Genomic DNA, 144,179 nt, shown 5'->3' with positions numbered 1-144,179 from the left:
CCGTGTGGGACCACCTGATCCCCTTGGATCCCCCCAACAGCGCTTAGAACAGTGCTTGGCACATAGTAAGCACTTAATAAATGCCATTATCATTATTATGATTACTTTCTGTGTCTCAGTTCCCTCAGCTGTCAAATGGGGATGAAGACTGTGGGCCCCGCGTGGGCCCACCTGATCCCCTTGGATCCCCCCAACAGCACCTAGAACAGTGCTTGGCATATAGTAAGCGCTTAATAAATGCCATTATCATTATTATGATTATTTTCTGTGCCTCAGTTCCCTCAGCCGTCAAATGGGGATGAAGACTGTGGGCCCCGCGTGGGACCACCTGATCCCCTTGGATCCCCCCCTAGGGCTTAGAACAGTGCTTGGCACATAGTAATTACTTAATAAATGCCATTATTATTATTGTTATTATTAACAAATACCATCATTATTATGATTATTTTCTGTGCCTCAGTTCCCTTAGCTGTCGAATGGGGATGAAGACTGTGGGCCCCGCGTGGGACCACCTGATCACCTTGTATCCCCCCACCAGCGCTTAGAACAGTGCCTGGCACATAGTAAGTGCTTAATAAATGCCATTATCATTATTGTTATTATTATCAAATGCCATCATTACTATGATTATTTTCTGGCCCTCAGTTCCCTCAGCTGTCAAATGGGGATGAAGACTGGGAGCCCTGTGTGGGACAACCTGATCCCCTTGGATTCCCCCCAACAGCGCTTAGAACAGTGCTTGGCACATAGTAAGCGCTTAATAAATGCCATTATCATTATTATGATTACTTTCTGTGTCTCAGTTCCCTCAGCTGTCAAATGGGGATGAAGACTGTGGGCCCCGCGTGGGCCCACCTGATCCCCTTGGATCCCCCCAACAGCACCTAGAACAGTGCTTGGCATATAGTAAGCGCTTAATAAATGCCATTATCATTATTATGATTATTTTCTGTGCCTCAGTTCCCTCAGCCGTCAAATGGGGATGAAGACTGTGGGCCCCGCGTGGGACCACCTGATCCCCTTGGATCCCCCCAACAGCGCTTCGAACAGTGCTTGGCACATAGTAATTGCTTAATAAATACCATTATCATTATTGTTATTATTAACAAATACCATCATTATCATGATTATTTTCTGGCCCCCAGTTCCCTCAGCCGTCGAATGGGGATGAAGACTGTGGGCCCCGCGTGGGCCCACCTGATCCCCTTGGATCCCCCCAACAGCGCTTAGAACAGTGCTTGGCACATAGTAAGCGCTTAATAAATGCCATTATCATTATTATTATTATTTTCTGTGCCTCAGTTCCCTCAGCTGTCAAATGGGGATGAAGACTGTGAGCCCTGCGTGGGCCCACCTGATCCCCTTGGATTCCCCCCAACAGTGCTTGGAACAGTGCTTGGCACATAGTAATCACTTAATAAATGCCATTATCATTATTATGATTATTTTCTGTGCCTCAGTTCCCTCAGCTGTCAAATGGGGATGAAGACTGTGGGCTCTGCGTGGGACCACCCTGATCCCCTTGGGTCCCCCCAACAGCGCTTAGACCAGTGCTTGGCACATAGTAAGCGCTAAATAAATGCCATTATCATTATTATGATTATTTTCTGCCCCTCAGTTCCCTCAGCCGTCGAATGGGGATGAAGACTGTGGGCCCACCTGATCTCCTTGGATCCCCCCAACAGCGCTTAGAACAGTGCTTGGCACATAGTAAGCGCTTAATAAATGCCATTATCATTATTATGATTATGTTCTGGCCCTCAGTTCCCTCAGCTGTCAAATGGGGATGAAGACTGTGGGCCCCGTGTGGGCCCACCTGATCCCCTTGGATCCCCCCAACAGCGCTTAGAACAGTGCTTGGCACATAGTAAGCGCTTAATAAATGCCATTATCATTATTATGATTATTTTCTGCGCCTCAGTTCCCTCAGCCGTCGAATGGGGATGAAGACTGTGGGCCCACCTGATCTCCTTGGATCCCCCCAACAGCGCTTAGAACAGTGCTTGGCACATAGTAAGCGCTTAATAAATGCCATTATCATTATTATGATTATGTTCTGGCCCTCAGTTCCCTCAGCTGTCAAATGGGGATGAAGACTGTGGGCCCCGTGTGGGCCCACCTGATCCCCTTGGATCCCCCCAACAGCGCTTAGAACAGTGCTTGGCACATAGTAAGCGCTTAATAAATGCCATTATCATTATTATGATTATTTTCTGCCCCTCAGTTCCCTCAGCTGTCAAATGGGGATGAAGACTGTGAGCCCCATGTGGGACCACCTGATCCCCTTGTATCCCCCCCAAGCGCTTAGAACAGTGCTTGGCACATAGTAAGTGCTTAATAAATGCCATTATCATTATTATGATTATGTTCTGGCCCTCAGTTCCCTCAGCTGTCAAATGGGGATGAAGACTGTGGGCCCCGTGTGGGCCCACCTGATCCCCTTGGATCCCCCCAACAGCGCTTCGAACAGTGCTTGGCACATAGTAATTGCTTAATAAATACCATTATCATTATTGTTATTATTAACAAATACCATCATTATCATGATTATTTTCTGGCCCTCAGTTCCCTCAGCCGTCGAATGGGGATGAAGACTGTGGGCCCCGCGTGGGCCCACCTGATCCCCTTGGATCCCCCCAACAGCGCTTAGAACAGTGCTTGGCACATAGTAAGCGCTTAATAAATTCCATTATCATTATTATTATTATTTTCTGGGCCTCAGTTCCCTCAGCTGTCAAATGGGGATGAAGACTGTGGGCCCCGCGTGGGCCCACCTGATCCCCTTGGATCCCCCCAACAGCACCTAGAACAGTGCTTGGCATATAGTAAGCGCTTAATAAATGCCATTATCATTATTATGATTATTTTCTGTGCCTCAGTTCCCTCAGCCGTCAAATGGGGATGAAGACTGTGGGCCCCGCGTGGGACCACCTGATCCCCTTGGATCCCCCCCTAGGGCTTAGAACAGTGCTTGGCACATAGTAATTACTTAATAAATGCCATTATTATTATTGTTATTATTAACAAATACCATCATTATTATGATTATTTTCTGTGCCTCAGTTCCCTCAGCTGTCGAATGGGGATGAAGACTGTGGGCCCCGCGTGGGACCACCTGATCACCTTGTATCCCCCCACCAGCGCTTAGAACAGTGCCTGGCACATAGTAAGTGCTTAATAAATACCATTATCATTATTGTTATTATTAGCAAATGCCATCATCATTACTACTATTATTTTCTGGCCCTCAGTTCCCTCAGCTGTCAAATGGGGATGAAGACCGTGAGCCCCGCGTGGGCCCACCCGATCCCCTTGTATCCCCCCCAGTGCTTAGAACAGTGCTTGGCACATAGTAAGCGCTTAATAAATGCCATCATCATTACTATTATTATTTTCTGGCCCTCAGTTCCCTCAGCTGTCAAATGGGGATGAAGACTGTGAGCCCCATGTGGGACCACCTGATCCCCTTGGATCCCCCCAACAGCGCTTAGAACAGTGCTTGGCACATAGTAAGCGCTTAATAAATGCCATTATCATTATTATGATTATTTTCTGCCCCTCAGTTCCCTCAGCTGTCAAATGGGGATGAAGACTGTGGGCCCCGTGTGGGCCCACCTGATCCCCTTGGATCCCCCCAACAGCGCTTAGAACAGTGCTTGGCACATAGTAAGCGCTTAATAAATGCCATTATCATTATTATGATTATTTTCTGTGCCTCAGTTCCCTCAGCCGTCAAATGGGGATGAAGACTGTGGGCCCCGCGTGGGACCACCTGATCCCCTTGGATCCCCCCAACAGCGCTTAGAACAGTGTTTGGCACATAGTAAGCACTTAATAAATGCCATTATCATTTATTGTTATTATTAGCAAATACCATTATTACTATTATTATTATTATTGTTATTTCCCGGGCTTCAGTTCCCTCAGCTGTCAAATGGGGATGAAGACTGTGGGCCCCGCGTGGGACCACCTGATCACCTTGTACCCCCCCCCTAGAGCTTAAAACAGTGCTTGGCGCATAGTAAGCGCTTAATAAATGCCATTATCATTATTGTTATTATAAGCAAATGCCATCACTATTATTATTATTATTTTCTGGCCCTCAGTTCCCTCAGCTATCGATTGGGGATGAAGACTGTGGGCCCCGCGTGGGACCACCTGATCACCTTGTATCCCCCCTAGAGCTTAAAACAGTGCTTGGCGCATAGTAAGCGCTTAATAAATGCCATTATCATTATTGTTATTATAAGCAAATGCCATCACTATTATTATTATTATTATTTTCTGGCCCTCAGTTCCCTCAGCTGTCGAATGGGGATGAAGGCTGTGGGCCCCGCGTGGGACCACCTGATCCCCTTGGATCCCCCCCCACCCCACCCCCAGCGCTTAGAACAGTGCTTGGCACATAGTAAGCGCTTAATAAATGCCATTATCATTATTATTATTATTTTCTGTGCCTCAGTTCCCTCAGCTGTCGAATGGGGATGAAGACTGTGGGCCCTGCGTGGGACCACCCTGATCCCCTTGGATCCCCCCAACAGCGCTTAGAACAGTGCTTGGCACATAGTAAGCGCTTAATAAATGGCATTATCATTATTATGATTATTTTCTGGGCCTCAGTTCCCTCATCTGTCGAATGGGGATGAAGACTGTGGGCCCACCTGATCCCCTTGGATTCCCCCCCCCCCCCCCAGCGCTTCGAACAGTGCTTGGCACATAGTAAGCGTTTCGCAGGGAGGGCCAAGACGGTGCGGATGCGGGTGAGGGTCGGGGGCGTCCCTTACTGGTAGGCGGTCCCGGGGCCCTGTCCCGGCGGCGGGGCCCCCGGGCTCCTCCGGTTCTCCCAGGGCTTCGGGGGCGGCGGCTGCGGGGCCGCCATGGCTCCTCCCTCAGCCGCCCGCCGGAAACGGACCGCCGCGGCGCGCGCCCACCCGCCGGAAACGGACCCCCGTCGCGCGCCGCCCTCCGCGGCTCCTTCCGGTCCGAGCCTTCCCGAACCTCCCCGAGCCGCTTCGGGCCGCTCCGAGCCTTCCCGAACCTCTCCGAGCCTCCCCGATCCGCTTCGGGCCGCTCCGACCGCCGCGCCTCCTTCCGGTCCGAACCTCCCCGATCCGCTTCGGGCCGCTCCGAGTCTTCCCGAACCTCTTCGGGCCTCTCCGAACCTCTGCGAGCCGTTCCGAACCTCCCCGATCCGCTTCGGGCCGCTCCGACCGCCGCGCACCGCCCTCCGCCGATCCTTCATTCATTCATTCATTCAATCGTATTTATTGAGCGCTTACTGTGTGCGGAGCACTGTACTAAGCGCTTGGGAAGTCCAAGTTGGCAACATCTAGAGACGGTCCCTACCCAACAGCGGGCCCACAGTCTAGAAGGGGGAGACAGAGAACAAAACATATTAACAAAATGAAATAAATAGAATAAATATACCGCCCCGAGCCTCCCCGAGTCATTCATTCATTCATTCAATCAATCGTATTTATTGAGCGCTTACTGTGTGCGGAGCAATCAGTCAATCAAGCGATCGTGTTTATTGAGCGCTTACTGTGTGCAGAGCACTGGACGAAGCGTTTGGGAAGTACAAGTTGGCAATATATAGAGACAGTCCCTACCCACAGTGGGCTCACAGTCTAGAAGGGGGAGACAGAGAACAAAACATATTAACAAAATGAAATGAATAGAATAAATATACCGCCCCGAGCCTCCCCGATTCATTCATTCAGTCGTGTTTATTGAGCGCTTACAGTGTGCAGAGCACTGGACTAAGCGCTTGGGAAGTCCAAGTTGGCAACATATAGAGACAGTCCCTACCCAACAGCAGGCTCACAGTCTAGAAGGGGGAGACAGAGAAGAAAACATATTAACAAAATAAAATAAATAGAATAAATATACTGCCCCGAGCCTCCCCGATTCATTCATGCAATCGTACTTATTGAGCGCTTACTGTGTGCAGAGCACTGTACTAAGCGCTTGGGAAGTACAAGTTGGCAACATATAGAGACGGTCCCTAAACAACATTGGGCTCATCATCATCAATCATCAATCGTATTTATTGAGCGCTTACTGTGTGCGGAGCACTGGACTAAGCGCTTGGGAAGTACAAGTTGGCAACATATAGAGACGGTCCCTACCCAACAGCGGGCTCACAGTCTAGAAGGGGAAGACAGAGAACAAAACCAAACATACTAACAAAATAAAATAAATAGAATAAATATAGCGCCCCGACCCTCCCCGATTCTTTCATTCAATCGTATTTATTGAGCGCTTACTGTGTGCAGAGCACTGTACTAAGCGCTTGGGAAGTACCAGTTGGCAACATCTAGATATGGTCCCTACCCAACAGTGGGCTCACAGTCTAGAAGTGGGAGACAGACAACAAAACATAGTAACAAAATAAAATAAATATACCGCCCCGAGCCTCCCCAACTCATTCATTCAATCGTATTTATTGAGCGCTTACTGTGTGCGGAGCAATCAGTCAATCAACCAATCGTATTTATTGAGCGCTTACTATGTGCGGAGCACTGTACTAAGCGCTTGGGAAGTCCAAGTTGGCAACATCTAGAGACGGTCCCTACCCAACAGCGGGCTCACAGTCTAGAAGGGGAAGACAGGGAAGAAAACATATTAACAAAATAAAATAAATAGAATAAATATACTGTCCCGAGCCTCCCCGATTCATTCATTCAATCGTATTTATTGAGCGCTTACTATGTGCAGAGCACCGTACTAATCGCTTGGGAAGTCCAAGTTGGCAACATATAGAGACGGTCCCTAACCAACGGCGGGCTCACAGTCTAGAATGGGGAGACAAACAACAAAACATATTAACAAAATAAAATAAATATGTACAAGTAAAATAAATAGAGCAATATTTATTACTCCGCCAGACCCGACAGGCAGACCGCCGAGCCCTCCCGCCGCCCGGCGGCTGTCCTCCCTAATAATAATAATAATAGTAATTTAGAGAAGCAGTGTGGCTCATTGGAAAGAGCCCGGGCTTTGGAGTCAGAGGTCATGGGTTCAAATCCCTCTCCGCCAAGTGTCAGCTGTGTGACTTTGGGCAAGTCACTTCACTTCTCTGGGCCTCAGTTACCTCATCCGTAAAATGGGGATTAAGACTGTGAGCCCCAAGTGGGACAACTTGATCAACTTGTATCCTCCCCAGTGCTTAGAACAGTGCTTTGCACATAGTAAGCGCTTAACAAATGCCATTATTATTATTATTATAAAGCTCCCTTCAAAGCCCTACTGAGAGCTCACCTCCTCCAGGAGGCCTTCCCAGACTGAGCCCCCGCCTCCCCATCCCCATCCCCCCACCTTACCTCCTTCCCCTCCCCACAGCACCTGTATATACGTATATATTCATTCGTTCAATCATATTTATTGAGCGCTGACTGTGTGCAGAGCACTGTACTAAGCACTTGGGAAGAACAAGTTGGCAACATCTAGAGATGGTCATTCATTCATTCATTCAATCGTATTTATTGAGCGCTGACTGTGCAGAGCACTGGACTAAGCGCTTGGGAAGAACAAGTTGGCAACATGTAGAGACGGTCATTCATTCATTCATTCAATCGTATTTATTGAGCGCTTACTGTGTGCGGAGCACTGGACTAAGCGCTTAGGAAGAACAAGTTGGCAACATCTAGAGACGGTCATTCATTCATTCAATCGTATTTATTGAGCGCTGACTGCAGAACACTGTACTAAGCGCTTGGGAAGAACAAGTTGGCAACACCTAGAGACTGTCACTCATTCATTCATTCAATCATATTTATTGAGCACTTACTGTGTGCAGAGCACTGTACTAGGCGCTTGGGAAGAACAAGTTGGCAACATCTATTGACGGTCATTCATTCATTCATTCAATCATATTTATTGAGCGCTGACTGTGTGCGGAGCACTGGACTAAGCGCTTGGGAAGAACAAGTTGGCAACATGTAGAGACGGTCCCTACCCAACAGTGGGCTCGCAGTCTAGAAGGGGCTCACAGAGAAGCAGAGTGGCTCAATGGAAAGGGCACGGGCTTTGGAGTCAGAGGTCGTGGGTTCAAACCCCAGCTCTGCCAATTGTCAGCTGTGTGACTTTGGGCAAGTCACTTAACTTCTCTGTGCCTCAGTTACCTCATCTGTAAAATGGGGATTAAGATTGTGAGCCCCCCGTGGGACAACCTGATCACCTTGAGAAGCAGCGTGCCTCAGTGAAAAGAGTACGGGCTTTGGAGTCAGAGGTCATAGGTTCAAATCCCGACTCCACCACATGCCTGCTGTGTGATCTTGGGCAAGTCACTTAACTTCTCTGGGCCTCAGTTACCTCATCTGTAAAATGGGGATTAAGACTGTGAGCCCCACGTGGGACAATCTGATCACCTTGGATCCCCCCAGCGCTTAGAACAGTGCTTTGTACATAGTAAGCGCTTAACAAATGCCAATTATTATTATTATTATTATTGCAACCTCCCCAGCGCTTAGAACAGTGCTTTGCACATAGTAAGTGCTTAATCAATCAATCAATCAATCAATCGTATTTATTGAGCGCTTACTGTGTGCAGAGCACTGGACTAAGCATTTGGGAAGTACAATTTGGCAACACATAGAGACGGTCCCTACCCAACAGTGGGCTCACAGTCTAGTAGAGGGTGACAGAGAACAAAACAAAACATATTAACAAAATAAAATAAATAGAATAGATATGTACACGTAAAATAAATAGAGTAATAAATACGTACAAACATATATACATGTATACAGGTGCTGTGGGGAAGGGAAGGAGGTAAGGCGGGAGGGATGGAGGGGGGAGGAGGGGGAGAGGAAGGAGGAGGTGAGCTCTCAGTAGGACCTTGAAGGGAGGAAGAGAGCAAGCTCGGCAGATGTGGGGAGGGGGGACAAACCAGGCCAGGGGGTGTATGGCGGATGTGTAGCGGGCCAAAAGCGAGTAACATTGAGGAGCTGGATGTTGCCCAATACTGCAAGGGCGAGATCCAATTTTTCTTCATAAGACCGAATGACTAAGCAGAAGCCATCATGAGGCAAAAATTAAACGGTTCTGTTGAAGCGGTAGCAAGCCGAGACTAGATGGCTCCATCTTCACACCTCCTAAAGATGATTTCTTACTTTGTCATTGGCAGGCATTAACTTCAAACGTTTGCCTGTGGGGTGTGATGAAACCAATCCAATAATCTGTTTTTAACGCCCAACTCCTCCTCTAAACTCCTTGTGGGCAGGGGTCATATCTACCAACTCTGTTGGAGTGTACCTTCCAGAGTGTTTTGTACGGGGCTCTCCAAAAAGCAAGCGAGTGCTCAGTACATACCAGACATCAATCGATAACCATCGATAGAAAAGCAGTATGGTATGGGGATAGGGCATGGGCCTGGGAGTCACAGGTTTGCTGCCATTTGTCTGCTGCATAGGGATAGAGCATGGTCCTGGGAGTCACAAGGTTTGCTGCCATTTGTCTGCCACATAGGGATAGAGCACGGGCCTGGGAGTCAGAAGGTTTGCTGCCATTTGTCTGCTGCATAGGGACAGTAGACCCCACCCCGTAGGCCCTACTGAGAGCTCACCTCCTCCAGGAGGCCTTCCCAGACTGAGCCCCTTCCTTCCTCTCCCCCTCGTCCCCCTCTCCATCTCCCCCATCTTACCTCCTTCCCTTCCCCACAGCACCTGTATATATGTCTTTATGTTTGTTCATATTTATTACTCCATTTATTTATTTTACTTGTACATATCTATTCTATTTATTTTATTTTGTTAGTAGGTTTTGGTTTTGTTCTCTGTCTCCCCCTTTTTAGACTGTGAGCCCACTGTTGGGTAGGGACTGTCTCTATATTTTGCCAACATGTACTTCCCAAGCACTTAGTACAGTACTCTGCACAGAGTAAGCGTTCAATAAATACGATTGATTGATTGATTCATTGATTGACAGAGCACGGGCCTGGGAGTCACAAGGTTTACTGCCATTTGTCTGCCGCATAGGGTTAGGGCACGGGCCTGGGAGTCACAAGGTTTGCTGCCATTTGTCTGCTGCATAGGGATAGAGCACGGGCCTGGGAGTCAGAAGGTTTGCTGCCATTTATCTGCTGCATAGAGACAGTAGACCCCACCCGTAGGACCTACTGAGAGCTCACCTCCTCCAGGAGGCCTTCCCAGACTAAGCCCCTTCCTTCCTCTCCCCCTCGTCCCCCTCTTCATCCCCCCATCTTACCTCCTTCCCTTCCCCACAGCACCTGTATATATGTCTATTTGTTTGTACATATTTATTACTCTATTTATTTTGCTTGTACATATCTATTCTATTTATTATATTTTGTTAGTACGTTTTGGTTTTGTTCTCTGTCTCCCCATTTTTAGACTGTGAGCCCACTGTTGGGTACGGACTGTCTCTATATGTTGCCAACTTGTACTTCCCAAGTGCTTAGTACAGTGCTCTGCACACAGGAAGCGCTCAATGAATATGATTGATTGATTGATTGATAGAGCACGGGCCTGGGAGTCACAAGGTTTGCTGCCATTTGTCTGCTGCATAGGGATAGAGCACGAGCCTAGGAGTCACAAGGTTTGCTGCCATTTGTCTGCTGCATGGGGATAGGGCACGGGCCTGGGAGTCACAGGGTTTGCTTCCATTTGTCTGCTGCATGGGGACAGCAGACCCCACCCCGTAGGCCCTACTGAGAGCTCACCTCCTCCAGGAGGCCTTCCCAGACTGAGCCCCTTCCTTCCTCTCCCCTTCGTCCCCCTTTCCATCCCCTCCATCTTACCTCCTTCCCTTCCCCACAGCACCTGTATATATGTCTTTATGTTTGTACACATTTATCACTCTATTTATTTATTTTACTTGTACATATCTATTCTATTTATTTTATTTTGTTAGTATGTTTTGGTTTTGTTCTGTCTCCCCCTTTTTAGACTGTGAGCCCGCTGTTGGGTAGGGACTGTCTCCATATGTTGCCAGCTTGTACTTCCCAAGCGCTTAGTACAGTGCTCTGCACACAGTAAGCGCTCAATAAATATGATTGATTGATTGATTGACAGAGCACGGGTCTGGGAGTCACAAGGTTTGCTGCCATTTGTCTGCTGCATAGGGATAGAGCACGGGCCTGGGAGTCACAAGGTTTGCTGCCATTTGTCTGCTGCATAGGGACAGCAGACCCCACCCCTTATGCCCTACTGAGAGCTCGCCTCCTCCAGGAGGCCTTCCCAGACTGAGCCCCTTCCTTCCTCTCCCCTTCGTCCCCCTTTCCATCCCCTCCATCTTACCTCCTTCCCTTCCCCACAGCACCTGTATATATGTCTGTACGTTTGTACATATTTATTACTCTATTTATTTATTTATTTTACTTGTACATATCTATTCTATTTATTTTATTTTGTTAGTATGTTTTGGTTTTGTTCTCTGTCTCCCCCTTTTTAGACTGTGAGCCCACTGTTGGGTAGGGACTGTCTCTATATGTTGCCAGCTTGTACTTCCCAAGCACTTAGTACAGTGCTCTGCACACAGGAAGCACTCAATAAATATGATTGATTGATTGATTGATAGGGCACGGGCCTGGGAGTCACAAGGTTTGCTGCCATTTGTCTGCTGCATAGGGATAGAGCACGAGCCTGGGAGTCACAATGTTTGCTGACATTTGTCTGCTGCATGGGGACAGGGCACAGGCCTGGAGTCACAAGGTTTGCTGCCATTTGTCTGCTGCATGGGGACAGCAGACCCCACCCCGTAGGCCCTACTGAGAGCTCACCTCCTCCAGGAGGCCTTCCCGGACTGAGCCCCTTCCTTCCTCTCCCCTTCATCCCCCTTTCCATCCCCTCCATCTTACCTCCTTCCCTTCCCCACAGCACCTGTATATATGTCTTTATGTTTGTACATATTTATCACTCTATTTATTTTACTTGTACATATCTATTCCATTTATTTTATTTTGTTAGTATGTTTTGGTTTTGTTCTCTGTCTCCCCCTTTTTAGACTGTGAGCCCGCTGTTGGGTAGGGACTGTCTTTATATGTTGCCAGCTTGTACTTCCCAAGCGCTTAGTACAGTGCTCTGCACACAGTAAGCGCTCAATAAATATGATTGATTGATTGATTGACAGAGCACGGGTCTGGGAGTCACAAGGTTTGCTGCCATTTGTCTGCTGCATAGGGATAGAGCATGGGCCTGGGAGTCAGAAGGTTTGCTGCCATTTATCTGCTGCATAGAGATAGTAGACCCCACCCGTAGGACCTACTGAGAGCTCACCTCCTCCAGGAGGCCTTCCCAGACTGAGCCCCTTCCTTCCTCTCCCCCTCGTCGCCCTCTCCATCCCCCAATCTTACCTCCTTCCCTTCCCCACAGAACCTGTATATATGTATATATGTTTGTACATATTTATTACTCTATTTATTTATTTTACTTGTACATATCCATTCTATTTATTTTATTTTGTTAGTATGTTTGGTTTTATTCTCTGTCTCCCCCTTTTAGACTGTGAGCCCACTGTTGGGTAGGGACTGTCTCTATATGTTGCCATCTTGTACTTCCCAAGCACTTAGTACAGTGCCCTGCACACAGTAAGCGCTCAATAAATATGACTGATTGATTGATTGCCATTTGTCTGTTGCATGGGGATAGGGCACGGGCCTGGGAGTCAGAAGGTTTGCTGCCATTTGTCTGCTGCATAGGGTTAGGGCATGGGCCTGGGAGTTACAAGGTTTGCTGCCATTTGTCCGCTACATAGGGATAGAACACGGGCCTGGGAGTCACAAGGTTTGCTGCCATTTGTCTGCTGCATAGGGACAGCAGACCCCACCCCGTAGGCCCTACTGAGAGCTCGCCTCCTCCAGGAGGCCTTCTCAGACTGAGTCCCTTCCTTCCTCTCCCCCTCGTCCCCCACTCCTTCCCCCCATCTTACCTCCTTCCCTTTCCCGCAGCACCTGTACATATGTCTATATGTTTGTACATATTTATTACTCTATTTATTTATTTATTTTACTTTTAGATATCTATTCTATTTATTTTATTTTGTTAGTATGTTTGGTTTTGTTCTGTGCCTCCCGCTTTTTAGACTGTGAGCCCACTGTTGGGTAGGGACTGTCTCTATATGTTGCCAACTTGTACTTCTCACGCGCTTCGTACAGTGCTCTGCACACACTAAGTGCTCAATAAATACGATTGATTGATTGATATTGCCATTTGTCTGCTGCATGGAGATAGGGCACGGGCCTGGGAGTCAGAAGGTTTGCTGCCATTTGTCTGCTGCATAGGGATAGAGCACGGGCCTGGGAGTCACAAGGTCTGCTGCCATTTGTCTGCTGCATAGGGACAGCAGACCCCACCCCGTAGGCCCTACTGAGAGCTCACCTCCTCCAGGAGGCCTTCCCAGACTGAGCCCGTTCCTTCCTCTGCCCCTCGTCGCCCTCTCCATCCCCCCATCTTACCTCCTTCCCTTCCCCACATCACCTGTACATATGTCTATATGTTTGTACATATTTATTACTCTATTTATTTATTTTACTTGTACATATCTATTCTATTTTATTTTGTTAGTATGTTTTGGTTTTGTTCTCTGTCTCCCCCTTTTTAGACTGTGAGCCCACTTTTGGATAGGGACTGTTTCTATATGTTGCCAACTTGTACTTCCCAATTGCTTAGTACAGTGCGCTGCACACAGTAAGCCCTCAATAAATACGATTGATTGACTGATTGACAGAGCACGGGCCTGGGAGTCACAAGGTTTGCTGCCATTTGTCTGCTGCACAGGGTTAGGGCATGGGCCTGGGAGTCAGAAGGTTTGCTGCCATTTGTCTGCTGCATAGAAACAGCAGACCCCACCCCGTAAGCCCTACTGAGAGCTCACCTCCTCTAGGAGGCCTTCCCAGACTGAGCCCCTTCCTTCCTCTCCCCCTCATACCCCTCTCCATTCCCTCCATCTTACCTCCTTCCCTTCCCCACAGCACCTGTATATATGTCTATATGCTTGTACATATTTATTACTCTATTTATTTTACTTGTACATATCTATTCTATTTATTTTATTTTGTTAGTATGTTTTGGTTTTGTTCTCTGTCTCCCCCTTTTTAGACTGTGAGCCCACTGTTGGGTAGGGACTGTCTCTATATGTTGCCAACTTGTACTTCCCAAGCGCTTAGTACTGTGCTCTGCACACAGTAAGCGCTCAATAAATACGATTGATTGATTCATTGCCATTTGTCTGCTGCATGGGGATAGGGCACGGGCCTGGGAGTCAGAAGGTTTGTTGCCATTTGTCTGCTGCATAGGGATAGGGCACGGGCCTGGGAGTCACAGGTTTGCTGCCATTTGTCTGCTGCATAGGGATAAGGCATGGGCCTGGGAGTCACAAGGTTTGCTGCCATTTGTCTGCTGCATAGGGACAGGGCACGGGCCTGGGAGTCACAAGGTTTGCTGCCATTTGTCTGCTGCATGGGGATAGGGCACAGGATGGGAGTCACAAGGTTTGCTGCCACTTGTCTGCTGCATGGGGACAGCAGACCTCACCCCATAGGCCCTACTGAGAGCCCACCTCCTCCAGGAGGCCTTCCCAGACTGAGCCCCTTCATTCCTCTCCCCTTCGTCCCCCTTTCCATCCCCTCCATCTTACCTCCTTCCCTTCCCCATAGCACCTGTATATATGTCTATATGTTTGTACATATTTATTACTCTATTCATTTATTTATTTATTTTACTTGTACATATCTATTCTATTTATTTTATTTTGTCAGTATGTTTTGGTTTTGTTCTCTGTCTCCCCCATTTCAGACTGTGAGCCCACTGTTGGGTAGGGACTGTCTCTATATGTTGCCAACTTGTACTTCCCAAGCGCTTAGTACAGTGCTCTGCACACAGTAAGTGCTCAATAAATACGATTGATTGATTGATTGATTGATTGACAAAGCACGGGCCTGGGAGTCACAAGGTTTGCTGCCATTTGTCTGCTGCACAGGGATAGGGCACGGGCCTGGGAGTCAGAAGGTTTGCTGCCATTTGTCTGCTGCATAGGGATAGAGCGCGAGCCTGGGAGTCACAAGGTTTGCTGCCATTTGTCTGCTGCATAGAAATAGCGGACCCCACCCCGTAGGCCCTACTGAGAGCTCACCTCCTCCAGGAGGCCTTCCCAGACTGAGCCCCTTCCTTCCTCTCCCCCTTGTCCCCCTCTCCATCCCCCCGTTTTACCTCCTTCCCTTCCCCACAGCACCTGTATATATGTATATATGTTTGTACATATTTATTACTCTATTTATTTATTTATTTATTTAACTTGTACATATCTATTCTATTTATTTTATTTTGTTAGTATGTTTGGTTTTGTTCTCTGTCTCCCCCTTTTAGACTGTGAGCCCACTGCTGGGTAGGGACTGTCTCTATATGTTGCCAACTTGTACTTCCCAAGCGCTTAGTACAGGGCTCTGCACACACTAAGCGCTCAATAAATACGATTGATTGAATAATTGCCATTTGTCTGTTGCACGGGCATAGGGCACGGGCTTGGGAGTCACAAGGTTTGCTGCCATTTGTCTGCTGCATAGGTATAGGGCACGGGCCTGGGAGTCACAAGGTTTGCTGCCATTTGTCCACTGCATAGGGATAGAGCACGGGCCTGGGAGTGAGAAGGTTTGCTACCATTTGTCTGCTGCATAGGGACTGCAGAACAACACCCCGTAGGCCCTACTGAAAGCTCACCTCCTCCAGGAGGCCTTCCCAGACTGAGCCCCTTCCTTCCTCTCCCCCTCGTCCCCCTCTCCATCTCCCCGTCTTACCTCCTTTCCTTCCCCACAGCACCTGTATATATGTCTATATGTTTGTACATATTTATTACTTTATTTATTTTGCTTGTACATATCTATTCTATTTATTTTATTTTGTAAGTATGTTTTGGTTTTGTTCTCTGTCTCCCCCTTTTTAGACTGTGAGCCCCCTGTTGGGTAGGGACTGTCTCTATATGTTGCCAGTGTGTACTTCCCAAGCACTCAGTACAGTGCTCTGCACACAGTAAGTGCTCAATAAATACGATTGATGATGATGATTGATTGATTGATTGATTGATTTACAGAGCACGGGCCTGGGAGTCACAAGGTTTGCTGCCATTTGGCTGCTGCATAGGGATAGGGCACGAGCCTGGGAGTCACAAGGTTTGCTGCCATTTGTCTGCTGCATAGAAACAGCAGACCCCACCCCCTAGGCCCTACTGAGAGCTCACCTCCTCTAGGAGGCCTTCCCAGACTGAGCCCCTTCCTTCCTCTCCCCCTCATACCCCTCTCCATTCCCTCCATCTTACCTCCTTCCCTTCCCCACAGCACCTGTATATATGTCTATATGTTTGTACATATTTATTACTTTATTTATTTATTTTACTTGTACATATCTATTCTATTTATTTTATTTTGTTAGTATGTTTTGGTTTTGTTCTCTGTCTCCCCCTTTTTAGACTGTGAGCCCACTGTTGGGTAGGGACTGTCTCTATATGTTGCCAACTTGTACTTCCCAAGCGCTTAGTACTGTGCTCTGCACACAGTAAGCGCTCAATAAATACGATTGATTGATTCATTGCCATTTGTCTGCTGCATGGGGATAGGGCACGGGCCTGGGAGTCAGAAGGTTTGTTGCCATTTGTCTGCTGCATAGGGATAGGGCACGGGCCTGGGAGTCACAGGTTTGCTGCCATTTGTCTGCTGCATAGGGATAAGGCACGGGCCTGGGAGTCACAAGGTTTGCTGCCATTTGTCTGCTGCATAGGGACAGGGCACGGGCCTGGGAGTCACAAGGTTTGCTGCCATTTATCTGCTGCATAGAGACAGTAGACCCCACCAGTAGGACCTACTGGGAGCTCACCTCCTCCATGAGGCTTTCCCAGACTGAGCCCCTTCCTTCCTCTCCCCCTCGTCGCCCTCTCCATCCCACCATCTTACCTCCTTCCCTTCCCCACAGCACCTGAATATATGTATATACGTTTGTACATATTTATTACTCTATTTATTTATTTATTTTACTTGTACATACCTATTCTATTTATTTTATTTTGTTAGTATGTTTTGGTTTTGTTCTCTGTCTCCCCCTTTTTAGACTGTGAGCCCACTGTTGGGTAGGGACTGTCTCTATATGTTGCCAACTTGTACTTCCCAAGCGCTTAGTATGGGTGCTCTGCACACAGTAAGCGCTCAATAAATACGATTGATTGATTGATTGATTGATTGATTGCCATTTGTCTGCTGCATGGGGATAGGGCACGGGCCTGGGAATCAGCAGGTTTGCTGCCATTTGTCTGCTGCATAGGGATAAGGCACGGGCCTGGGAGTCAGAAGGTTTGCTGCCATTTGTCTGCTGCATAGGGATAGAGCACGGGCCTGGGAGTCAGAAGGTTTGCTGCCATTTGTCTGCTGCATAGGGACAGTGGACCCCATCCCATAGGCCCTACTAAGAGCTCACCTCCTCCAGGAGGCCTTCCCAGACTGAGCCCCTTCCTTTCTCTCCCCCTCGTCCCCCTCTCCATCCCCCCATCTTACCTCCTTCCCTTCCCCACAGCACCTGTATAGATATATATATGTTTGTACATATTTATTACTCTATTTATTTATCTATTTATTTTACTTCTACATATCTATTCTATTTATTTTATTTTTGTTAGTATGTTTTGGTTTTGTTCTCTGTCTCCCCCTTTTTAGACTGTGAGCCCACTGTTGGATAGGGACTGTTTCTACATGTTGCCAACTTGTACTTCCCAAGCGCTTAGTACAGTGCTCTGCACACAGTAAGCGCTCAATAAATACAATTGATTGATTGATTGACAGAGCACGGGCCTGGGAGTCACAATGTTTGCTACCATTTGTCTGCTGCATGGGGATAGGGCATAGGCCTGGGCGTCACAAGGTTTGCTGCCATTTGTCTGCTGCATAGTGTTAGGCACGGGCCTGGGAGTCAGAAGGTTTGCTGCCATTTGTCTGCTGCATAGGGATAGTCCATGGGCCTGGGAGTCAAAAGGTTTGCTGCCATTTGTCTGCTGCATAGGGAAAGAGCACGGGCCTGGGAGTCAGAAGGTTTGCTGCCATTTGTCTGCTGCATGGGGACAGGGCACGGGCCTGGGAGTCAGAAGGTTTGCTGCCATTTGTCTGCTGCATGGGGATAGGGCACGGGCCTGGGAGTCACAAGATTTGCTGCCATTTGTCTGCTGCATAGGGACAGCAGACCCCACCCCGTGGGCCCAAGTGAGAGCTCACCTCCTCCAGGAGGCCTTCCCAGACTGAGCCCCTTCCTTCCTCTCCCCCTCTTCCCCTTTTCCTTCCCCCATCCTACCTCCTTCCCTTCCCCACAGCACCTGTATATATGTCTATACATTTGTACATATTTATTACTCTATTTATTTATTTATTTTACTTGTACATATCTATTCTATTTTATTTTGTTAGTATGTTTTGGTTTTGTTCTCTGTCTCCCCCTTGTTTGACTGTGAGCCCACTGTTGGGTACGGACTGTCTCTATATGTTGCCAACCTGGACTTCCCACGCGCTTAGTACAGTGCTCTGCACACAGTAAGCGCTCAATAAAAACGATTGATTGACAGAGAACGGGCCTGGGATACACAAGGTTTGCTGTCATTTGTCTGCTGCATAGGGTTAGGGCACGGGCCTGGGAGTCAGAAGGTTTGCTGCCATTTGTCTGCTGCATAGAGCCACCCCGTAGGCCCTACTGAGAGCTCACCTCCTCCAGGAGGTCTTCCCAGACTGAGCCCCTTCCTTCCTCTCCCCCTCGTCCCCCTCTCCATCCCCCCATCTTACCTCCTTCCCTTCCCCACAGCACCTGTATATATGTCTATATGTTTGTACATATTTATTACTCTATTTATTTTACTTGTACATATCTATTCTATTTATATTATTTTGTTAGTATGTTTTGGTTTTGTTCTCTGTTTCCCCCTTTTTAGGCTGTGAGCCCACTGTTGGGGAGGGACTGTCTCTATATGTTGCCAACTTGTACTTCCCAAGCGCTTAGTACAGTGCTCTGCACACAGTAAGTGCTCAATAATTAATACGATTGATTGATTGATTGATTGACAGAGCACGGGTCTGGGAGTCACAAGGTTTGCTGTCATTTGTCTGCTGCATAGGGATAGAGCATGGGCCTGGGAGTCAGAAGGTTTGCTGCCATTTATCTGCTGCATAGAGATAGTAGACCCCACCCGTAGGACCTACTGAGAGCTCACCTCCTCCAGGAGGCCTTCCCAGGCTGAGCCCCTTCCTTCCTCTCCCCCTCGTCGCCGTCTCCATCCCCCCGTCTTACCTCCTTCCCTTCCCCACAGCACCTGTAGATATGTATATATGTTTGTACATATTTATTACTCTATTTATTTATTTTACTTGTACATATCCATTCTATTTATTTTATTTTGTTAGTATGTTTGGTTTCATTCTCTGTCTCCCCCTTTTAGACTGTGAGCCCACTGTTGGGTAGGGACTGTCTCTATATGTTGCCATCTTGTACTTCCCAAGCGCTTAGTACAGTGCTCTGCACACAGTAAGCGTTCAATAAATACGATTGATTGATTGATTGATTGACAGAGCACGGGCCTTGAAGTCACAAGGTTTACTGCCATTTGTCTGCTGCATGGGGATAGGGCATGGGCCTGGGAGTCAGACGGTTTGCTGCCATTTGTCTGCTGCATAGGGATAGGGCACGGGCCTGGGAGTTACAAGGTTCGCTGCCATTTGTTTGCTGCATAGGGACAGCAGACCCCACCCCTTAGGCCCTACTGAGAGCTCACCTCCTCCAGGAGGCCTTCCCGGACTGAGCCCCTTCCTCCCTCTCCCCGTCATCCCCCCTCTCCATCCCCCCCATCTTACCTCCTTCCCTTCCCCACAGCATCTGTATATATGTCTATACGTTTGTACATACTTATTACTCTATTTATTCATTTATTTTACTTGTACATATCTATTCTATTTATTTTATTTTGTTAGTATGTTTCGGTTTTGTTCTCCGTATCCCCCATTTTAGACTGTGAGCCCACTGTTGGGTAGGGACTGTCTCTATGTGTTGCCAACTTGTACTTCCCAAGCGCTTAGTACAGTGCTCTGCACACAGTAAGCACTCAATAATTAATACGATTGATTGATTGATTGACTGACAGAGCACGGGCCTGGGAGTCAGAAGGTTTGCTGCCATTTGTCTGCTGCATAGCGTTAGGTCATGGGCCTGGGAGTCACAAGGTTTGCTACCATTTGTCTGCTGCATAGGGATAGAGCATGGCCTGGGAGTCAGAAGGTTTGCTGCCATTTATCTGCTGCATAGAGACAGTAGATCACACCCGTAGGACCTACTGAGAGCTCACCTCCTCCAGGAGGCCTTCCCAGACTGAGCCCCTTCCTTCCTCTCCCCCTCGTCACCCTCTCCATCCCCCCATCTTACCTCCTTCCCTTCCCCACAGCACCTGTATATATGTCTATATGTTTGTACATATTTATTACTCTATTTATTTTACTTGTACATATCTATTCTATTTATTTTATTTTGTTAGTATGTTTGGTTTTGTTTTCTGTCTCCCCCGTTTAGACTGTGAGCCCACTATTGGGTAGGGAGTGTCTCTATATGTTGCCAACTTGTACTTCCCAAGCGCTTAGTACGGGTGCTCTGCACACAGTAAGCGCTCAATAAATACAATTGATTGATTGATTGATTGATTGCCATTTGTCTGCTGCATAGGGATAAGGCATGGGCCTGGGAGTCACAAGGTTTGCAGCCATTTGTCTGCTGCAAAGGGATAGAGCACGGGCCTCGGAGTCAGAAGGTTTACTGCCATTTGTCTGCTGCATAGGGACAGCAGACCCCACCCCATAGGCCCTACTGAGAGCTCACCTCCTCCAGGAGGCCTTCCCATACTGGGCCCCTTCCTTCTTCTCCCCTTCTTACCCCTCTCCTTCCCCCCATCTTACCTCCTTCCCTTCCCCACAGCACCTGTATATATGTCTATACGTTTGTACATATTTATTACTCTATTTATTTATTTTACTTGTACGTATCTATTCTATTTATTTTATTTTGTTAGTATGTTTTGGTTTTGTTCTCTGTCTTCCCCTTTTTAGACTGTGAGCCCACTGTTGGGTAGGGACTGTCTCTATATGTTGCCAACTTGTACTTTCCAAGCGCTTAGTACAGTGCTCTGCACACAGGAAGCGCTCAATAAATATGATTGATTGATTGATTGATAGGGCACGGGCCTGGGAGTCACAAGGTTTGCTGCCATTTGTCTGCTGCATAGGGATAGAGCACGAGCCTGGGAGTCACAAGGTTTGCTGCCATTTGTCTGCTGCATGGGGACAGCAGACCCCACCCCGTAGGCCCTACTGAGAACTCACCTCCTCCAGGAAGCCTTCCCAGACTGAGCCCCTTCCTTCCTCTCCCCTTCGTCCCCCTTTCCATCCCCTCCATCTTACCTCCTTCCCTTCCCCACAACACCTGTATATATGTCTTTATGTTTGTACATATTTATCACTCTATTTATTTTACTTGTACATATCTATTCTATTTATTTTATTTTGTTAGTATGTTTTGGTTTTGTTCTCTGTCTCCCCCTTTTTAGACTGTGAGCCGACTGTTGGGTAGGGACTGTCTCTATATGTTGCCAACTTGTACTTCCCAAGCTCTTTATACACTGCTCTGCACACAGTAAGCACTCAATAAATACGATTGATTGATTGATTGACAGAGCATGGGTCTGGGAGTCACAAAGTTTGCTGCCATTTGTCTGCTGCATAGGGATAGGGCACGGGCCTGGGAGTCACAAGGTTTGCTGCCATTTGTCTGCTGCATAGAGACTGCAGACCCCACCCCGTAGGCCCTGCTGAGAGCTCACCTCCTCCAGGAGGCCTTCCCAGACTGAGCCCCTACCTTCCTCTCCACTTCGTCCCCCTTTCCATCCCCTCCATCTTACCTCCTTCCCTTCCCCACAGCACCTGTATATATGTCTATATATTTGTACATATTTATTACTCTATTTATTTATTTTTTTTACTTGTACATATCTATTCTATTTATTTTATTTTGTTAGTATGTTTTGGTTTTGTTCCCTGTCTCCCCCTTTTTAGACTGTGAGCCCACTGTTGGGTAGGGACTGTCTCTATATGTTGCCAACTTGTACTTCCCAAGCGGTTAGTACAGTGCACTGCCCACAGTAAGCGCTCAATAAATACGATTGATTGACAGAGAATGGGCCTGGGATACACAAGGTTTGCTGCCATTTGTCTGCTGCATAGGGTTAGGGTACGGGCCTGGGAGTCACAAGGTTTGCTGCCATTTGTCTGCTGCATAGGGATAGAGCACGGGCCTGGGAGTCACAAGGTTTGCTGCCATTTGTCTGCTGCATAGAGACAGCAGACCCCACCCCATAGGCCCTACTGAGAGCTCACCTCCTCCAGGAGGCCGTCCCAGACTGAGCCCCTTCCTTCCTCTCCCCCTCGTCCCCCTCTCCGTCCCCCCCATCTTACCTCCTTCCCTTCCCCACAGCACCTGTATATATGTCTATACGTTTGTAGATATTTATTACTCTATTTATTTTACTTGTACATATCTATTCTATTTATTTTATTTTGTTAGTATGCTTTGGTTTTGTTCTCTGTCTCCCCCTTTTTAGACTGTGAGCTCACTGTTGGGTAGGGACTGTCTCTATATGTTGCCAACTTGTACTTCCCAAGCTCTTAGTACAGTGCTCTGCCCACAGTAAGCGCTCAATAAATACGATTGATTGACGGAGAACGGGCCTGGGATACCCAAGGTTTGCTGCCATTTGTCTGCTGCATAGGGTTAGGGCACGGGCCTGGGAGTCAGAAGGTTTGCTGCCATTTGTCTGCTGCATAGGGATAGGGCACGGGCCTGGGAGTCAGAAGGTTTGCTGCCATTTGTCTGCTGCATAGAAACAGCAGACCCCACCCCTTAGGCCCTACTGAGAGCTCACCTCCTCCAGGAGGCCTTCCCAGACTGAGCCCCTTCCTTCCTCTCCCCCTCGTTCTCCTCTCCATCCCCTCCATCTTACCTCCTTCCCTTCCCCACAGCACCTGTATATATGTCTATACGTTTGTACATATTTATTACTCTATTTATTTATTTATTTTACTTGTACATATCTATTCTATTTATTTTATTTTGTTAGTATGTTTTGGTTTTGTCTCTGTCTCCCCCTTTTTAGACTGTGAGCCCACTGTTGGGTAGGGACTGTCTTTATATGTTGCCAACTTGTACTTCCCAAGCGCTTAGTACAGTGCTCTGCACACAGTAGGCGCTCAATAAATACTATTGATTGATTGATTGATTGATTGCCATTTGTCTGCTGCATGGGTATAGGGCACGGGCCTGGGAGTCAGAAGGTTTGCTGCCATTTGTCTGCTGCATAGGGATAGGGCACGGGCCTGGGAGTCAGAAGGTTTGCTGCCATTTGTCTGCTGCATAGGGACAGCAGACGCCATCCCGTAGGCCCTACTGAGAGCTCACCTCCTCCAGGACGCCTTCCCAGACTGAGCCCCTTCCTTTCTCTCCCCCTCGTCCCCCTCTCCATCCCCCCATCTTACCTCCTTCCCTTCCCCACAGCACCTGTATATATGTATATATGTTTGTACATATTTATTACTCTATTTATTTATCTATTTATTTTACTTGTACATATCTATTCTATGTATTTTATTTTTGTTAGTATGTTTTGGTTTTGTTCTCTGTCTCCCCCTTTTTAGACTGTGAGCCCACTGTTGGATAGGGACTGTTTCTATATGTTGCCAACTTGTACTTCCCAAGCGCTTAGTACAGTGCTCTGCACACAGTAAGCGCTCAATAAATATGATTGATTGATTGATTGACAGAGCACGGGCCTGGGAGTCACAAGGTTTGCTACTATTTGTCTGCTGCATGGGCATAGGGCACAGGCCTGGGAGTCACAAGGTTTGCTGCCATTTGTCTGCTGCATAGGGATAACGCATGGGCCTGGGAGTCACAAGCTTTTCTGCCATTTGTCTGCTGCATAGTGTTAGGGCACGGGCCTGGGAGTCAAAAGGTTTGCTGCCATTTGTCTGCTGCATAGGGATAGTCCATGAGCCTGGGAGTCAAAAGGTTTGCCGCCATTTGTCTGCTGCATAGGGAAAGAGCACGGGCTGGGGAGTCAGAAGGTTTGCTGCCATTTGTCTGCTGCATGGGGATAGGGCACGGGCCTGGGAGTCACAGGTTTGCTGCCAGTTGTGTGCTGCATAGGGACAGCAGACCCCACCCCGTAGGCCCTACTGAGAGCTCACCTCCTCCAGGAGGCCTTCCCAGACTGAGCCTCTTCCTTCCTCTCCCCCTCGTCCCCCTCTCCATCCCCCCCATCTTACCTCCTTCCCTTCCCCACAGCACCTGTATATATGTCTATACGTTTGTACGTATTTATTACTCTATTCATTTATTTATTTTACTTGTACATATCTATTCTATTTATTTTATTTTGTTAGTATGTTTTGGTTTTGTTCTCTGTCTCCCCCTTTTCAGACTGTGAGCCCACTGTTGGGTAGGGACTGTCTCTATATGTTGCCAACTTGTACTTCCCAAGCGCTTAGGACAGTACTCTGCACACAGGAAGCGCTCAATAAATGTTTGATTGATTGATTGTTAGGGCATGGGCCTGGGAGTCACAAGGTTTGCTGCCATTTGTCTGCTGCATAGGGATAGGGCACGAGCCTGGGAGTCACAAGGTTTGCTGCCATTTGTCTGCTGCATAGGGATAGGGCACGGGCCTGGGAGTCACAAGGTTTGCTTCCATTTGTCTGCTGCATGGGGACAGCAGACCCCACCCCGTAGACCCTACTGAGAGCTCACCTCCTCCAGGAGGCCTTCCCAGACTGAGCCCCCTCCTTCCTCTCCCCTTCTTCCCCTTTCCATCCCCTCCATCTTACCTCCTTCCCTTCCCCACAGCACCTGTATATATGTCTTTATGTTTGTACATATTTAGCACTCTATTTATTTATTTTACTTGTACATATCTATTCTATTTATTTTATTTTGTTAGTATGTTTTTGTTTTGTTCTCTGTCTCCCCCTTTTTAGACTGTGAGTCCGCTGTTGGGTAGGGACTGTCTTTATATGTTGCCAGCTTGTACTTCCCAAGTGCTTAGTACAGTGCTCTGCACACAGTAAGCGCTCAATAAATACTATTGATTGATTGATTGATTGACAGAGCACGGGTCTGGGAGTCACAAGGTTTGCTGCCATTTGTCTGCTGCATGGGGATAGGGCACGGGCCTGGGAGTCACAAGGTTTGCTGCCATTTGTCTGCTGCATAGGGTTAGGGCACAGGCCTGGGAGTCACAAGGTTTGCTGCCATTTGTCTGCTGCATAGGGACAGCAGACTCCAACCCGTAGGCCCTACTGAGAGCTCGCCTCCTCCAGGAGGCCTTCCCAGACTGAGCCCCTTCCTTCCTTTCCCCGTCGTCCCCCTCTCTATCCCCCCATCTTACCTCCTTCCCTTCCCCACAGCACCTGTATATATGTCTATACGTTTGTACATACTTATTACTCTATTTATTTATTTTACTTGTACATATCTATTCTATTTATTTTATTTTGTTAGTATGTTTTGGTTTTGTTCTCCGTCTCCCCCTTTTTAGACTGTGAGCCCACGGTTGGGTAGGGACTGTCTCTATATGTTGCCAGCTTGTACTTCCCAAGCGCTTAGTACAGTGCTCTGCACACAGTAAGCGCTCAATAAATACGATTGATTGATTGATTGATTGACAGAGCACGGGTCTGGGAGTCACTAGGTCTGCTGCCATTTGTCTGCTGCATAGGGTCAGGGCACGGGCCTGGGAGTCAGAAGGTTTGCTGCCATTTGTCTGCTGCATGGGGACAGGGCACGGGCCTGGGAGTCAGAAGGTTTATCTCACCCTCACTCCTCACCCTGGGCTTCAAGGCTGTCCATGACCTCGCCCCCTCCTATCTCACCTCCCTTCTCTCCTTCTCCAGCCCAGCCCGCACCCTCCACTCCTCTGCCGCTAATCTCCTCACCGTACCTCGTTCTCGCCTATCCCGCCATCAACCCCCGGCCCACGTCATCCCCCGGGCCTGGAATGCCCTCCCTCTGCCCATCCGCCAAGCTAGCTCTCTTCCTCCCTTCAAGGCCCTACTGAGAGCTCACCTCCTCCAGGAGGCCTTCCCAGACTGAGCCCCTTCCTTCCTCTCCCCCTAGTCCCCTTCTCCATCCCCTCCATCTTACCTCCTTCCCTTCCCCACAGCACCTGTATATATGTCTATATGTTTGTACATATTTATTACTCTATTTATTTATTTTACTTGTCTATACTTGTCTATATCTATTCTATTTATTTTATTTTGTTAGTACGTTTGGTTTTGTTCTTTGTCTCCCCCTTTTTAGACTGTGAGCCCACTGTTGGGTAGGGACTGTCTCTATATGTTGCCAACTTGTACTTCCCAAGCGCTTAGTACAGTGCTCTGCACACAGTAAGCGCTCAATAAATACGATTGATTGATTGATTGATTGCCATTTGTCTGCTGCATGGGGATAGGGCACGGGCCTGGGAGTCAGAAGGTTTGCTGCCATTTGTCTGCTGCATAGGGATAGGGCACGGGCCTGGGAGTCACAAGGTTTGCTGCTGTTTGTCTGCTGCATGACCTTGGGGGAGCCACTCAACTCCTCTGTGCCTCAGTTCCCTCATCTGCAAAATGGGGATGGCGACTGTGAGCCCCACGTGGGAGAGGGTCCAACCCAATTTGCTGGTTTCCACCCCAGCTCTTAGAATGGTGCCTGGCACGTGGAAGTGCCTAGCAAACAAATAATAATAAAAAGAATGATAGCATTTATTAAGCGCTTACTATGTGCAAAGCACTGTTCTAAGTGCTTAACAAATATTATAAAAAAGGAGACAGATGACAAAACAAAACATAACAAAATAAAATAAATAGAATCAATATGTACAAGTAAAATAAATAGAGTAATAAGTACAAACATATATACATATATACAGGTGCTGTGGGGAGGGGAAGGAGGTAAGGCGGGGGTGATGGGGAGGGGGAGAGGGATCATCAGTCAATTGTATTTATTGAGCGCTTACTGTGTGCAGAGCACTGTACTAAGAGCTTGGGAAGAACAATTTGGCAATATCTAGAGATGGTCCCTATGCAACAGTGGGCTCACAGGCTAGAAGGGGGAGACAGACGACAAAACAAAACATATTAACAAAATAAAATAAATAGAATCAATATGTACAAGTAAATTAATAGAGTAATAAGTACAGACATATATACATATATACGGGTGCTGTGGGGAGAGGAAGGAGGTAAGGTGGGGGGGATGGGGGGGAGAGGAATCATCAATCAATCGTATTTATTGAGCACTTACTGTGTGCAGAGCACTGTACTAAGCGCTTGGGAAGAACAAGTTGGCAACATCTAGAGACGGTCACTACGCAACAGTGGGCTCACAGGCTAGAAGGGGGAGACAGATGACAAAACAAAACATATTAACAAAATAAAATAAATAGAATCAATATGTACAAGTAAAATAAATAGAGTAATAAGTACAAACATATATACATATATACAGGTGCTGTGGGGAGGGGAAGAGGAATCAATCGTATTTATTAGCCCACTGTTGGGTAGGGACTGTCTCCATATGTTGCCAACTTGTACTTCCGAAGCGCTTAGTACAGTGCTCTGCACACAGTAAGCGCTCCATAAATACAATTGATTGATTGATTGATTGATTGAGCGCTTACTGTGTGCAGAGCACTGTACTAAGTGCTTGGGAAGTACAAGTTGGCAACGGTCCCTACCCAACAGTGGGCTCACAGTCTAGAAGAAGAGTCTAGAGGAAGGAGGGGGCTCAGCCTGGGAAGGCCTCCTGGAGGCGGTGAGTATATATGTTTGCACGTTTTTATTACTCTATTTATTTTACTTGTACATATTTATTCTATTTATTTTATTTTGTTGATTTTGTTTGGTTTTGTTCTCTGTCTCCCCCTTTTAGACTGTGAGCCCACCGTTGGGTAGGGACTGTCTATATATGTTGCCAACTTGTACTTCCCAAGCGCTTAGTACAGTGCTCTGCACACAGTAAGCGCTCAATAAATACGATTGATTGATTGTTGATATGTTCCCTAGACTGTGAGCCCACTGTTGGGTAGGGACCGTCTCTAAATGTTGCCAACTTGTACTTCCCAAGCGCTTAGTACAGTGCTCTGCACACAGTAAGCGCTCAATAAATACGATTGATTGATTGATTGATTGTTGATATGTTCCCCCTTCTAGACTGTGAGCCCACTGTTAGGTAGGGACTGTCTCTATATGTTGCCGACTTGTACTTCCCAAGCGCTTAGTCCAGTGCTCTGCACACAGTAAGCGCTCAATAAATACGATTGATTGATCGTTGATATGTTCCCCCTTCTAGACTGTGAGCCCACTGTTGGGTAGGGACTGTCTCTATATGTTGCCGACTTGGACTTCCCAAGCGCTTCGTCCAGTGCTCTGCACACAGTAAGCGCTCAATAAATACGATTGATTGATTGTTGATATGTTCCCCCTTCTAGACTGTGAGCCCACTGTTGGGTAGGGACTGTCTCTATATGTTGCCGACTTGTACTTCCCAAGAGCTTAGTACAGTGCTCTGCACACAGTAAGCGCTCAATAAATACGATTGATTGATTGATATGTTTTGTTGCGGCCCTGTGCCGCCACGGCGTTGAGTGGGCGGCGGCGGAACCTTTCCGCCGCGGTTCCTGTTCCCCCCGGGGACGCGGATTGGGACGGACCGCGGGTGCGCTCGCTTTTTCCTTCCCCGGCTCCGGGCGCGGTTGCCGGGGCCTGCGCCGCCGAGCCCGACCAGGTGAGCCTGGACACCCAAGTCCCCCTCTCCATCCCCTCCCCACAGCACCTGTATATATGTTTGTACAGATTTATTACTCTATTTATTTTACTTGTACATATTCTATTCATATTACTTTGTTAATATGTTTTGTTTTGTCGTCTGCCTTCCCCTTCTAGACTGTGAGCCCACTGTTAGGTAGGGACCGCCCTTATATGTTGCCAACTTGCCCTTCCCAAGCGCTTAGTACAGTGCTCCACACACAGTAAGCGCTCAATAAAGACGATTGAATGAATGAATCCTCCCTCTTCCCCTCCCCACAGCACCTGTATATATGTTTGCACAGATTTATTACTCTATTTATTTTACTTGTACATATTCTATTCATATTACTTTGTTAATATGTTTTGTTTTGTCGTCTGCCTCCCCCTTCTAGCCTGTGAGCCCACTGTTGGGCAGGGACCACCCCTATATGTTGCCAACTTGTCCTTCCCAAGCGCTTAGTACAGTGCTCCGCACACAGTAAGCGCTCAATAAAGACGATTGAATGAATGAATCCTCCCTCTTCCCCTCCCCACAGCACCTGTATATATGTTTGCACAGATTTATTACTCCATTTATTTTACTTGTACATATTCTATTCATATTACTTTGTTAATATGTTTTGTTTTGTCGTCTGCCTCCCCCTTCTAGCCTGTGAGCCCACTGTTGGGCAGGGACCACCCCTATATGTTGCCAACTTGTCCTTCCCAAGCGCTTAGTACAGTGCTCTGCACACAGTAAGCGCTCAATAAAGACGATTGAATGAATGAATCCTCCCTCTTCCCCTCCCCACAGCACCTGTATATATGTTTGCACAGATTTATTACTCCATTTATTTTACTTGTACATATTCTATTCATTTTATTTTGTTAACATGTTTTGTTTTGTCGTCTGCCTCCCCCTTCTAGCCTGTGAGCCCACTGTTGGGCAGGGACCACCCCTATATGTTGCCAACTTGTCCTTCCCAAGCGCTTAGTACAGTGCTCTGCACACAGTAAGCGCTCAATAAAGACGATTGAATGAATGAATCCTCCCTCTTCCCCTCCCCACAGCACCTGTATATATATTTGCACAGACTTATTACTCCATTTATTTTACTTGTACATATTCTATTCATTTTATTTTGTTAACATGTTTTGTTTTGTCGTCTGTCTCCCCCTTCTAGCCTGTGAGCCCGCTATTGGGTAGGGACCCTCTCCATATGTTGCCAACTTGTCCTTCCCAAGTGCTTAGTACAGTGCTCTGCACACAGTAAGCGCTCAATAAAGACGATTGAATGAATGAATCCTCCCTTTTTCCCTCCCCACAGCACCTGTATATATGTTTGCACAGATTTATTACTCATTTATTTTACTTGTACATATCTATTCTATTTATTTTATTTTGTTAGTATTTTTGGTTTTGTTCTCTGTCTCCCCCTTCTAGCCTGTGAGCCCGCTGTTGGGTAGGAACCGTCTCTATATGTTGCCGATTTTACTTGTACATATTTATTCTAATTATTTTATTTTGTTAATATGTTTTGTTTTGTCGTCTGCCTCCCCCTTCTAGCCTGTGAGCCCCCTGTTGGGTAGGGACCGCCCCTATATGTTGCCAACTTGTCCTTCCCAAGCGCTTAGTACAGTGCTCCACACACAGTAAGCGCTCAATAAATACTTATGAATGAATGACTTGTCCTTCCCAAGCACTCAGTCCAATGCTCCGCACACAGCGCTCAATAAATACAATTGAATGAATGAATGACCTGTCCTTCCCAAGCGCTCAGTCCAGTGCTCCGCACACAGTCAGCGCTCAATAAAGACACTTGAATGAATGAATCCCCTGTATATGTTTGTACAGATTTATTACTCTATTTATTTTACTTGAACGTACCTATTCTATTCATTTTATTTTGTAAACATGTTTTGTTTTGTCGTCTGTCCTCCCCCTTCTAGACTGTGAGCCCGTTGTTGGGTAGGGACCGTCTCTAGATGTTGCCAACTTGTCAATCAATCAATCAATCCGTATTTATTGAGCGCTTACTGTGTGCAGAGCACTGTACTAAGCGCTTGGGAAGTACAAGTTGGCAACATATAGAGACAGTCCCTACCCAACTGTGGGCTTGTCCTTCCCAAGCGCTTAGTACAGTGCTCCACACACAGTAAGCGCTCAATAAAGACGATTGAATGAATGAATCCTCCCTCTTCCCCTCCCCACAGCACCTGTATAAATGTTTGCACAGATTTATTACTCTATTTATTTTACTTGTACATATTCTATTTATTTTATTTTGTTAACATGTTTTGTTTTGTCGTCTGTCTCCCTCTTCTAGACTGTGAGCCCGCTGTTGGGTTGGGACCGTCTCTAGATGTTGCCGATTTTACTTGTACATATTTATTCTATTTATTTGATTTTGTTAATATGTTTTGTTTTGTCATCTGTCTCCCCCTTCTAGCCTGTGAGCCCCCTGTTGGGTAGGGACCGCCCCTATATGTTGCCAACTTGTCCTTCCCAAGCGCTTAGTACAGTGCTCTGCACACAGTCAGCGCTCAATAAAGACGATTGAATGAATGACATGTCCTTCCCAAGCGCTCAGTCCAGTGCTCCGCACAGAGCGCTCAATAAATACAATTGAATGGATGAATGACCTGTGAATGAATGATCTGTCCTTCCCAAGCGCTCAGTCCAGTGCTCCGCACACAGTCAGCGCTCAATAAAGACGATTGAATGAATCCTCCCTCTCCCCCTCCCCCATCCCTCCGCCTTACCTCCTTCCCCTCCCCACAGCACTTGTATATATGTATATATGTTTGTACAGATTTATTACTCTATTTATTTTACTTGTACATATTCATTCTGTTTCTTTTGTTAATATGCTTTGTTTTGTCGTCTGTCTCCCGCTTCTAGACTGTGAACCCGCTGTCGGGTAGGGACTGTCTCTATATGTTGCTAACTTGTACTTCCCAAGCGCTTAGTATAGTGCTCTGCACACAGTTAGCGCTCAATAAATGCGATTGAATTTATGAATGACTTGTCCTTCCCAAGGGCTCAGTCCAGTGCTCCGCACACAGTCAGCACTCAATAAATATGATTGAATGAATGAATCCTCCCTCTCCCCCTCTCCCCCCCACCTTACCTCCTTCCCCTCCCCACAGCACCTGTATATATGTATATATATATGTTGGGTAGGGACCGTCTCCATACGGACAGTGGATTTTCAGTCAGCTAAATTGGGTGTCCACTAGAGAAACCTGCGGGAGGGAGTATTTGGGAAGTGAGTTTCAACCCGTCAATGGTGACTTTCCTGGCTTCCCATTCCTGGACATTTCCTTTTCCCTGTGTCCTTTTTTTTTTTTTATAATAGCATTTATTAAGCGCTTACTATGTGCAAAGCACTGTTCTAAGCACTGGAGAGGTAACAAGATGATCAGGTTGTCCCACGGGGGGCTCACAGTCTTCATCCCCATTTTACAGATGAGGTAACTGTGGCACAGAGAAGTTAAGTGACTTGCCCAAAGTCACACAGCTAATTGGCGGAGCCAGGATTTGAACCCATGACCTCTGACTCCAAAGCCCGGGCTCTTTCCCACTGAGCCACGCTGCTTCTCTAGAAGCAGCGTTGGTCCTGGATAATGGTCCTTCCCAACCATTAACCAGTTATGGCATTTATCGAGCTCCTACTGAATATAATAATTGCACTTATGTACATATCCGTAATTTTGCTTACCCCTTTGCTCTCCCCCCCAACCCTCCGAACCCCAAAGCACTTAGGGACATATCTGTAATATTATTTATTTGTTTTGACATCTGTCTCCCCCACTGTAGACTGTGAGCTTGTCATGGCAGGGAATGTCACTGTTTATTGTTGTATTGTGCTTTCCCAAATGCTTAGTTCAGTGCTCTGCACACAGTAAGCTCTCATTCAGTACGATTGAATGAATATGTTTCAACCTGTTGGTGTGACTTTTCTGGCTTTCCATTCCTGCACATTTCCTTTCCCGCTCTTCTTTTACCCAAGGTCACACAGGCAAGTGGCAGAGCTGGATTAGAACCCAGCATCCTCTGACTTCCAAGCTTTGGTCTTTCTCCGTAGGGTACTTGTTAAGTGCTTACTATGTGCCAAACACTATACTAAGTACTGGGGATACAAGGTAATAACTAAGCGATAGAAGATAATCAGGTTGGACACAGTCTCTGTGTCTCCTGGGGCTCACAGTCTAAATTGGAGGGAGGAGGATTTAAGGACTTCTGAAATGATCCATCTGTCAGGCATTTCAACCTGTTATTTGTTTATTAATGTGCTTGCAGTAACTGAAAAATGACAAAAAAAGGATTCGCACAGTAAAGCTGCGTTTTGTAAAGGGTATTTTGGTGTTTGAACTGAAACCTGCAAGTTACTCATGATTTTTATGTTTTATTTTGAAAGTTAGGTTGTTCACCATGTTCCCCTTGGCAGAAAAGGACAAGCCTGTTGCCCGGATGCTGCTCAGGACTGGCACTTGTCCCCGATGTATCTTCAGATTCTGTTGTGTGGACTATCAGGCTCCTTACAGGCTGCCATATAAGGTCTTTTTTGATATTTTTTAACTAAAAGCAAATGACTGCATTTCTTTAGTTATCAAGCAGCATGAACTAGGGGAAAGAGCAAGAGCCTGGGAGTCAGAGGATCTGGGTTCTAATCCTACTCTGTGTGATCTTGGGCAAGTCACCTAACTTCTCCGTGCCTCAGTGGCCCCACTTGTAAAATTGGGATTAAATACCAGTTCTCTCCCCTGCTTAGGCTCTCCCATGGGGGACAGGGACTATGTCTGACCTGATTATCTTCAGCCCACCCCAGTACTTAGTACAGTACTTGGCATACAGTAAGTGCTTAATAAATACAACTCTTATTATTTTAATTCTAGAGGTGGGCATATTTTCAAAAAATAATAATAATGATGGCATTTTTTAAGCGCTTACTATGTGCAAAACACTGTTCTAAGCGCTGGGGGAGATATAAGGTGATCAGGTTGTCCCACGTGGGGCTCACAGTCTTAATCCCCATTTTACAGATGAGGTCACTGAGGCCCAGGGAAGTTAAGTGACTTGCCCAAGGTCACACAGCAGACATGTGGCGGAGCTGGGATTCGAACCCATGACCTCTGACTCCAAAGCCCGTGCTCTTTCCACTGAGCCATGCTGCTTCTCAGTACTGTATTAGTAAAATTTCAAATTTAAAAGTCCAGAGGATCCAGTTATACTAAAGTCTAATTATTCACCTTAAAGTAACATTATCTTGGCCACACCGTACGTATTTTATTTAAAACTATACCTTTAGGGGACAGTAAGTAAGATTTACTCCAGAACCCCCCTCTCTCCCACTTCCTTCCCCTCCCCACAGCATTTGTATATATGTGTACATATTTACTACTCTATTTTATTAGTTTCATTCAATCATATTTATTGAGCACTTACTGTGTGCAGAGCACTGTACTAAGCGCTTGGGAAGTACCAGTTGGCAACATATAGAGACGGTCCCTACCCAGCAGCGGGCTCACAGTCTAGAAGGGGGAACCAGACAACAAAACAAAACATGTAGACAGGTGATATTAATGATGTGCATATAGCTATAATTCTATTTATTCTGACAGTTTTGATGCCTGTCTACATGTTTTGTTTTATTATCTGTCTCCCCCTTCTAGACTGTGAGCCCGTTGTTGGGTAGGGACCGTCTCTATATGTTGCCGACCTGTACTTCCCAAGTGCTTAGTACAGTGCTCTGCACACAGTGAGCGCTCAATGAGTGTGATTGAATGAATGAGTGAACATGATATATCTAGGGAAATATTCTCATTTTGGAGTGTTTTATATTTAGTGCTAATGTATTTTAGAAATCAGTAATCAGTTGAGATAGTCATGTAATTTATCTCTGCGACCTAAAATAAAGAAACCTCAAAATGCAGATATTTGATTATATTCTTTTTCATCTGGGTATTAGTAGAAAACTTTCCAATCTACTTTTCATAATGAACATCATTAGTAGTACTAGTGATAAAAAAATGTCATGTTAGAAGGTGTTACAGTCCTGTGGGTGGTGTATTAAGAAGGCAGATTAATAAACCAGTAGTCAATCAATCATATTTATTGAGGTCTTACTATATATTGGGCACTATACTGAGTGCTTGGGAGAGTTCAGTACAATAGAATTAGCTCATGCTCCCTGCCCATAACAAGCTTACAGTCTAGAGGACTGTGTTTGTTAGTATTTCTTAAGCACCCGTTTGTGTGCAGCGTACTTTGCTACGTGTTTGAGAATGTTCTAAAGGAGTTTAAAATCTAGTAGATATTTGGCCACTTGTCCTTACTACAAATATACTATAGAAATTATGTAGTAGGTGCAGAGCCAGGTGTTTATTTCTGGCCTATTACTGTTTTTCTCCGACCTGTTCCCGAGTAGCCAGCTTGATTCTTTTCTATAAAATAAACTCTCTGTTTCTGTAACAGCTTGATACCTCTTGTGGTTGTTGCTCAGCATGCGCCACATTACAGAGATACATTCATTCAATCGTACTGAGCGCTCACCGTGTGCAGAACACTGTACTAAGTGCTTGGGAAGTACAGGTCGGCAGCATATAGAGACGGTCCCTACCCAACAACAGGCTCACAGTCTAGAAGGGGGAGACAAACAACAGAACAAAACATGTACACAGAGACTCGAACAAAGATTTGGGAAAGTAAAAGGAAAGTATGCTGAAATATTTCATTTACAGCGCTAAGCTCTGGGAACAAGATGGTTAATTTCCTATAAGTAGAACCTACTAAAGTTGGAGAATGATTGCTTCCAAAGTGATACTGGTAAAAATAATGCCACTGAAATATTGATCTTGTCCTCATTATTTTGCAGGAATTACTCACTGAACTACAGAACTTCTTAGAAACGGAAAAAGATGATGAATTCATTTTGGAAGATACCAACCCACCACTTAAAAAAATCCGACTGCAAGACCCTAAGGAAGAGACCGATGATCTCGGTCAAAATGGGGTGGAGGTGACTTCTGTCTTAAGAGACGGCCTGGCAGTGGAGACTGCAAATTCTCAAGCTTGCAATGTGTGCTTGGGAGTTCTTCAAGAATTCTGTGAGAAGGATTTCATTAAAAAGGTAAATGATTTATTTTTATTGTACGTCTCTGAAAATTGGCGAGGGTTTTTGGTGGATTGGTAGAAGCCTAACTTAATGCCCTTCCTCCTGCCTTTCGCCTTCAAAACCTCTTTCCAACTTCAGAAATATAACTTGCTATTCACCGCACCCTCAGTCCCAAACTACTTCTATACATCTATCCTTAATTTAGTTTACTGTCTGTCTCCCCCAGTAGAATGCAAGCTCTCTGTGGGCAGGGAACGTGTCTATTAACTCTGTTGATTTGTACTGTCCCAAGCACTTAGTACAGTCCTTTGTATAGAGGAAGGCCTCAGTAAATACCAGTGCTATAGCGGAGCTTTCCTCATGTAACTTTCCTTCAGTCCTGTGTATTGAGTGCTTACCATGTGCAGAGCACTGTACTAAGTGCTTAGGAGAGTACACTATAACACTAAACAACACATTCCCTGCCCACAAAGAGCTTAAAGTCTAGAGGTTGTCTCCGAAGGTTATGTGCCCCAACTACTACTTCAGCACTTTTGTCCCTCCTGATTTACAGAGTCTACTATTTAAGCATTTCTTCCTTCTGTCTGTAAATATTTATGTTTGCCTCCCCTGTTCGTTCATTCAGTTGTATTTATTGAGCGCTTACCGTGTGCAGAGCACTGTACTAAGCACTTGGGAAGCAGAAGCCTAACTAGAGAAGCAGCGTGGCTCAGTGCAAAGAGCACGGGCTTTGGAGTCAGAGGTCATGGGTTCAAATCCTGGCTCTGCCAATTGTTGGCTGTGTGACTTTGGGCGAGTCACTTCACTTCTCTGTTCCTCAGTTACCTCATCTGGAAAATGGGGATTAAGACTGTGAGCCTCCCGTGGGACAACCTGATCCCCTTGTAACCTCCCCAGTGCTTAGAACAGAGCTTTGCACATAGTAAGCGCTTAATAAATTCCATCATCATTATTATTATTATTATTATTATTATTAAGTACAAGTCGGCAGCTTGTAAGGTGGTGGGTAGAGATCATGTCTCCTACATCTGTTGTCCGCTCCCAAGTGCTTAGTATAGTGCTGTGCAGACAGTAAATATTATTGATTGCTTGGTGGTGCTCGGGGGCACTATGATTCTTCCTTTCCAAACAAATTGCAAAGAAATGCCTATACCACCCCACCAGCCCTTTAAAGCCACTTTGAAATAGCACCCATCCCAGATTCATTCATTCATTGTCATAATTATTGAGCGCTTTCTGTGTGCAGAGCACTGTACTAGGTGCTTAGCACTGTACTAAGCGCTTGATACTAAGAGTTCCTCCCCAACTCTTAAAACAGCACTTTTCTCCAACTTGCACCTCTGCAGGGATTTGGATGGAACTGTATTCAGTGTGTTCCCTATATTTTCCCAGTCATCACAACAACAAACTGGGTGGATGCCTGCTTTTCCATTACTGGTTTCCCTTTTATTTCTATCATTTTTTTTTGTTCTGAGCACTGAGATGGGCTTTTCTGTAAGTAACTGGCAGCTTCAAGTTTTCGTCAGCAAAAAGGATCCTAGTTAAACAGATAAACCCAGAAACCAAATGCAATCAATCAATGGTATTTATTGAGCACGTAGATATTTATTGAATACTTACCTTGTGCAGAGCACTACACTAAGCATTTGGGCACTAACCTTTACCTTCAAGGAGAAAAAGCAACTTATAACATTTTCACCTGGAATGTGGAAATTTTATGTGTTTCTGTAACAATTCTATATGGAAAAAAGTGTTGCTTAAAGTAGGCAAGGGTGATTTTTTTTTTCTTTCAACAATTCCTGAGGATTTATTTCATTGTCATTATTTTGCAGGTTTGCCAAAAGGTTGATTCTGCAGGTTACCAGTTTGCCAACCTGGTATTTTCCGTCTCCTTCCCACCGCAGCTGTCTGTAAGAGAGGTAAAATTTGACAAGCTATTCAAATCCCTTACTAAAAAACAATGTTAGTGAAGTTCTTTCTTATGTGCGTACTGCGAAGGAAAGTCAGAAGAAATAAATTGCTATTGAATGTTACATGGCAAATATACTCAGTCCTTCCAGAACATGTGTTTTGACTATCTGTTTTAGATTGAACACTCTTAGGGAATTAGGGAATGTTCCTCGGAAAATGTAGCTTTATTTATCTTGATAGAATGTGATGCGATGTAGGAAGAAATTATTGTGGGCGGTTGTGTGGCATTGGACAATCAGTTCATTCATTCATTGAATCGTATTGAGTGCTTACTGTGTGCAGAGCATTGTACTAAGCACTTGGAAAGTACAATTCAGCAACAAAGAGAGACAGTCCCTGCCCACAATGGGCTCACAGTCTAGAAGGGGGGAAACAGACATCAAAACAAGTAAACAGGCATCAGTAGCATCAGTAAAAATAAATCGAATTAGAGCTATATAAATATACACACACATTAGTAAAGTAAAACAGGCATCAATGTAAATAAATGGAATTATAGATATGTACATATATACACAAGTGCTGTGGGGTGAGTTTGGTTCTGTGGTATTTATTGAGTGCTTCTGTATGCTGAGCCCCATATTATGTGCTTGGGAGAGGAAGATACAACAGAGTTCGTGGACACGTTCTGTGAGTCGAACCTACTGTGACAGATCCCTTAAATTGGGATCTGTCAGAAATGGAAACTTAGTGGACCGTAAGACAATTCAATGATTTGGATACCCTCGGACTTCTGCAATAGTAGTTCTCTTCAATTCCCACCGCAACGAGAAATTAGAGCGTTCTTTTGTCATTTTGTGTTTATTGGTCTCTGAAGCCGTCTTTAGAAATTGTGAGACAGGGAAAGTGTCTGACCTAATTAACTTGCCCCTACCCCAGCACTTAGAACAGTGCTTGATTCATAGTAAGCGTTTAACAAATGCCATAGTAATAATTTAAAAATTACTCTATCATCCTCCTTGCTGATCTCCCTGCCTCCTTTCTCTGCCCCACTCCAGTCCATGTCTGATCTGACATACTTCTCTACGTACTCCACATACTTCTGTACATACTTCTCTACATTCTCTGCTGCCCAGAGTGGTTGTCCATCCACCTCCGCATCAAACAGAAACTCCTTACCGTCGGCTTTGAGCACTCAGTTACCTTGCTCCCTCCTAACTTACTTCACTGCTCTCTCACTATAACCCAGCCCACATACTTCGGTCCTCTAATGCCAAGTTATTCACCTCGGTCTCATCTGTCTCGCTGCCAACCTCTCGCCCACATCCTGCCTATGGTCTGGAACCCCCTCCCTCTTCATATCTGACTGCCAATTACTCCCCCCACCCTCAAAACCTTATTGAAGGCACATCTTCTCGAGGCCTTCCCTGACTAAGCCTTGATTTCCTCTTCCCCCGCTCCCTTCTGCGTCACTCTTGCACTTGGATTTACTCCCCTTTTTCACCCCTCCCTCAGCCCCACAGTACATATCCATAAATGATTTATATTAAGGGCTCTCTACCCCTCTAAACTAAGTCCATTGTGGGCAGGGAACGTGTCTGCCAACTCTGTTGTGTTGTACTCTCCCTAACACTTAGTACAGTGCTCTGCACACTGTGAGTGCTCAAAAAAATTGATTGATTGCCTGGGACAATGAACAGAGTTTATTTAAAACAACCCAAGCTGATTTAGGGGCTGTTGTGAAAGCTATAAAGCAGCTCTCTGTGGGTTTGGCAGAGATCCTCTTCTCCCAAGCTAGGAAGCATCAGTGGCAGATATACAAATCCTGGCAATTGATTGATTGATTGATTTAAGGAATGAATCTCAGTTCTGCATCATTTGAGGGAGAGGTGGATGACAAGTGACAGTGGAACAGAAGCCACTTGCTCCCAGAAATTCTGTTTTTTTTTAAATTCTTGTGCCCTGAAGTAATTATATGTGGGGTGAATGATAGAAAAGTTGAAAGGAAAGAAGGAAGGAATGAATAAGCAAACTTAATTTCCCTCTTGCTGAGCCCCTGAGCATAGGGGCTCTGGTGCTTCAACTTTTCATGAGAGAATAATAATAGACCAGTTAATTTCTACTTCCTCTTGGGGCATAGGCAAATTTAATAAGTTAATGTTTGTCAAGAGGCTTCACTGTAGAAAGCCTTTTATTGGTATTGCTAAGTACTATTAAAATAGAAGTAATGGAAAAGAGCAATGAAATCATTTCAAATGATAGCAACAATATTCATTTATACTTACGAAGTCTTTTTGACTCCCCCCCGCACACACGTTGAGCACTATATAAATATCATATCCTGAACCTTTCCTATTCAGATCTCATGCTTGTGAGATTTTATTATCCTATATTTATAGAACATTTTCCCGGGGAAGTCAAGTTCAATATTCCTAACAGGTTAGATTTTAGGAAATGAGCAGTTCTGATTGAACTCCAGCTTTAGGCGTTAGAAGGACATTTAAGGACAGAAGGAGGTTTAATACTTGATTGCTTCCTTACCCTCTGGGAAAGATATAGTCATTACCCTGGAGAAATAACCTCGATCAAGAAGAAGTGGGATTAAAGGAACTGTTCTTCATCATGAGGAGTAGAGCAATTTCATCCAGTCTCTGTGATGTTAACCAGGTAACTGACCAGTGGGAACAAAGAAAGATGATAATACAACATTTAGAGCTATTTATTAGTCAGTTATTGCAATACCCTACTGATATGTCATCTCCTTCAGGAGGCCTTCCATGATTAATTTCTAATCTCCTCACTTTATGCCCTCCTGCTTTCAACAGCCATTTCAGTACTTTTGCACCACCATAACACTCCCCACCCTGCAGGGCACTTACATACAGCTTATATACTCTGCTACTTCTTTCAGTCTCTACTTTACTGTCTGGCTCCCTCATTAGATTGTAAGCTTCTTGAGGGCATTCTGTTGTTTTCTCCAAAGTGCTTAATACTGTGTTGTGCTCCCAGCAGGTGCTCACTAACCACTACTGATTGATAACCTCAGTGCTTCCATAATGAGTTTTTTCGCTTCATGGTTTTGCGAGAACACTGTTAGAGAATTAGGAAAGTTTCACCCGGCAGCACAAACCAGCCTGGTTATAACGCAATGTGGTATTGGAAGAATTGGATATGAGCATGCTCACGGCGCAAGATTTTCTTACATGGAGTTTTGCAGAAATGCAGAGAGAACTTGGTGTATCACAGAAAGCACTTTATAACTATTATTGCTAATGCCTCTACGCTCAACTGTATGGCAGGTTGGCATTATAGACCCCCCAAAAAGTCTCAGTGGTTCACCCCAAATCACTCCATTGATAATTGGCAAACCCAGAATAAGAACCTTCGGGTTATCAACTGCTTATTTAAACCCAGGGTTTTAGTGTAATAGATTTTTCCATCTGACGGTTTCTCCTCCTGTTATCGTCATCAATACGACATTAATAAACATGCTATTAGTTCGTATTTATTGGATCTACTTGCTGGGTGTACAATTCTGTATTGGAATTTAGAGATGTAAAAGGGGATTTGGAATCTCCCAAGCGCTTAACACAGTGCTCTGCTCGTAGCAGTCAATAAATGTTGTGGATTGATTTGAAGGGCAAAATCATACTGAGCGGTTACTGTGTGCAAAGCACTATACTAAGCCCTTGGAAGTGTACAACAAGGCAATATAACAGGCACGTTCCCTGGCCACAACGAACTTACAGTCTAGGCAGGGAGACAGATATTAATATAAATAAATTATGACTAGTACATAAGTGCCGGGAGGCTTTGTGGGGTGGTTGGTGAATAAAGGGAGCAAGTCAGGGTGACGCAGAAGGGAGTGGGAAAAGAGGAAATGAGGGCTTAGGGAAGGCCTCTTGGAGGACATGTGTCTTCAGTAATACTTTGAAGCGGGGGGGAGAGTAGTTGTCTTTCAGATATGAAGTGGAAGGGCCTTCCAGGCCAGAGGCAGGATGTGAGCGAGAGGTCAGTGGCGAGATAGAAGAGATAGAGGTACGGTGAGTAGGTTAGCTAGCATTAGAGGAGCCAAGTGTTTGAGTTGGTTTGCAGTAGGAGAGTAGTGAGGTGAGATAGGAGGGGACAAGGTGATTTAAAGCCGATGGTAAGGAATTTCTGTGTGATGTGGACGTGGATGGGCAGCCAGTGGAGTTTCTTGAGGAATGGGGAAACATGTCGTGAATTTTTTTTTAGAAAAATGATCTGGGCAAACAGAGTGAAGTATGGACTAGGGTCTGGAGAGACAGGAGGTGGGGAGGTCAACGAAGCTGCTACAGTAATCAAGGCGGGATAGGATAAGTGCTTGGATTAATGTGGTAGGTTAGGATGGATTTTAGTGATGTTGGGAAGGTTGAACCAAAAGAATTTAGTGATTGAATGTGTGAGTTGAATGAGGGAGGAGGCAAGTGTAACGCCAAGGTAACGGGCTCCTTAGGAAGGATGGTGGTGCTGTTTTCAGTGATGGGAAAGTCAGGGAGGACAGGGTTTGGGTAGGAAGATAAAGAGTTCTGTTTTGGACATGTTAAGTTTGAAGTGATGACAGGACATCTTAGTAGAGATGTCTTGAAGGCGGAAGGAAATGCAGCCTGCAGAGACGGAGAGAGATTTGGGAATCATCTGCATAAAAGTGGTAGTTGGAGCCATTGGTCCTTCTAAAGCTCTATTCCCTTGATATAAAATATGCACCCTAAGTTGCTCACCCTGCCATGGGATGTTGCTCTGACTACTCAGTAACTCTGAACATTTCTGCAACTTAGTGAGCTGACCGCATCCTTTATTCTTTGACTCATTTTTTTGTTCACTCGTTTTAAAATGGGTTTCCATAAGGTTTGCAAGTGTATTGTAATAAGGGACAACTAAGAGTTCTGCCGGAAATAGTGTAGGTGATCCATTAGATAACTTTTTCTTTTGAATCACCAATAAATTAGTGTACATCCTAGAGGTGGAGCTCTGTAACGATGTAGAAATCACTAGGCACTTTGCTTTACATAGTCCATTTTCTGTGGCTCTGACCCAACGAACTCCAGGTACTCCTAGAATACCATTCTAATGACTATCTTTATTATAGATAGTAATATACTATGACTTGTGCCAGAACCTGGCGTTGTGAAAGGGTCATGGTATTGACTTCCACTACCTTGTAGTCTTGATTTGCCTGAGTAATTTTTGTACGTAAAATATTTCAGACTTAATAGATTGGTCAATAATCTATGTTCTTTGAGTGGTATGTACAGTTAAGTGAAATTGTGATTTTTTTTAACTTGTTAAAGTTATAATTTGAAAGGGAATTCAGTGATTGAAAAATTGCTTTCCTGAGGCGTTGAAAGTACAGTGTGGTTGTACTGTATTTTTTTTTAATGGTATTTGTTTCACACTTAATGCGTGTCAAGCACTGTACGAAGCGCTGAGGTAGATATAAGATAATCAGCTCCCACATGCGGCTCACAGTCTCCATAGGAGGGAGAGCAGGTATTGAATCCCCATTTTGCAAAATGAGGAAACTGAGGCACAGAGAAGTTAAGCGACTTGTCCAAGTTCTCCCAGGAGACTAGTTGGCGGAGCTAGGATTAGAACCCAGGTCCTTCCGACTCCCAGGCCTAGGCTGTTACACGCATGGTCAGGACTCGAAATCTGCAGTGGCCTTTTCAGTTACACACAAACCCCTAGGTGAACTTCACCATCAACGGTATCTTTGAGCAGGACGAACAAATACATGTACAGTACACAGATGGAGTCCAGTTTTTTGGTAATTCCTTTCCTTGAGGAAGCAGCCTCGGTAGTGCCGGTCGTAGTGGTCTTTTCCCCTCCTGGTGATGTCCTTTAAGGGTCAAAGCTAAGAAGACAGACATCTCCTAGGCAAAGGACACCTAACTCTTTGCCTCTCAAAATGGGCTTCCTTGCTTCACCCATGTGGAGATTGGATGGAGCCCTCTTTTTATGAAGATTCCATTCATTTGGATTGGGTTTAGTTCTGACCCTTTCTAGGTTAATAGAATTTCCCTGCCTTCAATTTAGATGACATTTGAGTCTTGCAGATCAGCTGGAAAAAATTGAGGGATTTGCAAAAACATTCACCAGCCTGCAGTGTCCACATTGGCCTCCTGAAATTCTTAGAGGCCCTCCCTTTCTGGCCAGAGCTACCCCTTCCATTTGATCAGTGGTGATTCATGCAACTTGTTAGAAAGCAAGCGGCTGCTAGAGAAAGTATTGAATGCAAACACATATTGAGACCAGTTCTTTCATTGTCGTATTTATTGAGCACTTACTGTGTGCAGAGCACTGTACTAAGCGCTTGGGAGAGTACAATACAACAAGAAACAGACACATTCCTTGGCCACAAAGATCTCACAATCTAGAGGGGCCAATCCAGAAGGTCAGGCAGAGAATTTCTTTTAGGGCTTCTGTCTATATTTTCTTTAGGTTTAGCTTGATTCCTTTCAGGCTCCAGGCACATCCAAAGTTGCGCAGTCAGTTTGAGGGGTTTTTTTTTTTTTTTCATTTTTTTCTTAAGCCCTGTCTCGTGTATATTCCTGCCGCCTATTGTGTGTCACACATCCAGACCTCTCCCGCACTCTATTACGCTGACATCAATTAAGCTGTGGTATATATTGAGTGCCTGCTGTGTGCTGAGGACCATACTAAGCACTTGGGAAAGTACACTAGAAATAGAGGACCTGGGTTCTAATCCCGGCTCCACTGTGTACCTATTGTGTGAGCTTGGGCAAGTCACTTAAGGTCTCTGGGCCTCAGTTCCCTCATCAGCAAAATGGGAATTTAATACCTGTTTTCCCTCCTGCTTAGGCTGTGAGGTTATTGTGGGAACTGATTGTCTTGTGTCTGCTCCAGGCATAGTACAGCGTATGGCACTTAGTAAGTGCTTTTTTTTTTTTTGATGGCATTTGTTAAGCACTTATTATGTGCAAAGCACTGTTCTGAGCGCCGGGGAGGATACAACATGATCAGGTTGTCCCACGGGGGACTCACAGTCTTAATCCCCATTTTACAGATGAGGTAACTGAGCCACAGAGAAGTTAAGTGACTTGCCCGAAGTCACACAGCTGACAAGCAACAGAGCCGGGATTTGAACCCCTCACCTCTGACTCCCAAGCCCGTGCTCTTTCCACTGAGCCACGCTGCTTCTCCAAGCACTTAACAAATACCACAACTATTATTATTGTTATCACAGCACTGTTTTTTGATGGCGACCCTCCACTGAGTATATTTTTAATGGTATTTGTTTGGTGCTTACTATGTGCCAGGCACTGTACTACCTTCTGAGGTAAATACAGGCTTATCAGGTTGGATACAGTCCCTGTCCCACATGGGGCTTATGGTCTTAATCCCCATTTGCAGATGAGATAACTGATTCCCAGAGAAGTGAAATGACTTATTGCCCAAGGTCACACAGCAGACGAGCGGCGGAGCCAGAATCAGATCCCAGGACTTTCTGACTCCCAGCCCATGCTCTACCCACTAATAATAATAATAATAATAATGATAGCATTTGTTATGTGCTTACTATGTGCCAAGCACTGTTCTAAGTGCTGGGGGGATACAAGGTAATCAGATTGTCCCACATGGGGCTCACAGTCTTAATCCCCATTTGACAGATGAGGTAACTGAGGCCCAGAGAAGTGAAGTGACTTGCCCAAAGTCACCCAGCTGACAAGTGGCAGAGCCGGAATTAGAACCCATGACTTCTGACTCCCAAGCCTGGGCTCTTTCCACTGAGCTTCGGCAGGCTGTGGCTACAAACTCCATGAAGGCAGGGAGGATGCCTACTAGCTTTGCTGTACTCTCCCAGGCATTTGTACAGGAATTCTGTATCCTGTAATTCCTCAATAAATCCCCTTGATGAACGGAGGGCTTGATTCATTGGGATGCACTGAGCGATAAGGCCCTCTGTAAATTTCCTTTCCAACAGCAGTTTTTAGCATGTTAAATCAGTAGAGGGCATGGTTGTACCGCTGGCTTGGATTATTAGACTTTCCTAATCGCTGCTAAAGCAAACCCGAAAAACAGATGAAAACAACCTTGGCCAAAAAACAGAAAGCAGTTTGCTTTCATCTAGGCTCCCTCTGTTGACTTAAAATTATGATATTGTCTAATTCACATTGCGCTGAAGCAATGAAAACCCGTTGTAACAATATGAGAATTGATGAGGTTGAGTTTTTAGTTGTCAAATCTGAACTCCATTTTTTTTCCCTTTTATGTTAGCCAGTCGGGTAACTTTGTCAGGCTTTGCATTAAGCCCAGAAGATTATTAACGCACATTCTTTCTAGAGAAAAGTAGATAAAATAGCAAACTGCCCATTCTATTATCATATTTTATGCCATTTGTTATCATCTTTTGTTATTCTCCCCTTTGTACCATGTGACATCAGAACGAGAGCAGTTTTTGGAAAGGCCCCCCCAGAAGACCATCTGGCTTTCATTTAACCGTTTGAATGCTGTAGGGGGTTTTCTTCTTTTGTAAATGGAGGTGTGTCAATTCCTTCAAAATTCCAAGTTAGCCGCATGTCATTCCAGATAATCCACTTGGACTTGTCTTGACTAAGATCATAAGAACTGCTGTTCTTTCATTCATTCATTCATTCATTCATTCATTCATTCATTCTTTCACTGGTCCATCCAACCCAGGAGCCCAGGATTCTTTCCCAGACGGGGGCTTGAAAGAACCTCATTCATTTATTCATTCAATCGTATTTACTGAGTGCTTACTGTGAGCAGAGCATTGTACTAAGTGCTTGGAAAGTACAATTCGGCAACAGAGACAATCCGTACCCAACAATGGACTCACAGCCTAGAATAACGATGGTATTTGTTAAGCACTTACTATGTGCCAAACAATGTTCTAAGCGCTGAGGTAGATACAAGGAAACCAGGTTGTCCCATGAGGGGCTCACAGTCTTAATCCCCATTTGACAGATGAGGGAACTGAGGCACTGAGAATTGAAGTGGCTTGCCCAAGGGCACATAGCAGACAAATGACAGAGCCGGGATTAGATTGCCCGTGAATTTAGCCAGACCCCACTTAACCCTGCTGCTACTTTGGACCCACCCAAACTCCTGTGGTAACAAATTGAATGTGGTTACCACCAGCCAGTTTTTGTTTGCTTTGGACTTTTCACTTTCACGGAAGGCACTACCACCTGTTTTGGTGGAATTTGGAGAGCAGTTCTGTGTTCAGTCCATCCACAGCCTTTATCTCTCCAGACTAATCATTTCTTAGTCCGATTTATTTCGTTTCCTCCTCCTACTAGAGATTCTCCATTACCCTGATCATCTTGGCCACGCTATATTGTGCCCTCTGTAGCTCGTCTATCTCCTGTCTAATATGCGATGGTCAGAACTGCAAGAAGTTCTGAGAGTGTGTTTAGTGATTTCATAAGGTGGCAAAAAATAGATATATTTTGCTTTATGTACTATCTTCTGAGCTCCCAACATTCAGTTGGCCCTTTTGGCTGCTGCCATGCTATTCATTCAGTCGTTCATTCAGTCGTATTAAGCGCTTACTGTGTGCAGAGCACTATACTAAGTGCTTGGGAAAGTACAGTAAAACAATGAAGAGTGACAGTTCCTGCCCGCAACACACTCTAGGCTGATGATTTCAAAGAAAGATCTCTTTCACGAGTCATGATTGATAGTGTGGTTTGCATATGATGGAACTTTAGCTTGGACTCTATTTTTCTAGACATATTACCTTGCAGATGTGCACACTGAAGGTCATCTGCCACTTTTTTTGACCAAGAGCATCAGCTTTATAAGATCTTCCAGTAGTTTATCCTCATGGCAGCTCACCACCTATGGAAGAGCTTAGTGTTATCTGAAAACATGGAGGTTTCACCACAGTAATATTGATTGTGGCATTTGTTAAATGCTCACTATGTGCCAAGCATTGTTCTATGTGTGGGGCAGATCAGACTCATTTCCTCTTCTCCCACTCCCTTCTGTTTCACCCTTGAACTTGGATTTGCACCCTTTATTCACCCCTCCCTCAGCCCCACTGCACCTATGTAAGTGTCCATAATTTATTTTTATTAATGTTTGTCTCCCCCTCAAGACTGTAAGCTCGTTGTGGGCAGGAAGTGTCTCTACCCACTCTGTTATATTGTACTCTCCCAATCACTGAGTACAGTGCTCTCCACACAGTATGTGCTCAGTAAATATGATTGATTGATTGTTCAGATGCAGTCCCTGCTCCCCCATCTTCCGGGTCATTTACAAAGGTAATAAATAAATCTGGTTTATGTTGGGTTCCAGCTCCCTCTAAGCAGAGAGCACTGTTGGCCTTAGGGAATCACCCCGGAGGAGTGAAGCCATCAGATTTGACCCCACAGCTTTATTGACAGGACGTTGGTCTGCCATGGTCAGCCCACGCTGAGTCTTGGAGCTGCAAGTGGAGACAAGATGGGGTCTCTGCTTTGTGCCCACTTCTAGCAGAAGCCAGATTGCAGGGGATTGAGGAGAGAATTGGAGGAAAGGAAGTGGAGGCAGTGGATGTAGACATCTCGCTCAAGGAGCTTGGCGAGGAATGGTAGAAGAGAGATGGGGCGATAACTGGAGGGAGCCATGGGGCCAAGAGAGGGTTTTTTTTAGGCTGGGGGGACATGAGCATGTTCAAAGTACTGGAGAAAAAGTCATTGGAAAGCAAACGATTTTAGGATGGAAGGCAGGAAGGGACAAGAAAGGGGAAAGTATTTAGATAAGGTGGGGAGGATGAGGTCAGTGGCACTGGTGGAGGAGAGGTGGAAGAGCTTCTCTTGAGATACTCTTGGGAAAGATGGAAGAGTCAAAGGGGGCAAGGAGAGGGAGGCACTGGAGAAATCCTCTGAAATCCTTCTTTATTGATGGGAGTTTTAATGGCAATCTGCCAGTCAGGACTTTTCTTCTCTTGTAGTGCAGGTGTACTTAGTCCCTATCTGAAAATCTCAGTATTCTCTCAACTGGTCTAGGCTTGAGTAGGCTGTAAACGCCTTGAGGGCAGGGCTCATATCGTCAACAACTGAATAGATTAGTAGCTCAAATTGGACTTGAAAAATTTGAGGTTTGCAGTTCTTTAACATTATTTTTATGTTAAATAATGTGTTTGATGAATCAGTATACTGCACAGCTAGGTGATGTTGAGGGCAGGGCTCATCGTCAACAACAGAATAGATAAGTAGCTCAAATTGGACTTGAAAAATTTGAGGTTTGCAGTTCTTCAACATTATTTTTATGTTGAATAATGTGTTTGATGAGTCAGTAGACTGCACAGCTAGGTGATGTTTGCTGCATCCTTCCCCACACCCAAGTTTCAGTGATGCTGCAGAGTGTCATGACTCCCCCAGGTGCTCTGAAATGTGTGTGTGTTTGTGTGTGTGTGTGTGCGCGTGCAATGTGTGTGTGTGGGGGGGAACTGAGGCTGAAGGTGCAGTGCTCTCACAAATAGCAAAACATTCTCTGGACTTTGCAACCTTCAGTGGACTTCCTAGTAAAAAGTTACTACCATGGACTAATTCCTCACATTCTGTGTCACACAGCCACCTCATCCTCTGTGATATTCCGGCACTGGGCTGTGTATTTGTTGTCAGCTACCCATCCGGTGCACAGAGCCCCGACTCAGTGAATCAGGAGACCAAGTTTCCAGGCTGTGCAAATAAGGGTATGCCTGCTGGGGCATTGTCACTAGTGGTGAAGAATTCTGGCCAAAGAACCCCCTAGGACATTCCATGAGGAAGATAGGTTCAGCAGGAATCCGGAAAAATAGCTGGCTACTGATGGCAGTGAAGACTATTGAGAGATCTTTGCCCCCGGGTTATGGCCCCATGTCATTGGCTCAGCATTAACAAATACCATAAAAAAGTCACCTTTTCTTTAGCAGAACATGCAGATCTTTGCATACGAAGCCCTTCGTTAATCATCTTTGGTGACCTGACTGTAAATTCAAGGTGAAGTACTAATGAAAGCCATCATTATTTCAAAGTAAAATTCATTAGAATGTAAGGTGCAGCTGAAGTACCCCATGACAGTCCCCTCTGTTACAGACTGAAAAAGGCTCACCTGCTGCCCTATCCTGTTCTGCCTCGAATTGATGAGGCATCTTCCACCAAAGTTCATCAGTGCATCAAAAAGGTCATATTAAACTCACCCCTGTGGGTAGATCACTGAAAATTACTAATACATTCCTTGGAAAATAATAACCTAGTAAGTTATTATTAAATAGTCCAAAGGGAATTGAAATTCATAAAGTTAGTTCTGCTTACCTGTTTCTTTCAAGTGCTCTGTTAATGGATTTGGCTTCGGCAGGGGCAGGACGTGTGCCTCCTGATCCTGCAGAAAAGCAGTATGGCTTAACAGATAGAGCACAGTTCTGGGAGCTGTAATGCCGGCTCTACCACTTGTCTGCTGTTTGACTTTGGGCAAGTCACGTAACTTCTCTGGGCCTGTTCCCTCGTCTGTAAAATGGGGATTGAGACTGTGAGCCCTGCATGGGACAGGAGCTGTGTCCAACCCGATTTGCTTGAATCCAACCCAGTGCTTAGCACATAGTACGCGCTTAACCACAGTATGTAGGAGGTTGGGGGTGGCGGGGAGGTGCGGGGGCGGGTGGGGAGAGAGAGAAAGAAATGCAGATGCAGAGAGGTATTCAGAGAGAGGCACTCACATGCTCAGTCCCTCCCTATATGATGGTCTCCTTGGACAACCTGTTGCTTACAGCAACAGGAGGCAGAGCAGCCATTACCCTTCCTCACTCCAGCCTGCATTTAGATTTCTTGAGTGCAGAGCCTTGTACTAAGCGCTTGGGCAAGTAGAATACAACAGAGTTGGTAGATATGTTCCCTTCCCACAGCGAGCTGCAGTTTCTGCAAATACCAGGCCCAGAACCTATGTGGAAAGTGGTCCCGTGCAGTGGTACTCCGAAACCAGAGGGCCAGCATTCCTCTGGGATCTGTCAGTGGGTTCAGAGGTGCGGGTGCATAGAGATCAGAGTCGCCTGGCCAGGTTAGTCAGATGCATTTATTGAGCGCTTACTGTGTGCAGAGCTCTGTACTAAGTGCTTGGGAGAGTACAATACAGCAAGAGTCAGACACATTCCCTGCCCACATCAAGCTTACAATCTAGAGGGGGGAGACCGACATTAATATAAGTAAAAGCCGCTGCCCTCCAACAGCCGTCTGCAGCAGAGGCGGAGAAAGGACTGTGCCACTCTCAGCTGTGTGATGTTGTGTAACTGCCTGCCAATGGACCCAACTAATAATTATTTCTGCATTTAGAAGATTGAACTATTACCACATTTACATGGTGGAGGCCGAGCTGAAATTTAATCCAACTGGGGCTCCTTTTACCAGGTTTTTTTTTTTTTTGTAAGGATATTTGTTAAGCGCTTACTATGTGTCTGGGACTGTACTAAACACTGGGGTAGATACAAGGTGGTCAGGTTGGACACAGTCCCTATCCTGCTTGGGGCTCATATTACAGATGAGGGAACTGAAGTGGCAGAGCCAGAATTAGAATTCAGGTGTTTACTCTATCCACTAGGCCATGCTGCTTCTTGGTATTGTTATTGTTATTGATTATAATAATTGTGGCATTTGCTAAGCATGTACTATGTCCCAGGCACTCTACTAAGCACTGGGTTGGACACAAGCAAATCGGGTCCCTGTTCCAAATGGGGCTCACAGTCTTAACCCCCATTTTACAGATGAGGTAAATGAGGCATAGAGACGTTAAGTGACTTGCCCAAGGTCACACAACAGACAAGTGGTGGAGCCGGAATTTGAGCCCAGATCCTTCTGGCTCCCAGGGCCGTGCTCTCTCCACTAGACCACGCTGCTTCTCTGTTTATGATCAATTACTGTTATTCTTTAAATAGTCAAGGGAATTAAAGGACCCACCTACCCATCTCCCTGTTCAGGACAGCTCATTAACCACGCTAAGTCCTTGCACATCTGTCGGTTTATTTATTCTGCTGTCTCAATTTTGCATACTTTTGTTTGTAGTTGTGTGTATATTTATCATTCCCATTTATCAGCCTGTCTCTCCTATTAGATGGTAGGATCCTCAAGGACAGAGACCAAAATACAATTGAATGAATGAATGAATGAATGAATGTCTTTTACTTTAATTATATATTCCCAAGCTCTAAGAACAGTGCTCTGCTTTCCGTACAAGCATTGCTCACTAATTACTGGTAATGATGAAAAAGAGGAAGAATGCAGAGTTCTGGGTCAGAAAGTGGTAGTTTGTGGTGCATGTGGTGTGGTGAAAATTCATGATTTTGCAGGGGCTGGTTTACGGAGGCTGGAGATGTCAAATTGGATAAAAAGGAGAGCCTTTGGGAATGCCACTGCTGCTTTATCAGAGCTATCAAAAAAAAAAAAAGAACAAAGGATGGCTGACTTCCTTCCCTGTGCCTTACAAAGAATTTTAAAAATTCCCCATGTTTGTTTTGCTGGTTAGTTGCAGAATTTTCAAGGTTTTACAGACTTGTTGGTATGATTGAACAAGATCTATTTTTCAAATTTCAATAAAGACAGCATTTGGAAGCAGCATGGCCGAGAACACGGGCCTAGGAGTCAGAAGTACTTGAGTTTTAATCCTGACTCTGCCACTTTGCTGTGTGACCTTGGACAAGTCACTTAACTTCTCTATGCTTCAGTTACCTCATCTGTAAAATGGGGATTAAAACTGTATGTCTCACTTGGGAGAGAGACTGCGTCCAGCCCGATTCATTTATATGTACCCCAGTGCTTAGTACAGTGCCTGGCACATAGTAAGTGGTCTTTTCAGGCAGGAATTCCTCTTCTAGTCCTCGAGCCAAAAGCAAAGCAGTTTATCCTAGGAGTTATTACTAAGAGAAACTCAAGACCTCATTTGATACCATGATTTTTGTGACTGAAAATTAGTGAAATATAATGAAAGAAAACATTTTAAAGCTTACTCTTAATTTGGAAGTGTCAGTCAGATTACAGATGGTGTACTGGACACGATCAGAGAGCCTATTGAGCTGTCCCTTCCTTCTCTGGATTTCAGCTGGTGGTTAAAACGCATGGTCCAAAGACTGTATGTTTGTGTGTTAACATGGTTCTGTTATTGCATCAGAGAAAGTTTCAGCCAGGTAATAGTAGGGGACAGAGGACCAGGCTTCTGGGGGGTTTTGTTGGTGTTTAAAAATAGAGTAAAACTCTGTTTTGTAAGTTTTTGGGCAGGGGGACCGGAAATTGAGGCAAGTCTATGAATTTCCTAAGGTTTGGTTATGTTGTGCTTTAATTCCAATCAGTTTGAAACTTCAGATCATATCCCGCTCAATCCATTTTTAAAAGATACGTTTTATAATATATTTATGGTACTTATTAAGCGCTTAACCTGTTATGTGCCAAGCACTGTTTAAGTGCTGGAGTAGATATAAGATATTGAATACAGTCCCTAACCAACAGTCTAAGTAGGAGGGAATAGAATTTAATACCCATTTTACAGATGAGGAGACTGAGGTACAGAAAAGTTAAGTGATTTGCCCAGTATCACACAGCAGGTGAGTGGCAGAGTGGAGATTAGATTCCAGGTTATCTGGCTCCTTGGCCGATGCTCTTTCCACTAGGCCATGCTGCTTCCCAGATCTTTCTGATTTTAGGGCCTGGCATTCAGTAGCCATAATGGAGCTAGGTAGAAGCCAGAAGTTTTCGAGCATGGGATGGGAAGTCGTACCACTAGTAGTTTAATGGTTTTTACAGATACAGTATCGTATTGTATATTCTAATATTACATACTAATAATAATGGTATTTATTAAGCAGTTACTCTGTGCGAAGCACTGTTCTGTCATACATTATACATTACATGTCAAATGTATATTTCCAGTGTACTATGTAACAATCTATAGAGTAACATACACACACATCATTATTCCTTAGATACAACTTCTGGCTTTGTTCCATGCTTGTCCTTAGAGTATTTGGTGGGATTTTTTTTTTTTGAGCTGTCATCCCCCGATTAGCAGCATCTAAAACCTCCAAGCAGAGTGCGTTGGGGTCAGCTCTGGGGACACAGCTAATTGCCAGCTCTTCCCAAGATAGGCCCGAGGTTACAAGAAAGATCACAAAATGTGGGCAATACTTTGGTTTAATATTATTTTGTGTTGGTATTTTGTGTTGGGCTTCAGCGAATCGGAAATTCCCACAGTGGAAATAGCACAGGATCTGAAAATATAGGTGTAAATTGTGGGAAAATGTAATTTTTGTTTCAAGACAATTTTCTTAAATTAACCCTGACTACAAAAAATGGGCTTGGTTCAGTGTCACAACGAAATCTTTATTTTGTTTAAATGGAATTCATTTAAAAATTCCAGGAGGTCATTTCTTACAATATGTTGTTTGGTTTTAAATTATGGATCTGATCCCTATGGTTTCAGTACAGCTCTCTTGCAGTAGAAAAGGAGTTAAAATGGGTAATTGGCGTAAGCCAGGTAAGGGGAACTTAGGCGGATAAAGATAAAATTCTATTTTTGTTATCTAAATGTCATAATAAGGCAAAAGAAGGAAATGACTGGTGGAGACAATGAAGTTGTCGACTTAAAGAAGTTCTCTTATTCTGGTAATGAGCCACCTATGACTGGTTTAGCCTTTTTTCTTCTATGCCGTTGCTGCAAATGTGTAGATAGCATCCTGCCACTCCAGAGAGTCGTCTCCGGGAAGATATGTGAGAGACCCAGACACGGGAAGGAGGCCAAAATCCATCCTTCGTCTGGCCTTCATGAGCCTCACCCCTCCCTAGCCCTACTGGGGTGCCAAGACTCTCCTCCTCCTGCCCTTCTTTCACTGAGTAATGATCTGAGCTGTACCTCAGGGATTTTCTCAGCCAAAACTCCCCCAGGGTCTTCCTTGAGGCCACGGTAATCAGTCAGTTATATTTATTGAGCACTTACTGTGTGCAGATCACTGTACTAAGCGCTTGGGAGAATACAATTTGGCAGACACATTCCCTGCCCACACCAAGATTACGGTCTAGAAGGGGAAACAGACTGCAGCCCTCACAAGCCATGAATTTTCCCTCGATTTGAACCCATTGGAGGTCTTGAAACCCGAGCCCTTCAATTTTCCACACACATTTCCCCAGCACCGTCTCTACCCTGCATCTTGAATTTTAATCCTAACGACTCCATCCTCCCAATCTCAGCAGACAAAGAAGTTGGGCTTTACTCTCTGCCCCTGCCTCGCCTCTGGGCAAGTAGCTGCTGGCTGAGGGAGATATTGTCGGTAATGTGGTCCGAGGTTGGACTTAATTACCCAGACCACAAGAAATACAGGTCTTTCATTTCAAATGAGTTAAAGTCATTGCTTAAAGCTAAAGCCGGGTTCAAGGTAAAGTTACAAACAGCAATCAGCACGTCACAGGTTTGAATCAGGTAGGGAGTTCATGGTACAGGAAAGTGCAAAATTAAATCTGGGCGCAGAAGCCTCCATTGCCCCTTCCTAGGTTTTTAGGTGTCTGTGTTCTCATGGGTTTGTCAGTAGGCCTTCTCCCCCACCGCCGTCTCCCCACCCTTGGCAAAAAGTCTTGAATTTCCGGTCATCCTACTTTGCTCCATTCAACGGTTTCAGCCTCCAGCCCCAATTGATGGACTGGAATCGACTCAGCTATAAGGACGCTAGTTTGAGGTGAGGCAACAGTTTGTAGCGGGTGAATTTACACACGTGACGGAAAGGCCACATAGACTAGTAATCCTGACTACACTGAGTATTCGGTAGTATTTATTGAGTGCTTACTGTGTGCGGAGCACTGCACTAAGTGCTTGAGAGAGTACGGTTCAACAGAGTTGGTAGATCCATTCCCTGCTCACGAGGAGCTTACAGTCCAGAGGGGGAGACTGACATTAAAATAAATCAATAAATCACAGATATATACATAAGTGCCTTGGAGCTGAGGGTGGGGTGCTTAAAGGATAGCAAGGGCACCTACAGAGATTGTCAACCTCTGTTCTGCTCTTGTATTAAGATGCCCTGGAACTTGAATTATTTCTCATATCATTGACATAGCATTGTTTACATTGTCACCGAAATACCCACTAGCAACCGCTGGTGGATGATTTTTAGTAGAATTTGGGACACAGACATCCTGTGAATTATTGTAGAAATCCTCTCTGGGAAAGGAAAAGTGTATAAATTTGAGTTGGCCGGACTGTATAAATCAGTTATTTGACTGTGTTGAATTTTAAACTCGTACTCTTCAAGTCAGCATACTCTCTCATTCAAATATGTATTCGGGGCACTTCTCCTCGATACCATTTTTATTTATGATTTCACCTGGGTTATTATGCAAACAAGATTACGATATACTATGTGTGTCTTGTGAGGGGCTTTTAATCATGTACATTATACGTAAAGTAGAATGAATCAGACAGAGGGAGAGCAGATAAACAATATTCCATCAGATCTCAAGCATTTTTCTTCTTCGATTGTGATATAGCATGGACATCAGTTAGTTTATTGTGTATCTTAGGTAAAGTTGTATTCCAGCTTGTTCATTTCTTCATATTTCTCAACCAAAGTGATTAGTTTAGGGAAATGTATATTATTTCAGGTAAAAACTTAGTGTTGAAATCTCTGTTGTAAATCAGTATCTGTGTGTGGCTTTTTGGTGTACTGTACTTCCTCTTTTAATTTTTTCTTATTGGAAAAGTTTAAAAATGCATTTCAGTTCAGAATTTTCATTTATTTAATTCAATTAATCACTTAAATAGCCTATTAAATTGCTTTTTGGTGTTAAATTGGGAGAGTTTTCCAACTCTGTAACTACCACAGTAGAGTTTCTATCTTAATTATAGTTTTGTCTTTAAATGAATAGAGGAATGGGGAAGGAGAGTAAGACAGCCAAAGTGGATTTTCCATAGAATTTGATTACGGCATTTTGTAGCCACTAGAAAGCTATGAATCTCTTGAACTGTGTGCTCTGCACACACTAAGCGCTCAATAAATATGATTGAATAAATTGAATGAATGAGCAAATCGTGTTTGGAAGAGGGATCCTGAAAGGGAGGGGTGAAAGGTAGTAAAAATTTAGAAATAATGAATTTAAGCATTCTGATTTAAAATCACTTTTTTTCCCCTTTTTGGATAGAGGTCTCTTTTTGATGATTTGGTACTTCGGCATGCCAAAGGTTAGCAATGAGCCATATATAGCTCATCGGACTGCATAATTCTCCAGAAATTAGCTTGAAATTCCCCTTACAAGAGTTTTGACATTAGAACTCGTCTTTTCAAAACTCTTCCTAAGAACTGTTCCTATGGTGCCTTTTTGAGTACCACATCAAGATGCTTTTGTAGTCACAGGCTCGATGTTGCTGAGATGTCATTTGGGCAGGATCGCTCAGATTCACAGCTCTAATAATGCCTTTGTTGAAACTCTGGTCTCTGTGGTGGCCGTTGGGAGAAAGGATTTGAATTTAGGTTGCTTTAGGCTTGTCTTGCCATTTAGTAGTCAGTTATTATTATTATTATTATGGTATTTTTTAAGTTCTTTTACTTTGTGCCAGGCACTGTATTAAATGCTGGAGTGGATACAAGTAAATCGGGATGGACACAGTCCCTGTCCCACGTGGGGCTCACAGTCTCAATCCCTGTGTTACAGATGAGGTAACTGAGGCACATTCATTCATTCATTCATATTTATTGAGCACTTACTGTGTGCAGAGCACTGTACTATGCACTTGAAAGTACAATTCAGCAACACAGTGAAGTGACTTGCCTGAGGTCACCCAGCAGACAAGTGGCAGAGCCGGGATTAGAACCCACGACCTCCTGATTCCCAGGCCCGGGCTCTAGCCACTACGCCATGCTGCTTCTCTTAAGTCGTAAGTCAGTTGACTGAACCCCCTAGAACCTGATGCTGTTTGATATATTGATTGTGCTTGTAGCTAAAAAGGAGAAGTTCTTAGAGGGACAGAGGAGAGGGGAAAAGAAAAAAAAGCAAAGAGGTGGCGGGAGGAGAGGAGTAGGGCTGAGTAAGAGTTCAGAATAGATCAAAATGTTGCTATTAGCAATGGAAATAGAAGAATGGAAGAATTTTGGATAAAGTTTGCAGTGTTGCTCCAATTATGAATAATGATTGTGGGAAGTCTAGATCTGCAATAGCAAGACTGAAATCATGAGCCTGTTTTCCAAGTTTCTTGCCATCCTGACGGGTAAATCACTCTGGCTGAGATGCATCTGCTCAGGTCTTCACCGTGGAAGTTCTTAACCAGTGCGGGGATGAACATTGGGTTTAGTATTCTAGGACGATGGTGGGGCCAACCCAGAGCAGTTAGGTCTGTACCTTGTGCAAGTTTATTATTATTCTCTGGGTCTCAGTTACCTCATGTGTAAAATGGAGATTAAGACTGTGAGCCCCATGTGGGATAGGGACTTTGTCCAGCCCGATTTGCTTGTATCCACCCCAGGGCTTAGTACAGTGCCTGGCACATCGTAAGAGCTTAACAAACACCACGGTTATTATAAGTCCTGGGGACAAGAGTCATCAGGTTCAGGAGACACAAAGTGTCTCTTTGCTTTACTTCCTACAAGAAACAAGGTGCTGGAAAATGGCGGGGGAACAGTACCCAGTATGCTTACCCTTAGTTTAAAGCTCTTCTGCATCTTAAGAAACACAAAACCTTGGGAGATTTTACCAGAACGGGATTTCGGGCTTAAAGAGGTCACAACACCTATCATATCTTAGAGGTCCTTAGGTTTTTCCGAGCAAAGGCCATGTAATAAGTGGGTTTCTAAGGGTAAAGTTGACTTTTCTGCTTTAAAAGATTAGAACCCATTACAATGAGAATTCCCCCTTTCTCACCGTAAGGAACAGCCCACCACTACACATTTGATCCTTGTAACCTGAGGCCGATTGAGAGGCGATTCCTTGAGGTGGACTATGAGATGCTAAAAGAGTAATAAACTTTACTCACCATCTCATACCCATTCTTTTCTAGACCCCGTATCCTTTGATGTTGAGAAATATTCTTGGAATGATTCCGGGTATGACACCGAATTCTTCTGAGTGTGACACGGAATTATCTTATCAATGATTCTAAGGGAGGCCATTCCTTAGCATCATCCGCAAAACCTGGCACTTCAAAAAGATTCCTGTCCCTTCAGTTTTTCCAGCTGTGAAACTTCTTTTTGAAAGTTCATTACTTTGTCTCGCACTGGGAAAATTCACATTTTGGATGCCGGCATGATAATTGAAATGATGTAGCGAGAGGAAGGCTTCACTGAGTCTGCTAGTTTTATGAGCCATCCCTGGGCCCAGTCCAGACTGACCTGACTATTCTTTTTTTTTTTTTCCCACAGTTATGAGTCAGACCTCCCTCACATTTTGATAGCCATCAAGGCTTTGTGTGGTCTGTGCACACCTGGAGACCAGCAAATAACTGTAGAGGGGTTTTGCTTGATTACTGAATGGCATTATTTGACTCAAAGGAATGTATAATCCAGCTGGTCAGTTTACATTGACCACCCTCTGAGGGTGAATAATCAGAGTGGCTATGGTTGTGTTCTGCTTCCAGTGTTTTAATAGCCAGAGCCTTCCAATTCCTGCAGCTGTTCCATCGGCACATTCTCCCACATAGAATTTCGCCTTGAGGTTATTTCAGATACATTCTTCCAGATCTGTGGAAACATCCTCACCAGAGAAGCAGCGTGGCTCAGTGGAAAGAGCACAGGCTTTGGAGTCAGAGGTCATGGGTTCAAATCCTGGCTTCACCAATTGTCAGTTGTGTGACTTTGGGCAAGTCACTTAACTTCTCTGGGCCTCAGTTCCCTCATCTGGAAAATGAGGATGAAGATTGTGAGTCCCCCGTGGGACAGCCTGACCACCTTGTAACCTCCCCAGCACTTAGAACAGTGCTTTGCACATAGTAAGTGCTTAATAAATGCTATTATTAAATATTGATATGTAGTGACAGAATTGCAGAAAAAAGTTTCCTTTGTACTCATAATGCACACACATATGGGATCATTAATTCACCTGTCAACTAGGTCATCAGAGAGGGAAGCATTTCTTCATCTTGGACTGTAAATTTGTTTTGTTTGTCTCTTCCCCAATCTGTCAATGTATTTCTATTGCCCCCCCCCACCTGATAACTGTATACTTCAGCACCCAAACCAGACAGTTAATTACATGTAAAATGACCAAAAACGGATGATTAGTTCTCCAACATTTATGGAAGAGCTTTTCGACTTCTGAGATTTATCATTTGTCTTCAAAACAGACACCTCAGCCCTAATGGTGGTGTGTCTGTCACATACCTAAAATCAGAATTCATGTTGAAATGGACTTTTTTTTGGTTTCTCTTCCTACTCTGTGGAAAAAAAGCCCTTCTCCCTTATATGGGAGTGACGGTCATGAAGAAGCCCTGTACCTTGCCGTCTTGAGCCCCAGTGCCATTAGAATACTGGGCAGAATGACCAGTTTTTCACATTGGGCTCAGGGCTGAACTTGGGTGGAGCTTTGCAAGGCCTGGTGTGTCGCAGGGGGCTCTGGGGACATGGATTATAAGAGGAAAAGATGGGGGAGAAACCAGGGTAAAGAGGAACAAAGATTGGGGAAAGCCAGGGAGAGGGAAAGGAAAGGAGAGTGAAAAGGAAAATAAAAGGGGTCATGAGAGGGGGGGTAAAGGTGCGGAGAGGATGGGTGGGAAGAGGAAGTGAAGAGGTACTGACCCACCACCGTCACACAGTTTCCTACTCCTCCGCTGCCTCTGCAGCTGCCATTGCCATCACAGCTGCGGCCAGTCATTCAGGGCTGGGAAGCATCATGGTGACTGTGAGACGTGGGATTCATTGCACTGCGGTGGCATGGAATCTCTACCACCGCCTCAGTCTGTCTGGGTGGACTGGAGGGGAAATGGGTATGCAATTCATCCTGCTTGAGACCAGTGCCAGAGCCAAATGAGGGCAGGAAGGACCCTGCAGGGGCCAGGCCTGAGCCTGTGATCTGCCAACGGAGTACAAGTAGGGCCGTCATCTTGGCTCCACTACAGGGCAAACTACCTGTCCTGCCCAAAAGGTCGGGCCAGTTTCATAATAATAATAATGATAATACTTGTAGTTTTTAAGTGCTTACTAAGTACCAAGCACCGTATTAAGTGCTAGGGTAGATATAAGATAATCAGGTCTCACATGGGGCTCACTGTAGGAGGAGAACAGGTGGGTGATGATCCTCCAAATCTTCATGGAGTTGATGATATAATAATAATAATTATGGTATTTGTTAAGCGCTTACTGTGTGCCAGGCAAGCACTGGGGTGGATACAGCCAAATGGGGTTGGCACAGTCCCTATCCTGGGTGGGCCTCAGTCTCGATCCGCATTTTATAGGCGAGGGAACTGAGGCCCAGAGAAGTGAAGTGACTTGCCCATGGTCACACACCAGACAAGTGGCGGGGCTGGGATTAGAACCCACGACCTTTTTACTCCCAGGCCCGGGCTCTACCTATTATGCCAGGCTATTAGCTTCAGTCTCTTGCAGAAGGCCCCATGATTGCTGGAGTGGCGTTCTAGCCCCTCCCTGACATTGCAAAGAGAAGTCCTGTCCCCTGCAAGAAGCCCCATCCCAAACCTCCACTAGGTCTTCAGGGTCCACAGAGGGAGTCCTAGTGACGGAGTTTATCCTCTCCCACCAGACGATACCACGGGAGAGAACCATCCTGCTCCACCCTGAGGGCTTAGAGCCGGCAGGAGTTGCCATCACAACATCGGAATCCAGTGGCGTCTCAATCATCAAATCCAGAGACAATTTATGCACTAATTGTCGACGTGGCCTAGATGTTCCATGCAGTCATTGCAGGGAAATCAGTTCCCGCTCCATCCCACTTCCACTTGGGAGAGTACAATATAACGATAAATGGACACGTTCCATTTTACTCTCCTAAGTGCTTAGTACAGTGCTCTGCCCACAGTAAGTGCTCAATAATTCCCACTGACTGTCTGATAGAGCGAGAAGAGATAGGGACTTAAAATAGAGCCTCGAGAGACCCGCATGTAGAGGGTGGAAAAGCCAACAAAAGAGGCTGAGAAGGAGCAGCAAGAGGTAAGAAGAGAAGCAAGAGAAAACTATGCCAGAAGTTGCCAGGAGAAGGGAGTGATCCACCGTCTCAAATGTAGCCAATAAATTGAGGAAAATTACGGTAGAGTCCATTAGAGAAGCAGCATAGCGCAGTGGAAAGAGCATGGCTTGGACATCAGAGGTCACCTGGCTCCGCCACCTGTCAGCTATGTGACTTTGGGCAAGTCACTTAACTTCTGTGCCTCGGTTACCTCATCTGCAAAATGGGGATTAAGACTGTGAGCCCCACCTGGGACAACCCGATTACCTTGTATTCCCCCCAGTGCTTAGAGCAGTGCTTGGCACATAAGTAAGCGCTTAACAAATATCATTATTATTAGATTCTCCTTGTTAATTTGAACCACGGTATAACTTACACTGTAACCAAACTGGAAGAAGACATGGCCAGTGAAGACCTACATTCTTACTACTGTGGCTGTTTGTAGCCCATCTTAAGGTGGAAGTTCGGTAGTTTTTCCCGTAAGGTGGACGGTAGTCTGGAATGGAACTTAATTCCATTTGTCCTCTAGGCTGTAAACTCATTGTGGGCAGAGAATTGTAGTTTATATTGTTATATTGTACTCTCCCAAACCCTTAGTATAGTGCACTGCATACAGTAAAGGCTCAGTAGATACGATTGATTGGTATCTGACAATATGTCTATTTTGTGTAGCATTCTTCACAGTTATTCAGGGACCGGTAGTGTTAAATGGTATTTAGAGCATTTGCGGAAGTCAGTGACTTAGAAAAATTACATGTAGTTAAGCAATTTGAAGTACGTTTAATCCAGTTAAGCTATTTGAGTAGGCTAGGTGAAGGCCACTTGTGGTTATAGTGAAAATGTACAGGGAAATCTAATCGTAACAATGTGTTTTGAATGCGTTCTGTATGAAACCTGCAGCTACCACCCCAATCGTACACCAAGAGAATATAGGAGCATTCCAAAAGTCTGTCTGAATGCCATTGAGATTAAAGCGTTCTGGAGCTCTTTCTGGAATGTAATTATTAAGATTTGTATTACAGTTTACAGTACAGTAAGTGCTCATTTTGACATTTTGGTCCTTCATGTGGGAAGCAGGAAAATTTCTGCATCAGGAAAATGCTACAGCTGAAACAGAAAAATATCTGGGCTTATATTTTTATCATTATGCAAAGATATTGTTTTTCCCCTTTATTCCTAATTTAGCTTGAAGCACTGTGGGCTTCCCATGAAACTGGACTCATCACTCTCTATCAGACAGTAGTAGGGTTTGCTTCTGTTTGTGTGTGTTGTGGTTGCTGTTCTAAATATATGTATACACATTATGCAGGCATTCACACAAAATGCTAATTAGATTGTAAACTCACTGGCGTGGATCAATTTTCAAGGTAAAATAGAAGGCCGGTATACCAAATCATTAAAAATTAAACCCCTAAAGCTGAATCATCGACACATTCACTCCAAGAGGCAGACCTTCGGTAGCTCAGTCGTCAGAGATAAAGATCCTCCCTTGTGGATTAGGTCAGAGAACTCATCATTCACTGGATCAGAAAAAATATTCCAATATGGAGCCAAGCTTAGGTCAGCTAGGTCTCCGGTCCTTCTTAACGCCTCAGGGCAGACAAAGTTGGTATCCAGATACTTGCCTTGTGGAGATGAAAATCTCCAGTGGCTTGTGTCTTTGGAGCACACCTACTCACTTGCTTACTTAGGGACTCTCCCATCTGCCTCCCAAAAAACAGAAAAATACATTAAGAAGAAATGTGTGATCACCCTTTGTTGACACGAACTCTCATGCAACGTTAGTGGGAAATCTGTAGGAGAGAGGGGATACCCCTGTTTAATTCTTGGCCCGCAGCAGGCAGTGATGCTTTTTCTAGTTTTAAATGAGATTGAGATCATCGTACTGTTCTTAATTCAGACTCCTCTCCTGAGAAGGGGGAGTTTTATTTGCAGATCGGTGAGGCATTTGATCGGCGAATGATGATGTTGAAACTTAATTTCACTATTTTTTTTTCCCCTTTTCCTTTTCTTTCTGGATGTGACTAATTGCCTACAGCATGCTGCATGGTTGCTGGTAAAACAGGAAATGGGGTGAGTAATTTCTGTAGGGAATTTTTACAACCTTTGAAATACAAACTACTTACCTGGTTTTTAAAGGACTTTTACTATATTTCTTTTTTCAGGTGGCTTTATTTGCCACACTAGCTAAATTGCATGAAAAGAGAAAGTTGTGATCAACCAACTTCCCAAGGCATCTGTTTCAAATCCGTTTCTTTGCACAAAGAAAATTATTCACAATGAAGAACGATTAGAGCGGGTTGAACTTTCAAGTTGCTTTAGCCTAAGAGGGAATAAATGTTAAACATAATCTAAGCGATGTCATTATGGAATTACTTAGAGAAGCAGTGTGGCTCAGTGGAAAGAGCACAGGCTTTGGAGGCAGAGGTCATGGGTTCAAATCCCAAATCCTCCAATTGCCAGCTGTATGACTTTGAGCAAGCACTTCACTTCTCTGTGCCTCAGTTATCTCATCTGTAAAATGGGGATGAAGACTGTGAGCCCCCCGGGGGACAACCTGATCACCTTGTAACCTCCCCAGTGATTAGAACAGTGCTTTTATATGTAATAAGCGCTTATTAGACCAGTGTGATTTTGTTTTCACTGTTTATAGAATTCGAAGAATCCTTGCAAATACTACAATTTAAAACAAAAGAAACCCTTAAAAATCTCAGTAATATATTTCAAAAGAGCTCCCTTCTATTACATTTTTTTTTGAGAAGTGGGAGTAGGATGATTACTGCGCTTGGCTTTATTTTAAAAAATAAGAATGATGGTTTAAGTACAGGAAAATGAGTTGGGTTCTACAACACATGAAAGCAAAAAGGGAACATTCTCACCTGATAGGTATTTTAAAAAAGAGAGAAGTTCAAAGCGTTCAAGGTTATTTTGCTTTCTGTTCATTCTGCCCCTAGATGAAATTGAATCCTAGGCTGCACGAGCTCTAATCTTAAAGGAGCAGACCATAGCTCAGTTAAATGGACTGTGGAAGAGAATTCTGAAATCAGGTCGATTGGTTTTACTAAGCAACGCCAACGAACAATGTGACCCAGCTTGTCCAAATCAGCCCGGTGCTTCAAACTGGCAATCAACCTGAAGAAACCCGAGTTAAGCCCCAGTGTTCACCAGGAAAGCCCATGGTAGTAGAGTGTCCACCCATGCTTAGTAGAAAAGGCAGTGGATCCTGTGAGCAACTCCTAAGGCAGGACAGGGGCGGGAAGCAGGTTTCCCATGAAACTGAAGGTCCACAAACCTGTAATCGTACCCAACCCTCTGTGTGATTGGGGGAACTTTTTAAGCAGCAAGTCACCATACTTAAAATCGAATGGCCAAGCAAGTTATTTCAGGAACACACGGCTTGGCTGACGAGCAGTGAGGTGAGGATGTTGGTATATAGCAGGGCGGCCACCCAACGAGCTCCTGGGATGCATGCAAGCAGGGAGGGCAAAGCATACTGTGTCAAAAAACGACACAGGGAAACCCAATCTGCAGGGGCGCAGTAGAATAGTAGGCACTTGGAAGACAGTGGAAGCCAAAGCAAAACCCACTTGAAAAAAGACACAGTGAAACGCCTTCTCAAGCGCTGCAGTATAATAGTAGATTCTGGGGAGGCGTCAGCGGCTATTAGCCAGCCTGCCATGCAGCAATCAGAAGAGGAGCTGCTCTTTTTTGAACAAATGTTTTGGAAAGATGGGGCTATCGAGATGCAGATTGCAAAAGAACGTAAGACCTTCCTCTGCAAACACTTCAGCGCAGTAAAATAATAATAACAATAATGGTGATATTGGTTAAACACTTACTATATAATAATGATGGTATTTATTAAGCGCGTACTAAGCACTTTACTAAGCGCTGGATAATAATAATAATAATGGCATTTATTAAGCGCTTACTATGTGCAAAGCACTGTTCTAAGCGCCAAGGAGGATACAAGGTTATCAAGTTGTCCCATGTGGGGCTCACAGTCTTCATCCCCATTTTACAGATGAGGTAACTGAGGCTCAGAGAAGTTAAGTGACTTGGCCAAGGTCACACTGCAGACATGTGGCGGAGGCGGGATTCGAACCCACGACCTCTGACTCCAAAGCCCGTGCTCTTTCCACCGAGCCATGCTGCTTCTATAGGCACAGGGTGGAGAATGGATCGTCGGATGCATTTTGGTCTTTTCAGCCACACCCACACACACCAGTCAGATCTCACTCTAAAAAGAATCGGCATCCAATGTGAGGGACGGCTAGATCCGTATCTTTCTTTACAAAGAAAAAAAGTCATTATACAGTGAACCCAGTTTCAACGTGTCCAACAGTTAGCTGCCGAAAAGAGAACTACGAAATACAGCGAAAGGTCCTGTGCCCGGCACATCCTGCCATGCTGGCACTTCATTGGTCCTTTCAGGGGAAAGTCAGGACTAATACGTTCCATTTCCTCCTCTGATTTAAGTGACACCAAGCTCTTACCTTTTGTGGTTTCGAATTTCTTATCTCTAAAACGAAGCCAACAGTAATTGCGTTTAAATACTTTCACATCCTCGCATGAACTGTTCAAAGAGCAGTTTACAGGGCTAGATCAGGTTTTGATTTTAAGCTTGCCCCTGAATCCAAAATCAGATGCTTGATTCTGGTCAGCATCCAGCCTATGGAAAAGACTGGAGGTTTTTTCCTCTATCTTCCCGGTCAGAAAGTTTAGTAAATGGGCATTTGATTTGTTATGTGCCCAAAATAGGATTCCAGTATTTTCAGTTTAGGGCTGCCAGTTCTACCCAACGTGTAGTTGGAGGAAAATTGAAGTGTTCATCCCTCCTTTAGGCCCACAGCACTTAAGTACAGATCCATAATTTATTTATTTATATTATCTCCCCCTCTAGACTGTCAGCCTCGCTATGGGCAGGGAACGTGTCTACCAAATCCTTTGTATTGTACTCTCCCAAGTGCTTAGTAAAGTGCTCTGTATACAGTAAGCACTCAATAAATCCGTTGTTTGATTTAAAAAGCTTTCTGATAGTCTCATTGGAATGAATCAAAAGTTTCAGGTCAGATTTGGCGATAAGTATTTAATATACCAATCAAGCCATCGATGGTCTTAATAGAAAGAAAGGTCAGGCATCAAAAGTACTGGAGACTGAAACTAAAATTCATTAGTAGAGCATTAGGGCATGTTAATATGGTAGAGTGAGTTATTTTGCATTGCTCAGTTGTGCTTTTGCCTGTTTGTTAAAAAAAAAAGAATATGGTAAACTAGCCTTCAGAATGTCGGACTGGAATTTTCATGATCGTTGCATTTCCTTATTAAAAATATGACCACCAACAGTATATACTGAGTGTTCCGCTTTATGCAGAGCACAGTACAAAGCACCTAGGCCAGATTCAAAAGAAGGAAAAGGTGCAAACCATGTGCTTATTTGGTGCACACAACCCAATAGGAAAGACAGGCATAAGTTGACAAAAGTACTGTACTTGAGAGAGGAAAAGCAGCATGGCTTACTGGAAAGAGCACAGGCGTGGGAGTCAGAGGACCTGGGTTCCAATCCCAACTCTGCCACTTGCTGCCAACTCTGCCACTCTCCCACTTCTCTGTGCCCCAGTTTCCCCATATGTAAAATGGGGATTCAGTACCCGTTCTTCCTTCCTTTTAGAGTGTGAGCCCCATGTGGGATAGGGACTGTGTCCTTCCTGTTTATCTTGTTTCTACCTTAGTGCTTAATACAGTGCTTGGCACATAGCAAGCGCTTAACAGAGACCACAGTTATTTGAACACTATAAATAATTCATAGGGAAACACATAAGATCAGAGGAGGTTGATGAGATGAGGCAATTGAGAAGAAGGTGGGGAAATTAACCAGGGTATGCCTCTAGGAGGAAACAACTTTTGGGGAAGGTTTTAAAGATTGGAAGGATTTGGTTTGAAGCTGTTAAGGAACATAGTTCCAGGCAAGAATAAAGGTGCGAGCATTAGATTGAAGGAAGGGGAATTGAAACAGCAGGGCTTTTAGGAAGTTTGAGTGGGAATAGTGGCCATCAGGACATGCTTGACATATAAAGCAATTTATTTCTCTCCAATAAATAATCTCTATCTAGATGAACAATGGTAACATGTAAAAAGATCTTGTTGGCACATATGTTTCTTGGATAATGTGACTTCCAATCTAAAGACCTAGTACATCTGAAATCGTTTGTGATGAATCCATATAGAATCTACTGTATTTCAGATTAGCAGAGAGGTCACACATCTGGGCGTGTATAGTCATATTCATTTAAACACAATATTTGAATTTTAATAGGTTGCAATAATTTGGTTTTTAGGAGCTGACCCTGAAACTCTATTTTTGAAGAAAAGTATTGGGAAATGTGCGAGGTGTTTTGTATAGCCCCTATTTTCCCCAGCTGGATATGGAGTGTTCCTTTTTAGATTCCCTTTTAGATTTGATAACTATTGAAATAGTGGCTCTCATTATTCAGTGTAATTCAGATTAACCAAATTTACTTACTAGCTAATTCTATATATTAGTGGAGGCTTAAGAGAATCTTTCAGTCTTTTAGAATTATATTGCAGTGGTTATTGGAGTCATTTCTCTTAATTTCTGTTGATGGAATGAGGCCATTCGAAGGACTGACTCACAAATAGATCTTCTGACCTCTTTCATTTAAAGCAGTCTAGCAAGTAGCCACAGGCAGATTTGAATTAATGATTTGGATGACTTTGGTTTATTAACTTGGTAAATTAATAATTCTGTGGCAGACAGAACCCTGAAGGCAATCTTACGACATTTTAAATTTCACACAATCACTATTCTGAATAATACTGTATTCGTGAAGCATTTAATCAATTCATCAGTGATATTTATTGAACGCTTATTGTGTGCAGAACCCAGTACTAAGGGCTTCGGACATTACAGTATAACAGAGTTGATAGAAATGTTCCCTGTCCACAATGATCATTTTTCACCTTACATTTACACTGGCTTACATGTCAGAAAGTTACAGTTTTAAAATATAGATATTTCTCCTCTCTTAGATGTTTTAAAGAAAAATAAAGACCACTTTTTGCTTTTTTTTCACTGAGATTCCATAAAGCAACTATCACTTTTTAGTCAATGAGTCAATGTTCAGCAATTGTAGGGCTGACGATCCCAGTCAGGAAAGACATTTTAAGGCTTCACAGCTTCTGGGCTGCAGCAGTGCTGGAAGAAAATGGAGGATGAATGGTTCTGTGCTTGGCATAGGGTCTGAGTCTTGCCATTTGGTGAAAGGGTGGTCTGAGCCCTTGTGCTTCAGAGATGTGAGGCAGAGCAGATTTTCAGGCAGAAATGGTGGAAGAGGGTTCCCCTGAAGCTGCTTTTCTTTGCCTCCCAGTTCCTCCCATTGCTTCTTGAAGGCCATTGGAAAGAGGGGGTGGAATATTGTCATTCCCCTTCCTCCCTCCTCTACTCCTTCCAGTCCCTCGGAATTTCTTGGGGTGGGAAGAGGCATGATGGCAAGGGTGGCCCCGAAACAACCCTTCCGATCTTCACGATGGCTCTGGTTATCAGATTCTATTCCAGTGCTATAAAATGTGGAATTTTCCTTCTCTTGGCACCTGACCATTTTGGGTGGTTGGTGTATTGGCTTTTTTTTTTTTTTTTTTTTGACCATTGGGTTGCCACTCTCTCCACTTTGTGAAACCAGTCAATAATTTGGGTTTTAAATATGTGTTTACATCTGGAGTCTGATGTGATTCATTCATTTTTGTATTATTCAGGAAACAAGGACTGTTACTGGGAAGAGATGGTGTAATTCAGCTTAAAGAAGCCTACAAATGGATTACTCATCCCCTGTTTTCAGAGGAGCTGGGTGTACCTGTTGATGGAAAAGTATTGCTTTGAATACAGAAGTGTTGATTTCTTTAGCATGCTTTCTATTCTGATCTTATCGTAGCTTTGAGAAGTTCTATCTGGCAGAAGGAGAATTTTCCTAAACATTTTACTGAAAGAGCATCAGGTTTTTCCAGTGTTACATTTTTTCAGTGTCTCTTCCCTCTCCCCCAAAAACCTTAAAGTCATTTTCAAAGGACAGTTGTGATCAGCTAGATGTCTTCTCGGCTTTCCACAAACACATTGGACACCTTTATATTTCCATGAAACTTCTGGTTGTGGTGATGTTTCAGATTGGGGTTGTCAATTTGGAAGTGGGGTAGTGAAAGATGTAGTCCCAGAGCTGTAGTTGGTGTAAGTTAGGAGCAATTTGCAAACCACATGCCTCCACCATTCCCAATTCCCAGCGACTTCCAGAGGGGAGGACCAATTGAAAGAATTCTATAGATCAATAATAGTATAGAATCAGTAAGAGTGTTAAAGTTCCAAAATGTGCCACTTCTTTTTGTAGTAATTTTTCTTTCAAAATTTACCCATCAAGAAAATAGTGCCAGTAATTACCTGCCTTTGTCAGGCTTTGGGACTTTTGGAAGGGAAGCCAAGCTGACAAATGTGCAAGTGTTCATCAAGGTAGCTACTGTATGAACGCAGCAAGAATGTCATTTACGAGAAACACCTGTTCATGCATCAGACATTTCTGACTAATCAACAGTTGTCTTGACACTTGCGGGGACAGGAGGGCTAGGGAGAGAACATTGGCCCCGAGTAGCTTCAAGGAATCAATCAATCAATCGTGTTTATTGAGCACTTACTGTGTGCAGAGCACTGTACTAAGCACTTGGGAAGTACAAGTTGGCAACATAAGGAAGATTGAGAAGCAGGTGGGTGGGGCAGATTGAGCAGTGGGAAATGTCGGGATGGGTGAGAGAGCTTGGCAAAAACTTGGTAGAAGAACCCCTCCCCTCTCTTCCCTTCCTTCATCATCACCCCCTGACTTTTCACAGGCCCCTAGCTCATTACATTCTACTATTACCTCAGTGTGTTCCAGTGCTTTACCTCTAAATCCACCTGCCAAAAAAATCGAATGGGAATACAATCTCCAAAATGAAGTGTGTCAGAAACCCAGCAATGCTGGATGATTCAAGCAGAATGATCATTTTCTGTAATCTCAATTTCCCATGTCAGTATTCTGTAGTAGCCACAGTTGTAGCAGTAAGGCAGTAGCAGATTTATGTATAGCAGATGTTGGTGATAAAAGCCTAGAAGAGGGGTACTCATCCTTATGACTTCAGACGTCCCCGATAATGTATAGTTATGATTAAATTTTCATTCCTTACTCAACTAAACATTTCACCTAAGAATTGTTGGGGTTTTACCTTCTTAAATGAGAATTTACCTTACTGGGAATCAGTGGACTGCAAATTTCGAAAAACAACTAAGAATCCTTCCATTAAACCGTAATCCATGTGATTGAAAGAATTCCATGACCAAAATAACTTTAATGTTAAAATTTAGGTTATTGGTCTTGGTAAGAGTAAAATTAAAAGGAGAAATTCTTAGTTTCTTTCACTTATTTTTCCTCTTCTGATGACAAAACTCCTCATCCACCACCCCACCTATTTTGTGTAGCTTGGAACAACATGTGAGATAGAGAGTTGCCTTTCGTTTCTCAAGACTCCTAGTCACTGTGAGGCTTTCAAGGTGAAAAAAATAGCTCTTTTGAATTGCCTCTGTGTGAGCTGCTGGGTGTTGTAGAAATGTTTCCAGTTTTCCCTTTAATTTTGTTTTGGAACCAGTCTTTGAGGCTATTCCATTTCTATTTTTAATCTCATATTGGTAGATGGTAATTTCCTTTTGCTAATTTTTAAACTGTCTTTTATGATTTAGAGCCCGTTTGAAGTATGTGTGATTTTTGCTCACCCTGAAACAGATGAGGATTGCCACTTCCTGTAAGTTGCCACGTAAACAAGAAGATAGTCATCTTAATATTGTGTAACTCTGTCCATGTCTTTAAGTTTAATGAAAACACAACATTTGCCTGTTGCTACCTATTTGCTGTAGAGCTCCAGCACTAAACCCAGAAGACAAGGCGAACAAACTGGTTTTTGAGTCATTCCAGGACAGCATGAAAGTGTGGCCCCCAGGGTCAGTAGGTTTGGCACCCCCCACCTAGACCGGTGTTGACCATGGTTCTAAAGCCACCCTTTTGTTCTCCAGCCGGTGGCCCCTGACCTGGATTCATTGCCCTCATCCACCACTATCGTATGTATAAGTGTAGTATTAGCTGTAAAAAGCCATGAGCAGGGGTCTCTTGGCTGAAGAGGAGGCAGTGAACAGAGGACAGTGGCACAAGTGTCCAGGCCTGGGAAAGTTCCTCTTTCACAGGGGTCACTTGCACCTTACAGCCCTCAGACTTCCAGGTGAGCTCGGGTGTCTCCCAAGGCCAATGAGCCTGGCCACCTGGCCCCCAGACCAATATATTTATGGCAGAAGTTCAGGGACGTAAGCAGATGTCCATGGGGAGCTGCCACAAATCTCCAATTTCAACCTGTTCAGAGTAAACTCTAAATAATCTGCTTCTGTCGACAGAGTGTGGACACTTTGAGAATAATCCAAATCATAATTCATAACAGAATGGCAGTCTGGTACACAGCAGGTGCACAGTAAATGCCCACAGCCAGAACCCGTGGAGGTGCAGGAGAACGTGAACCTGTGGAGGTGCCTTCTCACTTTAGAAGGCACAGCAACAGTGGTTTCTGAGGAAAAAACGGAGGACCCGAAAGAAATGAGTGGAGTGTACAGCTGGAGTGAGACCCACAGACATGAGAGAATCAAGAGCCACATCCTGGCGAGGAGGGAGGTCTGGGAAAATCATCCGAGTCTTTGGCGAGTAGCCTGAGGATTAATTGAACTCTCGTTTGAGGATGGGCTTTTGGAGCGATGTAGCACCCAGACCTGCCAGGATGCCCCAGAGAAGAGAGGCTCTGAAAGTTAAGGAATAGGCAAAGGGCTTTGCTGTGAAAGACCGGAAGGTTTTGCTGGACCCAGATGACCACCCCCCAAAAAAGTCACATTTGCCAGTGAGGCTTGTATACCCTCTGTCTTTTCTGTCCTGTAATTTTGTGGTATTAACAGAAGCAAAAATGGACATAAACACTTGGCTCTTTTGTGTTTTAGGGGTACCGTATGCCCAGACTGTTTCAAGCCAGCCAAAAATAAGCAGGTAGGACTCCTTCTGGCTACTTTCAGTTTTATTCTTGTGTTCTCTGAACATGCATCCTAGCTACTAGAAGAAAGAAAATGTTCTTGGCATTTGGTAGCCGCCTTGTTCTTTGGGTCATTTTTCTTTCTCAAAATATTCTCATTTTCTTACTTGCTTTGTCTCTTAACTCTTCATCTCTGACTGTGAATGCACGTAGAGGAGAAATATGAGACCAAGCCACCATTGTTTGGGTGATTCCCCAAAAGTCATTAAATGAAGGCTGCTGCTTAAGTGTCATTTCAATTATCCATTCCCAGAAACATCATTTTTGAGCCTTTTCCAAAAATTATATAATCTAGGAAAGCCCTGGGTTGATAAATCAACCTCATTCCAATGGCTGTGCTAGCACCGTTTTCCGAGGCTTGTGATTTTGGGATTCTCACTGCCAACTTGTTGAGTTATTTCATCCAAGAAATCCCTCTGTCATGACGACCAATTTCTAGCTCCGTCTTCTAACAACTCTTCCATAAAAATCAGTCTGCACTTAAGGGCTGGCCAGCGGAGAGAAGAAGAGGACCCACTGTGGAGTGGAAGCTTGCTTCACTCCACGTGGTGGCCCAGCTACCTTGCTGGCTGGTAGTGCAGTTGGCTCAGCTATTTTTACATCACTACCTTCACGCCATCTGGTTTTGCTGTTCCATGATGTATTTACGGTCAGATGTAGGGTAAGGATTAAGTAACCGCTGGTCTTCCAAGGGATTTGCAGAGAGCTAGATTGTGAGGAAGAGGGAAACTCAAGATGGTATGTCAGACCGTGGCCTGGGCTGAGACTCCTCTAGTAGACGTTCTATCGAGCACTAGCCACAACCTGGGCCATTTCCAACTTCCCCTCCCCTTTGCCTTCCACCTCCCCTTCCTATTCCCCTTCCCATTCTCTTTCCCGCTCACTTCTCTTTTCCTTCTCCCTCCCTCTTCCCCTTCCATTGCCATCATCTGACAGGTGGGAGACCCCCCAGGTTTGGGGGAATGAGCCTGGGACTTCAATGTTTGGGGCTTTGAAATATCATTTCCCCATCCGACTGGTTATTGTTAAAACAAAATAGGAATTGGCCGTAGCTGCCATTTAATCAGAACAGGAGACCTGCCCAGTTCAACCGGCCTAGTAAAGGTGGTCCGTCCTGTAAATTTGAGCAAAAATTCAGGTTGATGGTGGCTTTTAGAGAACTGGTGGCAGAATCATGTAAAAATCACTTGATTTCTCTTTAATGAGGCTGTTACGAATTGCTCATTTTTTTATTAGACAAATATGATCTAATTTCCCTAGCCACATCCTCTGTTCCACCTCTGTTTCTGTGACTCAGTAATAACATTTATTTTATTTTAATTTTACTGTGTAGTCTGTGTTCACTAGAATGGCAGTTGTGAAGGCCCTAGAGAAGATCAAAGAAGAGGATTTCCGCAAGTAATTATAAACCTACATTAAATCTGTTCGTTTCTTAGTATTGCCCATCTCCTCCAAAGAATTCAGATGGGGAGAAAAATAAGAATCACAAGAGCTCTACAAAAAATCCTGCTATTGTGTGAAATTTGATTTGGATCAAAGTGTTACCAGAGCTCTCATTCAAGGTCCATATGCCACTCTCTAGAAAAAGATTACAAACAATGAAATTGGGGAGACATAAATTTAAGTTTAAGATAAGGCCAGGATACTTTCATACTGAGGTAAATTTTCCCAACTGAAGGTTTTTATTACGTCTTAGAGATTGATTCCAGTTATCAATCTGCGTGAACCACATTTCCTCTACTCTGGACGTCTGAAAGCCTCTCCCTGGGGAGAGGTAGAAACCACATTAACTTTCTCCATCCTCTAGATTGCTGTTCATTTTGGGTATCTGAAAGGCGGGAAAATAGAGAAGGAGAAAGGCAGAGGACCATTCGCTCTCCCCAAGTCTTCCTTGCCAGTAAAGTGATGGCCGTTCTGGGGGCCATAGATGGGGGACAAAGAGGAAGGAAATGGCTTGTGAGGCTGGGAGTTGTTGATTTTGTGGGGAGAGGAAGAGGGTAAGATGCTGTCTTTCCGTCGGCTCCTCCCCCCCCGCCCCCTACCCAGGCTTGTCATGCTATTACTGTGAGAGGAGAAGGAGGAGGAAGAAAAGGAGGAGGGTGGAAAAGTGGAGAAGAAGAAGAAGCAGGCACCCCATCTGGCATGCCAACTTGTGTTCAGCCTGGCCTTGTTCCTCTGCTTAAATTGCTTTAAGTGGAAGGACAGTGGGCCAGCTCTTGCAAGCTGGACTTGGAAAGAAAAAGCCCTCATTCATCCCCAGTACCTGTTTCCACTGGCTTTTGAAATCTTTGGACTGCGCTGGGTCTCACACCATGGGCCACTCTCAGCCCCAAGAGATTGAAGAAGCAGCTTGGCCGAGTGGATAAAGCACGGGGCCTGGGAGTGAGAAGGACCTGGGTTCTAATCCCAGCTCTGCCACTTGTCTGCTGTGTGACCCTGGGCAAGTCACTTCACTTCTCTATGCCACAGTTCCCTCATCTGTAAAATGGTGATTAAGGCTGGGAGCCCTACATGGGACAGGGACTATGTCCAACCCGATTATCTTGTGTCTACCCCCACACTTAGAACAATGCCTGGCATCTAAGTAAGCAATTAATGAATACTACAATTATTGTTATTATTATTATTTGGTCTTCTGAGCTCCTAAATGGTCCCACTTGGGATAAAAGAGGGAGAGAATGCTTCTTCCAGAGAGACTGGGGAACGGCTGTAGACGAGAACAGACTGTTCTCATTCATTTGGGATCTGTGGATTTACTATGAGTTGCGGGGGATTCTAAGTCATAAAATTTCTCTTTTATGCAGGTGGTTTCCTTGTCCACCCAACCGTCCAAAGGCTGCCTGTACTGCTCTTGAAATCCAGTGTGCTCACGGTGCAGTCTTCGTGGCTGGTAAAAATATTTAGTTACCATGCTCATTTGTTGACTTAACTGTCCTTTCTAGGAATTGTCACCTCTTGCAGTGGTTGTACTGTTAGGGTTTTTAAGGTTCTTGTTAGTTAAATTTAAAGCCTTCTGAGAAATAATGCGTTCTTAAAAAGAATGCACCAAGCTAGAAATAATAGGTAACTGGAACTTTTAGATTAAAAAAATACTGACCTTAGTTATCAGACTTTTCATATTTTGTCAATGCTGGAATGACTAAAAAGTAAACAAAAACTCTACACATTAAAAAAAAAAATCTCTCATGCTGACTTACCTCCTGAGATGACTTTACTGGGAATTTTCTTTCTTTCTTTCTCTTTTGAAACGAAGTTCTAATCTCTAAATTCAGGGTCTTAGAATGAAATGATCTTCCACAATCCTGAAGTGAGCATACCGTGCTGGATCTGTGAGGCAGAATTCAATACATCCAGTCTGGGGCAATTCATAGGGCTGCGATGATGAGTCTCAAAAAAAGTCAAAAGCCTCCTATCATGAATCGCTGTGGGATGATCCATTCCTTGGTGCCATTATGGTGCTGTTCCTTCAGAGCACTACGCAGCTAACCAGTGCTATTCTGAAAACCCATATTAATAACCTCTCAAGCCACTTGGCTGAGCTGACGCTAAATTGGCAGCCGTGTGGAAGTAAAATGCTGAAAGCTTTAATCAGTCACGTACATAAAGCAGTGATTATTTTTGCATCTCCAGTCTTTACCATTAAGTTATCACCCACACCTTATTCCATTATTTTAACCAGCTAGTAACACATGTTTCTTTGGCAGGGCGGTATAATAAATACTCGAGGAATTTACCACAAACTCCCTGGATAATTGATGGAGAAAGGAAGCTGGAGTCCTCGGTGGAAGAATTGATTTCAGATCATCTGGTGACAGTGTTTAAAGCCGAGAGTGAGTGTTTTAATCAGTTCATCCATCGATCAAGCATTCAGTGGTAGTATTGGCACTTTTTGAGAGCAAAGCACAGATCTAAGCCCTTGGGAGGGTTTCGCGGGAGCAAGGCATGTATCCTGCCCTCAGAGAATACATCTTGTAATGGCATCGAGACCCATGACTAGATTAGTTCTTGGAATCATAGCCAACTACCAGACTGCCAGTGATCACTTCACTGGCCCTTTTGCTTGGTAGTCTATAAGCCCATCAATCAATTGTATTTATTGAGCACTTACTGTATGCAGGGCACTGTAGTAAATGCTTGTGACAGTACAGTGTAACAGAGTTTGTACCACAAATAGCATGGTTGACAGACCTCACTGCTGTCCTTTTAGACTAGAGAAGCAGCGTGGTTCAGTGGAAAAGAGCATGGGCTTTGGAGTCAGAGGTCATGGGTTCAAATCCCGGCCCTACCAATTGTCAGCTGTGTGACTTTGGGCAAGTCACTTCACTTCTCTGTGCCTCAGTTCCCTCATCTGTAAAATGGGGATGAAGACTGTGAGCCCCCCGTGGGACAACCCGATCACATTGTAACCTCCCTAGCGCTTAGAACCGTGCTTTGCACATAGTAAGTGCTTAATAAATGCCATCATCATTATTATTATTATTTATTGAGCACACTTTGTGAATGCAGTGCACTGTACTAGGTTCCTTGGAGTCAACAAGTTAAAGCATATTCCTTGCCCACAAGGAGCTTACCCTCTGACAGGAGAGACGGACATAGTTATATTGAATATGCCTGTGTACATAAGTGCTGAGGATGGACACAAATGAATAAACAAGTGCAAGAGGTGCTCAAGGGTTCATTCATTCATTCATTCGATCGTATTTATTGAGCGCTTACTGTGTGCAGAGCACTGTACTGAGCGCTTGGGAAGTACAAGTTGGCAACATATAGAGACGGTTCCTACACAACAGCGGGCTCACAGTCTAGAAGGGGGAGACAGACAACAAAACAAAACATATTAACAAAATAAATAGAATAGTAAATATGTGCAAGTAAAATAAATAGAGTAATAAATCTGTACAAACATATATACAGGTGCTGTGGGGAGGGGAAGGAGGTAGGGTGGGGGGGGGGGAGGGGGAGAGGAAGGAGGGGGCTCAGTCTGGGAAGGCCTCCTGGAGGAGGTGAGCTCTCAGTAGGGCCTTGAAGGGAGGAAGAGAGCTAGCTTGGCGGATGTGGGGAGGGAGGGCATTCCAGGCCAGGGGGAGGACGTGGGCCGGGGGTCGGCGGCGGGACAGGGGAGAATGAGGCACAGTGAGGAGGTTAGCGGCAGAGGAGCGGAGGGTGTGGGCTGGGCTGTAGAAGGAAAGAAGGGAGGTGAGGTAGGAGGGGGCGAGGTGATGGAAAGCCTTGAAGCCGAGAGTGAGGAGTTATTGAGGGTTATTAAGAATAGGCACTGATAGTCCAAATAGGCTTGGTGGGGGAGGTGGGAATTTTAGGAGGGCTGAGAACTGGTGGGTATCTGGAAGAGGGGGCACTACAGGCCTTGGAGACCATGTGAGCAAGGGTTGGATGTGGGTAGGACAAGAATAGAGTTCAGCCAGGAGGTGAGCTTGGAAGAAGTGAAAGCTTCCCAGAAAGAGTTGCCTTGGGGGCAGAGAATATCTCTTGTGCTTCTGTTTTAGTACAATGCCCTATGTACAGTAAGCTCCCATGTGAGCCCGTTGTTGGGTAGGGACTGTCTCTATATGTTGCCAATTTGTACTTCCCAAGCGCTTAGTACAGTGCTCTAAACACAGTAAGCGCTCAATAAATACAATTGAATGAATGAAAGAAAGCTCCCAGTAAATGAGATTGATTCTTAATTCATTCCTTCCTTCCTTCCTTCCTTCCTTCCTTCCTTCCTTCCTTCCTTCCTTCCTTCCTTCCTATTTATTGAGTGCTTACTGTGTGCAGAGCACTGTACTAAGCGCTTGGGAAGTACAAGTTGGCAACATGTAGAGTTGGAGGGATAGTAATAAAGAGTTGGTTTGGGTCCTGGAGCTAGTCAATATCTTTATCAGTGCTCATAAAACTTGTAGTCCACAGCACACTGGATGAGCCACATTATCTTCCAAATTAAAGAGAGAATTCAAACTAACCTCACAAGAACTTGTCAAACAAATTAGTTGACAAGGCAGTGCAACAAAAAGGAGTTACGAAGGAAATCCTAACTGGGCTGTAATTGGCTGTTCCTGAGTACACAAGGAAAAAAAATAATCAGTAAGCATGTAGAATGGAGCAGCTGCAAAGTGAGTTGCAAGGAAGGAAAGGATATTGGTGGTAATGGCTTAAGAGGAGTCATATATGTCTTACAAAGAATGGTAAAATGCTCACCTAGTTGCCTTCTCAATTCGGGGCCAGTTTTGAATTTTACAGCTGAAGATGTGGAACTAAAAAAAGATTCAGAGGAGAGTAAAAAAAGGGATTGAAAAGAAGGAAAGTAGAGATGGTTGAGAAGAGCAGCTGAAATGCAGTAACTCTGCATGTGTGGATAAGTTGTCTCCCATATTCATTCATTCATTCAATTGTATTTATTGAGCGCTTGCTGTGTGCAGAGCACTGTACTGAGCGCTTAGTCTCTATCCGGCCCGTGGACTCAATCTAGGAGTTAGGGAGAAGCAGATATTTTATTTCCACTTGACAGATGAGGAAATCGAAGCATAAGGAGGTGAAGTGACTTGCCAAACAATAGGTCAGTGGCAGAACTGGGACTAGAACCCAGGTCTCTTGATCTCCCAGTTCCATGAAGAACAAGGTAGAAGCCCATCTGTACAAATGGCTGAGAGGCAGCTTGCCTTCCGACCAGGTATTACTTTTGAATTCTAAGATTTGATTGATTTAAGCATTTACATTTTCCATTTGAACCGTCAAGAGGTTGTTGTGGGAACTTCTAGATGTGTCTTCTGGATGTTGTTGTCTAGATGTTGTTGTCTTCTAGTTATGAGAATCTAAGGCCCAGGATATGGACTTCCCCGGTAGGATCCAGTGGGTTTGGAACAAAGCTAGATTATCCACCTAAGGTGGTAGGGATCAGCAGCCATATTTAGGGATCTACTTGGAGTTCAACTACTGCCCAACTGCTTGGGGGACAGTCAAAGGAAATAAAAAAATGAGAGTCCTCCCTTCGAGGAGTTTCCACTGTAATGAAGGTGGCAAAGAGACATAGGATGATGCAAGAGTGTGAATTAATATAAATGATAAATGCCAACAAATCATTAATTGATAAACAGAGGAGTGTGTAGGAGCATTGGAATACCAAAGCAATGGTAGCCCACTGTTGGGTAGGGACTGTTTCTATGTGTTGCCATCTTGTACTTCCCAAGGGCTTAGTACAGTGCTCTGCACACAGTAAACGCTCAATAAATACAATTGATTGATTGATTGGTAGCATGGGGAAAGGTGGATGGGGGACTGGTCTAAGAACATCTCCCGGAGGAGGCGGAGGGGCTTACAGTCTGGACATGGCTCCTGACAATGAAATAGCCCCCAACCCTGGCTCTCAGTGATAGAAGTCGCATCCTGAGAGCCTCTCTCTCAAAAAAGGTATTTTTTAAAAAGTTATGAGGAAGTGGAAATGAAGGTTCAGAATAGAATGTCTCTTTGCAACCTATTTCTAGAGGTCCATGCCCCTCTCTTTAAGAGGAACCAGGAGGGCTGCAGTTTTGATTCTTTGGGCGTGAGAAAGACAATGCTTGCCTCAGAGGTTGTCCAAACCCAGGCCCCACCCTTCAGACATCTGCAGGGTGTTTCATCTTTGAAAAAGGTTTTGTTTGGATCCCCTAACTTCACTCAGCACTGATTTTTCATTTTTACGTGTTTACATAAGGCTTTAACTTTTCGTCTTCTGGGAGAGAAGATGTTGACGTGCGAACATTAGGAAATGGTAAGTGTGGAGCCCCGGCCCCCTTCAGACACCTGACCACTCTGCTCCCAGAAGAACCACACTACAATAGCAGAAGGAGCATTTGAAGCCATACACGTGGATCGGTGACTCTGAGACTGATTCACCTTTAAGGAGCATGCCCTAAATTCTTTCACTTGGGTTTCCTAGCAAAAGTTGTTTCCTGTCAGGACAGTGAACAATTATTGAACTCCTACCAGGATGCAAAGTTTTGTGCCAGTTAACATTGTTTGAACCATCGGTTTTCCCTTCTTGTGGATCAGTGCATGGGCTTCATTTTCTAGCCTTGCAAAAGTCAGTGGCCCATTTTCCCAAATAAATATCTTTGCCTAAGACATTATCCGGCCCTATCCTGCCTATCAGTCCTCTTCGTATCGATGCCCAAGATCCCAGCAAAACGATGAAAATTGGTAAAGAGATGTGTTGCCTTCATGTTCACTCCAGGTATTGTGCTTGCTAGGCTCATCTGTGGCTCTTCCATGTCTAATTAAGGGAGTTGAATATGATAGGTCGCTCCAGGGCATTGCTGCATGTGACAGAACATGAGCTAATTAACTTTCTTCTTCTTTTATTTTGTAATTAGCCCAGGCTTTCACCGGTCTCTGGGGAAGCAACACTTAGCAGTGTTATTTGCATTTTAGTCAGCCCCCAAAAAATCCCATGCTGGGACCGGGCCCCCCTGAAGTGTCTCTCAACTCTCGAGCAGAGAGAGTACAAACTATTTTTCACTCCTCTCACACTTGCCATCGTCCACACACTAACTGTAGCAACACCTTTCTCTTTTTCATGCCCGGGCACGGGGGACGGCGACCAGGAAGGCCCTTTGCCATCGAGCTGTTGAATCCTCACAGAGTACATTTCACCTCACAGGAAATGAGGGAACTGCAACAGGTAAAACACTTCCAGCCCCTGAAAAAACATCGTATTCCCGGGGCCTCGGTTTTACCCGCTAATTGTTTGTATTCTCCCACCCACGCCACAGACGATCAACAGCGCGTCAGATAAAATAAAGGTGCGAGACCTGCAGCTTGTCACCAGGTGAGCACTGGGCTCCCGTCCGGAGACGCTGCGGGCAGACGGGTTGGGCTGGCAGCCCGAGCCTTACGTGAGGGTAAGATTTCTTTCGTCGGTTCCACTCAGAGAGGCGATCGCACACATGAAAGAAGGCGAAGAGGAGAAGACCAAGACTTACAGTGCCTTAGTGTGGATGGACAGAGTAATACAGAAGAAAGATATCGAGTTCCTAGATGATACCAAGGTTGTTTAGTTTGTTCAATTCTGCTTGTTTTAATTTGTTGTTTTATGCCCGTGAAATAATGAAGGGACGAAGGAAGTCCAGAGAAATGATTAGAGCTGGCCCTTTAAGTCCAGCAGGCTATGGTACTCCTCTAGTCAAAAGCGGTCAGTGTTCAATCACTTAATCAAGAGTATTTATAAAGCACCTATTACTTGCAGAGCACTGTACTAAGCAGTGGGGAGAATTAGAACAGAATGAGAAGGCAGGATTTATACTTTCAAGGAGTTTACATTCTAGTGGGGGAGAAAAACAGGGGTGTCTTTGGGGGCTGCAATGTTTCCAATAGGTGCCAGGGCGGGCCTGGGAAGCAGAGCCAGTTACAGGAGGAAGCGCCTGAACTGGGTCTGGATGCAATGTTGCAGGGAAGGACGTCAGACGCCGTCATCATCTGGCCTGGTATTCACCACCCTCCCTTTCCCCTACCCAACCTCCCCATAGCCCTTAAAATCTTAAAAGCCCCGTATCTTTAAATTCTACTGCTTCCCTACCTGAAACTTACTTCAGTGTCTGTCTCCCCTGCTAGATCGTAGCTCCTCGAGGGCAGGGATCCAATCTACTTAGTCTGTGGTACCTTCCCAAGTGCTTAGTAAGTACTCTGCACAGAGTAAGTGCTCAGTAAGTACTTTTGATTGATTGCCACATTGGCAGCACAGCCAGGACTGGGTGGGAGCTCTGTCCCGGGATTCCCATTTGTGCTCAGCTGTTCTTAAGTTTCTGCTGCATCAGAGCACAAATGGATCGATCTTTAGTCTTCCCCCTCTGAGGGAGGAGTCATCACCCCCTGGTAGGAAAACCCAAGTGGGAAAGGGGCGTGTGGGTGGCCAAAGTGGGGGATAAATCCCAGGCCGAGCTCCTAATTACATGTCCGGTGCTCAGCCTGGGTTCCCCTTCACCCTTGAGGAGAAAACTTCTGGGTGGGCCCACAGTGTGGTGTCGTCTTTTTCACTAGGACTTGAAGATCGACCAGAAGACACCACTGCGAGTTCTTCACCGAAGGCCCTTAGCTGTAAGAACCCGGCTCATTCACACCATGGAAACCCAGTATATAGACGAGCATCACTTTCGCCTTCGCTTGAAGACCCAGGCTGGAACGTATCCTTTCACCTACATTAAGCAAATTCTTCCAAGGTTATCTCCCAGATGTTTCCGATTGGGGAAAAATAATTGGCTGAACTATGCTTTAAATCTTTGTTCAGAGCATCTCTATCACTTTGAATAGCGAGCCAGCAGACAAATAATTATGGTATTTATTTAGTGCTGACTTTGTTCTAGGGCTGTAGTAGATATAAGGTTATTGGATTGGACCCAGTTCTTGCCCCATGGGTAGTCACCATCTTATCCCCATTTTACAGATGGGAAACTGAGGGCCAGAGAGGCTAGGTGACTTGCCCAAGGTCACCCTGCAGCCCAGCGGCAGAGTAGGGACTAGAATCCCAGTCCTCTGATTCCCAGTCCTGTCCTTTTTCCACCAAGCCACACTGCCTCCCATTTCAGTATCCAAATCTAATGTAAGCTCTATTTTCTGAGGTTTGCAAGGAACCCTCCCCATGGAATCTTTTAAGTCTCAAATCCATCCCAGATTCCAGTCTCTTCCCCTGACTTTAACAAATTGACCATTATACTGATGCGAAAATGTAGAAAGTCAATCTGAACGCTACTGATTTGCAGGTGGATTGCAGGCCCAGTTGACTGACCATTTCTCCACATGAGGGCCGTGGCATCTGGGCTGATTCATTCCTGAGACCCCTGAGGCCTGTCCTAGTCTGATTCATGCCCGAGACTCAGAGCTTTCAAAATTTCTCATCTGCTTAGGCCTTCCCATGTGATTCACATATCCCGGCTCCTGGAAGTGGCCAGCAAACACGCGTTGTGGGCTCTCTGACTCCTCACTACTTTCCATGGCTAGTGAAGGGACTTTCCCTTCCCACTCGACCCCTTGCCCATCTGCCTGGCAGGGCCTAGCCAGGCCTGGTCAGAGCATTGCCTGACAGCCCGGAAAGCGTTCTCATTGACTAAGGCTCCAACCGCCGGTTGTAGAAACCTCAAATTTACTATCTCCTCTTTGAATTTCTGCTTCCCCCGCCAGGAAACACTTTGCATTTCCTCTCACACACGCATCTCCTCTCCAGGGCTCCTCTGAGCCTCAAAATATTCTTCCTGCAGCCTGCCTCCTTCCCCCTGAGGTGCGGCACTTGGCCACAGTGTGGTCGGGACCGCCGCACCTGTTCAGATCTAAGCGCCCTGGCTGGTCTGAAGGGCCTTGTAAATGGCAGGGCCGTGGTGAACATCAGCCCAGGAAACATGGCAGGGGGGCACGTCATCCCACCCCGTTCCCCAGAGTGCTTACCTTTACCTCCCCCCCCTCACAGGTACCTGCCTCAGGGGCTCAGGGCCCGTCTGCTGGGGCCGGAGCTGTAAGACACGCAACACCGATCCCCGGCCAGAAAACCACCTCGGAGCATTTCTGCTTTGGGGTTTAGCATTTCCCCTTCACCTGTGTGATGCCGCCAGGCCGTTGGCACTGCCTGACCACAGTCGTTTTCCTCAGCTGACCACCCCCCCCCCCCCCACTCCCAGCTATGTCAAGGAGTTTGTCCATGGTGACTTCGGCAGAACCACGCCAAACATCGGGTCCCTGATGAACGGGACAGCTGACATCTTGGAGCTGGACGTGGAGGTAATGGTTCCGGTCGGCCGCCTGATTGTCAGTGGCCGACCGGGGGCCCGGCCAGGCAGAGGTGGAATGAAATGATCGGGAGGCCAGGGGAGGAAGAGCTTCTCGGCCTCTTGGGCCCACCTGCCCTTTGTTGGTTCTAATCCCCCGGGGTGGTACAGACTTCAACACCCCCATTGCTCTTGCCCATCACCAACCCTTCGCTCGCTCTGGAGGCGGGGAAGGCCTGCTTGCAGGGAATACCAATTGGAGGATTTTGGGATTCTCCCAGCTCCCATCCACAATTCCAAGAGGTCACATGGTCTGTTTCCAAGTCCCGTCCCCAAAAGGAGGCCCCGGAGCTGAGCTCTCAGCCAGGCAGGAAATCGAGAACTGAAATGGAATGTGACTTGTCCACCATCACCATAGCATCCGGGTCAGAGGGTCGGCCCCTGGCTCTGAACGCTGGCCTGTCCCCTCTTTTGGGCTGGGGACGTTGGCGGGGAAGGGGCCTTGTTACTTCTACTCCATTACTACCTGTGGCCCCACCCAGCCCCTCCCCCATTGCAGATGCAGTCCATCACACCCACTCATCGCTGCCCTCAGCCTCCAGGGCCCGATCGGAGCGAGGTCAGGAGCACCTTGGGTGGATGCGAGACTGCTTCCAACTCTTTCATTACCCTGATTCAACTGCCAAGGAAACCAACACCTCGTTTCCTAACCGTAACCATAGTGATGGAAGTGAACAGCCGTGTGGCCTGGTGAAAAGCGCACAGGCCTAGGAGTTAGGAGACCTGGGTTCTAATTCCATCTCAGCCACCTGCCTACTGGGTGACCTTGGGCAAGTCGCTTAACTTCTCTGTACCACAGTTTCCTCCTCTGTAAAATGGGGATTCAGTACCTGCTCTCCCCCTTTCTTAGATGGTGAGCCCCATGTGGGACAGGAACTGTGTCTGGCCTGATTAGCTTTTACCTGCCCCAGCATTTAGTACAGTGCTTGGCACATAGTAGGCACTTAACAAATACTTCAATAATAATGATCACTACTATTATTATTGAAGAACGATTCCCAGGGAGAGGGCTGGATCGAGTGGTCCCCGATGCCATCGTGCTGTGGAGATCTGATGGTTGACACTTTTTGGCAGCAGTCCAGGGTGAGGGCAGGAGGGGAATGTCATGGGCCCCTGAGGGAAACCCTCGTGCACTGCACTGGCTTGGAACGATGACGGTGGCCATCATCTTCCCTCTGAAACGGTGACGTCAGGACCCAAGAACCTACGCAGAGGAATCGATGACAGTGCCGGTGGTTTACACATGCCAGCTGTGCTGTCACACCCCTTCCAGTACATGCCCACTGGGGCACAGAGGGCCACAAACCAGTGGAGGGGAGGGACGCAACAGTTGTACCTACTAAACTAACTGCAGCTAAAGCGACAAAGGCCCCGGTCTGCACTGTGCTAACTGGCATGCGTGGCTACTGCTGTCTTTTTTATTTGTCTTTTCATTTTTAAATCGTATTTGTTAAGTGCTTACTTGGTGCCAGGCACCGTACTAAGCTCTGTGGTAGGTACAAGCTAATCAGGTTGGACATAGGCCCCGTCCCGTGTGGGGCTCACAGTCTTAATCCCCATTTTACGGATGAGGTAATTGGGCACAGATAAGTGAAGTGACTTGCCCAAAGTCACACAGCTGGGATTAGAGTCCTTGTGACCCCCCACAGGCCGGAGCTCTATCCACTAGGCCACACTGCTTCTCCAAGCTGCTCTTTACCCCAATTATTATCGTTTACCGTCCCCATTTGCTAGTCGTTATCAGGGATCCTGTGGAGCCCATCCCCCGGGGAAGAGAGCTGGGTGGTGTTTCGCTCAGAAACCTTTAGAGGAACATTGTGCCGGAGTACTTGTACCTTGAATTTGGAGAGCGGTTTGTATCTCTCCAAAGCACTTTCCCATCAGGTCACCATTTTATCCGTACGATATCCCCGGGAGGAAAGGAGAAGTAAAAGCTGAGCCTTATTTTTAGAAGAGGAAACAGACTCAGGGAGATGATTGTACAGAATCGCATGCTGAGCCAGTGGCCGAGCCCGGGCCTCCAAACTTTCCCTCTAGGCCATGCTGCTGAGGAGAAGAGGCTAACCCACAGATGCTGCTTCAGCTGGCTTGGCCATAGGAGGCACCTAGGAACAGTCTGAACAGCAGCAGCTGCCTCCCAAGCAAGGGAGAAGCTCAATCGCGGGTCTTTTTTTAGATAAAAGCTGCTAAAACCGCCTGGGTGAGGGCTAGTGATAGTGACCAGGGCTCAGCTGGGAGACGCCTCTTCCTCACTGATGCTTTGCTTTGACATGGGCTGGCCTCTAATCAGAGAAGCCTCAAACAGACTAGATCCTCATTTAATTCTCCGAGTGGCTGAGAAGGCTGGCGAGAGAGTGGCTTAAGGAAGCCATGCAAATCTGCCAGTGGACCATCCATTCATTCAGTCGTATTTATCGAGCGCTTACTGTGTGCAGAGCACTGTACTAAGCGTTTGGGAAGTACAAGTTGGCAACATATAGAGACGGTCCCTACCCAAGGCCTCAGACCAACCGGGCAGAAGACTGAAGGCGTCTCTGCTTCCTTTCCTTTTACATCCCAGTTCAGTTTTCATGGAATGTTAGCTCCCAGAGAAGGGGAATAGCGGTGTTGTGGGGTTTGGGAAAAACGGACGGAAAGAGAGGAGACTGGGCCCTGGCTGGTCTCTTTGCCTGATGCCAGGGAGAGGAACTTTGGGAGAAAGGGAGCAGCAACAGTATTTAAGTACTTACTATGTGCAGAGCCCTTTACTAAGCACTGGGAAAGAATTCAGGAGAGAGGGAAACCATTCTGTCACATGTGATCCTGAAGAAATCTTTCAGGCAGGCAGGCAGTTGACTGTCTCTCAGTCTTTAATCAGCTGCTCCTCATTTAGCCCTGAGAACTATTCTGACCTCAACACTTAACTTTCAGAAAATTAACTGTGATATATATTTTGGTAAAGGACTCTACTTCAGGAAATAGTTCTAGTAGTTTACAAATAATGATCCGAATCGATGTTTTCTTCCTATTTTAAGAGTCATCTTGAGGGGGGCCCTTAAAGGTTGGAAATTTCAGAAATCTTTTTCAAAAATGAGCCACCGCTGGTGATTGGTATGAACGGGAAACAGTTCTAACTGCAGGAATTAGAAACAGATAAATGGTCAGCCAGGCTTCTACCATCTTCCTCTCCCCTCTTCCCTGCTGCCACACTGTTCCCCTAACCCAGTTTGATCCCCACAAGGAAGGGCCCGGTGCTAGGAGGTGGATTGAAACGTCCAGGAAAGAGCCGTGGGAAAGCGAGGGTTTCCCAAGGGGACGAGCAGCAGATAAACTGTAGTAGCAAACGTGATAAGGAATACTTTAAGAACTCCACCCCAGGCCTCCCGCCAATACCTGATGAACGTGGAGTCAGTTAAAGCCGCGACTCTTCCACCTCCAGGGACAGACTAAATTGCATATGCAGAGTGGCATTATGGACAGTTTCCATGGCTGTACTTCCAATTGAGTTTCTTCCTCTGTGGTAATTTATCAGTTTCTCCTTTTGCTTCCTCCACGTGTCAACAGCAGTGTGGCCTATGAGCCTGGGTGTCAGAACACCTGGGTTCTAATCCCTGCCTCACCACTTGTCCGTTGTGTGACTTTGTGCAAGTCATTTAGCCGCTCTGTCCCTCAGTTCCTCATCTGTGAAATGGGGATTAGGACTGTGAACCCCACATGGGGCATTAAGCTTTTAACTTGATTAGCTCAAATAATAATAATAATAATAATAATAATTAGTAGTAGTAGTAGTAACAATAATAATAACAATAATTGTGGTATCTGTTAAGTGCTGAGTATGGGCCAGGCACTGTTCTAAGCACTGGGGTAGTTACAAGATAATCAGGTTGGACACAGTCCCTACCTCACGTGGGGCTCCCAATCTTAATCCTCATTTTACAGATAAGGGAACTGAGGCACAGAGAAGTGAACTGAGTTGCCCAAGGTTTAATAGCACACAAGTGGCAGAACCACTCTCTATCCGCTAAGCTACACTGCCCTTCTATCTACCCCAGCACTTAGCCTAGTGCAGTGTTTAACAAATACCATTAAAAAAAACCCCAGCAGTAGTCGTAATAGAACAAATGCAGGTGGAGGTGGGGCGTTCTGGAGAGATGTGTCCATGGTGTTACTCTGACAATGTGATGCGCTATCATATGACAAGACTAGTAGTAGTCATACACCAGCATTTAGTAAAATGCAGTGCTTAAATACCGTTTAAAAAAAAATCGGCAGTAGTTGCAGTCATAGTGATAGTGAAGTCATAGTGAAGCAGCATGGCTCAGTGGAAAGAGCCCGGGCTTTAGAGTCAGAGGTCGGGGGTTCAAATCCCGGCTCTGCCAATTGTCAGCTGGGTGACTTTGGGTAAGTCACTTCACTTCTCTCTGCCTCAGTTCCCTCATCTGTAAAATGGGGATGAAGACTGGGAGCCCCCCGTGGGACAACCTGATCACCTTGTAACCTCCCCAGCGCTTAGAACAGTGCTTTGCACAGAGTAAGCGCTTAATAAATGCCACCATTATTAGTAGCAACAGAAATAGCATTTATTGAGCACCCGCTGGGTGCAGTGCACTATGTTAAGCGCTTGGGAAGCACCAAGCAAAGCGATGCCTGGTTTAAATGACATGTGACTTTCCTCCTCTCTAGTCTGTTGATGTGGACTGGCCTCCTGCTCTGGATGACTAGAAGATTTCAAGTCAGGATGAAGACGAGCAGCCGATTTCTGGAAGGGTGCGGATGGCCCCTCCACGCACCCGCCCACCCTAACGCCTCTTCGTGACTCTCTGGATCACATTGATCTATCCGGGGCTTGTCAGGTTGCTTTCAAAAGTCCCAACTCCTTGAAGAGTCCGTTGACATTCCACTTCTAAATTGGGATGAGCTAACTGGTTCTGACTGCGCTTGTTTTTCCTGCCCCAGCTGTAAAGCAGTAGCAGAGGATATATTCATTTAGTTTTCTTTTTGTTGTTGTTGGGTTTTGTTTTTTTTCTAATTCTTTCATTTAGAGAGGTGAGCATACCACAGGATATATGTGTTGACATATTTGGCAACGCAGATTGGCTCTGCTTTCTCCAGGCAGCTCTGCTCAAAGCGAAGTTCCCCTCCCCCTGCAAGCGAGCCCCACTGCTTTTTGTCTAATAGCATTCACAAGCCAGAGGCTGTCTGCACAAAACCAGGGCCATATCAGATCAACATTCTAAGAAGTCAGCTGCTGATCTGAGATCTTTTTTTTTATACAGTGAACCTCCAGTCATTACTAATTCGAGGTAATTTAACAGTAGTTTTGTGCTGGTTTTATTGTTGTGGGATATCTGGTACAACTCCTAGAAGATCCAAGTGAGCCTAGTGCTAAAAAGGGCCATATTTTTATACACCGTTTCCTGTGCAGAAAGGTAGAAAGCCTCACAAGCACTGGCATATAAAGCGGGAGCCATCTTTAATTTATGTGATTTAATTTAGTGAGCACTAAAATGTGAAAGTAAAGCCTGCTCATTGTGAAATCCACACACAAGATTCTCTCTTACCTCTTTAAGACCTTTCACTCAGCTTTCTCTTTTAGCCCTTTTAGCAATGTCTTTTACTAATGGAATAAACCGCGGGGGCTGGGGCACATATTGGGGGGTCATATGTACTTTAAGGGATATTTTGACTTAAGTTCATGAGGACTTAAGGTAGAAATGACTTAGGGGCTGTGATCCAAATTTAGAGTCATAGGGGTGTTAATAAAAATGATAAAAGGATTAGTTACGACATCTGGAACAGATAGATGAAGGTTTTGCTCTGTTAGATTGGGAACCCGGTGTGCGCCAGGGACTGATTAATCTTCTGTCTATCCCAGCACTTTAAACACCGTCACTCCGGTGGCATCTAAGGAACTAAAAAATGAATGGTTCTAGAATTGGATGTTGAATGAAGGGAAAAACTCCCTCCCCACCCCCATATACACACACAGTGAGTCTTGGGAGTGGGGTCAGGCTGCCTGTGACACTGTAGTAACTGGGTAGTGTCTGTAGAAGCAAGGTTGTGGTCAGGTTCCAACTGTATTTTTGGGAAGAGAGAGGAGGAGAAAGTGTAATAAAATAGGAGAGGCCCAGCTAAAAGAGAAAGCTGAGTGGAAGGTCTTAGAGAGGCAAGAGAGAGTCTTGTGTGTGGATTTCACAATGAGCAGGCTTTACTTTCACATTATAGCCTAAAGTGGAGTTTGAAGAGGAGAATTCCCTCCCTTTGCCTTAAGTCAGCAGCAGGAGCTTATTTTAGAATGCATGTGACTGAGTTAGTCACTTCTTTCCACTTCTACCTCCAAACATGGGTTCATGAGTACTAAAAAGCAAACTTCATATTTCCTCCCGAAATCAAAAGCCAGCCTGAGATTTTTTTTAGTTCTCTTGAAACTAATGAATTATGAAGAATTTCACTTACCAATTATAAAGTATGCGTGAGCTTCTGTGATGAGCTTTCTGCCCCTAGAAATGAAGAAGAAAAAGGCCAAGAGTTTTCGGTAAAATGAAAAATACTTCATTGAGGAATATTTCTCATTGGATGGCACTTTTCAAGGGCTACAGAAAAGGTCTGGGCACTTTCAAAGATAATTTTGCACTTCTCCCTGCTTCATCCCAGGGTCTTAATTTATGGTGGGATTTGGGGGTTTTTTTGGTTGGGTTTTTTTTTTAGTGGTACTTGTTAAGCACTTAACTATGCACCAGGCACCGTACAAAACTCTGGGATACAGGATCATTAGGTTGGATGCAGTCCATGTCCTACATGGGGTGCACAATCTTAATCCCCCTTTTACACATGAGGTAACTGAGGCCTAGAGAAGTGAAGTGACTTGTCCAAGGTCACACGGCAGACAAGTGGCACAGCCGGGATTAGTACCCAGGTCCTCTGGCTCCCAGGCTCTTAATAATAATAATAATGGCATTTATTAAGCACTTACTATGTGCAAAGCACTGTTCTAAGTGCTGGGGAGGTTACAAGGTGATCAGGTTGTCCCACGGGCGGCTCACAGTCTTAATCCCCATTTTACAGATGAGGGAACTGAGGCACAGAGAAGTTAAGTGACTTGCCCAAAGTCACACAGCTGATAAGTGGCAGAGCCGGGATTTGAACCCATGACCTCTGACTCCAAAGCCCGGGTTCTTTCCACTGAGCCACGCTGCTTCTCTTGTTCTACCCACTAGGCCGCTCTACTTCTCTGTGTTCTGGCCATGACCTCCACTGTCCCTAAAGGGAGGAACCGAAGACTGAGTTCCTTGTGGGCAGGAATCACGTCTGCCAACTCTTATACTCTTCCAAGTGCTTAGTTCGGTGCTCTGTACATAGTAAGCCCTCAATAAATACCATTAATTGATCGGGAGCATCATTGCCATACTACAGCAGTAACGCCACCTGGACTTTTTGGCTTTGGAAGATCTGTGGAAAGGTTTGGCTCTAATAAGTCTGAAAGGGACGAGGGAAATAGGAACCAGAGACGGTATTATATTGTACTCTCCCAAGTGCTTAGTACAGTGCCCTGCACACAGTAAGCACTCAATAAGTATGATTGACTATTATAAACAAACCATCAAAAGAATCACGGATGTCTCGTATCACACATCTTAAGGAAATAGAAGCAGTATGGCCTAATGTAAAGTCTAAAGTATTCCCCCTTTTAGACTGTGAGCCCACTGTTGGGTAGGGACTGTCTCTATGTGTTGCCAATTTGTACTTCCCAAGCGCTTAGTACAGTGCTCTGCACATAGTAAGCGCTCAATAAATACGATTGATGATGATGATGATAATGGAAAGAGCACGGGCCTGAGAGTCAGTGGACTTAGATTATAATCCTCACGCTTGTCTACTCTGTGTCCTTGGGTAAGTCACTTATCTTCTCTGTGCTTCAGGTATCTCATCTGTAAAATGGGAATTAATTCCGTGAGTCATGTGGGACAAGGACTATATCCAACCTGATTATCTTGTATCTACCCCAGCACTTAGTACAGTGCCTGGCGCTTAGTAAGTGCTTAACAAATACCACAAAAAAAAGACATGGTAACAAATTCCTTAGCGACATCATCTCACACAATTTCCCAGCCATGCACAGAATTACCCAAGCGGCAACAAAGATCCTTAAAAGCGGAATGCCGGGTTCTTGGTCCAGGTTGCACGCGGGCCGGGAGCATGGGAAAAGAACCCTCACTTTACCTGTGCTTGAAAATTAGGCAGAAACCTACTGCAGAAAGAGCCAGGTAATTGGTTTTTCATCATTGTTAAAGTCATCAGCTGGTTGTTATAATTGAAAGATTTAGAGGTTTGTTTTTTTCCTAGCCCACAAACTTGCTTATGTCAATTTATACCATCATCTTGCCTCCAATACATAACTTAATTCTCTGGGAAGGAAATATTGTTAGCCTCAAAGTAATAATAATAATATTAATAGTAATTATGGAATGGTATTTGCCAAGTGCTTACTATGTGTCAAGCAGTCACCAACTAGGAGCGGAGGAAATAAACTAAAGTTTGCTTTATCTGCTAGTGAACAAAAAGAACAATTTTGGTTACTCCTTATTGTTGGTGTCTCTTCCCAGAAGGGCTGCATTTGATTATCAGTTCCGTAAAATAAGGTGACTAACGGGTAACAGGATGACCAGTCCAGGCTCCCCTGGCCAGCCTCTGGTTTCCAGAAAAGGCTCAGCATTGGCAAGCCCCAAAGCTGATTGTATAAAGGGTTTTAGGGGCCTTTGGTTTGGCTTGCGTCACACCAGGAGAAAGTCTAATTTTGTGGAACAAAAAATGGCTTCCAAAGCCAATTTCCAGCCAGATGAGCTCTGACTTGCTCTCTCCCTCTGCAATCACCCAGGCAGAATCAGTTGTACATGAGCTCAGTGAACTTCAGCAGTTAGAATTAGTTTCTCATGTCAGCCTCAGCCGGCTTCAAACACGGGAGTGCTGTCTGTAAGCAAAGAGAACCATGATCACTCAAAGCTAAATACCGTGGCAGCTAATTTGGCACAGAAAATTCACTTTGGCTCTGTAGAGCTGCAGGAGGGAGAACCATGGTTGGCATGGGCGACAGCTTGCCATCTGAATAGAAGCATAGCAAGAATTAAAAAAAAACCCAAAAACATTCCCACAATACATGATTATTCCCCAGATTGAAACCAAAAGCTAGAGGACTAAAAGTGAACAACTTTATGGTTTAGAAAAAAAAAGGCCATTTAATATCCAAAAAATGGCAAGCCAACCGAATCCAGTCTTAAATTAGTTAAAACAAGAGTTGATTCATAGGGAAATCCACTCATCCCTCAGTTTTGGCCATGTAGTATGCAAATATAATAATTGTAGTGTTTGTTAAGCGCTAACTATGTGCCAGGCACTCTACTAAGCACTGGGGCAGATATAAGTTGATGGGGTTGGATACAGTCCCTGTCCCAAATAAAGATCACAGTCCTGATCCCCATTTTACAGATGAGATAACTGAGGCAGAGAAGTCAAGTGACTTGCACAAGGTCACACAGCAGACAAATGGAGCGGAATTAGAACCCATGACCTTCTGACTCCCAGGGCTGTGCTCTAGCCACTACGCTATGCACCCGAGCCATCCTCTCATCTGGGCCTGTGGCAGAGAGTAAAGGCAAATGTTAAGCCAACCATCCAAATCTTAAGTTCAGCACTCATTTCCATGTTTGGCGTACAGTAGGTACTCAAGAAATACCGATGACAAATGGCAATGAGTCGAAGCAGTGAATCAGCCCCGTAGTATTTGCCTCACTGACAGCTGGCCCGATTCTTGGAGAAGCAGACTGATGGTTACTCCTCTTGGTATCCATCCTCGGGGTTGGGGATGTTGCCTTCTAGCAGACCTGACTTTCCCCTCTGACATTCCATCACCCATGAATTCAAATAAACTCTTTAAACCTATTGACATTTCTGCCTGCACCACTTCCTGGGATAATGGGTTCTGATAACCCTCTGGGAGAAGAATTTCCCCCATTTTTTTCCCTTGAACTGTCCTCTTTCAAGTTTCAGTGAGCATCCCCTAGCCTAGTGTTCCAGGGTTTAAACAACTCACAATTCCCTCTTCATCTTGTCGTCCCCCTGCGCAACCCAAAGATTCCCTCTTCATCTTGTCCCCCCACCCACCCAGTTAAAGATTTTATGGCATTGAATTATGTACCTTCTCAGCTTACATCTTTCGAAACTTAAGCATCCCGATCGTTTCGGGCTCTCCTCATAAGTAAGCCGCCTCATTCTCCCAGACAATTTAAATTGCCTTTCTGGGTACATCTTCTAGCTGATTTTTCCTGAAAATACAGTTACCGTAATTCCAGTTGTTAAGTGAATTTCAAATAAGGGTAAAAAGCGAGGGCCTGTATTTAGTCCAAGAGGGTATAGGTGAGTTTTCTAAATAATGCAGACCACTTTTGTAAGGGTTTATGTGATAGAAATAAAAATTGGTTAAGAAAATGCCTGAATAAAAAAGAATGAATTATTTTCAAAGAACTGTTAAGAAATCATTTTGGAGCATTCCACAAAGGCATCATTTTATAGTGAAAGGTCACATATAAGAGAAGTGCACCAACCCATACAAATATGCTAGCCAAATTCCCTAAGTCTCCCCATTCTGGTAAGAAAAGGTGCTAAGGATTAGAAGAAAACCAGCTGATTTTTTTAAGACAAACAAAACAACAACAAAAACCTGAATGAGGGTATTAAGAACATACTTTTCATTTTTATTTTTGTTATATTTCTGAAATAAAAAACTAAATCATATTGCAAATATTCTGAACAAAAAAAGCATTTAATATACTTTAAAATAAAAGAATACCTATACAGATGTCTTAGAATTTTAAACATTTGGTGAACAGTACCTGAGAACTTCTTTTTAAATAGTAATATAAACTATCTATAGCCATTTTCCTCATTTTATGGAGTATAAATGTAAGTATATAATTCCTTTTATACATTTAAAAAAATAAACATGAAAGTTACAGCTCTAACACATGAGCCTTGAGATTACCTGAATATAGATTTGCAAAGATGGGACACTCCTTAGCCTCTACTTCCAGTATGTTTATGCATTTGATTTTATTAGTGAAAACACATGGGCAACTTCATATTTTTTTTCCAGTTGTAAACAAGTTTGCAGAACAGATTAAACTTGAGCCACTATATTTTTTACCAAAGAATTCTGAAAGCAAGTAGTTTCTGTGCTCTTCTCGGATCTAGATTCAGTATCGGACACACATTCATTCACTAACTTGCAAATTACTTGTGGCAGGAAAATGTATTTCGCTTTTGTTGTATTTTCCCAAGTGAGAAGCAGCATAGCCTAGTGGATAGAGCACAGGCCTGGGAATCAGAAGGACCTGGGTTCTAATCCCAGTTCTGCCACCTGTCCACTGGATGACCTTGGGCAAGTCACTTAACTTCTCTGCCTCAGTTACCTCATCTGTAAAATGGGGATTAAGACCGTGAGCCCCTTGTGGGACAAGGATTGTGTCCAATCTGACTAGCCTTTATCTACCCCAGTGCTTAGTTCAGTGCCTGGCACGTAGAAAGCGCTTAACAAATACCATTTTTAAAAAGCAGTTAATATGTGCTGCACCCATCAGGGGCCCAAACACTATTACTATTAAGACGTGCCATGAGACTTTTAGGAAGTCATTCTGAAGTATCCATCTAATCTACGCCCTGTCCAAAGAAGCTCTGCACAGTGAATAAACACTCCCTTTTCTCTGAAACTACTTCACCAGGTGACCTGATGACTAGCAAGGAACAGTTATCTAGGATCTGCAACGTGCATGGAACAAAGAATGACATTTCATTCATTCATTCAATCGTTTTGAGCACCCAATGGACAAGAGTGGCAGCAGGAGTAAAAAAAAATGGTCACTCCAGGATTCTGGAGAATCTCCCCGGGGATTGCACTGCACAAATTGGAGCTCAATTTAAAAGAAAAAAAAAAATCCTGGCCTCACTCATTTCTAATTTAGCTGGATTTATACCATCAAGACTGACTAGGTCTTAATTCTCCATCACGAAGGCAGATAATAATAATGGCATTTACTAAGCGCTTGCTATGTGCAAAGCACTGTTCTAAGCACTGGGAAGATAAGGCAAGGGGAGGCCCAGAACAATACCTTTCAACTTGCAATCCAAAAGATAGACTAATTACTACAACGGGTGCAAATTATGTTGGACACAACAATTCTTCCTGCACCTGCTAAACACATAGGCATTTAATAAATATTTGGCAACGTTCCCATGATATGTGGTTAATTTGTACAGAAACATCTCAAGTAGTGACTAAAATAATCTATTTTAAGGGTGATCCAAAAACAGCAGTTTCAGCTTTTTAGCAGAAAAGGTTGCACTCCCAAGGGGGCCATCTTTGCTGCTCCTGCTACAGGTTTTATTTCAGGCCAGCAAGTTACTCTTAAATCCCACTATTAAGTATCTTGTTTCTATCCCAGGATTTGGCACATTGTAGTAAGTGCTTAATAAATACCACAACTAATCTAAAATGGCAAGATTTAGATTTGTCCTATAAAAAATCTGAAGAAACAACCAAACAGCAGCTGTTCTGATTGGCTGAAAAGGAGTGACCAGAGGACAGAAGGAACATTTCAAAGGCTTGGAATACAATCTCAAACAATGCTACACGGCAGCAAACTGTTGAGAGGGACAGTGACTTGAGAGACCAAACAGTCATGTGGCAATGTGTAAAGGGATGTCTCCTCGTGGGAAGGCGCTTGGGAGAGATAACAATATTGAGAGGCTAAACCAAAACCAGTATTAGCTGTTGCAAATGAGAAATGTAGCAGGATAGCAAAAGGCAGTTTTCAAATGCGCAGTATGGTTGGCTGAACAGTCTTTTCAGACCCTTCACACCATGCTGCAGCTTCTTCAAACTCATAGTTGCCTATAGAAGTCAATCTTAGCCCCATCCACGTTGAGATTTAACTCACTCTAATAATTAAAGTATCATAATTTAACAACAGGAGGTTTACAAATGACACACATACACCAAGTTCTACATTCTTAGACAATGGAGGAAATCTCAAGTCTTCTCTCCCATGATTTACCAGGAGATTCATGGATACTATAGTAATAGAATATTCTACCATATTGTGGAACTTTAAAAGGGAAAAACTTTAATACCCAAAGGGTAGGAATGAATAAATTTGGCTCAATCTCCACTCCTCCAGAATTCAACTTCCTCACTGCCTCTAATTTCCCGCAACATTAACCACTTTCCAATCTTCAAATCTCACCATGTCAGGTTATCGAAACAATAGGAATCTCATTCAAATGTATCAGCGGCATCTTTAACTGTTGTGTGAAAAGTCACTCAGAGAACCTGAGTCACCCCACCCCTTCATACTGTAAACCACAGCAAAGCAATGAAGCTGCCTAAATACTGTAATAAAGTCAAAGTGTCTGGCAGGTTCATGGCCAGAGGAGGGGAGGGATGGCTAGATCTCCTAGAAAGGACACACTTCAAATACTTTTTGAAGTCAGTTCAGAGCTGCATCACGCCAAACTTTTACTTGTCATCAGCAACTATTTTCTGGGTGAGTACTTGGAATAAATGGGAGGGTGCCACAGAAATCACGAGGAGACCATTCATACACGTACCCTATCCCACAGTTTACAATCTAAGGTGAACACACACACACCGACATGATCTTCCATTTCATTTCACTGCCTTAAAACAAAACACCAGCTTCTGGATTTGCAGTGACGAGTAGAAGAAATGAAAATAAAGAGAAGAGGGAGTAAAATTAAAAAGAGTCAAGTTGACAAAGGCTGAGAGGAGAGTAAGTCAGAGTCGATACTCAACAGCCAATGCTTCTCCAAGTGACAAGACAGGGCTGTTACTAGAGCTTTGCTCTTCACTAAGCTTCTCCTACTCTCGACTTTCAGGGTCCCCTTAGTAAGACCCAGGCGCCCAACAGAATAATGGTACAACCACAAAGTGCATGCACTTCTGTTGCTTCTAGACTTTTCTTCTCCTGGTCCCCTTGACTGAGGCAGGGTTTATAAGGGTGAGATGAGTAATCCGGATGAGAGAGTTGGATTGGGGATCAGGAAGTGGAGATATGACAGTCACGCTCAATCAGGAGGATTGTACGCAATGCTCCGTCTTTTGGTAGTTGAAACCTTTTCTGCTGAAACCTAAATCCCACCCCACAGTATTTTAACCCAGCCTAAAAAAAACAAAACAAAACAACCTTTCCCTTTTTTTCCATTAGTCAAGGAAGTTGGGCTGCCCAGAAAGCCTTCTTTGCCACAATACATAAGTTTTCCCTTTAGACAGGAGAGATTGAGGAGGCGAGGAAACCATTCCTACAGACATGCTCATCCAAGAAAATCTCATGGGGGCGGCTGAAGCCTTTCACAGAGACTGTGAAAAGACTGTTGATGTATTTTCAAAATTACTTGTAGCCTTTTGACACCCATGAAAAATAATTTTGGATATTCACGTAATTCTAGTTTGTATCACTAAGTAGCACCTGAAAAATGAAAATTAGGCTGCGAAGTAAATTAACACACAGAGACACTCAAAACGAAATACATCCAGTTTCATCATACCATTCCTAAAAAAAGACTGTGCAAAACATGCGAGAGGCTTAATTTTTGTTCAAAGAACAAATGCTACCATTTGCAAAACAGTGGAGGAGACTTGAGAACTTGTTCGTTTTTTAAACTGTTGAACTGTAGTCAGTAGAAATCACAGAGGGCCACATCTAGGGGAATTATATGTTACTGCTAAAGTCAAACCATAAAAGAGCAGAGAAACAAAAACAAAGTCACCGGGGGAAATACTGGAAGGAAAAGTGATCTGCAAACGTAAACTATCGCCTTAATAATACAACTGGGCACCCTGAGAGACTCTTGTTTTTGGGGGAAAGTTCATTGTTCAGGGTCTTTTCATCATGTGCTGCATTAGGAAACTTGGCTTTGTTCAAGTGTGTCAGAGAGTCCTCTCGACGGGGAGGAATGGACTTGCCGATTCTTGCTAGGAAGGCCCTGATACTCGGGGCTGCAGAAAGAGTGCCACTCTCATTTCCCACTTTCTGCCTCCGACACCCTGGATCGATTTCAGATTCAGGCCAAAGGCTGAACTGAACGCCGAACGTCTAGCCATTCCCTTTTCCACTGTTACTGAAAATTGGCTGTAAGTTGAAAAACATATTGGCCCTACCTGCCCAGAGCCGGCATTATTTTTGACATTTTTAGTGAGGAAAAAAATGTTTTGGTCAGAATCTGCATACTGTAAACCTAACACATGATATTCATTACTTAATCAATCAATGGTATTTATTCAGCGCTTGGAACAGTGCCTGGCACATAGTAAGCACTTAAATACCATTCAAAAAAGAAGAAAAAAAGTGTAGCTTTCCTGCTTACTGGGTGCAGAGTAATCAGTCAATATCCCTGGATCAGCAAGAGACCCCTTGGGGGTCACCTGAGGCCTGTGAGGCACAATGAAACAACGAATTTGCTTTTTCAATGACATAGCCATTACAGTTTATACACTCAGTCCTCCTATAAGGTGGGGGCCACGTTCCTGACAGATTCCCAAGTAATGAAAACCTCGTGTGTGGCTTTAACCGGTGTCGGGTGTTTGCAGAGAACTGTTTCTTCCTCCAGCTCATTACATTCTATACTGACGGATGGGTATGGCCAGAAGAACGTTCCCTAATTCCCTGCCTCATAACCACAATAAAAACCCGTGTTATGGAAGGACTGAATGTACTTATAAATTTGCTGGAAAGCAAATGAGTCAAGTTATACACCCATAAAAGTGTGCATGTCCATTGCGGGGAAGGGAGCAAGGACTCGGTTAGAATTTTATAATAAGCATCTTTTAAAAAAGAAAGTTCAATAAATCCTCAAGAAATTATTCTATATCGATTTTTCCCCCCCCTCACACTGCATTCAAAATTTCGGGACCCATATAAATGTACAGTTTCCTATCCCTTTCCTAAAATAGTTTTCTTAAAAAGTATTTAGTGGCTGAGTTAATTTAATCTTTTTACGATACATCTTGAAGATACAATGCCTTGAGAATCTGAAAAATAAAAAAATTACCTTCTTGTAGCAATATAGACTTAATATATCAAAATAACTATAAATCACATATCCTGCACGTCGAACTCCATTTCCGATCAGACGAGTTATGAGTTAAAGAAGTCTAAATTGACTTCAAAGGAATTATAATGATCCTCACTTTGCAGCCCATCTGCAACATAATACTGATTACTCTGATCATAATTGTGATTATTTGGATTAGGGTGATTTGAGGCAGGCGATTCATTCAGTATGCTATTATTCAGGCAGCTGAGGTTGACTGACTCGAATGCTTCTGACTGTGAAACAAATGGGGCAGCACCGGAACCATGAGCTGCTACGCTGGTAGACGGCATCTGGTGCATCTGTCTTCTGTAGTCCTTGGTACTCAACACTGGATACGACTGAGGTTCTAGGTTCATGCTCAAAAATCTTAGATCATCAGTCTCCATATCGCCATCATTATTAGGAGCTGTGCTATTCATGGGATGATTCGGTAGCATGGTGGAGTTAGAAGCACTGAACACGTCAGTCTGTGGGATAGGCAAATTCCCAATTCCATCTGTTCCATTTGTGTCCATATAAAGGCAGGGATTTGAACCTATACTACTCAGGTGATTAGACATTTCTGGAAATGACTGGTGACCTTGGGAATTAGGATGGAGGGGAGCTGGAGAAAAACTGTTGGGTGGTGTCACCGGGAGAGTCAGTGAAGACCAGCTGGAAGACGTCCCATGGATCATGGGGCGAATATTTGAGGCATGATGTGGAATTGCATTTGGGTTGCTGATAGATGGAGGATAATAAGATGCAATTTGACTGGTCGTTCCCGAAGAAGTTCTGTGCATTTCTGTCAGAGGTGCAACTTGAGAAATCAAATTGGGTTCTGTGAAGGAGAAACACGGTTGCTTTTACAATAGCAAATGGGAGACCGACAAAGAAAGCAAAATTGAGAACATTCTTGTTGAACCGAATATTCAAATAACTCAAGAACTGAATATGAAGCTGCAGCTCTATACTCTGCTCTTGTGCTCAAATGCCAGCTTATACCAGGAGTAGGACTATTTCCAAAATCTTGACCCGAACAGCCTTCACATCACTCTCCCCGCCCTTCAAAGTCTTATTAAAATGAGATAGGGAGGAAGGTTTTGTTGTTGACAGTGATGAGATAGACACAGGGAGGACAGGGTTTGGGTGGGAAGATGAGGAGTTCTACTCTGGAAATGTTTAGTTTGAGGTGTCAGCTGGATATACAGGTAAAGAGGCACTACTGGAGAGGGGAGGAAATGCAAGACTGCAGAGAAGGAGAGATGTAAGTGCTGAAGAGGTAGATTCACGGGAGCAAATTCATTCATTCATTCATTCATTCAATCGTATTTATTGAGCGCTTACTGTGTGCAGAGCACTGTACTAAGTGCTTGGGAAGTACAAGTTGGCAACATATAGAGACGGTCCCTACCCAATAGCGGGCTCACAGTCTAGAAGGGGGAGACAGACAACAAAACAAAACATATTAACAAAATAAAATAAATAGAATAAATATGTACAAGTAAAATAGAATAATAAATATGTACAACCATATATACATATATACAGGTGCTGTGGGGAGGGGAAGGAGGTGAGGCAGGGGAGATGGGGAGGGGGAGGAGGGGGAGAGGAAGGAGGGGGCTCAGTCTGGGAAGGCCTCCTGGAGGAGGTGAGCTCTCAGTAGGGCTTTGAAGGGAGGAAGAGAGCTAGCTTGGCAGATGTGCGGAGGGAGGGCATTCCAGGCCAGGGGGAGGACGTGGGCCAGGGGTCGACAGCAGGACAGGTGAGAAAGAGGCACAGTGAAGACGTTAGCGGCAGAGGAGCGGAGGGTGTGGGCTGGGCTGTAAAAGGAAAGAAGGGTAAGGTAGGAGGGGATGAGGTGATGGAGAGCCTTGAAGCCAAGTGAGGAGTTTTTGCCTGATGCATAGGTTGATTGGTAGCCACTGGAGATTTTTGAGGAGGGGAGAAACATGCCCAGAGCGTTTCTGCACAAAGATGAACCGGGCAGCAGCGTGAAGTATAGAGCAAATGAGTTCTCCAAAGGAGTGGGTGAAGATGGAGAATAGAAAGGGGCCCAGAGCTAAGCCTTGAGGGATTCCCTCAAGATTTGTGAGGAGGAAATATAAGATTATCTTTTGTTCCACCCAAGTGTAAGCACTGATAAGGGCTGCCTGGAGAGGAGAAGAAAGGTAAGAACTGGACAACCCAGCAGAGAGGCTGGCTACAGGGAATGGGGAAGTGTCTCCTCTGACAGTCTTTCCTGGAAAAGGAAGAGGAGGAGGAGAAGAGATTAATCCATTCAGGAACTTGGAAGAGTGCAATAAGAGATGCAGTGTCAAGTACCCTCTTACCTTTCTTTTCCTTCTTCTCTCCTTATAGCTAGCCTTAATTCTTATGTAGCATGCATAATTGTCTCACCGATGTTTTAATGTAACCGAAATTGTGTGGAAAAAGTGGAGCACATATGCAAGTAAATGCAGCACATATGCTCCAGGACTCTAGTAACACTGTTACTCCAAGGAGAGCCTATAATATCCCCATTCTGTGCCTGACATAATAACCTGCAGATTTCCCATACATACATTTATATAACTCTTCCTAATCTTAAATTTGGAAACTCTAACTTTTGGTGACAATCTCAATTGCCCCAACCTGTAAATGGGTAAACTCACATTACATTTGCAGAGACTTTGCAATCTTTGCAATACCCACCATTTAAAAAAGTAAACATACCTTTCTTTATCATTCTTACTCCAGTAAGGTCTCCAGGAGGTCGTGGAGGACACGCTTTAGGTCTTTCTGAAATACTTGGACCTATCATTTTTTAAAAATATGGTTAGTGCTCTTTCTCAAGTCATACATTTCAACTTAAATTTGAAAATTTGGATTTTTAAAATTGTACAAAATTAAGCAATTTCAGAAGTCTGTTAAAACATAAAATAACCAAATGTTTTTCCTACCATAACTGTGAAGGAGCTTCTGTAAAGTTAAAGGCGTCCTTTGTTTCTTTGCTTTATTACCATAAGGATCTAGTTAGATGGAGAGAAAGTAGGGAGACAAGTATTAAATCCCAGATGAATGATTTTCTCCCTTTAAAACTAAAATTTGTGATAGTAATAATAATAGTTATTATTAATTGTTAAGTGCTTACTATGTGCCAAACACTGTGCTAAATGCATAAAAGCACTGTGCTAATATGTCATAGAGAGGGAGGAAGAAAACTTGGACATCACAAGTATGTATTAATGACAGACTTTACAAGGATACATATTTTTCTCTTGCTAACCTCTTAAAATGAATTTGTTTGCCCTTGGGGAACAGATACCAAGTGATTTCCCAGGCCAGCTGAGGGACAGTCAGTCAATTAGCATTTACTGAGCATCTGTGTGCAATGCACTGTACTAATAATAATAATAGCATTTGTTAAGCGTAGTGCTTCACTATGTGTGAAGCACTGTTCTAAGCACTGAGAGTACAACAGAGTTACTAGGCCTGGTCATTGCTAAGAAGGAGTTTACAATTTAGTGGGGGGAGACAGACAGACAGACACACACAGGGACATGATCTCATGGCAAAAAAAACAAAGTGAGAGCTTCTTAAAATGTTTTTCTTCGTTTACTTTCTGGTATTGCGTTATACCTTTTTCATCAGGCAAATATCTGAAATCCATGGGGTCACTAACTTCTTGGTCAGAAGGTCTTCGTAACTGCATTTTTACTGTAACTGGTTCAGTTATAACTTTATTATATGGTGGAGTCCTAAATACAATGGCTACTTGGCGGTGAACATCTGCTTGTGAAAAGCTACCTTTAGCTTCCCAATCATTCAAAACAAATCGAACTTCTATGTCATCTGAAGGAAGAAGGAACAGAAGAAATGTATCTCAGTGATGGACAAAATACAATTTTGAGTACATGCATTCTAATCTGAAATGAGTTTGTTTTTTTACAAAAGGATATTTCACAACTCAGGAGTACCTTTCTGAACCTTATCACAAAGCAAAAATATTTCATCCCCTCCTCTGACGCTTCCACAGTTCCTGTTCACACGGCAAATCCTCAATTCCGCAGTGTTGGGAGCACCTGTCAGAAAAAGGACAATTATGGCAAAATCACTCAATTTTTAAAGCAGAAAGAAGCTGCACAGCCTGGTAGATAAAACATGGGTCTGGGAGACGGGAGGTCTGGGTTCTCTTTCGTTAGCTCCTCCTCTGCCTCCCACCCCCTAACTGTGGGAGTCCCTCAAGGCTCAGATCAGGGTCTCCTTCTATTCTCATCTTGGAGAACTCATTTACTCCCATGGCTTAAACTACCGTTTCTAACGCAGATGATTTCCAAATCTACATCTCCAACCGTAATCTCCTTCTCTGCAGTCTCACGTTTCCTTCTGCCTTCAAGACACCTCTACTTGGATATTACACCGACATCTCAAACTTAACAAATCCAAAACAGAACTCCCTATCTTCCCACCAAAACTCTTCCCTCCCTTTGACTTTCCTAACACCACAGACAGGGCCACCAACCTCCTTGCCTCACAAGCTGTAACTCTGACATTATTCTCGGCTCATCGCTCTCATTCAACTCACATATTCAATCTGTCACCAAATCTTGTCAGTTTAACCTTTGCCTCGGTATAAACCCACCCTTTCCTCTCCATCCAAACAGCTACCATGTTAATCCAATCCTGTCTCACCTTGATTACTGCATCAGCCTCCTGGCTGACCTCCTTGCCTCCTGTCTCTCCCTTCTCCAGGCCCTACTTCACTCAGCTGCCCAGATCATTTTCCCACTAAAACTTTCAGCCTATGCTTACTCACTCCTCAAGAATCTCCAGTGGTTTCCCATCCACCTCCACATCAACTAGAAACTCCTTACCCATTGGCTTTAAAGCACTCAATCATCTTGCCCCCTCCTAACTTACCTCCCTGATTTCCTACTACAACCCAATCCACACATTTTGCTCCACTTCGTGAGAAGCAGTATGGCCTAAGGGCAAGAGCCTCGGCTTGGGAGTCAGAGGACATGGATTCTAATCCCCGTTCTGTCACTTGTATGTTGTGTGACCCTGGGCACATCACTTAACTTCCCTGTGCCATAGTGACTTCATCTGTAAAATGGGGATTAAGACTGTGAGCCCCACGTGGGATAACCTGGTTACCTTGTATCTACCCCAGTGTTTAGAATCGTGCTTGGCACATAGTAAGTGCTTAACAAATACCATTATTATTATTATTATTATTATTAATGCCAACCTACTCACTGTACCTCGATCTCATCTATCTCACTGCCAACCTCTTGTTTACGTCCTGCCCCAAGCCTGGAATACCCTCCCTCCTCATAGCTGATGGATGATCACTCTCCCCACGTTCGAAGCATTATTCAAGGTACATTTTCTCCAAGATGATGAATCAAGGGCCTTCCTACATTAGGCCCTCATTTCCTTGTCTCCCACTCCTTTCTGCATCACCCTTATCAATGGATTTGCACCCTTTGTTCACCACTCCCTCAGCCCCACAGCACTTACGTATACATCCATAATATATTTATATTACTGTCACCCCCTCTAGACTCTAGGCTCCTTGTGGGCAGAGAATGACTGATTGATTCTAATCCCAGCTCTGCCACCACCTGGGGCAAGTCACTTGTCTTCAAAGTGCCTCAGTTCCATTATTTGTAAAATAAGGATTAAATTCCCTCTCCTTAGATTATGAGCCCCATGTAGAACAGTCCTTGTATCTGACCTGATTGTACTGCACTAACCTCAGTGCTTAGTACAGTGTTTTGGCACACAATAAGAGCTTAACAAATACCAAAATTATTTTTAGAGGAAATTCTGCATTTCCTACATCTGCACCTGGAACTTTGAAAATTTAAGTTCTGCTCTTAAAATGCAGGTAGGACAGAAGTATTTGGGAGCATATGACCGTCTAGTCTCCCCAAACTTCTCCTTTTCTGGTAACTGTCTCTGCTAACCCTAATTTCTCCCCTACTATCCTTCTCTGGCCAGGACCTCCTAAGGATGGTTTGATGGCTGAGCTTCTGGAGAAAACATGGGCACTAAATCGCAGGGCTTCTCAGAGGAGAAGGAACAGAGATGCCTCAGCTTCTGGAAGTGAAGGAATCAGCAGAAGGGCAAGAATCATAGAGGATCCAAAGAGTGAGAAAAATAATCAAATTTCTAGCCAGAATGTCTTCAGCCTCAGCTGCCCTCACCAGCGGTCTCTGCCTCTACCCCTACTGGTCTGGAAGTGAGCGGGATTTTAGTTGCAGGGAGGAAAGTGCAGCAGTGACCCGTGAACAGGCTTTTGAGGAAAGTGGGGGAAGGTGAGGGTGGCTGGCCATTAAAGAAGATACACAGCATAAAGCCCAGGGCCTCAGGATGGAGTAAAATGGGAGATGGTTGGCAGCCAAAGCGTAGCTTTGCTTAGGAGCTGGGTGCTAATTTCGTTAGTTAACTTCTGGAAGTTACTTTCGGCCTTTCTATGTACAGCTATCAGATGATGGCCATACTTAATCCCCATTTGCCTTTGTTAAATCAAAAATAAAACCAGGTAACACAATACTTACGGTTATCATAAATTGGGTTAGACACCACCGGAGGAAGGGCAGAAGTTAAATTGCCATGTTCATCAAGAAGGAAAACTTGAAAACATAGTCTCACCACATTGAGATCACAATCTTCAATGTTCAGTAGCTGTTCTTCAGGGACTGTATGAAGAAGGGAAATCACAAAATGAGAACACGAATTTATCCTGGGGAAGAATGTACAGGTACTCATGAACATTCACCCACCATGACCTAGTGGAAAGAGCGTGAATCTGGGAATCAGAGGATCTTAGTTCTAATTCCAGCTCTGCCCATTGCTTGCTGTGTGACCCTGGACAAGTCACAACCTCTTTGGGCTTCAGTTTTCTCAACTTTAAAGGGAGGATTAAATACCTGTTCTCCCTTCTACTTAGACTATGAAATACTATTCAAAATTCCATTCTGATTTTTTAGAGTGAAGATTAAAGATGGATTTTTTTGATACACAAATAGATGACTCAGCTGAATTCCCTCGTTACCATTACTTTTAAAATGAGTTCCATGTAGGGCAGGAACTGTGTCCAACCTGATGAACTTGTAACTACCTCAGTATTTACAACAGTGCTTGACCCACAGTAAGCACTTAACAAACACCATAATAACACTAATAATAACAATTTCATCCAATTAACTTGAAGTTATATATTCAATCGTTTTTAGTGAGCTCTTACTGTGTGCAGAGCACCATACCAAGCACTTGGAAAGTACAATTTGGCAACATATAGACAGTCCCTACCCAACAATGGGCTCACAGTCTAGAAGGGAGGAGACAGACAGTAAAACAGAACAAGCAGACAGGTGTCAATATATATATGTAAATCTCTTACCTAATCATTGATGAACAAAACCAATCAGATTTTAATCTTCCAGTGAACAAACAGTCTCATCATTTTCTCTCTAAGAACTGCACATCTCCACCTAACAATCACTCTCACCAAATAGTACTAAGCACTCACAATATTAGGCATTGAATAAAACTAGTCAAACAAACTCAGATGTTTTTTTCAAGCTCTTAAAAATAGGCCAAGCAATGTGTTACATACTGGGGTGATATATAAGTTAATCATATCAGATATACTATCTGTCCCATTCGGGATTCATAATCTAAGAGATGACCAAGTACCTCATCTACATTTATAAAATGGAAACTAAGGAAGGCCCAGAGAGGTTAAATGAATTGCTCAAGGTCACACAGTTGTTCAGTGACAGAGCTGGTATTAGAACTCAGTTCTCCTGACTCCCAGTCCCATGTTTTTTCCACAAGATGCGGCTGTCATTTTTTCACTAAACTAGAAAAACCAGCACACACTGACACTCAGATTAAACAGATTAAATGATTTACATACAAGGATTAAAATACACTTTGAGCTATAATTCATTTTTAACTAAGGGTTAACTAACTAACTTACTAACTATAGTAACTATACTACTATACTACTATATAGTAACAACTATAGTAACTTACTAACTATAGTAACTATAAGTTACTAACTAACTTATAATTCATTTTTAACTAAGGGTAAACAGAGATTACGGCTGAACTGTCCATCTGTAGATCATCAATGGTATTTACTGAGCCCTTACTATGTGCAGAGCACTTGAACTAATCGCTTGGGAAAGTACAGTATAACAGTTAGTAAACATGTTCCGTGCCCACAATGAATTCACACTACAGAGCGGGGGCAGGGGGGAATCATAAAATCAATTTTTAATCTTCACTTTCAAAAACTCAGAATTAGAATTTTGAATACTACCTGGAAAAACTACATAAAAGCATTTACCTTCTACGATTAGACCTGTAGAAAGTTTAGTATTTTCTATATATACCACATAATGTGCATGTACACATTGCATGTAAAGTGCAAGATAATATGTTGGAAAGAGGGCGGGGCATTTACACTCTGTTTCCTCTTGGTCAAAAAAGGCAACAAATACCTCTGATTAAGCTTTCTGCAAAAACAAAAACAGCTTTTTTTTCAGCCTCTTTGGTTGAGGAGTTTTATACTATCATTTACTCAGGTTTGGGAGAAAAATAAGTGTTCATTCCTGGTGTCAGTTGATGGAAGAAATAAATTTCACCTTTTTCCAGGTCAAATTGAGATCATTCAAATATAAAAAAAAGTCATGGATACTATAATATTTAAATTTTAAAAATTTGTAAATAGCTCATTTCCAGCTTGTTTGTTTTAATTCCTCTTCTGCAAACAAACCCTTTTGCATATACCACAAAAGAACAACTCCTCAGTTTCATCTGACAAAAAGAGAAGTTATTAAAGTTTTTTTTTTAATTTAAGAACTTCATTTACTAAGGTTGCTAACTGAATATTCATCATATGTTCACACACACACACAGAGACCTTTATTAAACAGCCCACCACAATCCCTCAAATTCACACATCCTCCCTAACTGTCCCACAACTTTACAATTACCCTAATTCTCAGCCCTTTGAACTATTCGATAAAGGCAGGTAGCCCGTGTGTTCAACCAAAGGTCAGAGGTCTATCATCACTTGCATCATGGCATATTTTCTGCCTACACAATAAGTAGGAGGTGAGAATGCCTACTCTAATTTTTATATCATAGAGTACTTGGAGAAAATGGTTTTAAATTGCTGCTTTGAGGTCATGGCACATTTGTTCTAAAGCTCCATATTAAATTGAATGAAAATTTTAATTAACAGGCTGACCTGGTATAAAGTATCAATAACCGAATGACGACTGTAATTAGATTTGTACGAAAAAACGGAAAAGGGCAGATTTCAAAACACTGATATCTAGGCAAGTCACTTTTTAAAGCAAAATTCAGCCCCTGCCTTCAAATGTCTTCCAGTTTAATAATGACAAGAGAAATATTTCATCAACCTAAATAATGACACACACAGTCATTACCAGAATGAACAGAAGAAAAAGACTGGTCAAAGGGGGTGAGGCAGCATAGCTTACTGGAAAGAGCATGAATTTGGAGGTCAGGATGCCTGGGTTCTCATCCCAGCCTGTTGAATGATCTTGGGCAAACTGCATAACCGCTCTGTGCCTCATTTCCGTCATTTATAAAATATTCCCTATAACCAACACTTCTGGACTATTAAAATTGTGATTTTTAAAGTTCCAATATCAAGTCGCTTTCTCCTAAGATACCAATTTCAAATACCATATCTCATTTATGTGGCTTACCCTATAGCTCATAAAACATACAATGTACACCCCCAAAACACTCCAAATTTTTAATTTTAGCAATTTGGACATTAGTATTTAAATAACTCATTTCTAAAAAAATTACTTTCAGAAATGCATTTCTTCCTAATTTCCACAATGGAACACATTATTTTGTTAAAGAAAATGATACATCCAATTTTTGCCTTACAACAGACTTAATAGACTGCTTTGTTTTTTAAATAGCTGACAAAATTAGAACTATTATGAAAGAGGAAGCATAAGTCTAAACCAATTCCTTCTGAATTATTTTTAAATTCACTTCATACTTGATGAACAGATTATGATGCAACATTTATGTTCTCTTTTTTTAGGTTAACCTTTTAAAACGTAGTACTAGAAACTAATTTAAGTGCCACAGTTGATCCTTGGACACAAGCCCAACACTTATAAAACAAAGAAGAAAAAATATGACCTTTTAAAAAACAAATTCCCTCATTTTTTTCCTTTAGGAGCTGAATTCTTTCCTGACTTTTAATTTTAATATCGTCCAACTCTCTGGATAGGCATTCTGTGAGAGTCCTTGCATTTAAATAAATCTGTCAAAATGGATCAAATAACCTGGACAAAATACAAATTTCATAATTATAACTGTCTTAAGGAAAAATTGTAAATTTAGCTATTTCAAACTTCTTTCTACTTATAAATAAAACTGAATATTTAGTGTTATGTGAAAAGACTCAGCTCATTTGGGCAGGGACTGTGTCTACCAACTCTGTTGTACTCTCCCAATCACTAAGTACAGTGCTCTGCAAGCAGTAAGCATTCAATAACTACCATTGATTGATTGATTTGTTTATTCTGAAATAATAAACAGAAAGGATAAGTCTATTGATTCAAATATTAAATTTCTATGGGGGTTTATGTGATATTTTAATTTTGAAACATCAAAAGCAATGAAACCTTGTCAAAGTTAAATTTTACAGTTGGAATGATGGACTATTTACAACTAGACAAAGAAACCTAAATTTAAGCAAGTATCATGACAGTAGTCAAGCCTCCCCACACTCACAAGCCCTGACGTCAACCAATACTCCCACTTTAAAAGAGAAGCAATTCAAAATTTATGCTAGCTTAAATGGAAATTTCTGAAGCAAGAATGCCAAAATGACTAATAGTCATATCTTGATTTTGTGATAGGCACATTGACCAAATGAGGTAAGATAACACGGTAATGTATCAAAGCAAAAAAAAAAAATGCAGTATTAGCAATATAAGATTAAAGAAACAGTATTTTATAAACTGGATCATAAACTTTTTTCTAAAAATCTAGAGCTTGTCTTTCAGATTTCCAACTGAAGAATAAAATTTGTCAGAACAGATCTAAACAGATTTTTCATCCAGATCTATATTCAATAATCTTTATTCAATTCAAAGTCCCAACAGGCCATTAGGAAAGACATTAGGAGAGTATCATCTAATCCAATTAAAGAACTGGCCATTCTGCTAATTTAACGGTATTTACAGACAGAAAATATATACACATGTATTTTCCATCTGTACATGTGTGTCTATATAAGAAATTACCTCCATATGTAAAAATCTATATATTAGAAGTTGTCTCTGGTTATACCACTGTCTCTAAGAGGTCTGACTGATGGATTGAATCACGGGACAAGATGGAAGGCAGAATACAGAAAAGGAGAGGGGAAAGGAAAAGAGGGAAAAGCAGGAAAGAGGGAAAACAGATTTTCTTATGGCAAATGGTGAATACATGCAACTTGCTACCAAAGCAAGTTGTATAGGCTGAAAATACTAGTCAGTCAAGGAGGAGCTGGGTGGATCCCTGGGCAAGAAGTCCAGAATGGGTTAACCATTTGCTGCAGTGTGTATTTTGTGATGGCTATCTCCAATGGGTGCTTCCTCATGTAGTAATAATAATACTAATAATTGCAGTATTTGGTAAGTGCTTTCTATGTGCCAATCACTGTAGTAAGCATTGGGGTGGATATAAGATAGTCAGGTTGGATACAGTCCTTACCCGACTTGAAGCTAATAGTATAAGAGGGAGGGAGAACAGGTATTGAAACCCCATTTTACAGATGGAGAAACTGAGGCACAGAGAAATACAATATGTGAAAAAGGAAAATTTAGCCTGAGCCCTTCCTTGACTAGTCACTCTTAGCTGACTGGGAAGCTAGTACTGGCTTTTGGGGCCAGGCTTTACCCAACCTGCAGGCGGTCAACTCCGAGTTAGAGAAGCAGCATGGCCCTGTGGAAAGAGCACGAGCTTGGGAATCAGGGGACCCTGTCTTCTATTCTCAGTCCCACTATTTATCTGTTGTGTGACCTTGGGCGAGTCACTTTAACTTCTCTGTGTCTCAGCTTCCTTAGGTGTAAAATGAGGAACTCAATACCTGTTTTGCTTCCCCCTTGGACTGGAAGCCCCATGTAGGACAGGGACTATGTTCAATTTGATTATCTTGTACCTACCCCAGTGCTTAGTACAGAGCTTGGAACACAGTAAGCGCTTAGCAAAAACCACGTTTTTTATTATTATAATGGTTATTATGACAAAAGTGTGCACCCATTGGAGACAGCCGTCACAAAACATGCCCTGCAAACAGACACAGAGCAGACGACTGAAATAAATATGGCAGGCTGCATGCTATTCACAGAGCTTCAGGATGTTCACAGGAATTTCAGGCTGGAAATTCCTACCCCTGCCTGACAATTATTACTAGTGAGTCCCTGCCTCGACATGCTATTAGCTATTTGTAAACCCTACTGCCCAGGTGGGCAGTGTTAGTATCAAGGACATACATATGTCTGCGTGTTGCATACGCTGACAATTGTGTTTGTATCCCTCCTTCCCTTGTCCGTCTGCCATCACCAAACATGTTAACAGAACGAAAGCGAAGAGAAACAGGAGGGAAGGAGAGGCTGCCCCTACATATGATTCTCTGGGCCAAGGGGGTTGGATCACCCTGCCTTAAAAATACAAGAGGACTCTTACTGATAAATGCAGGCTTATTTTTACTCTCTAGTGAGCTTTGTAGTACAGAGTCACTTTACAGTTCTACAAATCTTTCCCTACATGTTTAATACTGAGTGAAATACCTCGTCCAAACCCAAGTGTGCCACCTGTTTTTCCTGGCTCTGGCCTCTCCGCAGCTCCTCTCCCTGGCCATGTTCCTGCTCCCACATTAGTCCTTGCCCTTGCCTTGTTCCCTGCACACCTGGACTCTAGACAGTAAGCTTGTTGCGGGCAGGGAATATGTCTGTTTACTCTTGTATTATACTCTTCCAAGCACTTAGTACAATGCCCTGCATAGAGTAAGCACCCAATAAATACGACTGAATGGACTCTCTCCCCAAAAGTTGACTAAGCTGCTCCTCTTTCCCCTTGCTGTCTCTCAGGGCTGGTCCTCCTGCCTTCCTAGCTCCTTTACGAGTATAAGAACATAAGAAATGGCATTACAGGTCAGACCAGTGATCCATCCTGCCCAGAATCTGGTTTCCAAAGTTGGTAACGGGATGTTTGGAGCAGCCACAAGATGGTGGATCCCTTCAACTTGCATCTTTTCCTTAGGACATCCTATAGTCATGCCTCACTATTTTGTTCATCACTTAAAGGAAGTCTGTTTCTATGCTAAGATACTCAGGATGCAATTGGTACAGAATTGCCTTAGAATTAACAGTAAGTTTAAATCTCAAGAGGTGAGAAATAGAGGGAAGGAGGGAGACAGAATACCCCCAAAAGCAAGAGAAAAGGAACAAGAACTTAGTAGAGCAAAGAATGCAGTTTTGTGACTATATAAAACCAGGAGTGCCTGCACGTGGAGCATTAAGAGCAGCTCTGACTGCCATAGAAGAGCTGGAAAAAATATAGGCAAGGGCAAACAAGATGGAGGAACTTCCACATGAAGATAAAATGAAAAGACCAGGACTCTTTTGTTTAGAAAGGGGGAGGCTGACATGACTGAAGTCTACAAAGTCATGAATGGTAGGGAAAGATAATCATAATATTAATAATATTTGTCAAGTGCTTACTATGTTCTATATTAAGTGTTGGACTAGATACAAGATAATTAATTTGGACAGAGTCCCCGTGTCACATAGGGCTCAGAACCTAAGTAAAAGGGTGACCAGGTAATGAATCCCCATTTTACAGGTGAGGAAACTGAGGCACAGAGAAGTTAAGTGATCTACCCAGGGTCACACAACCAGCAAGTGGTGGAGCCAGGATTAGAACCCATATCCTCTGACCCTCAGGTCCATGCTCTTTCCACTACACCAGGCTGCTTCTCAGGACAAGCAGAATTAATGTTCACCATCTCTCACACAAAATTGTTGGGTTCAAAATAAATACAACGAACAAGACAGGAGGTGGTACCCATATGAAATTAATTATCACAGTAAATTTTTCATGCTGAAAATACTGGTGGATTCAAAGGGGAATTTGGATAAATTCTGGGATACGAAGTCTTTAAGGGGTTCCTTGAGAGAAAATTGGGACTGCAGTGAGAAAAACTGGGGATGTTAGAATGTTAATAATCATTAGGATAAACGTCAAGGATGGCAACAATTACATATTCTCCAAGCATCCTTGTTGCCACTGTCAGAAACAAAATACTGGATTGGATGTACCTATAGTTTGAATCCAATCCTGGCATTTATTGTGTTCTTATATTAATACACATATGTACTCAATAGAAAAAAATACAGACTCCCATGTCATATTCCTGAAGCCTGAAGGACACTATAACAATAATGATAATAATAATAAATGTGGTATTTGTTAAGTGCTTACTATGTGCCAAGCACTGTTCTAAGCACTGGGATAGAGACAAGGTAAGCAGGTTAGACACAGTCCCCATCCCCATGGGGCTTACAGTCTCAATTCCCATTTTACAGATGAGGTAACAGGCACAGAAAAGTGAAGTGACCTGCCCAAGGTCACACAGCAGACAAGTGGCAGAGCTAGGATTAGAACCCATGACCTCTGACTACTATGCTACTATAACTAAACTATTACCACTGAATTCCTGTACAAAGGATTGGAGCTGATTTGGCACTGGTTAGGATAAAGTGATTTATTTAACACTGTATGTTTAACAAATATTTTTTTCCAAAAATAAATTTTACACTTTTAGAAACAAAACAGTACATGAGATGCTATTTTCCTCGGCAACTGCATAATTGTTAATATTGCTAATAGATATTAAGTGGTGGATGGAGCAACTGAATTTTTTGGTTTTTATTTTAAGGAGAGTTCCCTATCAAGAACTCTAAAAGGAGCTAAACAGAACTCTGGCCTCTAAATATAGCATGTGTCTCAAGCACTGTATTTCTTTGATAATGCTGCTATGCTTATTTTAGAAGCAGGTACTCAATGATATCCACTGACATTTTAGAATGTAATCTACTAAAGGTAAGAATCATGTCTGAATGATTTAGTAAAGTGAATTCAGTAAAGTGTCACACTGAAGAGGGTGATTAGTAATTATTTAATAATTCTCCACAATAAAATACTTGATGTCCAATAGGTGTCAGACTATTCATATTAATGACCAAAATATAATCTGTTGTGTACAAATTTATTAGCCCAGAGTTCCAAAGATGATTAACCTTGGGTAACAGGAACCAGGAATTTCAGCATCAATTCAGAGGGACAACAGCATGTTTCCCCAAACTAAGCAGATACACAGGATTAAGCTCCTTCTTGGAAAAAAGCTTTACAAAAGTGATCTTTATCCTTAACATAATCCCATTAGATAGGCATTTTCTAACAATCAATTAATAGTATGTATTGAAGTGCTTAGTACAGTGCTCTGCACACAGTAAGCGCTCAATAAATACAATTGAGTGAATGAATGAATATTGCAAGCATAGCACTACACTAAGCATGTGGCAGAGTACAATACATGATATTAGACATGGTCCCTGCCTTCAAGGATCTTAGAGCAGAATAGCTGGAAATGCTCTGTGCTCCTTCAAAGCCAGGTGCAGGAGTTGAAAAATGGAGTAAAGGAACCCAATTTTCATGCATTTCTCCAAGATGCAGACCAATTACTCAGACCCCTGAAGGGAGATATTTTAAAGGCATGCATCAGACTTCAGCACAGAGGGTGGGTTTCCAGCTGCCTGGGTTGCCTCCTGTCTCTCCCAATGCCCTGGCAGTCAGACCTCCTCTTCCCCACCCCTCCAACAGCAGTAGAGGGAGAAGACACAAACACACACACAGTGGAAACCCTGATACGGGTCTGAACATATCACAACTTCTCAACAACCTCCGGTGGCTGCCCATTTAATGCTCTCTGCGTTAAAGAGAAGCTTCTGACCCCACGCTCCGAGCCTCTCCACATCTTCCATACCCGCTCTACTCACCTGCTATATCCCAGTTTGCACCCTTGACTCTTTCCAGTCAACCTTCTTATTGTGCCCTCTTCTCTACTCTCACAACTCAGATCCACTGCTCAATGCCCTTCACCCTGCTGGCAAAACCCTCCCTCTTCTAATCTACCGAACCACACTTCTCCCCAGATCCATACCCCTCCAGCAAGCCCATCATATCTCCAGGAGGCATTCCCAATTAATTTGCAATACCCCTAGTCTTGTCATCTCAACAGCCAACTTCAGCACTTATGTATACAGCAATTTATGTATTACTCCATCTACCTATTCACTTAGTCATTTATTCATTTTCCACACCCTTGCTATTACCAGTTGCATCCACTTTTCCTCCTCCTCCTCTCACTGTCTGTATAAATTTACTTTGCCTGTTCTCCCTTATTAGATTTTAAGATCCTTTGAGAAGAGTATGGATCTTGTCTTTTACTTTTATTATACTTTCAAATACTGCTGCGTAGATGAGTAACAAAGTCATTTAAAACCTACTCACCATTGAAAGGATTGATTTCTGTTGCAATTCGTGAAATGATGGCTTCTTTCACTTCTTTTTTTTTCACACACCGAATACCCAAGTTTTGAAAACTAAAACAGAAGACCAAAAAAAGAACTTTCAGCTTGACATAGTACTCATTTCACTTAATCACTAGTTAAGTGAAAATAGATTCTTATCCTTATTAAATGTGGCAATTCAAACATAAATCTTATGTTAAAATGGCATTAGGTTGACAGATTTGACAATGAATAATAAAGTTCATATATACTTGACAGCAGTCAGAAGTGTGAAATTAGCAGGAATGGGGTGTTCAATTTCAAATAAAAAGCATTTCTTAAAAATCTTAAACCCTTAAACACTAAGAGATAAAGGTTTCACTTAAAATGTTTTATAATTGCTTTTCCTCAACCTGTTCATATCACGTATATTGAACTAGAAAAAAACAAATGGAAATTAAACCCAAAAGCAAAATCAGTAATTGTAAAACACCAATATACAACACAATATACAATATGTATCTGTGTACATACATTTATATATATATGTCTACAAATAGATGTATACATATATATTGTGACATCTTAAAAAAATTAGGTTCCTTGAGGGAATGATGAATGTTTCGGTAGCTCAAATAGCAAAAATAATTCATTGAAGTGGGAATCGGTGAGAAATACAAAGCTTTTAATGTTTAAAAGTTAAACTTTTACAAAGTTTCACAGTCATATTTATGGAAAAGTTCTGAACATCTAGAATTGCTAATTTGAATAATTACCACAGGTCACTGCCAGGGGACTCCCCAGTATTACCACCAGCCTTACTTGTTCCCACATGGAAAAACCATGACATCATTATGGCTGGGGAGTGAAAGTGGGGGAGGGGATGTGAATAAGGAAGCAAAACTTAGTTCTAGAAAAGTTATTCTCTGTTCAAATTCCACATCACACTAGTTCTTGTGGGGCTCTCCACTAATCCTGGTAACCCTTTCCCCAGGAAACCTTAACGATAAATTAAATGCCTTCACACCTACTAGACTTTGCTATTTGGCATCTATTATAATAATGAGTCCAATGTGTCCATAATTTGAAGGGTGTGCACATATAAGTCTGCTTGGGGATTTGTAAATGCACCGATATCACCATTTATTCTAGCTTATACCAATTTAGCCCCACACATGAATTTACGTGACTCTAAAAGGGTTAGAATTAAGCTCTCCTCCTCCCCTGGCTTCCATCCTTTAAATAAATATGGTATTTTCCCTCTCTCAACCCTCTGTTCCGCTGAGCAACCCTGAGGACTGGTTATTCAAAATTAGGTGAATAGGTGTCCTGACTTCAGCAGGAGGGTTCTGAAATTTGAGGATCTTTCCAACTGACTCTTTTGGGAAACTGGTCAACCGCCTTTCAGCCTAAGGGAGGGGCAGTAAGGAAGAAGATGGCTAGCACACATCACCCTCCCTAAGTAGGGAGTAGGAAAAGGCCCGGGGTGGGAGAGGGAGGAGAGAGGGGATGGGGAGGAGTGACCTTGACAACTGGCCCGCTCAAGGCCAGAAGCTGAACTGGTGCCCCTGGGCATCAGTGGTAATCCCGTTTCAACTGATCAATCGTGTGATGGGTACTGAAGACAATAGAAGATGGTGAGTATCTTTCTTATTTTCTCTTCTTTCTCCCCTTGCCCGGCCCCACCCACTTTTCAATTCCACTCTAGTCAACTAAAATGACCAACATTCTGACCATTTTACTCCAGTATATTTGATTACCTGACACGACCCATTCTCTGATGACACTAAATAAGAATTCTTCCAATCAATAACCCCCAGGCCAGGTCTCAATTCATCTATGCGAAGGGCACATTTTTCTTAGTCAAACTCTCATTTTGAAACAAACTCATTTCTTGATCAGACACACACCAAGACAAAGCATGGGGCTATTTGCAACTGCTTGGGGAGAGCCCAGTTATGCATCTTTTCAATTCTGAAAGTACTGCACGTCGTGTCCCATTAAGCTACCTCAACTCTCATCCCTAGATCATTGACTTCTAGTAGTCCCGTACCCTTAGCCTTACCAATCACTGTTACCAACTACTGGTATTTTCAAAACCCAAGCCCAGCAAGCTTTTATTAAAAATCTAGATTAACAATGAACAATGATAAAAAAAATGTATTTACCAGCCTTGATAAGCAATGGCTTCAGTAACTGAATTTCACTCTTCAATTGCCTACTAGACTAAGCTTGTTATGGGCAGGGAATGTGTCTACTTATTTTTATATTGTACCCGCCCAAGCGCTTAGTACAGTGTTCTGTACACAGTAAGTGCTCAATAAATACAATAGAACCAACAGTTTCAATCATCAATGGTATTGAGTGCTTATGGTGTGCACAGCACTGCACTAAGAGCTTGGAGAAGTACAGTATAACAGAATTGGTAGATGCAATCCCTGCCCACAAGGAGTTGACAGTCTACAGAGGGAGTTAGAAGGCAGATATTTAAGTGGATTTGGGATAGGGGAACAGTAAAGTCATAAGAATATTTACATAAATTTCATTTATAAACATTTAGTTCTAGACTGCAAAGTCTTTGTGGATAGGGAATGATTTCTACCAACTCTGTTGTACTGTGCTCTCGCAGGCGCTTAGAACGGTGATCTGTATACAATAAGTGCTCAATAATACTACTGATTGATAAAGCAATAACTTAACCACTCTTATAGAGTACTGACTTCTTAAAATCAGAAAAGTGGTCCAGAAAGATGCCATGTAAGCAGTCCTAATGAAATCAACAGTCAGTAGGGCCATAGGAAGATATTACTTTGCCTGATAATTATGATGAAAAAATCATACTATAATTATCACTTTCAGGAACACTAAAACAAGATTAGGATTAAACTAATCTGCAATGACTAGCAGTAGACCACACCATAATTTCCCAATATTCTATTTACCCTGCTCATCTATGCTATTTTGAAGAGGAGAAAAACAGCATTACAGATACATAGAACTAGTAGTTATGAAAATGGCAGAACAAATCAGGCTAAAGTGGGAATAAACCTAGAATAAAATCAATAAATCAATCATATTTATTAGGTGCTTACTGTGTGCAGAGCACTGTACAAGGCACTTGGGAGAGTAAGCGCTTAGTACAGTGCTCTGCACAGTAAGCGCTCAATAAATACGATTGAATGAATGAGAGTACAATATAACAGAATTGATAGACATGTTCCCTGCCCACAATGAGTCAATACATTGGGATTAAGTATTTTTGCTCAAAATTGATGCTAAGAAAGCATCTATTAAAAAAAAACCCTCCTGTACTTCATACTTGTGGGGAATCATGCACAAATCAAGAACACAGAAATTAGAAGATCTGGGTTCTAGGCCCAGCTCAGCCACTGCTCTGTTGTGTGACCTTGGGCAAGTCACTTACTCTCTCTGAGCCTCAGCTTCCTTATCTGTAAAATAGGGATAAGAGAGATGTGAGCCTTATTTGGGACATGGACTTTGTCCAATCTAGAACACTGTATCTATCCCAGTGCTTAGTATGTACTAAACATTTAATAAATGCCAAAATTATTATTTTACAGGAACCATTTGATGCAAACTGGGGCTCATTCATGGAAATTGGGAACCAGATGCAAGTTTTCGGACCAGCAAATGCACTTTTGATGAACAAACGTTGACATTTCTGTGATAAGGACATCAGAAGAGGGAAGAGAAAGCAGCCCCATAACCACGGGATTCAGGAAACACGTCTGTATATTTTAGAGACCAAGATGATGATACTGACCACTAGTAATAATCGTGGCTCAGTGGAAAAGAGCACGGGCTTTGGAGTCAGAGGTTATGGGTTCAAATCCCGACTCTGCCAACTGTCACCTGTGTGACTTTGGGCAAGTCACTTCACTTCTCTGTGCCTCAGTTACCTCATCTGTAAAATGGGGATTAAAACTGTGAGCCCCCTGTGGGACAACCTGATCACCTTGTAACCTCCCCAGTGCTTAGAACAGTGCTTTGCACATAGTAAGTGCTTAACAAATACCATTAATATTATTATTATTACTATGTACAGAACACTTTTTAAAAGTGGTGTCAAAAGTGCTTGGGAGATTTAATAGACATGATCCCTACCCTCAAGGAGTTTACAATTTAATGGGGGAGACAGATGGGAGGAAGTAATAGAACAGGAATAGGAATCTGTACATAAGTGCTTATAAGGAGTTGTGAGTACTGGGGTGCTTAGGTGATGAAGTGGGGACATGGGCGATCAAAAACAGGGAGATTAGAAATTCATCAGGAAAGGCTTCCTAAAGGTGTGATTTCAGAAAGGCTTTAAAGATGAAGAGATGTGGTCTCTCAGATATGAAGCAGGAGGGATTTCCAGGTGAAAAAAAGGAGATGTGGAGATTAAGAGGTTGATGGTGGGAAAGGTTAGCTGCGTTTCCAATGGTTTTCACTGATGTTCAGCCCATATTGAAAGGATCACACTATTTATACATAGGTTTGCTTTTTCACCCCACCATGACAACCTCGGATTGTGATGACTTGTAAGTGTTTTACCTGAGAATTCCTTATCTCCTTTAAGTAGAACCATTATAACCAGGCTTGGTGATGGCTGGAATTAATTCTGCCAGGAAAACTGGCCCAAGGGAGTGGGGTGACTTCCCAGCGCTTAGAACAGTGCTTTGCACATAGTAAGTGCTTAACAAATGCCATTATTATTATTATTATTATTATTATTATTATTCTAGAGTAAATCAGACCAGGATTGGAAAAGGGAATCCTGGTCCAGGAAATGAAGGTTACTTCCAGATTTCTAAAGGGGAGTGATGGATTGTCTCTGGGGGCCTATGATTGAGTTAGGGTCATGAAGAAACTAATGGGGATAGGGATGATCTCTGTGAGTATGGGACCAGTGAGCTTAAAGATCATGGAGGAGCTAAATGAGGGTTATGACATTTCTGGCAACCGAGAAAAAGCAGGGTTAAGATCCAGCAGGGGCCAAAGAGGGTAGTTTTATAATCTGGATATTGTTGTTTGTTGTTGTTGGTCCCTCTAGTCTGCAAGCTCCTTGTGGGCAGGGAACATGTCTACCAACTTTGTTATATTGTACTCTCCCAAGTGCTGGTACAGTGCTCTGCACACAGGACGTGCTCAATAAATACGACTGATTGATTTGATTTGGCGGAAGACTTGCTTGTCATTATAAGGGTTAGGATATTGTGGTTACTATTGCTACTGCTACATGTGGGGAATCCCCGGTCCCATGTATGTCTCTCATCTCTCTCAATAGTTATTATGATACATGTTAAGCGCTTACTATGTGCCAAGCACTTTACAAAGCTCTGGGGTAGATTCTAAGTAGACGGGAATAGGATTTAATCCCCATTTTACTGATGAAGAAACTGAGGCACAGAGAAGTAAGGTGACTTATCCAAGATCACACAGCAGACAAGTGATGGACCCAAGATTAGAAGCCAGGGCCTCTGACTCGCAGGCCCGTGCTCTTTCCACTAAGCCACCCTGCTTCTCGATACAAGAGTGACACTGCCAGCTTCATCCGTCCATCCACCCATCTATCTATACTTCTCCCTTTCAGTATATAAAACAACCAGTCATGACGTAAAAACGGATGAAAGGAATTAATGAATGAAAGGGATAAAGCAAATGTAGCAGATTTTGTGTTAGTAAATTAATTTACAGTTTACAATGAAAAATCAATATAGGTCATGCAAAAAGTCAGGGAATTAATCTAACATATCTAATGTTCATGTTAAATGGTTTGTTAATGGAAATTTTAGAGAATACCTGAAGGATCTAATTTTGTACCTTAATCGATCAATGGTATTTATTGAACACTTATATGTACAGAGCACTCCACTAAGAAGTTGGGAGAGTAGAATACAACCTTCCTGTTCCCTACCCATAGTGAGTTTACAATCATATACAGTTCTTACTGACTTCACAAGAAATTTAGACTGCCAGGTAAAAGATGTTAAGACAGGACTATTCAATCCATAAATAAAATTTTCTAGGGATATTTTTCTTCCTGGAAAATTTTTTTCAAGCACTACAGAATCAAGATCTAATTATAAAGACACTGGATATAACCTTCAAGTCACAAAGAAGTCTTGCATCCCCTATTCTAATAGCACTATGTCCATCTTATTTCTAGATTTGCAGCTGTCATCTCTGCTGTTGCTGCTTCACTTCCTCGGACACGACCCATAAACTACATCTCTTACCATAAAGCTCTGCGATCCTGCCCAAACTCTGCTTCGTAGTAGCCATCTCTGCAGTCTTTTCCAACTAGGTCATGAGGATGAGGTTTGTATGGTTCATTCTTTGTTACTAAAGTGATTCTCACTTTTCCCTTCCCTCTTCCGTAGCAGTTCATAATCTGAAAAAAGGAGAAATACTTTCACAGATTGTACATTTCATTTCTAACATATACACTGCTGAAGGAACCATTCGTACTGAAACAGGAGTGAAGACCTAAGTTGCGTGGCTGGATGATATTTTCCATGTAGCATAAGTTGGGAAGTTAAGAAGCCAAGTTTTCTTCTTTGACATGAGCAAGTCACTGGACCCTCTCCATATGAATTACCTTTAAGGGCCCACTTGCCCTAGAGGCTAAAATTTTCACCAGGATCCCCAAACCTCTCTCTCCTCTATTGTCCTTGTGCCCAACTGAGGTCACAGAATTCAGGAATCACAGGCTGAGAAACCTCCTTCCCCACAGCTATTGGCATTTTCCGAACCCCGGTAAAGTGCAATGCTACAGCTGGGATTTCCTGTCCCTCGAATGTCCAAATGGGCCTGAAACAATCTGTCTGCATGGTTATATCGTACTCTTCCAAGTGCTTAGTACAACTCTCTGCACACAGTAAGCATTCAATAAATACGACTGACTGACTTCATGCCTAGAGATCCTGGAGCCAGAAAAATACGAATTGGGATGAAAAGGGAGAAGGAAGATGATGAGCAGTTACAGCTGACAGGAAGGCCGCCGGGAACCTGTGGGACCCCTTTGTCTTCTGAGTCTTAGACTTCCCTCACATCAAGCTTGGCCATTGGAGCATCACCAAATTCATTACCAAGCTTAACCCTTCATCCTCCCCTCCATGAAATTCTGCACATTACCAAATCCAAGGGGAAAAGAAGAAAGCAAAAACCATACATTCATACATACAGTTTGCCTTTCTCCCTCACCCTTAAATCAACCAATCAATGGTATTTACTGAGTGATTATTGTGTGCAGAGCATTGTACTAAGTGCTTGGAAGGACACAGCACAATAGAGAAGGCAGATACGATCCCTGCCCACAAGGAGTTTACAATCTAGTGGATTGTACCTATATACAAATAGAAAAAAAACTTTCTCTCTCTCTCCCCCCCACCCCCCAATCCCATGCAGGGGAAGTTCTCCCAAACCAACCAAGACCAAAATCTGCTGACTTTTCAGAGCCCTCTTTGCGCCACACCTCAGTCAGCTAAAGTGGCTTGATTGTGGAGGACTCTGTTCTTTTAGAACACTTATACATCTGTGATGTTTGGTGGCACAATACTGGCTAATTAAAGTGCACACTAAAATGGCCAAAAAACAGAATAAGGTTTTAAGTATAGCTTGGCGAAGCCATCCCTGAAGATGCTCTGATTAATTGGAGAATCAGTGGTTCTCAATTTATCAAATCATATTTAATGAGCACTTATGCACAACACTGTACTAAGCACTAGGGAGAGCACTATATGAATGAATATAATAGAGTTGGTAGACATAAGCTTACAGTCTAGAAGGGGAGACAGACATTAATATAAATAAATAAATAACAAGTATATACATAAGTGGTGTGGGGCAAATCACCAGTATTTCAGCCCGTTCCAAACTGTGCAGGGCAGTCACCTCTGCCTGAATTCCCCCGAGCCTCAGGTGATTGGCCCCAGAATATGCTTCACTCTGCCAAGGTGCAAGGAAAATGAAGAATACACAGCACTTACGTGGTTGTGCCAAATCAACAAAAGGTCTAGAAGGCTTTGAAACACGTGGTTGTCCCTATGAACCTACAGACACTTTCCCAACCTAGCATCTTGGGAGAGGGGAATGAGCTCTGTGGAGGATTTAGGAAAGCTTGCTTTTCTCAAGTTATAGATGAATAGCATTCATCAATCTGTGCTTCTTCCATGTGTCCCTGAGTCTTAAAAAAATCATGTGTCTTCAACCCACTCCATGCATTGGAAATTTTTGATTCAATGAAAATTGTGCAATTTTGACTAAGTATAAGGGTACTAATGAGAATAAAGGGTGACCTGAATAGAAAATTTCTCTGAAAATATGAATACATGCTTAATGACTCCAGCATTGTTTTCACATTACAAAGCACAGAAACAAGATTAAACTTTATCTTGACTTGCAGAAGTATTTACATTAGCCAAATATATTTATTTATGCCTACTGAATAAAAAATACACTCTAGTAATTGTTGTAGGAGTAACAGAATAGCTTACAAGGTAATGGAGGAGGCAGAGCAAACACAAACAGACACATAAAGACTAAATATTCAGGGAGTTGAAAAGAAAGAAGATTGACTGAGTTTTCTGGAGTGATTGTCCAGCCAAGTAGTTGGATGTAAAGGCTGTGCCTGGCACTGGGGCCAAATGTGATTACTCCGGAAAAAGTACATGGAGGAAGTGAGCATTGAGCCAAGACCTCAAGGAAAGAAACCACAGTTCAGTAGATGGTAAATAAAGACGTCTTCCAAGCAGAAGAAATGGCGTTGTGATGGTTAGGAGGTAAGAAGGTGAAATAATGAGTAAAGGCAGCAGTAGATTTACCTGGTTGGGGCAATCAATCAATGGTATTTATTGAGTACCTACTGTGGGCAGAGCACTCGAACTTAGCTCTTGGGAGAACAAAAACAGTAGGTACAGTTGATCCCTGACCACAAGGACCTTACGGATTAGAGGCTGAAGAAGAGACAGATCATGAATCTGAAGAAAGTAGGGTATGGCAGCAGTAAAATAATAGGGAGGCCAGGAATGAAAGGGTTGAAGGTCCAGGAATTTGATTCAAGAAGCAGTTAGTTGTTCCTTTGGAGTTTGGAGAAGAAGACGAATATAATCAACATAACGCTTGAGGAAAATAATTTTTACCACTGTGTGCAGGAGAGCTTGGAGGGAAATGACTAGAGGCCAAAAAGCTCAAAAGCATTCTGTAAGAGGCATGCCATAATCCAAGCATACAGCCTAACCTCTCTAGACCCAACCTCACACCCACCCTTCTCGTTCTCTTGCCTCCAGTACGTCTCCACTTGGCTGTACCACATGCACCTCAAACTCAACATTTATAAAATTGAACGTCCCACTTTTCCTTCTAAACCCACTTCTTCTTCTCCTCCTCTTCCTCATTCTTCTCCTCCTCCTCCTCCCCACTCTGGCAATAACACCACCTTCCCTTTCCCAGAAAGCCACAACCCTGGTGAGATCTTTGACTCCTCCCCTTCTTTCAGCTTTCACAATCACCCAACTGCTAAATCCTGCCAATTCTTCCCCTATGTTTTCCCAGATCTGTATCTTCTTTTCCACTTAATCAGCTACCAACCTTGTGTAAGCCCTTGTCATATCACGGTTACACTGCCTCCAGCCTTTTCCTCCTGTAGTCTGCACTATACATTGCTGCCTGGATCACTTTTTTGATCTTTCCCTCCACGAGAAGTAAAAATTCCTTACAATTGGCTTCATCAGCTTTGCCCACCTTAAAATTGACTGTCTTCATCTGACTCTCCAGCTCACACTCTTTGCTCCTAAGCTCATTTTCTAAATGTGTTGTGTTGAATTCTCTGCTCTCATTCATTCATTCAATCATATTTATTGAGCGCTTACTATGTGCAGAGCACTGTACTAAGTGCTTTGACCCCTGTTTATGTTGTTCTCTGGCCTGTAACTTTCTTCTCCCACAAACCTGCCAAATCTCAGCTTTCCCAATTTCAAAACCTTCCTAAGAATCCAAACTGTCCCAGAAGTCTTCCCTGAGTAATTTAAAACACCAGTCACCCTTAGAATTAGGTATGCTTACCCACTTTTATGTATGAATACAATATCCATCCTGAGAACTTGACTTATATGTACTATTCAATTATTTATTGGGCTATTTCATCCGGACATATTCTTACTAGTGACACCTGTTATACCCTTGTTCTTCCTCCCGCTCTTGATGTTTGTAATAATTTTTGTCTGTCTCTCCCCACTAGACAGTAAATCCTTGAGGGTAGGGAATGGGTATTTGGCTTATACTACACTCTCCCTTGAACTTAGTACAGTGCTCTACACTTGGAATGCACTCAAATACTACTGATGACAATGATGACTACCTGAACTACAGTAGGGACACTGGGAAAGGAAAGAAAGGGGAGGATTTGACAAATATCACTCAAACAGAGTGCACTGAAACCATCTGATAAAAGGGGTTATGCAAATACATTTACAGAAAAACAACAATAATTCAACCAAAAGCAAGGAACAGACAGGGGAAGGGGGCAGAGCATGAGATGGAGAGGTTCCCTTTGAACTGTGATAAGCCCAAACTGTAAAAACATTTTATGGGGTACAAGATTTTAGGGGCATAAGCTCAACTGAATAAGCAGCTTTTCATTCTACTCCTGACCCTGATGTTAAAACTTCACATTTTCTCACCCTCCTACAATTCCACAATGGCTGCAAGGGAGGAACTGCCTCTTCCTACCACCCCATTCCTCCTGTAGGACACTCTTCAGCAGTAAATTCCCTGAGCACGCTGTGCCTCTGGGATAGGAAAAACAAATGAAAAAAGAGCGATCCAAAGAACAGAACCTTTGGATTTTCTCTAAGGGGAACACCAGTTTTTCTCCCTATGCTTCCTCCTTTCGCCACAGCTGCCCTGACAGTGAGCAACCAAACCTACATGGCCTACAGGATGCATCCAACAACTCAGCATAACCCATAAAATAGCTTTACTTCTCGAGATCTTAGCAGTGGCTCAAAGAAAGAAGAGAGGAATCAGCTGGAATGTGAACCAGCAATCCATTATGGGTTTTAGTACAGGAAAAATTAGGGAGGAAGAAGGGAGAAAAGTCAGGGATGCTAGAGGACATATCTAAACACTCGGATCAATGTCAAGGAGGGCAATCATTAAATGATTCCTCCAAGCATTCTGGTGCAATAATTAAAACAGAATTACTGAGCTGGATGGACTGTTGGTATGACCCAGTAATGACATTTCTTATGATTCCTAAGTTAATTCTCAAATCAACCAGTAGCATTTCTTAAGCGCCTAATGAGTGAGAGGCAATGTACTCGGGAAAGTACAAGAGTAGCAAGGCATACATTCCCTGCCCTCAGGTAGTTTGCAGTCTCCTGGGGGGAGACAGATAAAAATTATTTAAATAGTGAAACCTGGAGGAAGAACAAGTATAAAACTGGAAGCAGGACACACACATCAGGATGAAACAGTTGAACAAATGAATATAATCAATAGTGTATAAATACATGACAAAATAAATAGATATACCTGTACTGAGGATAGGATTATATTATACAAGAGCTGGGAGTGAGTGCTGGTCTGAGTCGGTGACGGGGGAAGGAGGTGGGATTTTAAAAGAGCTTTGGAAGAGCTGTGGTCTAGCAGATTCAGGGGTGAAAGGCATTCCAGGCTGGGGCACAGCATGGCAGAAGAGTCAAGAGTGAGATACAGTTATAAGATGAGTTTGGGAGGAGCAAAGAGAACAAGCTGTGGGCAAGTGGGTGAAGAGAGTCAATATACAAACTGGAGAGAACTGGCAGAGAGCCTTGAAGCCAAACTGGGGATTCAGTACAAGGCAAAGTTTAAAAAAGAACTGGGTTCTGTGGATTTACTTAACAATGCCAATGTGGGGGACTCTTTCTCCAATGTCCCATTCTCTCCCTTGGATCTTTCCCCCAAACTCCTTACTGCTTCTGCAAACCATCTGCCAAGCATTTCTCCTGTTCCTTCTTCTCCCTTCCCCTTTCCGCCTCCCTTCTCTCATTCCTGAGATTTTCTTCTGTGCTCTTTACTTAAAGTACAGTAAGACCTCATTATACTCTGAATTATGACTTCTGAATGTGCAGAATCCCACCTGAGGTTTTAGAATATTGTTGAATTTTTTTTGAAGTTTAAGGTTACGTTGCAATGTATGGAATTTTAAATTTCTGAAGAAAGCCTAATTTATTAAAATTGGACAAAATAACACCTATCACTGCCCAAAATTACTATTTGGCTCACAGTTTACTTTGATTGAAAAATCTGTTGTTGTTTTTTTGTCCCCCAGTACAGTGAATGTGTACCACTTATATAACTTCAAAGAAACAGTCATAAGAGTCCTGTTGAAAATGAATACTTTTAAGTTATTTTTATGGTATCTGTTAAGCTCTAAGTTCTTACTGCTTACTAAGGCCTGGGGTAGACAGAAGATAATCAGGTGGGGCACAGTCCATGTCCCACATGGGACTCATAGTCTTAATCCCCATGTTAGAGATGAGGCAACTGAGGCAAAGAGAAGTTAAATGGCTTCCTCAAGGTCACATTATCAATCGTATTTATTGAGCGCTTACTATGTGCAGAGCACTGCTGTCACACAGCAGACAAGAGGTGGAGCTAGGATAATAACAGTTATATATGTATATATGTTTGTACGTATTTATTACTCTATTTATTTATTTTATTTGTACATATCTATTTTATTTCTTTTATTTTGCTAGCATGTTTTGTTTTGTTCTCTGTCTCCCCCTTCTAGACTGTGAGCCCACTGCTGGGTAGGGACCATCTCTATATGTTGCCAACTTGTACTTCCCAAGCACTTAGTACAGTGCTCTGCACACAGTAAGCACTCAATAAATACGATTGATTGATTGATTGATTAACCCAGATCCTTCTGACTCTCAAGCCTGTGCTCTATTCATTAGGCCATGCAGCTTCCTTCACATATCAATCAAAGATCAAAAATCAACCACATATGATTTGTGAGGCAGACATGCTTGACGAAGCCAGAAGACTGACAAAATATCAGTACCTACAGCATTTATTGAACACTTATTTTGTACAGATCACCCTATGAATTAAAAAGAAGCAAAAGAAGCTTACATTCTAAAGACGGTAGACAATACATCTAATTTGATGAACGTGCTGTAAGATGGGAGAAAAGAGCTAATAGACCAACTAATGGAGCAACAAAAAATAGATTAATACATAAGTAATGAAGTGGCTGATGGGATGACCAGACACTTGTATGGGGGGGGGGGGGGGGGGGAGCAAGAGAGGGAATCAATCAGGGTAAGTCTCTAGAAAGAGGTGGCTTTTTGGAGGTTTTTGAAGGTGAGGAAGGGAGGGATGCCAGATATGGTTTGCTGATGCTAAGCTTGGTGGAAAGGGCATTCCTGGAAGAGGGGAAAGCAGGAGAAGTGGGTAGATGGAAGAGAGACAAGAGACCTGGGAGAGTGAAGAGTGGGGAGGGTGAGTGATATGGATGGAATGGGGTTCGGGGGGGAGAGCACGAGAGAGTCAAGGATTGACTGATTGATTGAGAGACCATATCAATTAGGAAGTTTTGCTTAGTGGGAGAAAATAGTGGGGTGGGGCAGAAGAAGAGAGCAGCAGATACAAAAGAAGAACACCAACTGATGGACAGTCTTGAAGTAGTTGATCAATATGCAAAAAGCAACGAGAAGCTATTGGAAATGTGGGAGGGAACGGATGTATTCTGAGTGTTCTTTAGAAAGATGAGGCTTACAGCTTTTTGTAAGCTAAACCAAAGAGAAGAGGTTGGAGGCAGAGAGACCAGTAAAAGGCTGTTTCAGTCGGCTAACCAACTGGCTGGTAATCAAAGGAATTTATTGGAGCACTTACGATGTGCAGAGCACTGTACTAAGCACTCAGGAGAGCACAACGCAACAGAATTAGCAGACACATTCCCTGCCCATAATGAGCTTACCGTCTAGAGGGGGAGACAGACATCAATATGAATGAATAAAAACTTTATAATATATAAATTAATGAGACCTGTATCATGGTTGGGGTTTTACAGACGGACAAAAATCAATGCAATACAGAGAAAGACCCAGCAGAGCTTAGAGACAGCCCAAATCTAGAAAGAATTACCTGTATGGAAGGGTATGTTCGATTATTGTCAGTGCTGTGTTCCCCTGGAATGCTTCCTGCTGACCGCCCTTCACATTTATACCGGAAGCGCATGCCCCTTTGCCTGGGTTGTTCAATTATCTCCACATATGGTCCCCGTCCACCTATAAAAATAAAACGTTAAGAGCAGTGACACTATTAGATTTTATACCGCAATTGCTTTTCAAGTAAATAAGTTAAAATCTAGGTCTGCTTCTCTTACCTGGAGGCTGCTGAGCTGAAATCATATTGGTATGAGATCCTGCGGTGGGGAAAAGATATTTTCTTTCATTAGTAAAGCAGAATTTTTTTTAAAACAAAACTAAGATGCTTCACGAGAGCTATTCAGATATAAACTCTCATTCGTTGGATTAGATCATTTTGACCATAGATCTTACAGAGAAGATGCCAGGAAAAAGTTTCAACCGAATCACTTCTGAGCTATCCATTTTTCACATAAATTCAGGCAGCAGGGATTCCCCCAAGACTTCCCCAAGAGGCTTTCAGGGGCCAGAGTTTTGGGAGTGTTCGCGATATTGACTCTATAAGTGAGTAAATGCTTTATGGCACTGGAATAATTAACAAGAATGAGAGAAGAAAATTAAATTCACTTCTTCGGACCTATGGAATAGTTAAATACAGCAATTGAAATCTCTGTACAACAGATCCTTATAATATCAAAATTACTCTGCACAATCCCAGAGAGGCTACAGAGAACTGAAAAAACAAATGAACATCCCACATTTGTGTGAGTGTAGTATTAACGACTAGCTAAAGTTCAAGTCTCTTTGGAGGGAAAACAGATATAACATTGTTAGAAACTTCTATAACTTTAACCTACAAAAAACTCTGTTATAAAGAAAACTTGTTTCAAAAGTACACAAAAATCGAAATTATATTTCTCAGTCTAAATAAAGCAAATGGAGATATATTTAAAGGAAATAGAACACCCAAAAGGGAAACTTCTTGGTGTGTCTTCGCCAAAATTTCCACATTTCTTCTTAGGAAAATTCCATATTTCCATCCCTAAGACATCACCAAATAGTACGCAAACCCTTATTAAAGTCAGCTTGTGCAAGGAAAACAAAAAATGAAACAACTACATCAAAGGTGTCTGGAACAGACTAGTCAAGAACAGTCAGAGAAGATATGGAACCAGGTAATCATAGAACTCAAGAAGCACAGATCAGAAGGCTAGCAGAGATGTAAAATCAGTGTTTAATTTGCTGTGGGGTTTACCAGGGCTATATATATATTCAGGCTCCTCTGAGTTGGTGGGTCGATAGCTCTGACACCACTGCGTTTGCTGTGATTTCATATTGTACACCTGGAGTGTTGTATTGCAGCTCATACGAACATTGCCTAAAATTGTTATTGAGCTACAAATGCTATATTAAATCAACATAAACAATGTTTGCTCTCCTATCAGGTAAATCAAATTATCTGCCCAAGTCCCCAAAACCAATCACTGGTCAGAACTATTATCCATTGGAGATTTCTCTGGACTTACTGCTTCTACGCCTGGAGTGTTGTATTGCAGCTCAAATGAACATTGCCTAAAATTGTTACTGAGCTACAAATGCTATATTAAATCAACATAAACAACGTTTGCTCTCCTACCAGGTAAATCAAATTATCTGCCCAAGTCCCCATAACCAATCACTGGTCAGAACTATTATCCATTGGAGATTTCTCTGGACTTATTGCTTCTTCGAGAAGCAGCGTGGCTCATTGGAAAGAGCACGGGCTTTGGAGTCAGAGGTCATGGGTTCAAACCCCGGGTCTGCCAACTGCCAGCTGTGTGACTTTGGGCACATCACTTAACTTCTCTGTGCCTCAGTTACCTCATCTGTAAAATGGGGATTAAGATTGTGAGCCCCCCGTGGGACATCCTGATCACCTTGTAACCTCCCCAGCACTTAGAACAGTGCCTTGCACATAGTAGGCGCTTAATAAATGCCATCATCATTATTATTATTATTACGCCAAACGAAAATATTCTAAAATCCCTTACCTACACAATTTAAACAGTATAAACATTCCCAAAGCTGCTGCAGTCACCAAGGAGTATCTCTGCGGAGGGAGCCACTTTGTGTTCATATTCAGATCTTGAATTCAGCAAGACCCGACTGAAGAACCCCAGCTCTAAAAATATGCAATAGTAACATTCACTGCATCAATAGTAGTTATTGAGTGCCTACTGCGTGCCCAGCACTCTTCTACTAATCACTTGGGTGGGTAGGATAGAGGTACCAGACATAATTCCTGCCCTTGAGGAGTTTACAATCCTTTGGGAGAGATGGACACAAAGCAAACTACAGATAGGAGGAAGAAAAGAATGGAAAGATGGATATATGGAAGTATTTAATAGTAGAGCATGCAAGTCAATACGTCCAAGGAGAGTGCTATGGGTGGGAGTGAGCGCAGAGGTGTGCAGGTAGTGTAATAGTTCTCAAGTGTAAATTGGATATGACCTGGAGGGAAGTAAAATGGATCAGTGAAAGCCTTAAGGAGGGGGAGGGATTTCAAAAGGTTAGCTCTTGAGCAGCGTTTGGATTCCTAGGTTTGGCAATTTATCACACTGACGTCAACTAAAGGATACTTTTACTATTTTAAAAAGTAGGTTGAGTGGGAGGAGAGGTCTACCAGGCTCATCTCTCCTGCCCTGTTGCCATGAGAGAGTGGGTCCGGCTTCCAGGGACCTCCCCTGCTGGAGCTACCGCCTCGGAGGATGGACAAGGAAATGGAAGCAAGAGGATGGCAGGGGAGATGTGACCTGAAACCATGGGACCGAACTTTGGTGGGAATACACTGGAGTACTACGTACAATAAAGCTTCATAACACAGTAATTGCATTTTCATTTTTTGAAAAAAAAAAAAAACCAACACAAAAAAACCCAAAGCATACGCAGTATATGAGTCACTAAGTCAATGGAAAACTGAGGTCTTAGATCACTCTTTTCTTTAAAAAAAACTTGTCAAATTATAAACATTCTTAATTTAGATAGTTATATGGATCTGTGACTCAGTTCGTTTATGCATTACTATAGGTGTGTCGGTGCGTATATTTATGGAAATGTTTCCCTATGCATCTGTAGGTACATTTCCAGTGGAAGGGAAGAGTGAAGGGTGTGGGAGTGGGTGGTGGGTGTCTTCTTAAATGTGTGGTACCTTCCTGCTTGTGTGACTTTCTAAAGTAGTTTTTAGTGAGAGGAAACAGAAAATTCTGTACCCACCTCTCCTGCATGTATTGTTCTCTGCTGGTTTGCACAGCAGAAACAATACATAATTAACTTGAGTTTTTGGTTGACTAAAGAATAGAACAAAACAAACTCTACTTTGTTCCACAAGATAAAGATGAGGTGGGTTAAAATTGGGATGAGGGGTATCAAATATTGGACTGAAATTGAACTAAATAGGGGTTCTATACATTTCACATTATGCTACTCACACATATCATAAGTATTTCATAATATAGTAAATAGTCCACTCTCTAGCTTGCTTAAAGTATTCAACACTTTAATAAACTACCTGTGCAGCCACTTACAAATATTATTTACTGATCATTAAAGCACAAATAAAGTAACTGAATGACTAATTTATAATTCCTTTATGTTGACATATTTTTTGTTTCTATTATATACATGTTAATTATAATAGCTTGGCTTTATATAGTGTTATCGCCTAAACAGCTCCAAGTGCTTTCCCAGAGAATAACAATTCTCAGATCAAAGCAACTTCTGATGAGCATCTTAACTCACAGATACTTGATTATTGTTTAAAATTAGCAGGGTACATACTTCGGGTAATTTATATTTTTTAGTCCAATTTTTCCAGTCCCTGGAATTTCCAACTAACATGGCTTTCATATTCAAATTACTGTGGATAGTAACTGTGGTTAAAATCCAATATTTGTTTTAGTGAAATGAACAAAACAGCCTAAGAACAAGCTTGCTTCAATTAAACACTGAGTGCTTAAGATGAATTATTTAAAAAGCACAGTTTTCCCCATTTACCAATAAAAGCTGACTCCTAATATACTGTTAATGTTAAAAGAATTTTTGTGGTTGAACAAAAGGTCAACTAAAATTCAGTCCATTACTTATTAAAGGTTTCTGTGGGAATGACATCTAATGACATCAATAACAGAATGAGATTAAAATTGAAGAAAAAAAGTGAAAAGGTAATCTAGATGAGTTAGTTAAATATAACAACATTTCAGTATGTCTTTAGCCCATTAAAGGAATGTCTTAGAAGGGACCGAGTCATCTCAGCTACATGGATGGACGGACCATATTCTGTTTGTTGGAAACCAGGTTGTCAGGACCTCATTTCAAGTCTTCCCACCTCCCACAACCCTAATGGTGACTGTGAGAGCAGGGGGTGAGGGGGGTGGGGGGAAGTAGGGGATTGTGAGTAAAAATATGAGGTTAAAGACTTTCCAGAATTCTGTTAGGATATCAGTGCTAAGAGCTTTATATTCCATATATTAATAAAAATGATGGCATTTGTTAAGCGCTTACTACGTGTGAAGCACTGTTCTAAGCGCGGGGGAGATACAAGGTGATCAGGTTGTCCCACATGGGGCTCACAGTCTTCATCCCCATTTGACAGATGAAGGAACTGAGGCACAGAGAAGTGAAGTGCCTTGCCCAAAGTCACACAACTGACAAGTGGCGGAGTCAGGATTAGAACCCATGACCTCTGACTCCCAAGCCTGGGCTCTTTCCACTGAGCCATATTCTCCCCGTTTCATGATGCCCTTATGGGCACTATTTCCCATTAAGTCAAGTGAACCATCTGCAAATAAAACCGCATATGTTTCAGCTCTCCTATCTCTGTAGGCTAGCCATTCACTACAGGAACCACTCTTAAAAGTAATCAAACTTTCTTCATTGGACTCCACTGACAACACTGTTGATTTAAAAAAAAATACTGTTTTCAAATCTGTCCTACTTATGTCCTGGTCTCCCTCTCTCCAGAGTGAATCATTTTACCAGAATAATAATTATCATTTCTTGGCATCAAGTATTTTCCCTCTGATAACTACAGTGCTTATGTGATTTTCTCATTAAAAATATTCAACACTGAAAACATCCATCCTTAGAATGGTGGTAAGGGAACTCTAATGGAAATGGGAGGGAAAGAATCGCTACGACATCCCTAATGTTTATTAAAAAAAAACAACTTTCCTAGCTATAGACTAATCTGAAAGAATACTCTACTCCAAATTCTTGTCCTCTGAATTTTGTACAGAACCCATTAAACACACTGTCATACGCATGTCATCTCAACACTAAAGCAAAAAAACCCCACCAAAATGTGGCTTACGAAGAAATATTCAGTATAGGCAATCCCAAAATATGAACAATAATACAGATACAAAAATTTGATAAGATGAAATAAAACCAATGCTTTAACCAGAAGAATATCTACAGCAGTAATGACTTGTTACTAGCAGCAGTTGCATTACTGTACTGCACCCACACAACAAACAACATGTACTAATGATGTTGTCAAAAATGACTATTAACAGCTAGGTACGGTTCAACAAAAATGAATTGTTCAGAACATAAATTAGGGTTGGCACAAATAAAGACACCACTGGCTTAAAGGCAGCACAGGTAATGTCCTAAAATGGCTAAATATAATGAGCAGGCAGAACAGTAGCAGTAAAATGTTTGACAGGTGACATTCTATAAAATTAAGCCTTTTCCAAGAACTCCTAGTGCAATCAGGTCCAAGAAGGTATCACTTCTAGGTAAAAATTGCCTGGGTTTTGTTCCAGCCCAGAATCCAAGCTCTACAGTGAGGAAACCACAGAAATGCAGTGAAGTAACATGGAAGGTGAGGCTATAAGCCCCCTGAGCCTGGAGAAGTAGGATGCTAAAGAGAAGTCAGATACACAGTGGAGCTTTAACCTCACATGTTCTCCATTCCTTTCTCCCTGTACGCACAGGAGAAATCCAAAACACATGTACCCTATTCCCTCAAGACATATGGATATAATTTAGTGAATGCTGACTTGAATCTCCACTCCTCTTGGAAAGGGATGGATCTATCATCTCCCCCCCACCCCTCGCCCCCACCTCCCTCTAGTACATATTTCACCAAATCCACTCAGTTAACACTGTCTCTTTTTCATGACATGCTTCAAAGTAAAGCATTAATCATTTTTCTAAGAAAGCAAAAAACCTATACGACTGCCTATTCAGACAAGTATAGAAGACAGTGACATACATAAGAACATAAATGGAAGGTTAACTGATTTTTGTAGAAGTGCTAGACTGGCATCCGAGTTCCTTAATCAAATATGCTTTACTGATTTATGCACCTTAAGATGATCCACGTTTTACCTTTTTAAAATAGGAAACCCTTAACTTCCTTGAAATACTTTAGAAAACTAGTCCTAGTAGTTAAACAGTTACAGGAATAATTTCCTCACATACTTCCTGTTAATCATCATGCAACATTTAAGGATTATAATTAGAAGAAAATATAAGAATAGAGGGAAGTGACAACTTCCCTAATAAAAACTAATCGTTTTCAGTTACTAATTTTCAGAAAATAATGGGTCAAGGAATGGGCAACAGACATTTCTGGACCCAAATTAATTTTGATCTCTATTCTGAATTTAAACAAAAAATGAAATCAAGGCCTCAGAGATGCTTTTATATCCAATAGAAAGGACCTAGTTTGCTAACATTTTGTTGAACAAAAACACACACTGGTTTACCATAGAAAGTTTAGACAGCCTTGGGAACATTTTTCCACATATTCTATGAAATCCCAAATCAACAATTAGAAAATGGAGTATCAAGGAGCCCATTGAGATGGATCCCAGAAGGGAGCATCTTAAATATTTACTCTGGCAATAAATTACCAAACAAACCCTGGAATTACTTAATTGCATACAAATCTGGAATTACTTGTATATTTCCCTGGTCCTTTCTCCTTCCATCCCTTTGTTGACAGGTACATGTTAAAGTTATAAAAGATAAAAAAGTGCTGAATTATCAAATATGAAAACCAATTTATTACTCTGTACTAATGTCAATATGAGATATTGTATACCTGACTCAAAATTGTTATTTGATTTATCACTCTGTGTAAAATCTTAAATACCATCAAACTCAAATAAACCAAATATAGCAACACTTATCATTGTCAAAAACATGCTGAAAATGAAACCAACTGCAAAATAGTAAAATCACATACACTACCAACGTAGATCTTCCTCCACTGATTATCGTTTCAAACAGTTCTCAAGTCCCCATAACCTCATAAAAGCCTGACTCACTGGGTCAAATTTATTTTCCATGTCACAATTTAAACTTTTTCCCCCCCTCTTAGAATAGCTTTATTCCTCAATGGTTCATTTAAGATAATTAAACCATTACAGAAACACAGTTTAATGTAAAATTTTTCAATGATCTAGTCTGAAAGCCCCTTCAGAGGAAAACAAAAGTTTTCCTCTTTCTTAAATAATTCCAATATTCAAAAATCCAAGCATTAGAATATTAATTCATTAAATATTTGCCCCACAGTAAGGATATCTAATTTTTCATTTTTAATCAGTTACATTTGGGTGTTGTGATTCTTTCATTTCATTACATTTGGAACGTCCCTACAAAAGACTGCAGACCCACTAAAGAAACATTTGTGTTGTTCTGTTTATTTTAAAAACCCAATTTAAACGAAGACTGAATAAAAGTGTTGCATTTTGTTCTGCCCCTAAAAATCTATGGAGGACAATTTTCAAATGGTCAAACTTAAATTCCTTTTCAGAATAATAAAACTTAGATTGATCAATACCTGAAGTTATTTTCTGTGGTCAGCAGACTGGAGGCTAAAGATCTGACAAACAACCAATTTTGCTTTGCTCGGATTACTAATTTAGATATTTTGACACTTGGGATTACTGTGAGGGCAAAGGGAAAGTTTAAGTAGGCTTGTACTGTTTCTCGGATTCACGAAAACCGCATTTAAAAAGACCCGAGAGCCAAATGTCATGAAAAGAACACCGACTTCCTTTTCAGGCTGCAATGTTGCAGTGACATTGTCCGATTCGACATCGAGAGATGGAATCCTTTCTCCTCCCTACTTCCTCTTCTCTGCCAAAACGTTGATTCCCCTGCAGCCAAAACACTGATCCACGGCAAAAACCCATTTAGGGTCATTTAGAAGTGCTATTCATTCTGTTTTCCCAATTGGAATCGGGAAATTTGGGGGTGGTGGGGGGCACCGACAAAGTTTAAAGCTTCCTTCAAATCAGAGTGTAAATTTGACAGCCTGTGGAGGGGAAGCCATGAGTCACGGTGGACCAGCAGGGCTGGCCCAGGGCCATCCCTGAACAATAATAATAATAATAATTGCTAATAACTATGGTATTTGTCAAGCCCTTACTATGTGCCAGGCACTGTACCTGAAGCTTCCTATGGAACAGGTTTTGTCCAAAATTGCCAAGTAAAGGGGCAGGGTCTCCAAGCATGATCTCAGCCCTTCCACTGGCACCCCAAAATCCCTTTAACGGGAAGGGCGGTGCTCGTTGCGGGCAGGGGATGCGACTATTTATTGTTACGTTTGTACCTTCCCAAGAGCTCAGCACAGTGCTTGGCACACCATACGACTGACTGACTGAATGAATTTACCCCGATGAATTCCTCTCTCCATTTCACATCTAATAGCCCAAACCCTGGGCCTGCACGGAAGGCAATTCGGATTCACCCAACAACCTTCCTCTTCCTCCCGCTCCACGCATTCATCATCAATCGTATTTATTGAGCGCTTACTATGTGCAGAGCACTGTACTAAGCGCTTAACTGCAATCGTATTTAATAAGCGTTTACTGGTGCAGAGCGCTATGCTAAGCGCTTGCATGGCTTAATGGAAAGAGCCCGGGCTTGGGAGTCAGAGGTCGTGGATTCTAATTCCGGCTCTGCCACTTGTCAGCTGTGTGACTTTGGGCAAATCACGTAATTTATCTGTGGGCAAATCACTTAATTTCTCTGTGCCTCAGTTCCCTCATCTGTAAAATGGGGATGAAGACAGTGAGCCCCACGTGGGACAACCTGATTACCTTGTATCTACCCCAGCGCTTAGAACAGTGCTTGGCACACAGTAAGCGCTTAACCAATACCATTATTATTATTATCATCATTATTATTAGAACAGTGTTTGGCACACAGTAAGTGCTTAACAAATACCAACATTTATTATTATTATTATAGAAAGCACAATAGAGCAGTAAAGAGTGACAATCCCTGTTCGCAGTAAGCTCAGCGCGGGGGGGCAAGGGGGGGGGAGCGTGGGTAACAATACAAATAAACAGGCATCAGTATAAATCGATACAATTATTGAAATCGCCTTCTCAGGAAAGGGGGCCGGGGAGTCTTGTGGAGATAAAAATAATAATAATGACACCTGTCTGCTTGCTTTGTTGTCTGTCTCTCCCTTCTAGACTGTGAGCCCGTTGCTGGGTAGGGACCGTCTCTCTGTTGCCGACTTGTACTTCCCAAGCGCTTAGTACAGTGCACTGCACATAGAAAGCGCTCAATAAATGCGATTGAGTCCATGAATCATGGCATTTGTTAAGCGCTTACTATGTGCCAAACACTGTTCTAAGTGCTGGGGAGTATACAAGTTGAGCAGGTTGTCCCATGCGGGGCTCACAGTCTTCAACCCCATTTTCCAGATGAGGGAACTGAGGCCCAGAGAAGTGACTTGCCCAAAGATGGTTTGGGGGGGGGGGGGGGGGCGGTAACTGAGGCCCAGAGAAGTGACTTGACTAAAGATGGTTTTGGCGGGGGGGCAACTGAGGCTCAGAGACATTACTTGCCCAAAGATGGTTTTGGGTGGGGGGCATCTGAGGCCCAGGGAAGTGATTTGCCCAAAGAGTTTTGGGGGGACCCAACTGAGGCCCAGAGAAGTGACTTGCCCGAAGATGGTTTGGGGGGGGGGGGGCAACTGAGGCTCAGAGACGTGACTTATCCAAAGATGGTTGGGGGGGGGGGGCAATTGAGGCCCAGATAAGTGACTTGCCCAGAGATGGTTTTGGGGGGGGGGGGGGCCTAACTGAGGCCTGGAGAAGTGACTTGCCCGAAGATGGTTTGGGGGGGACCCAACTGAGGCCCAGAGAAGTAATTTGCCCGAAAATGGTTTTGGGGGGACCCAACTGAGGCCCAGAGAAGTGACTTGCCCAAAGATGGTTGGGGGGGGGGGGACACTGAGGTCCAGAGAAGTGACTCGACCAAAGATGGTTTTGGATTTGCCCGAAGATGGTTTGGCGGGGGGGGGGGGGGGGGGGGCATCTGAGGCCCAGAGAAGTGACTTGCCCGAAGATGGTTTGGGGGGGGACCCAACTGAGGCCCAGAGAAGTGATTTGCCCGAAGATGGTTTGGGGGGGGACCCAACTGAGGCCCAGAGAAGTGACTTACCCAAAGATGGTTGGGGGGGGGGGGCAACTGAGGCCCAGAGAAGTGACTTACCCAAAGATGGTTTGGAGGGGACCCAACTGAGGCCCAGAGCAGTGACTTGCCCAAAGATGGCTGGGGGGGGGGGGGGGGGGCAACTGAGGCCCAGAGAAGTGACTTACCCAAAGATGGTTTTGGGGGGACCCAACTGAGGCCCAGAGAAGTGACTTGCCGAAAGATGGTTGGGGGGGGGGGGGGGACGACGGGGGACTGAGTCCCGTAGAAGTGACTTTCCCGAAGCTGTTTTTGGGGGTCCCCCGGGGCCCTGTTCCCGGCGGTGACGGGGTGCGGGCCCCCGGGGCGCTGCCAGGAGTCCGGGCTGGGCTGCGGGGGGCGGGAAAGGTCACGGCTCGCGGGGGAAACTTCCCTGCGCGACTCGAGTGTTTCCCCGGGGAAACTCTCGTCTCCCAGCCGGGTCCTCGGCGCCGTCCCCCCCGAGGGGCGCCCCAACGGCCGGCGCCCGCTCTGCTCCCGCTGAGGCGACTCACCGGTGGCCATGGTCCCGCTGGGCGGCGGCTCGGCTCGGCGGCTCGGCTCGGTCGGAGGCAGTCGGACCGTCCGCTCTGCAGCCCCGCTCCCCCCTCTCCTTCCCCGCTTCCTCCTCCTCCTCCCTCTTTTCTCCTTCGCCCGCCCGGCGGCCGCTCGGCGCAGGACGGGCGGAGGGGGCGGGGCCGGCCAGGGGGACGGCTCCGACGGGGGTAACCCCCGACGGCCGGGGGGGGAATTCCTGCCGTGACGTCACCCCCGCGCACGCGCGTTCCGAGCCCCGCCCCTCGCGCCCGCCCCCGCCGACGCCCCCTCGGCGGCCTTTTCGCTCGCCGTGGCGGCGGCGGCGGGGCCGGTTGTCCGCGCCCCCTCCCGCCCCATCGGGGGGGGGGGACGCCGCCCCGGAGAAATCCCCCTCCTCCGGTTCCGCTGGGTGATAAAGTTCAGGAGTGGGTGGGAGGGTAAGGGACGAGGACGCAGGCGAGCGCCCGCGCGGGCCCTGAGGGAACACCCGCCCCCGGGGGATTGTGGGGGCGGAGGACAGCCATCCTCTGAGGCGATGAGAAGGCCGGAGGCGGCCCCTTCTAGCCTGCGAGCGCACTGTTGGGTAGGGACCCTCCCTAGATGCTGCCAACCTGAACTTCCCAAGCGCTTAGTACAGTGCTCCGCACACAGCAAGCGCTCAATAAATAGGAATGAATGAATGCCCGTCTCTAGGTGTTGCCAACCTGTACTTCCCAAGCGCTTAGTACAGTGCTCCGCACACAGCAAGCGCTCAATAAATAGGAATGAATGAATGCCCGTCTCTAGGTGTTGCCAACCTGTACTTCCCAAGCGCTTAGTACAGTGCTCCGCACACAGCAAGCGCTCAATAAATAGGAATGAATGAATGCCCGTCTCTAGGTGTTGCCAACCTGTACTTCCCAAGCGCTTAGTACAGTGCTCTGCACACAGCAAGCGCTCAATAAATAGGAATGAATGAATGCCCGTCTCTAGATGTTGCCAACTTGTACTTCCCAAGCGCTTAGTACAGTGCTCTGCACACAGTAAGCGCTCGGAGAAGCAGCGTGGCTCAGTGGAAAGAGCCCGGGCTTTGGAGTCAGTGGTCATGGGTTCCAATCCCGGCTCCGCCAGTTGTCAGCCGTGTGACCTTGGGCAAGTCACTTCCCTGCGCCTCAGTTACCTCATCTGTAAAATGGGGATTGTCTGTGAGCCCCCCGTGGGACAACCTGATCACCTTGTAGCCTCCCAGCGCTTAGAACAGTGCTTTGCACATAGTAAGCGCTTAATAAATGCCATCATTACTGTTATTATTATTATTATTATAAATACGACTGAATGACTGAATAAATACGATTGAATGAATGAATGAATGAACACCCGCCCCCGGGGGATTGTGGGGGCGGAGGACAGCCATCCTCTGAGGCG

The 144,179-nt window shown here is 43.7% G+C and overlaps 3 protein-coding genes across 6 annotated transcripts in view; 1 reads left to right on the top strand and 2 right to left on the bottom strand.

Moving 5' to 3' along the window:
- Positions 1 to 4,883, bottom strand: part of PEX13 (peroxisomal biogenesis factor 13) — a 19,240-nt gene extending 14,357 nt beyond the window's left edge. For all 3 annotated transcript variants that reach the window (XM_038751344.1, XM_038751346.1, XM_038751347.1), the window contains exon 1: positions 4,785 to 4,883. In XM_038751344.1, coding sequence (XP_038607272.1) covers positions 4,785 to 4,879 — 95 coding nt within the window. In that variant the 5' untranslated portion in view covers positions 4,880 to 4,883. The remainder of the gene's footprint in view (positions 1 to 4,784) is intronic.
- Positions 4,884 to 28,808: 23,925 nt separating this feature from the next.
- On the top strand, positions 28,809 to 89,677 carry PUS10 (pseudouridine synthase 10). Its single transcript, XM_038750844.1, has 20 exons — positions 28,809 to 28,829; positions 33,257 to 33,392; positions 35,710 to 35,964; positions 37,782 to 37,868; positions 64,000 to 64,034; positions 69,735 to 69,846; positions 71,734 to 71,795; positions 73,024 to 73,069; positions 74,446 to 74,510; positions 75,917 to 76,002; positions 76,817 to 76,942; positions 80,800 to 80,856; positions 81,689 to 81,765; positions 81,857 to 81,912; positions 82,015 to 82,132; positions 83,121 to 83,263; positions 84,749 to 84,875; positions 85,395 to 85,585; positions 88,116 to 88,281; positions 89,597 to 89,677. The coding sequence occupies exons 2-20, from the start codon at positions 33,267 to 33,269 to the stop codon at positions 89,675 to 89,677; spliced, it is 2,016 nt and encodes a 671-aa protein (XP_038606772.1). The 5' UTR covers positions 28,809 to 28,829; positions 33,257 to 33,266.
- A 6,745-nt stretch (positions 89,678 to 96,422) lies between these two features.
- Positions 96,423 to 142,847, bottom strand: REL (REL proto-oncogene, NF-kB subunit). 2 transcript variants are annotated; one of them, XM_038751475.1, is made up of 11 exons: positions 142,754 to 142,847; positions 132,017 to 132,055; positions 131,776 to 131,918; positions 123,876 to 124,030; positions 117,638 to 117,729; positions 107,563 to 107,703; positions 104,974 to 105,078; positions 104,636 to 104,848; positions 103,957 to 104,025; positions 103,730 to 103,810; positions 96,423 to 101,855 (listed from the first exon to the last, which is right to left on the bottom strand). In XM_038751475.1, exons 1-11 carry the CDS (start codon positions 142,761 to 142,763, stop codon positions 101,077 to 101,079), a joined length of 1,827 nt encoding a protein of 608 aa, XP_038607403.1. In that variant the 5' UTR covers positions 142,764 to 142,847; the 3' UTR covers positions 96,423 to 101,076. The 2 variants fall into 2 exon arrangements, with proteins under 2 accessions (XP_038607403.1, XP_038607405.1); XM_038751477.1 differs by lacking the exon at positions 142,754 to 142,847 and adding an exon at positions 139,609 to 139,657.
- Positions 142,848 to 144,179: the final 1,332 nt, after the last annotated feature.

The sequence above is a fragment of the Tachyglossus aculeatus genome, chromosome 9 (genome assembly GCF_015852505.1).
Source record: "Tachyglossus aculeatus isolate mTacAcu1 chromosome 9, mTacAcu1.pri, whole genome shotgun sequence".
Classification (NCBI taxonomy): domain Eukaryota; kingdom Metazoa; phylum Chordata; class Mammalia; order Monotremata; family Tachyglossidae; genus Tachyglossus; species Tachyglossus aculeatus.
Note: the sequence above shows the minus strand (reverse complement) of the source record. Positions and strands in the feature narration are given on the sequence as shown.

What these genes read in the sequence shown, in the direction of transcription:
- REL (XM_038751475.1), bottom strand. An exon ending in TTCAGCTCAGCAGCCTCCAG is followed by an intron (nt 131,919 to 132,016) that starts GTAAGAGAAGCA and finishes TTATTTTTATAG; the next exon opens with GTGGACGGGGACCATATGTG. An exon ending in ATATTTGCCTGATGAAAAAG is followed by an intron (nt 104,026 to 104,635) that starts GTATAACGCAAT and finishes CCATCTAACTAG; the next exon opens with ATCCTTATGGTAATAAAGCA.
- PUS10 (XM_038750844.1), top strand. Translation starts at nt 33,267, where the DNA reads ATGTTCCCCTTGGCAGAAAAGGACAAGCCTGTTGCCCGGATGCTGCTC. An exon ending in AGCCAGCCAAAAATAAGCAG is followed by an intron (nt 73,070 to 74,445) that starts GTAGGACTCCTT and finishes TTTACTGTGTAG; the next exon opens with TCTGTGTTCACTAGAATGGC. An exon ending in AGTTCCTAGATGATACCAAG is followed by an intron (nt 82,133 to 83,120) that starts GTTGTTTAGTTT and finishes CTTTTTCACTAG; the next exon opens with GACTTGAAGATCGACCAGAA.